The sequence below is a fragment of the Leuresthes tenuis genome, unplaced genomic scaffold, assembly GCF_036924035.1.
Source record: "Leuresthes tenuis unplaced genomic scaffold, fLeuTen1.0.hap1 SCAF_3, whole genome shotgun sequence".
Lineage (NCBI taxonomy): Eukaryota > Metazoa > Chordata > Actinopteri > Atheriniformes > Atherinopsidae > Leuresthes > Leuresthes tenuis.
In genome coordinates this window covers 37960130-38104308 of record NW_027325357.1, presented here as the reverse complement: position 1 = coordinate 38104308, position 144179 = coordinate 37960130, and the positions used below count along the sequence as shown (strand labels likewise).

Below are 144179 nucleotides of genomic sequence, written 5' to 3'. Positions count from 1 at the left end.
AAACACAGACGGAATCAGACAAACACAGACAGACAGAGATAAACACAGACGGACACAGACAAAAACAGAAAAACACAGACTAAAAACACAGATAAACACAGACGGACACACACAAACACAGAAAGACACAGACAAACACAGACGGACACAGACAAACACAGACAGACAAAGAAAAACACAGACGGACAAAGACAAACACAGAAAAACACAGACAGACACGGACAGACACAGACGGACACAGAAAAACACAGGCGGACACAGAAAAACACAGACAGACACAGAAAAACACAGACAGACACACACAAACACAGATAAACACAGATAGACACAGACAGAAAAAGACGGACACACACAAACAAAGACAGACACAGACAAACACACACAAACAAAGACAGACACACACAAAAACAGACAGACACAGACGGACACAGATAAACACAGACAGACAAAGACAGACAAAGACAAACACAGAAAAACACAGACGGACTTAGACAAACACAGACAAACACAGACGGACACATACAGACACAGAGAAACACAGACAAACACAGACAAACACAGACGGACACAGACAAACACAGACAGACAGAGACAAAAACAGACGGACACAGACAAACACAGAAACACACAGAATAACACAGACAAACACAGACAGACAAGGACAAAAACAGATATACATAGAGGGACGCAGAAAAAAACAGACAGACAGAAAAACACAGACGGACACAGAAAAACACAGACAGACAAAGACAGACAAACACAGAAAAACACAGACGGACATAGACAAACACAGACAAACACAGACGGACACATACAGACACAGAGAAACACAGACAAACACAGACAAACACAGACAAACACAGACGGACACAGACAAACACAGACAGACACAGAATAACACAGACAAACGCAGACAGACAAAGACAAACACAGACAAACACAGACAGAAAAAGACAAACACAGAGAGACACAGACGGACAAAGACAAAAACAGAGAGACACAGCCTGACACAGACAAACACAGACAGACCCAGATAGACAGAGAGAGACACAGACAAGCATAGACAGACACAGACAAACAGACAGACACAGACAAACACAGACAGACACAGATGGACACAGACAAACACAGGCAGACACAGAAAACAGAGAGAGACACAGACAGACACAGACGGACACAGAAAAACACAGACAAACAAAGACAGACACAGACAGACAAAGACAAACACAGAGAGACACAGACGGAAAAAGACAAACACAGAGAGACAGAGACGGACAAAGATAAACACAGACGGACACAGACAAACACAGACTGACACAGACAAACACAGATAAACACACACTGACACAGAGACACAGACAAACACAGACGGACACAGACAAAAACAGAGAGACACAGAAAAACACAGACAAACACAGACGGACACAGACAAACACAGACAGACACAGACAGACACAGACAGACACAGACAGACAAAGACAGACACAGAAAAACAAAGAAAAACACAGACAAACACAGATAAACACTGACAGACACAGACAAACACAGACAAACACAGACGGACACAGACAAACACAGACAGACACATACAAACACAGATAAACACAGACGGACACAGATAAACACAGACGGACACAGACAAACACAGACAGACACAGACAAACACACACGGACACAGACAAACACAGACAGACAAAGAAAAACACAGACGGACAAAGACAAACACAGAAAAACACAGACAGACACAGATAGACAAAGACAAACACAGAGAGGCACAGCCGGACACAGTAAAACACAGACAGACATGGACAGACACAGACGGACACAGAAAAACACAGGCGGACACAGACAAACACAGACAGACACAGACAGACACACACAAACACAGATAAACACAGACAGACACAGACAGAAAAAGACGGATACACACAAACAAAGACAGACACAGACAAACACACACAAACAAAGACAGACACACACAAACACAGACAGACAAAGACGGACACAGATAAACACAGACGGACACAGACAAACACAGAAAGACAAGGACAAACACAGATATACAGAGAGGGACGCAGAAAAAAACAGACAGACACAGACAAACACAGACGGACACAGACAAACACAGACAGAAACAGACAAACACAGACAGACACATACAGACACAGAGAAACACAGACAAACACAGACGGACACAGACAAACACTGACAGACAGAGACAAACACAGACGGACACAGACAAACACAGACAGACACAGAATAACACAGACAAACGCAGACAGACACAGACAAACACAGACAAACACAGACAAACACAGACAGACAAAGACAAACAAAGACAGACACAGACGGACAAAGACAAACACAGAGAGACACAGCCGGACACAGACAGACACAGACAGACACAGATAGACAAACACAGACAGACACAGAAAAACACAGACAGACACAGACAGACACACACAAACACAGACAAACACAGACAGACACAGTAAGAAAAAGAAGGACACACACAAACAAAGACAGACACAGACAAACACACACAAACAAAGACAGACACAGACAAACACAGACAAACACAGACAGACACAGACAAACACAAACACAGACGGACACAGACAAACACAGACAGACACAGACAGACACACACAAACACAGACAGACAGAGACAAACACAAACACAGACGGACACAGACAAACACAGACGGACACAGACAAACAAAGACAGACAGAGACAAACACAGACGTACACAGACAAACACAGACAGACACAGAATAACACAGACAAACGCAGAGAGACACAGACAAACACAGACAAACACAGACAGACAAAGACAAACAAAGAGAGACACAGACGGACAAAGACAAACACAGAGAGACACAGCCGGACACAGATAGACAAAGAGAGACACAGACAAACACAGACAGACACAGACAAACACAGACAGACACAGATAAACACAGACAGATACAGAAAAACACAGACGGACACAGACAAACACAGACAAACACAGACAAGCACAGACAGACACAGACAAACAGACAGACACAGACAAACACAGAGAGACACAGACAGACACAGACGGACACAGACAAACACAGACAAACACAGAAAACACAGAGAGACACAGACAGACACAGACGGACACAGACAAATAAAGACAGACACAGACAGACAAAGACAAACACAGAGAGACACAGACGGACAAAGACAAACACAGAGAGACACAGCCGGACACAGACAAACACAGACCAACAGAGATGGACAAAGAAAAACACAGAAAAACACAGACAGACAAAGACAAACACAGACAAACACAGACTAACACAGACAAACACAGACAGACACAGACAAACACAGACAGACACAGAATAACACAGACAAACGCAGACAGACACAGACAAACACAGAAAAACACAGACAGACAAAGACAAACACAGAGAGACACAGAAGGACAAAGACAAACACAGAGAGACACAGAAGGACAAAGACAAACACAGAGAGACACAGCCGGACACAGACAAACACAGACAGACACAGATAGACAAAGAGAGACACAGACAAACACAGACAGACACAGAAAAACACAGACAGATACAGAAAAACACAGACGGACACAGACAAACACAGACAAACACAGACAGACAGAGAAAAACACAGACAGATACAGAAAAACACAGACGGACACATACAAACACAGACAAACACAGACAGACAAAGACAAAAACAGACAAACACAGACGGACATAGACAAACACAAACAGACAAAGACAGACACAGAAAAACACAGAAAAACACAGACAAACACAGATAAACACAGACAGACACAGACAAACACAGACAAACACAGACAAACACAGACGGAAACAGACAAACACAGAAAGACACAGATAAAAACAGATAAACACAGACGGACACAGACAAACACAGACAAACACAGACGGACACAGACAAACACAGACAGACACAGATAAACACAGACGGACAAAGACAAACAGACAAACACAGACAAACACAGAGAAACACAGACAAACACAGAGGGACACAGACAAACACAGACAGACAAGGACAAACACAGATAAAAACAGAGGGACACAGAAAAAAACAGACAGACACAGACAAACACAGACAGACAAAGACAGACAAAGACAAACACAGAAAAACACAGACGGACATAGACAAACACAGACAAACACAGACAAACACAGACGGACACATACAGACACAGAGAAACACATACAAACACAGACAAACACAGACGGACACAGACAAACACAGACAGACAGAGACGGACAAAGATAAACACACACGGACACAGACAGACACAGACAAACACAGACTGACACAGACAAACACAGATAAACACACACTGACACAGAGACACAGACAAAGACAGACACAGAAAAACAAAGACAAACACAGATAAACACTGACAGACACAGAAAAACACAGCGAAACACAGACAAACACAGACAAACACAGACAGACACAGAAAAATACAGACTGACACAGACGAACACAGACAGACACAGAAAACACAGAGAGACACAGACAAACACAGAGGGACACAGAAAAACACTGACAAACAAAGACAGTCACAGACAGACAAAGACAAACACAGAGAGACACAGACGGACAAAGACAAACACAGAGAGACAGAGACGGACAAAGATAAACACACACGGACACAGACAGACACAGACAAACACAGACTGACACAGACAAACACATATAAACACACACTGACACAGAGACACAGACAAAGACAGACACAGAAAAACAAAGACAAACACAGATAAACACTGACAGACACAGACAAACACAGACAAACACAGACGGAATCAGACAAACACAGACAGACAGAGATAAACACAGACGGACACAGACAAAAACAGAAAAACACAGACTAAAAACACAGATAAACACAGACGGACACACACAAACACAGAAAGACACAGACAAACACAGACGGACACAGACAAACACAGACAGACAAAGAAAAACACAGACGGACAAAGACAAACAAAGAAAAACACAGACAGACACGGACAGACACAGACGGACACAGAAAAACACAGGCGGACACAGAAAAACACAGACAGACACAGAAAAACACAGACAGACACACACAAACACAGATAAACACAGATAGACACAGACAGAAAAAGACGGACACACACAAACAAAGACAGACACAGACAAACACACACAAACAAAGACAGACACACACAAAAACAGACAGACACAGACGGACACAGATAAACACAGACAGACAAAGACAGACAAAGACAAACACAGAAAAACACAGACGGACTTAGACAAACACAGACAAACACAGACGGACACATACAGACACAGAGAAACACAGACAAACACAGACAAACACAGACGGACACAGACAAACACAGACAGACAGAGACAAAAACAGACGGACACAGACAAACACAGAAAGACACAGAATAACACAGACAAACACAGACAGACAAGGACAAACACAGATATACATAGAGGGACGCAGAAAAAAACAGACAGACAGAAAAACACAGACGGACACAGAAAAACACAGACAGACAAAGACAGACAAACACAGAAAAACACAGACGGACATAGACAAACACAGACAAACACAGACGGACACATACAGACACAGAGAAACACAGACAAACACAGACAAACACAGACGGACACAGACAAACACAGACAGACAGAGACAAACACAGACGGACACAGACAAACACAGACAGACACAGAATAACACAGACAAACGCAGACAGACAAAGACAAACACAGACAAACACAGACAGAAAAAGACAAACACAGAGAGACACAGACGGACAAAGACAAAAACAGAGAGACACAGCCTGACACAGACAAACACAGACAGACCCAGATAGACAGAGAGAGACACAGACAAGCACAGACAGACACAGACAAACAGACAGACACAGACAAACACAGACAGACACAGATGGACACAGACAAACACAGGCAGACACAGAAAACAGAGAGAGACACAGACAGACACAGACGGACACAGAAAAACACAGACAAACAAAGACAGACACAGACAGACAAAGACAAACACAGAGAGACACAGACGGAAAAAGACAAACACAGAGAGACAGAGACGGACAAAGATAAACACAGACGGACACAGACAAACACAGACTGACACAGACAAACACAGATAAACACACACTGACACAGAGACACAGACAAACACAGACGGACACAGACAAAAACAGAGAGACACAGAAAAACACAGACAAACACAGACGGACACAGACAAACACAGACAGACACAGACAGACACAGACAGACACAGACAGACAAAGACAGACACAGAAAAACAAAGAAAAACACAGACAAACACAGATAAACACTGACAGACACAGACAAACACAGACAAACACAGACGGACACAGACAAACACAGACAGACACATACAAACACAGATAAACACAGACGGACACAGATAAACACAGACGGACACAGACAAACACAGACAGACACAGACAAACACACACGGACACAGACAAACACAGACAGACAAAGAAAAACACAGACGGACAAAGACAAACACAGAAAAACACAGACAGACACAGATAGACAAAGACAAACACAGAGAGGCACAGCCGGACACAGTAAAACACAGACAGACACGGACAGACACAGACGGACACAGAAAAACACAGGCGGACACAGACAAACACAGACAGACACAGACAGACACACACAAACACAGATAAACACAGACAGACACAGACAGAAAAAGACGGATACACACAAACAAAGACAGACACAGACAAACACACACAAACAAAGACAGACACACACAAACACAGACAGACAAAGACGGACACAGATAAACACAGACGGACACAGACAAACACAGAAAGACAAGGACAAACACAGATATACAGAGAGGGACGCAGAAAAAAACAGACAGACACAGACAAACACAGACGGACACAGACAAACACAGACAGAAACAGACAAACACAGACAGACACATACAGACACAGAGAAACACAGACAAACACAGACAAACACAGACAAACACAGACGGACACAGACAAACACAGACAGACAGAGACAAACACAGACGGACACAGACAAACACAGACAGACACAGAATAACACAGACAAACGCAGACAGACACAGACAAACACAGACAAACACAGACAAACACAGACAGACAAAGACAAACAAAGACAGACACAGACGGACAAAGACAAACACAGAGAGACACAGCCGGACACAGACAGACACAGACAGACACAGATAGACAAACAGAGACACAGACAAACACAGACAGACACAGACAAACACAGACAGACACAGAAAAACACAGACAGACACAGACAGACACACACAAACACAGACAAACACAGACAGACACAGTAAGAAAAAGAAGGACACACACAAACAAAGACAGACACAGACAAACACACACAAACAAAGACAGACACAGACAAACACAGACAAACACAGACAGACACAGACAAACACAAACACAGACGGACACAGACAAACACAGACAGACACAGACAGACACACACAAACACAGACAGACAGAGACAAACACAAACACAGACGGACACAGACAAACGCAGACGGACACAGACAAACAAAGACAGACAGAGACAAACACAGACATACACAGACAAACACAGACAGACACAGAATAACACAGACAAACGCAGAGAGACACAGACAAACACAGACAAACACAGACAGACAAAGACAAACAAAGAGAGACACAGACGGACAAAGACAAACACAGAGAGACACAGCCGGACACAGATAGACAAAGAGAGACACAGACAAACACAGACAGACACAGACAAACACAGACAGATACAGAAAAACACAGACGGACACAGACAAACACAGACAAACACAGACAAGCACAGACAGACACAGACAAACAGACAGACACAGACAAACACAGAGAGACACAGACAGACACAGACGGACACAGACAAACACAGACAAACACAGAAAACACAGAGAGACACAGACAGACACAGACGGACACAGACAAATAAAGACAGACACAGACAGATAAAGACAAACACAGAGAGACACAGACGGACAAAGACAAACACAGAGAGACACAGCCGGACACAGACAAACACAGACCAACAGAGATGGACAAAGAAAAACACAGAAAAACACAGACAGACAAAGACAAACACAGACAAACACAGACTAACACAGACAAACACAGACAGACACAGAATAACACAGACAAACGCAGACAGACACAGAAAAACACAGACAAACACAGACAGACAAAGACAAACACAGAGAGACACAGAAGGACAAAGACAAACACAGAGAGACACAGAAGGACAAAGACAAACACAGAGAGACACATACAGACACAGAGAAACACAGACAAACACAGACAAACACAGACGGACACAGACAAACACAGACAGACAGAGACAAACACAGACGGACACAGACAAACACAGACAGACACAGAATAACACAGACAAACGCAGACAGACAAAGACAAACACAGACAAACACAGACAGAAAAAGACAAACACAGAGAGACACAGACGGACAAAGACAAAAACAGAGAGACACAGCCTGACACAGACAAACACAGACAGACCCAGATAGACAGAGAGAGACACAGACAAGCACAGACAGACACAGACAAACAGACAGACACAGACAAACACAGACAGACACAGATGGACACAGACAAACACAGGCAGACACAGAAAACAGAGAGAGACACAGACAGACACAGACGGACACAGAAAAACACAGACAAACAAAGACAGACACAGACAGACAAAGACAAACACAGAGAGACACAGACGGAAAAAGACAAACACAGAGAGACAGAGACGGACAAAGATAAACACAGACGGACACAGACAAACACAGACTGACACAGACAAACACAGATAAACACACACTGACACAGAGACACAGACAAACACAGACGGACACAGACAAAAACAGAGAGACACAGAAAAACACAGACAAACACAGACGGACACAGACAAACACAGACAGACACAGACAGACACAGACAGACACAGACAGACAAAGACAGACACAGAAAAACAAAGAAAAACACAGACAAACACAGATAAACACTGACAGACACAGACAAACACAGACAAACACAGACGGACACAGACAAACACAGACAGACACATACAAACACAGATAAACACAGACGGACACAGATAAACACAGACGGACACAGACAAACACAGACAGACACAGACAAACACACACGGACACAGACAAACACAGACAGACAAAGAAAAACACAGACGGACAAAGACAAACACAGAAAAACACAGACAGACACAGATAGACAAAGACAAACACAGAGAGGCACAGCCGGACACAGTAAAACACAGACAGACACGGACAGACACAGACGGACACAGAAAAACACAGGCGGACACAGACAAACACAGACAGACACAGACAGACACACACAAACACAGATAAACACAGACAGACACAGACAGAAAAAGACGGATACACACAAACAAAGACAGACACAGACAAACACACACAAACAAAGACAGACACACACAAACACAGACAGACAAAGACGGACACAGATAAACACAGACGGACACAGACAAACACAGAAAGACAAGGACAAACACAGATATACAGAGAGGGACGCAGAAAAAAACAGACAGACACAGACAAACACAGACGGACACAGACAAACACAGACAGAAACAGACAAACACAGACAGACACATACAGACACAGAGAAACACAGACAAACACAGACAAACACAGACAAACACAGACGGACACAGACAAACACAGACAGACAGAGACAAACACAGACGGACACAGACAAACACAGACAGACACAGAATAACACAGACAAACGCAGACAGACACAGACAAACACAGACAAACACAGACAAACACAGACAGACAAAGACAAACAAAGACAGACACAGACGGACAAAGACAAACACAGAGAGACACAGCCGGACACAGACAGACACAGACAGACACAGATAGACAAACAGAGACACAGACAAACACAGACAGACACAGACAAACACAGACAGACACAGAAAAACACAGACAGACACAGACAGACACACACAAACACAGACAAACACAGACAGACACAGTAAGAAAAAGAAGGACACACACAAACAAAGACAGACACAGACAAACACACACAAACAAAGACAGACACAGACAAACACAGACAAACACAGACAGACACAGACAAACACAAACACAGACGGACACAGACAAACACAGACAGACACAGACAGACACACACAAACACAGACAGACAGAGACAAACACAAACACAGACGGACACAGACAAACGCAGACGGACACAGACAAACAAAGACAGACAGAGACAAACACAGACATACACAGACAAACACAGACAGACACAGAATAACACAGACAAACGCAGAGAGACACAGACAAACACAGACAAACACAGACAGACAAAGACAAACAAAGAGAGACACAGACGGACAAAGACAAACACAGAGAGACACAGCCGGACACAGATAGACAAAGAGAGACACAGACAAACACAGACAGACACAGACAAACACAGACAGATACAGAAAAACACAGACGGACACAGACAAACACAGACAAACACAGACAAGCACAGACAGACACAGACAAACAGACAGACACAGACAAACACAGAGAGACACAGACAGACACAGACGGACACAGACAAACACAGACAAACACAGAAAACACAGAGAGACACAGACAGACACAGACGGACACAGACAAATAAAGACAGACACAGACAGATAAAGACAAACACAGAGAGACACAGACGGACAAAGACAAACACAGAGAGACACAGCCGGACACAGACAAACACAGACCAACAGAGATGGACAAAGAAAAACACAGAAAAACACAGACAGACAAAGACAAACACAGACAAACACAGACTAACACAGACAAACACAGACAGACACAGAATAACACAGACAAACGCAGACAGACACAGAAAAACACAGACAAACACAGACAGACAAAGACAAACACAGAGAGACACAGAAGGACAAAGACAAACACAGAGAGACACAGAAGGACAAAGACAAACACAGAGAGACACAGAAGGACAAAGACAAACACAGAGAGACACAGCCGGACACAGACAAACACAGACAGACACAGATAGACAAAGAGAGACACAGACAAACACAGACACACACAGAAAAACACAGACAGATACAGAAAAACACAGACGGACACAGACAAACACAGACAAACACAGACAGACAGAGACAAACACAGACAGATACAGAAAAACACAGACGGACACATACAAACACAGACAAACACAGACAGACAAAGACAAACACAGAGAGACACAGACGGACAAAGACAAACACAGAGAGACACAGACGGACCAAAACAAACACAGAGAGACACAGTCGGACACAGACAAACACAGACCAAGAGAGATGGACAAAGAAAAACACGGACAAACACAGACAGACAAAGACAAACACACACAAACACAGACTAACACAGACAAACACAGACAGACACAGACAAACACAGACAGACACAGAATAAAACAGACAAACGCAGACAGACACAGACAAACACAGACAGACAAAGACAAACACAGAGAAACACAGACGGACAAAGACAAACACAGAGAAACACAGCCGGACGCAGACAAACACAGACAGACACAGATAGACAAACAGAGACACAGACAAACACAGACAGACACAGACAAACACAGACAGACACAGAAAAACACAGACAGACACAGACAGACACACACATACACAGACAAACACAGACAGACACAGACAGACACAGACAGAAAAAGAAGGACACACACAAACAAAGACAGACACAGACAAACACACACAAACAAAGACAGACACAGACAAACACAGACAAACACAGACAGACACAGACAAACACAGACGGACACAGACAAAGACAGACAGACACAGACGGACACACACAAACACAGACAGACAGAGACAAACACAAACACAGACGGACACAGACAAACACAGACAGACATAGACGGACACAGACAAACACAGACAGACAAAGACAAACACAGAGAAACACAGCCGGACGCAGACAAACACAGACAGACACAGATAGACAAACAGAGACACAGACAAACACAGACAGACACAGACAAACACAGACAGACACAGACAAACACAGACAGACACAGAAAAACACAGACAGACACAGACAGACACACACAAACACAGACAAACACAGACAGACACAGACAGACACAGACAGAAAAAGAAGGACACACACAAACAAAGACAGACACAGAAAAACACACACAAACAAAGACAGACACAGACAAACACAGACAAACACAGACAGACACAGACAAACACAAACACAGACGGACACAGACAAACACAGACAGACACACACAAACACAGACAGACAGAGACAACCACAAACACAGACGGACACAGACAAACACAGACAGACATAGAAGGACACAGACAAACACAGACAAACACAGACGGACACAGACAAACAAAGACAGACAGAGACAAACACAGACGTACACAGACAAACACAGACAGACACAGAATATTACAGACAAACGCTGACAGACACAGACAAACACAGACAAACAAAGACAGACAAAGACAAACAAAGAGAGACACAGACGGACAAAGACAAACACAGAGAGACACAGCCGGACACAGACAGACACAGACAGACACAGATAGACAAAGAGAGACACAGACAAACACAGACAGACACAGACAAACACAGACAGATACAGACAAACAGACAGACACAGACAAACACAGACAGACACAGACGGACACAGACAAACACAGACAGACACAGAAAACACAGAGAGACACAGACAGACACAGACGGACACAGACAAATAAAGACAGACACAGACAGACAAAGACAAAAACAGAGAGACACAGACGGACAAAGACAAACACAGAGAGACACAGCCGGACACAGACAAACAAAGACCAACAGAGATGGACAAAGACAAAGACAGAAAAACACAGACAGACAAAGACAAACACAGACAAACACAGACGAACACAGACAAACACAGACAGACACAGAAAAACACAGACAGACACAGAATAACACAGACAAACGCAGACAGACACAGACAAACACAGACAAACACAGACAGACAAAGACAAACACAGAGAGACACAGAAGGACAAAGACAAACACAGAGAGACACAGCCGGACACAGACAAACACAGACAGACACAGATAGACAAAGAGAGACACAGACAAACACAGACAGACACAGACAAACACAGACAGACATAGACGGACACAGACAAACACAGACAAACACAGACGGACACAGACAAACAAAGACAGACAGAGACAAACACAGACGTACACAGACAAACACAGACAGACACAGAATAAAACAGACAAACACAGAAAAACACAGACAGACAAAGACAAACAAAGAGAGACACAGACGGACAAAGAAAAACACAGAGAGACACAGCCGGACACAGACAGACACAGACAGACACATATAGACAAAGAGAGACACAGACAAACACAGAGAGACACAGAATAAAACAGACAAACGCAGACAGACACAGACAAACACAGACAAACACAGACAGACAAAGACAAACACAGAGAAACACAGACAGACAAAGACAAACACAGAGAAACACAGCCGGACGCAGACAAACACAGACAGACACAGATAGACAAACAGAGACACAGACAAACACAGACAGACACAGACAAACACAGACAGACACAGAAAAACACAGACAGACACAGACAGACACACACAAACACAGACAAACACAGACAGACACAGACAGACACAGACAGAAAAAGAAGGACACACACAAACAAAGACAGACACAGACAAACACACACAAACAAAGACAGACACAGAAAAACACAGACAAACACAGACAGACACAGACAAACACAGACGGACACAGACAAACACAGACAGACACAGACAGACACACACAAACACAGACAGACAGAGACAAACACAAACACAGACGGACACAGACAAACACAGACAGACATAGACGGACACAGAAAAACACAGACGGACAAAGACAAACACAGAGAAACACAGCCGGACGCAGACAAACACAGACAGACACAGATAGACAAACAGAGACACAGACAAACACAGACAGACACAGACAAACACAGACAGACACAGAAAAACACAGACAGACACAGACAGACAGACACAAACACAGACAAACACAGACAGACACAGACAGAAAAAGAAGGACACACACAAACAAAGACAGACACAGAAAAACACACACAAACAAAGACAGACACAGACAAACACAGACAAACACAGACAGACACAGACAAACACAAACACAGACGGACACAGACAAACACAGACAGACACACACAAACACAGACAGACAGAGACAACCACAAACACAGACGGACACAGACAAACACAGACAGACATAGACGGACACAGACAAACACAGACAAACACAGACGGACACAGACAAACAAAGACAGACAGAGACAAACACAGACGTACACAGACAAACACAGACAGACACAGAATATTACAGACAAACGCTGACAGACACAGACAAACACAGACAAACACAGACAGACAAAGACAAACAAAGAGAGACACAGACGGACAAAGACAAACACAGAGAGACACAGCCGGACACAGACAGACACAGACAGACACAGATAGACAAAGAGAGACACAGACAAACACAGACAGACACAGACAAACACAGACAGATACAGACAAACAGACAGACACAGACAAACACAGACAGACACAGACGGACACAGACAAACACAGACAGACACAGAAAACACAGAGAGACACAGACAGACACAGACGGACACAGACAAATAAAGACAGACACAGACAGACAAAGACAAAAACAGAGAGACACAGACGGACAAAGACAAACAAAGAGAGACACAGCCGGACACAGACAAACAAAGACCAACAGAGATGGACAAAGACAAACACAGAAAAACACAGACAGACAAAGACAAACACAGACGAACACAGACAAACACAGACAGACACAGACAAACACAGACAGACACAGAATAACACAGACAAACGCAGACAGACACAGAATATTACAGACAAACGCTGACAGACACAGACAAACACAGACAAACACAGACAGACAAAGACAAACAAAGAGAGACACAGACGGACAAAGACAAACACAGAGAGACACAGCCGGACACAGACAGACACAGACAGACACAGATAGACAAAGAGAGACACAGACAAACACAGACAGACACAGACAAACACAGACAGACACAGACGGACACAGACAAACACAGAAAGACACAGACAGACAAAGACAAACACAGAGAAACACAGACGGACAAAGACAAACACAGAGAAACACAGACGGACAAAGACAAACACAGAGAAACACAGCCGGACGCAGACAAACACAGACAGACACAGACAAACACAGACAGACACAGAATAACACAGACAAACGCAGACAGACACAGACAAACACAGACAAACACAGACAGACAAAGACAAACACAGAGAGACACAGAAGGACAAAGACAAACACAGAGAGACACAGCCGGACACAGACAAACACAGACAGACACAGATAGACAAAGAGAGACACAGACAAACACAGACAGACACAGACAAACACAGACAGACATAGACGGACACAGACAAACACAGACAAACACAGACGGACACAGACAAACAAAGACAGACAGAGACAAACACAGACGTACACAGACAAACACAGACAGACACAGAATAACACAGACAAACACAGACAAACACAGACAGACAAAGACAAACAAAGAGAGACACAGACGGACAAAGAAAAACACAGAGAGACACAGCCGGACACAGACAGACACAGACAGACACAGATAGACAAAGAGAGACACAGACAAACACAGACAGACACAGACAAACGCAGACAGACACAGACAAACACAGACAAACACAGACAGACAAAGACAAATAGAGAGAAACACAGACGGACAAAGACAAACACAGAGAAACACAGCCGGACACAGACAAACACAGACAGACACAGATAGACAAACAGAGACACAGACAAACACAGACAGACACAGAAAAACACAGACAGACACAGACAGACACACACAAACACAGACAAACACAGACAGACACAGACAGACACAGACAGAAAAAGAAGGACACACACAAACAAAGACAGACACAGACAAACACACACAAACAAAGACAGACACAGACAAACACAGACGGACACAGACAAACACAGACAGACACAGACAGACACACACAAACACAGACAGACAGAGACAAACACAAACACAGACGGACACAGACAAACACAGACAGACATAGACGGACACAGAAAAACACAGACGGACAAAGACAAACACAGAGAAACACAGCCGGACGCAGACAAACACAGACAGACACAGATAGACAAACAGAAACACAGACAAACACAGACAGACACAGACAAACACAGACAGACACAGAAAAACACAGACAGACACAGACAGACACACACAAACACAGACAAACACAGACAGACACAGACAGAAAAAGAAGGACACACACAAACAAAGACAGACACAGAAAAACACACACAAACAAAGACAGACACAGACAAACACAGACAAACACAGACAGACACAGACAAACACAAACACAGACGAACACAGACAAACACAGACAGACACACACAAACACAGACAGACAGAGACAAACACAGACGGACACAGACAAACACAGACAAACACAGACAAACACAGACGGACACAGACAAACAAAGACAGACAGAGACAAACACAGACGTACACAGACAAACACAGACAGACACAGAATAACACAGACAAACGCAGACAGACACAGACAAACACAGACAAACACAGACAGACAAAGACAAACAAAGAGAGACACAGACGGACAAAGACAAACAGAGAGAGAAACAGCCGGACACAGACAGACACAGACAGACACAGATAGACAAAGAGAGACACAGAAAAACACAGACAGACACAGACAAACACAGACAGACACAGACAGATACAGAAAAACACAGACGGACATAGACAAACACAGACAAACACAGACAAGCACAGTCAGACACAGACAAACAGACAGACACAGACAAACACAGACAGACACAGACGGACACAGACAAACACAGACATACACAGAAAACACAGAGAGACACAGACAGACACAGACGGACACAGACAAATAAAGACAGACACAGACAGACAAAGACAAAAACAGAGAGACACAGACGGACAAAGACAAACACAGAGAGACAAAGCCGGACACAGACAAACAAAGACCAACAGAGATGGACAAAGACAAACACAGAAAAACACAGACAGACAAAGACAAACACAGAGAGACACAGCCGGACACAGACAAACAAAGACCAACAGAGATGGACAAAGACAAAGACAGAAAAACACAGACAGACAAAGACAAACACAGACAAACACAGACGAACACAGACAAACACAGACAGACACAGAAAAACACAGACAGACACAGAATAACACAGACAAACGCAGACAGACACAGACAAACACAGACAAACACAGACAGACAAAGACAAACACAGAGAGACACAGAAGGACAAAGACAAACACAGAGAGACACAGCCGGACACAGACAAACACAGACAGACACAGATAGACAAAGAGAGACACAGACAAACACAGACAGACACAGACAAACACAGACAGACATAGACGGACACAGACAAACACAGACAAACACAGACGGACACAGACAAACACAGACAGACAGAGACAAACACAGACGTACACAGACAAACACAGACAGACACAGAATAACACAGACAAACGCAGACAGACACAGACAAACACAGACAAACACAAACAGACAAAGACAAACAAAGAGAGACACAGACGGACAAAGACAAAAACAGAGAGACACAGCCGGACACAGACAGACACAGACAGACACAGATAGACAAAGAGAGACACAGACAAACACAGACAGACACAGACAAACACAGACAGACACAGACAAACAGACAGACACAGACAAACACAGACAGACACAGACGGACACAGACAAACACAGACAGACACAGAAAACACAGAGAGACACAGACGGAGACAGACAAATAAAGACAGACACAGACAGACAAAGACAAAAACAGAGAGACACAGACGGACAAAGACAAACACAGAGAGACACAGCCGGACACAGACAAACAAAGACCAACAGAGATGGACAAAGACAAACACAGAAAAACATAGATAGACAAAGACAAACACAGACAAACACAGACAAACACAGACAAACACAGACAGACACAGACAAACACAGACAGACACAGAATAACACAGACAAACGCAGACAGACACAGACAAACACAGAGAAACACAGACAGACAAAGACAAACACAGAGAGACACAGAAGGACAAAGACAAACACAGAGAGACACAGCCGGACACAGACAAACACAGACAGACACAGATAGACAAAGAGAGACACAGACAAACACAGACAGACACAGACAAACACAGACAGATACAGAAAAACACAGACGGACACAGACAAACACAGACAAACACAGACAGACAGAGACAAACACAGACAGATACAGAAAAACACAGACGGACACAGACAAACACAGACAAACACAGACAGACAAAGACAAACACAGAGAGACACAGACAGACAAAGACAAACACAGAGAGACACAGACAGACAAAGACAAACAGAGAGACACAGTCGGACACAGACAAACACAGACCAACAGAGATGGACAAAGAAAAACACAGAAAAACACAGAGAGACAAAGACAAACACACACAAACACAGACTAACACAGACAAACACAGACAGACACAGAATAAAACAGACAAACGCAGACAGACACAGACAAACACAGACAAACACAGACAGACAAAAACAAACACAGAGAAACACAGATGGACAAAGACATACACAGAGAAACACAGCCGGACGCAGACAAACACAGACAGACACAGATAGACAAACAGAGACACAGACAAACACAGACAGACACAGACAAACACAGACAGACACAGAAAAACACAGACACACACAGACAGACACACAAAAACACAGACAAACACAGACAGACACAGACAGACACAGACAGAAAAAGAAGGACACACACAAACAAAGACAGACAGACAAACACGCACAAACAAAGACAGACACAGACAAACACAGACAAACACAGACAAACACAGACAGACACAGACAAACACAAACACAGACGGACACAGACAAACACAGACAGACACAGACAGAAAAAGAAGGACACACACAAACAAAGACAGACAGACAAACACGCACAAACAAAGACAGACACAGACAAACACAGACAAACACAGACAAACACAGACAGACACAGACAAACACAAACACAGAAAGACACAGACGGACACAGATAAACACAGATATACAAAGACAGACAAAGACAAACACAGAAAAACACAGACAGACAAAGACAGACACAGACAAACACAGACAAACACAGACAGACAAAGACAAACACAGAGAAACACAGACGGACAAAGACAAACACAGAGAAACACAGACAGACACAGACAAACACAGACGGACACAGACAAACACAGACGGACACAGACAAACACAGACAGACACAGACAAACACAGACAGACACAGAAAAACACAGACAGACACAGACAGACACACACAAACACAGACAAACACAGACAGACACAGACAGACACAGACAGAAAAAGAAGGACACACACAAACAAAGACAGACACAGACAAACACACACAAACAAAGACAGACACAGACAAACACAGACAAACACAGACAGACACAGACAAACACAGACGGACACAGACAAAAACAGACAGACACAGACAGACACACACAAACACAGACAGACAGAGACAAACACAAACACAGACGGACACAGACAAACACAGACAGACATAGACGGACACAGAGAAACACAGACGGACAAAGACAAACACAGAGAAACACAGCCGGACGCAGACAAACACAGACAGACACAGATAGACAAACAGAGACACAGACAAACACAGACAGACACAGACAAACACAGACAGACACAGAAAAACACAGACAGACACAGACAGACACACACAAACACAGACAAACACAGATAGACACAGACAGACACAGACAGAAAAAGAAGGACACACACAAACAAAGACAGACACAGAAAAACACACACAAACAAAGAGAGACACAGACAAACACAGACAGACACAGACAAACACAAACACAGACGGACACAGACAAACACAGACAGACACACACAAACACAGACAGACAGAGACAACCACAAACACAGACGGACACAAACAAACACAGACAGACATAGACGGACACAGACGAACACAGACAAACACAGACGGACACAGACAAACAAAGACAGACAGAGACAAACACAGACGTACACAGACAAACACAGACAGACACAGAATAACACAGACAAACGCAGACAGACACAGACAAACACAGACAAACACAGACAGACAAAGACAAACAAAGAGAGACACAGACGGACAAAGACAAACACAGAGAGACACAGCCGGACACAGACAGACACAGACAGACACAGATAGACAAAGAGAGACACAGACAAACACAGACAGACACAGACAAACACAGACAGATACAGACAAACAGACAGACACAGACAAACACAGACAGACACAGACGGACACAGACAGACACGGACAGACACAGACGGACACAGAAAAACACAGGCGGACACAGACAGACACACACAAACACAGACAAACACAGACAAACACAGACAGACACAGACAAACACAAACACAGACGGACACAGACAAACACAGACAGACACACACAAACACAGACAGACAGAGACAAACACAAACACAGACGGACACAGACAAACACAGACAGACACAGACAAACACAGAGAGACACAGAAGGACAAAGACAAACACAGAGAGACACAGCCGGACACAGACAAACACAGACAGACACAGATAGACAAAGAGAGACACAGACAAACACAGACAGACACAGACAAACACAGACAGACATAGACGGACACAGACAAACACAGACAAACACAGACGGACACAGACAAACAAAGACGGACAGAGACAAACACAGACGTACACAGACAAACACAGACAGACACAGAATAACACAGACAAACGCAGACAGACACAGACAAACACAGACAAACACAAACACACAAAGACAAACAAAGAGAGACACAGACGGACAAAGACAAACACAGAGAGACAGAGCCGGACACAGACAGACACAGACAGACACAGATAGACAAAGAGAGACACAGACAAACACAGACAGACACAGACAAACACAGACAGACACAGACAAACAGACAGACACAGACAAACACAGACAGACACAGAAAACACAGAGAGACACAGAGAGACACAGACGGACAAAGACAAATAAAGACAGACACAGACAGACAAAGACAAAAACAGAGAGACACAGACGGACACAGATAAACACAGAAGGACACTGACAAACACAGATAAACACAAACGGACACAGATAAACACAGACAGACACAGACAAACACAGATGGACACAGACAAACACAGACAGACACAGACAGACACAGATAAACACAAACGGACACAGATAAACACAGAAGGACACTGACAAACACAGATAAACACAAACGGACACAGATAAACACAGACGGACACAGACAAAGACAGACAAACACAAACTCAGAAAAACACAGACGGACATAGACAAACACAGACAAACCCAGACGTACACAGACAGACACAGACAAACACACACAAACACAGACAGACAAGGACAAACACAGATAAATACAGAGGGACACAGAAAAAAACAGGCAGACACAGACAAACAGCGACGGACACAGACAAACACAGAAAAACACAGACAGACACAGACAAACACAGACAGATACAGAAAAACACAGACGGACACAGACAAACACAGACAAGCACAGACAGACACAGACAAACAGACAGACACAGACAAACAAAGACAAACACAGACAGACGAAGACAGACACAGACAGACAAAGACAGACACAGAGAGACACAGACGGACAAAGATAAACACAGAGAGACACAGCCGGACACAGACAAACACAGACAGACACAGACAAACACAGACAAACACAGACAGACAAAGACAAACACAGACAAACACAGACAGACACAGACAAACAAAGACAGACACAGACAAACACAGACAAACACAGACAGACACAGACAAACACAGACAAACACAGACAGACACAGACAACCACAGACGGACACAGACAAACACAGACAGACACAGACAGACAAAGACAAACACATACGGACACAGACGGATACAGACGGATACAGAAAAACACAGATAAACAAAGACAGACACAGAGAAACACAGACGGACACAGACAAACACAGATAAACACAAACGGACACAGATAAACACAGACGGACACAGACAAAGACAGACAAACACAGAAAAACACAGACGGACATAGACAAACACAGACAAACACAGACGGACACAGACAGACACAGAGAAACACAGACAAACACAGACAGACAAGGAAAAACACAGATAAACACAGAGGGACACAGAAAAAAACAGACAGACACAGACAAACAGCGACGGACACAGACAAACACAGACAGAAGCAGACAAACACAGACAGACAAAGACAGACAAGGACAGACAAAGACAAACACAGAAAAACACAGACGGACATAGACAAACACAGACAGACACAGAGAGACACAGAGAAACACAGACAAACACAGACAAACACAGACAGACAGAGACAAACACAGACGGACACAGACAAACACAGACGGACACAGACAAACACAGACAGACAGAGACAAACACAGACGGACACAGAAAAACACAGACGGACACAGACAAACACAGATAAACACAGACGGACAAAGATAAACACAAACTGACACAGACAAACACAGATAAACACAGACAAACACATAGAGAAACAGACAAACACAGACGGACACAGACAAAAAACGAGAGACACAGAAAAACACAGACAAACACAGACAAACACAGACGGACACAGACAAACACAGAAAGACAGACACAGACGGACACAGACAAACACAGACAGACAAAGACAGTCACAGAAAAACAAAGACAAACACAGATAAACACTGACAGACACAGACAAACACAGACAAACACAGACGGACACAGACAAACACAGACATACACAGATAAACACAGATAAACACAGACGGACAAAGACAAACACAGACAAACACAGAAAAACACAGACGGACACATACAAACACAGATAAACACAGAGAGACACACACAAACACAGACAGACACAGACAGATACAGGCAGAAAAAGACGGACACACACAAACAAAGACAGACACAGAAAAACACAAACAAACAAAGACCAACACAGACAAACACAGACAGACACAGAAAAACACAGATAAACACAGACAGACACAGAGAAACACAGACGGACACAGACAAACACAGATAAACACAGACGGACACAGATAAACACACACGGACACAGACAAACACAGACAGACAAGGACAAACACAGATAAACACAGAGGGACACAGAAAAAAACAGACAGACACAGACAAACACAGACAAACACAGACGGACACAGACAAACAAAGACAGAAGCAGACAAACACAGAAAGACAAAGACAAACACAGAAAAACACAGACGGACATAGACAACACAGACGAACACAGACAAACACAGACGGACACAGACAAACACAGACAGACAGAGACAAACACAGACGGACACAGAAAAACACAGACGGACACAGGCAAACACAGAAAAACACAGACGGACAAAGATAAACACAGACAGACACAGACAAACACAAAGTGACACAGACAAATACAGATATACACAGACAAACGCAGAGAGACACAGACAAACACAGACGGACACAGACAAAAACAGAGAGACACAGAAAAACACAGACAAACACAGACGGATACAGACAAACACAGACAGACAGAGACAGACACAGACGGACACAGACAAACACAGACAAAGACAGACACAGAAAAACACAGAAAAACACAGACAAACACAGATAAACACTGACAGACACGGACAAACACAGACAAACACAGACGGACACAGACAAACACAGACATACACAGATAAACACAGACGGACACAGACAAAGACAGACAAACACAAACACAGAAAAACACAGACGGACATAGACAAACACAGACAAACACAGACGGACACAGACAGACACAGAGAAACACAGACAAACACAGACAGTCAAGGACAAACACAGATAAACACAGAGGGACACAGAAAAAAACAGACAGACACAGACAAACAGCGACGGACACAGACAAACACAGACAGAAGCAGACAAACACAGACAGACAAAGACAGACAAAGACAGACAAAGACAAACACAGAAAAACACAGACGGACATAGACAAACACAGACAGACACAGAGAGACACAGAGAAACACAGACAAACACAGACAAACACAGACAGACAGAGACAAACACAGACGGACACAGACAAACACAGACGGACACAGACAAACACAGACAGACAGAGACAAACACAGACGGACACAGAAAAACACAGACGGACACAGACAAACACAGATAAACACAGACGGACAAAGATAAACACAAACTGACACAGACAAACACAGATAAACACAGACAAACACATAGAGAAACAGACAAACACAGACGGACACAGACAAAAAACGAGAGACACAGAAAAACACAGACAAACACAGACAAACACAGACGGACACAGACAAACACAGAAAGACAGATACAGACGGACACAGACAAACACAGACAGACAAAGACAGTCACAGAAAAACAAAGACAAACACAGATAAACACTGACAGACACAGACAAACACAGACAAACACAGACGGACACAGACAAACACAGACATACACAGATAAACACAGATAAACACAGACGGACAAAGACAAACACAGACAAACACAGAAAAACACAGACGGACACATACAAACACAGATAAACACAGAGAGACACACACAAACACAGACAGACACAGACAGATACAGGCAGAAAAAGACGGACACACACAAACAAAGACAGACACAGAAAAACACAAACAAACAAAGACCAACACAGACAAACACAGACAGACACAGAAAAACACAGATAAACACAGACAGACACAGAGAAACACAGACGGACACAGACAAACACAGATAAACACAGACGGACACAGATAAACACACACGGACACAGACAAACACAGACAGACAAGGACAAACACAGATAAACACAGAGGGACACAGAAAAAAACAGACAGACACAGACAAACACAGACAAACACAGACGGACACAGACAAACAAAGACAGAAGCAGACAAACACAGAAAGACAAAGACAAACACAGAAAAACACAGACGGACATAGACAACACAGACGAACACAGACAAACACAGACGGACACAGACAAACACAGACAGACAGAGACAAACACAGACGGACACAGAAAAACACAGACGGACACAGGCAAACACAGAAAAACATAGACGGACAAAGATAAACACAGACAGACACAGACAAACACAAAGTGACACAGACAAATACAGATATACACAGACAAACGCAGAGAGACACAGACAAACACAGACGGACACAGACAAAAACAGAGAGACACAGAAAAACACAGACAAACACAGACGGATACAGACAAACACAGACAGACAGAGACAGACACAGACGGACACAGACAAACACAGACAAAGACAGACACAGAAAAACACAGAAAAACACAGACAAACACAGATAAACACTGACAGACACGGACAAACACAGACAAACACAGACGGACACAGACAAACACAGACATACACAGATAAACACAGATAAACACAGACGGACACAGACAAACACAGAAAAACACAGACAGACACAGATAGACAAAGACAAACACAGAGAGGCACAGCCGGACACAGTAAAACACAGACAGACACAAACAGACACACACAGACATAGACGGACAAAGAAAAACACAGGCGGACACAGACGGACACAGAAAAACACAGGCGGACACAGACAAACACGGACAAATACAGACAAACACAGACAGACACAGAAAAAGACAGACAGACACACACAAACACAGATAAACACAGACAGACACAGACAGACACAGACAGAAAAAGACGGACACACGCAAACAAAGACAGACAAAGACAAACACACACAAACAAAGACAGACACAGACAAACACAGACAGACACAGAAAAACACAGATAAACACAGACAAACACAGAGAAACACAGACGGACACAGATAAACACAGACGGACACAGACAAACACAGACAGACAAAGACAGTCACAGAAAAACAAAGACAAACACAGATAAACACTGACAGACACAGACAAACACAGACAAACACAGACGGACACAGACAAACACAGACATACACAGATAAACACAGATAAACACAGACGGACAAAGACAAACACAGACAAACACAGAAAAACACAGACGGACACATACAAACACAGATAAACACAGACGGACACACACAAACAAAGACAGACACAGAAAAACACAAACAAACAAAGACCAACACAGACAAACACAGACAGACACAGAAAAACACAGATAAACACAGACAGACACAGAGAAACACAGACGGACACAGACAAACACAGATAAACACAGACGGACACAGATAAACACACACGGACACAGACAAACACAGACAGACAAGGACAAACACAGATAAACACAGAGGGACACAGAAAAAAACAGACAGACACAGACAAACACAGACAAACACAGACGGACACAGACAAACAAAGACAGAAGCAGACAAACACAGAAAGACAAAGACAAACACAGAAAAACACAGACGGACATAGACAACACAGACGAACACAGACAAACACAGACGGACACAGACAAACACAGACAGACAGAGAGAAACACAGACGGACACAGAAAAACACAGATGGACACAGGCAAACACAGAAAAACACAGACGGACAAAGATAAACACAGACAGACACAGACAAACACAAAGTGACACAGACAAATACAGATATACACAGACAAACGCAGAGAGACACAGACAAACACAGACGGACACAGACAAAAACAGAGAGACACAGAAAAACACAGACAAACACAGACGGATACAGACAAACACAGACAGACAGAGACAGACACAGACGGACACAGACAAACACAGACAAAGACAGACACAGAAAAACACAGAAAAACACAGACAAACACAGATATACACTGACAGACACGGACAAACACAGACGGACACAGACAAACACAGACATACACAGATAAACACAGACGGACACAGACAAAGACAGACAAACACAAACACAGAAAAACACAGACGGACATAGACAAACACAGACAAACACAGACGGACACAGACAGACACAGAGAAACACAGACAAACACAGACAGACAAGGACAAACACAGATAAACACAGAGGGACACAGAAAAAAACAGACAGACACAGACAAACAGCGACGGACACAGACAAACACAGACAGAAGCAGACAAACACAGACAGACAAAGACAGACAAAGACAGACAAAGACAAACACAGAAAAACACAGACGGACATAGACAAACACAGACAGACACAGAGAGACACAGAGAAACACAGACAAACACAGACAAACACAGACAGACAGAGACAAACACAGACGGACACAGACGGACACAGACGGACACAGACAAACACAGACGGACACAGACAAACACAGACAGACAGAGACAAACACAGACGGACACAGAAAAACACAGACGGACACAGACAAACACAGATAAACACAGACGGACAAAGATAAACACAAACTGACACAGACAAACACAGATAAACACAGACAAACACATAGAGAAACAGACAAACACAGACGGACACAGACAAAAAACGAGAGACACAGAAAAACACAGACAAACACAGACAAACACAGACGGACACAGACAAACACAGAAAGACAGACACAGACGGACACAGACAAACACAGACAGACAAAGACAGTCACAGAAAAACAAAGACAAACACAGATAAACACTGACAGACACAGACAAACACAGACAAACACAGACGGACACAGACAAACACAGACATACACAGATAAACACAGATAAACACAGATAAACACAGACGGACACATACAAACACAGATAAACACAGAGAGACACACACAAACACAGACAGACACAGACAGATACAGGCAGAAAAAGACGGACACACACAAACAAAGACAGACACAGAAAAACACAAACAAACAAAGACCAACACAGACAAACACAGACAGACACAGAAAAACACAGATAAACACAGACAGACACAGAGAAACACAGACGGACACAGACAAACACAGATAAACACAGACAGACACAGATAAACACACACGGACACAGACAAACACAGACAGACAAGGACAAACACAGATAAACACAGAGGGACACAGAAAAAAACAGACAGACACAGACAAACACAGACAAACACAGACGGACACAGACAAACAAAGACAGAAGCAGACAAACACAGAAAGACAAAGACAAACACAGAAAAACACAGACGGACATAGACAACACAGACGAACACAGACAAACACAGACAGACAGAGACAAACACAGACGGACACAGAAAAACACAGACGAACACAGGCAAACACAGAAAAACACAGACGGACAAAGATAAACACAGACAGACACAGACAAACACAAAGTGACACAGACAAATACAGATATACACAGACAAACGCAGAGAGACACAGACAAACACAGACGGACACAGACAAAAACAGAGAGACACAGAAAAACACAGACAAACACAGACGGATACAGACAAACACAGACAGACAGAGACAGACACAGACGGACACAGACAAACACAGACAAAGACAGACACAGAAAAACACAGAAAAACACAGACAAACACAGATAAACACTGACAGACACGGACAAACACAGACAAACACAGACGGACACAGACAAACACAGACATACACAGATAAACACAGATAAACACAGACGGACACAGACAAACACAGAAAAACACAGACAGACACAGATAGACAAAGACAAACACAGAGAGGCACAGCCGGACACAGTAAAACACAGACAGACACAAACAGACACACACAGACATAGACGGACACAGAAAAACACAGGCGGACACAGACGGACACAGAAAAACACAGGCGGACACAGACAAACACGGACAAATACAGACAAACACAGACAGACACAGAAAAAGACAGACAGACACACACAAACACAGATAAACACAGACAGACACAGACAGACACAGACAGAAAAAGACGGACACACGCAAACAAAGACAGACAAAGACAAACACACACAAACAAAGACAGACACAGACAAACACAGACAGACACAGAAAAACACAGATAAACACAGACAAACACAGAGAAACACAGACGGACACAGATAAACACAGACGGACACAGACAAACACAGACAGACAAGGACAAACACAGACAAACACAGAGGGACACAGAAAAAAACAAACATACACAGACAAACACAGACAAACACAGACGGACACAGACAAACACAGACAAACACAGACAGACAAAGACAAACACAGAGAGACACAGACGGACAAAGACAAACAAAGAGAGACACAGCCGGACACAGACAAACACAGAAAGACACAGATAGACAAAGAGAGACACAGACAAACACAGACAGACACAGAAAAACACAGACGGACACAGACAAACACAGACAAGCACAGACAGACACAGACAAACACAGACAGACACAGACGGACACAGACAAACACAGACAGACACAGAAAACACAGACAAGCACAGACAGACACAGACAAACACAGACAGACACAGACGGACACAGACAGACACAGACAGCCAAAGACAAACACAGAGAGACACAGACGGACAAAGACAAACACAGAGAGACACAAACAAAGACAGACACAGACCAACAGAGATGAACACAGACAAACACAGACAGACAAAGACAAACACAGACAAATACAGACTAACACAGACAAACACAGACAGACACAGACAAACGCAAACAGACACAGACAAACACAGACAGACAAAGACAAACACAGAGAGACACAGACGGACAAAGACAAACACAGAGAGACACAGCCGGACACAGAAAAACACAGACAGACACAGACAAACAAAGACAGAAGCAGACAAACACAGAAAGACAAAGACAAACACAGAAAAACACAGACGGACATAGACAACACAGACGAACACAGACAAACACAGACGGACACAGACAAACACAGACAGACAGAGACAAACACAGACGGACACAGAAAAACACAGACGGACACAGGCAAACACAGAAAAACACAGACGGACAAAGATAAACACAGACAGACACAGACAAACACAAAGTGACACAGACAAATACAGATATACACAGACAAACGCAGAGAGACACAGACAAACACAGACGGACACAGACAAAAACAGAGAGACACAGAAAAACACAGACAAACACAGACGGATACAGACAAACACAGACAGACAGAGACAGACACAGACGGACACAGACAAACACAGACAAAGACAGACACAGAAAAACACAGAAAAACACAGACAAACACAGATAAACACTGACAGACACGGACAAACACAGACAAACACAGACGGACACAGACAAACACAGACATACACAGATAAACACAGATAAACACAGACGGACACAGACAAACACAGAAAAACACAGACAGACACAGATAGACAAAGACAAACACAGAGAGGCACAGCCGGACACAGTAAAACACAGACAGACACAAACAGACACACACAGACATAGACGGACAAAGAAAAACACAGGCGGACACAGACGGACACAGAAAAACACAGGCGGACACAGACAAACACGGACAAATACAGACAAACACAGACAGACACAGAAAAAGACAGACAGACACACACAAACACAGATAAACACAGACAGACACAGACAGACACAGACAGAAAAAGACGGACACACGCAAACAAAGACAGACAAAGACAAACACACACAAACAAAGACAGACACAGACAAACACAGACAGACACAGAAAAACACAGATAAACACAGACAAACACAGAGAAACACAGACGGACACAGATAAACACAGACGGACACAGACAAACACAGACAGACAAAGACAGTCACAGAAAAACAAAGACAAACACAGATAAACACTGACAGACACAGACAAACACAGACAAACACAGACGGACACAGACAAACACAGACATACACAGATAAACACAGACGGACAAAGACAAACACAGACAAACACAGAAAAACACAGACGGACACATACAAACACAGATAAACACAGACGGACACACACAAACAAAGACAGACACAGAAAAACACAAACAAACAAAGACCAACACAGACAAACACAGACAGACACAGAAAAACACAGATAAACACAGACAGACACAGAGAAACACAGACGGACACAGACAAACACAGATAAACACAGACGGACACAGATAAACACACACGGACACAGACAAACACAGACAGACAAGGACAAACACAGATAAACACAGAGGGACACAGAAAAAAACAGACAGACACAGACAAACACAGACAAACACAGACGGACACAGACAAACAAAGACAGAAGCAGACAAACACAGAAAGACAAAGACAAACACAGAAAAACACAGACGGACATAGACAACACAGACGAACACAGACAAACACAGACGGACACAGACAAACACAGACAGACAGAGAGAAACACAGACGGACACAGAAAAACACAGATGGACACAGGCAAACACAGAAAAACACAGACGGACAAAGATAAACACAGACAGACACAGACAAACACAAAGTGACACAGACAAATACAGATATACACAGACAAACGCAGAGAGACACAGACAAACACAGACGGACACAGACAAAAACAGAGAGACACAGAAAAACACAGACAAACACAGACGGATACAGACAAACACAGACAGACAGAGACAGACACAGACGGACACAGACAAACACAGACAAAGACAGACACAGAAAAACACAGAAAAACACAGACAAACACAGATATACACTGACAGACACGGACAAACACAGACGGACACAGACAAACACAGACATACACAGATAAACACAGACGGACACAGACAAAGACAGACAAACACAAACACAGAAAAACACAGACGGACATAGACAAACACAGACAAACACAGACGGACACAGACAGACACAGAGAAACACAGACAAACACAGACAGACAAGGACAAACACAGATAAACACAGAGGGACACAGAAAAAAACAGACAGACACAGACAAACAGCGACGGACACAGACAAACACAGACAGAAGCAGACAAACACAGACAGACAAAGACAGACAAAGACAGACAAAGACAAACACAGAAAAACACAGACGGACATAGACAAACACAGAAAGACACAGAGAGACACAGAGAAACACAGACAAACACAGACAAACACAGACAGACAGAGACAAACACAGACGGACACAGACGGACACAGACGGACACAGACAAACACAGACGGACACAGACAAACACAGACAGACAGAGACAAACACAGACGGACACAGAAAAACACAGACGGACACAGACAAACACAGATAAACACAGACGGACAAAGATAAACACAAACTGACACAGACAAACACAGATAAACACAGACAAACACATAGAGAAACAGACAAACACAGACGGACACAGACAAAAAACGAGAGACACAGAAAAACACAGACAAACACAGACAAACACAGACGTACACAGACAAACACAGAAAGACAGACACAGACGGACACAGACAAACACAGACAGACAAAGACAGTCACAGAAAAACAAAGACAAACACAGATAAACACTGACAGACACAGACAAACACAGACAAACACAGACGGACACAGACAAACACAGACATACACAGATAAACACAGATAAACACAGATAAACACAGACGGACAAAGACAAACACAGACAAACACAGAAAAACACAGACGGACACATACAAACACAGATAAACACAGAGAGACACACACAAACACAGACAGACACAGACAGATACAGGCAGAAAAAGACGGACACACACAAACAAAGACAGACACAGAAAAACACAAACAAACAAAGACCAACACAGACAAACACAGACAGACACAGAAAAACACAGATAAACACAGACAGACACAGAGAAACACAGACGGACACAGACAAACACAGATAAACACAGACAGACACAGATAAACACACACGGACACAGACAAACACAGACAGACAAGGACAAACACAGATAAACACAGAGGGACACAGAAAAAAACAGACAGACACAGACAAACACAGACAAACACAGACGGACACAGACAAACAAAGACAGAAGCAGACAAACACAGAAAGACAAAGACAAACACAGAAAAACACAGACGGACATAGACAACACAGACGAACACAGACAAACACAGACGGACACAGACAAACACAGACAGACAGAGACAAACACAGACGGACACAGAAAAACACAGACGAACACAGGCAAACACAGAAAAACACAGACGGACAAAGATAAACACAGACAGACACAGACAAACACAAAGTGACACAGACAAATACAGATATACACAGACAAACGCAGAGAGACACAGACAAACACAGACGGACACAGACAAAAACAGAGAGACACAGAAAAACACAGACAAACACAGACGGATACAGACAAACACAGACAGACAGAGACAGACACAGACGGACACAGACAAACACAGACAAAGACAGACACAGAAAAACACAGAAAAACACAGACAAACACAGATAAACACTGACAGACACGGACAAACACAGACAAACACAGACGGACACAGACAAACACAGACATACACAGATAAACACAGATAAACACAGACGGACACAGACAAACACAGAAAAACACAGACAGACACAGATAGACAAAGACAAACACAGAGAGGCACAGCCGGACACAGTAAAACACAGACAGACACAAACAGACACACACAGACATAGACGGACACAGAAAAACACAGGCGGACACAGACGGACACAGAAAAACACAGGCGGACACAGACAAACACGGACAAATACAGACAAACACAGACAGACACAGAAAAAGACAGACAGACACACACAAACACAGATAAACACAGACAGACACAGACAGACACAGACAGAAAAAGACGGACACACGCAAACAAAGACAGACAAAGACAAACACACACAAACAAAGACAGACACAGACAAACACAGACAGACACAGAAAAACACAGATAAACACAGACAAACACAGAGAAACACAGACGGACACAGATAAACACAGACGGACACAGACAAACACAGACAGACAAGGACAAACACAGACAAACACAGAGGGACACAGAAAAAAACAAACATACACAGACAAACACAGACAAACACAGACGGACACAGACAAACACAGACAAACACAGACAGACAAAGACAAACACAGAGAGACACAGACGGACAAAGACAAACAAAGAGAGACACAGCCGGACACAGACAAACACAGAAAGACACAGATAGACAAAGAGAGACACAGACAAACACAGACAGACACAGAAAAACACAGACGGACACAGACAAACACAGACAAGCACAGACAGACACAGACAAACACAGACAGACACAGACGGACACAGACAAACACAGACAGACACAGAAAACACAGACAAGCACAGACAGACACAGACAAACACAGACAGACACAGACGGACACAGACAGACACAGACAGCCAAAGACAAACACAGAGAGACACAGACGGACAAAGACAAACACAGAGAGACACAAACAAAGACAGACACAGACCAACAGAGATGAACACAGACAAACACAGACAGACAAAGACAAACACAGACAAATACAGACTAACACAGACAAACACAGACAGACACAGACAAACGCAAACAGACACAGACAAACACAGACAGACAAAGACAAACACAGAGAGACACAGACGGACAAAGACAAACACAGAGAGACACAGCCGGACACAGAAAAACACAGACAGACACAGACAAACAAAGACAGAAGCAGACAAACACAGAAAGACAAAGACAAACACAGAAAAACACAGACGGACAAAGACAAACACAGACAAACACAGAAAAACACAGACGGACACATACAAACACAGATAAACACAGAGAGACACACACAAACACAGACAGACACAGACAGATACAGGCAGAAAAAGACGGACACACACAAACAAAGACAGACACAGAAAAACACAAACAAACAAAGACCAACACAGACAAACACAGACAGACACAGAAAAACACAGATAAACACAGACAGACACAGAGAAACACAGACGGACACAGACAAACACAGATAAACACAGACAGACACAGATAAACACACACGGACACAGACAAACACAGACAGACAAGGACAAACACAGATAAACACAGAGGGACACAGAAAAAAACAGACAGACACAGACAAACACAGACAAACACAGACGGACACAGACAAACAAAGACAGAAGCAGACAAACACAGAAAGACAAAGACAAACACAGAAAAACACAGACGGACATAGACAACACAGACGAACACAGACAAACACAGACGGACACAGACAAACACAGACAGACAGAGACAAACACAGACGGACACAGAAAAACACAGACGAACACAGGCAAACACAGAAAAACACAGACGGACAAAGATAAACACAGACAGACACAGACAAACACAAAGTGACACAGACAAATACAGATATACACAGACAAACGCAGAGAGACACAGACAAACACAGACGGACACAGACAAAAACAGAGAGACACAGAAAAACACAGACAAACACAGACGGATACAGACAAACACAGACAGACAGAGACAGACACAGACGGACACAGACAAACACAGACAAAGACAGACACAGAAAAACACAGAAAAACACAGACAAACACAGATAAACACTGACAGACACGGACAAACACAGACAAACACAGACGGACACAGACAAACACAGACATACACAGATAAACACAGATAAACACAGACGGACACAGACAAACACAGAAAAACACAGACAGACACAGATAGACAAAGACAAACACAGAGAGGCACAGCCGGACACAGTAAAACACAGACAGACACAAACAGACACACACAGACATAGACGGACACAGAAAAACACAGGCGGACACAGACGGACACAGAAAAACACAGGCGGACACAGACAAACACGGACAAATACAGACAAACACAGACAGACACAGAAAAAGACAGACAGACACACACAAACACAGATAAACACAGACAGACACAGACAGACACAGACAGAAAAAGACGGACACACGCAAACAAAGACAGACAAAGACAAACACACACAAACAAAGACAGACACAGACAAACACAGACAGACACAGAAAAACACAGATAAACACAGACAAACACAGAGAAACACAGACGGACACAGATAAACACAGACGGACACAGACAAACACAGACAGACAAGGACAAACACAGACAAACACAGAGGGACACAGAAAAAAACAAACATACACAGACAAACACAGACAAACACAGACGGACACAGACAAACACAGACAAACACAGACAGACAAAGACAAACACAGAGAGACACAGACGGACAAAGACAAACAAAGAGAGACACAGCCGGACACAGACAAACACAGAAAGACACAGATAGACAAAGAGAGACACAGACAAACACAGACAGACACAGAAAAACACAGACGGACACAGACAAACACAGACAAGCACAGACAGACACAGACAAACACAGACAGACACAGACGGACACAGACAAACACAGACAGACACAGAAAACACAGACAAGCACAGACAGACACAGACAAACACAGACAGACACAGACGGACACAGACAGACACAGACAGCCAAAGACAAACACAGAGAGACACAGACGGACAAAGACAAACACAGAGAGACACAAACAAAGACAGACACAGACCAACAGAGATGAACACAGACAAACACAGACAGACAAAGACAAACACAGACAAATACAGACTAACACAGACAAACACAGACAGACACAGACAAACGCAAACAGACACAGACAAACACAGACAGACAAAGACAAACACAGAGAGACACAGACGGACAAAGACAAACACAGAGAGACACAGCCGGACACAGAAAAACACAGACAGACACAGACAAACAAAGACAGAAGCAGACAAACACAGAAAGACAAAGACAAACACAGAAAAACACAGACGGACATAGACAACACAGACGAACACAGACAAACACAGACGGACACAGACAAACACAGACAGACAGAGACAAACACAGACGGACACAGAAAAACACAGACGAACACAGGCAAACACAGAAAAACACAGACGGACAAAGATAAACACAGACAGACACAGACAAACACAAAGTGACACAGACAAATACAGATATACACAGACAAACGCAGAGAGACACAGACAAACACAGACGGACACAGACAAAAACAGAGAGACACAGAAAAACACAGACAAACACAGACGGATACAGACAAACACAGACAGACAGAGACAGACACAGACGGACACAGACAAACACAGACAAAGACAGACACAGAAAAACACAGAAAAACACAGACAAACACAGATAAACACTGACAGACACGGACAAACACAGACAAACACAGACGGACACAGACAAACACAGACATACACAGATAAACACAGATAAACACAGACGGACACAGACAAACACAGAAAAACACAGACAGACACAGATAGACAAAGACAAACACAGAGAGGCACAGCCGGACACAGTAAAACACAGACAGACACAAACAGACACACACAGACATAGACGGACACAGAAAAACACAGGCGGACACAGACGGACACAGAAAAACACAGGCGGACACAGACAAACACGGACAAATACAGACAAACACAGACAGACACAGAAAAAGACAGACAGACACACACAAACACAGATAAACACAGACAGACACAGACAGACACAGACAGAAAAAGACGGACACACGCAAACAAAGACAGACAAAGACAAACACACACAAACAAAGACAGACACAGACAAACACAGACAGACACAGAAAAACACAGATAAACACAGACAAACACAGAGAAACACAGACGGACACAGATAAACACAGACGGACACAGACAAACACAGACAGACAAGGACAAACACAGACAAACACAGAGGGACACAGAAAAAAACAAACATACACAGACAAACACAGACAAACACAGACGGACACAGACAAACACAGACAAACACAGACAGACAAAGACAAACACAGAGAGACACAGACGGACAAAGACAAACACAGAGAGACACAGCCGGACACAGACAAACACAGAAAGACACAGATAGACAAAGAGAGACACAGACAAACACAGACAGACACAGAAAAACACAGACGGACACAGACAAACACAGACAAGCACAGACAGACACAGACAAACACAGACAGACACAGACGGACACAGACAAACACAGACAGACACAGAAAACACAGACAAGCACAGACAGACACAGACAAACACAGACAGACACAGACGGACACAGACAGACACAGACAGCCAAAGACAAACACAGAGAGACACAGACGGACAAAGACAAACACAGAGAGACACAAACAAAGACAGACACAGACCAACAGAGATGAACACAGACAAACACAGACAGACAAAGACAAACACAGACAAATACAGACTAACACAGACAAACACAGACAGACACAGACAAACGCAAACAGACACAGACAAACACAGACAGACAAAGACAAACACAGAGAGACACAGACGGACAAAGACAAACACAGAGAGACACAGCCGGACACAGAAAAACACAGACAGACACAGACAAACACAGACAGACACAGACAAACACAGACAGATACAGAAAAACACAGACGGACACAGACAAACACAGAAAAGCACAGAAAGACACAGACAAACAGACAGACACAGACAAACACAGACAGACACAGACGGACACAGACAAACACAGACAGGCACAGAAAACACAGAGAGACACAGACAGACAAAGACGGACACAGACAAACACAGAGAGAAACAGCCGGACACAAACAGACACAGACAAACACAGAGAGACACAGATAAACACAGACAAACAAAGACAGAGACAGACAGACAAAGACAAAAACAGACAAACACAGACAGACACAGAAAAACACAGACAAACACAGAGAAACACAGACGGACACAGATAAACACAGACGGACACAGACAAACTCAGACAGACAAGAACAAACACAGATAAACACAGAGGGACACAGAAAAAAACAGACAGACACAGACAAACACAGACGGACAAAGACAAACACAGAGAGACACAGACGGACAAAGACAAACACAGAGAGACACAGCCGGACACAGACAAAAACAGACAGACACAGATAGACAAAGAGAGACACAGAAAAAAACACAGACAGACACAGACGGACACAAACAAACACACACAGACACAGAAAACACAGACAGACAAAGTCAGACACAGACGGACACAGACAAACACAGACAGACACAGACAGACAAAGACAAACACAGAGAGACACAGACGGACAAAGACAAAGACAGAGAGACACAGCCGGACACAGACAAACAAAGACAGACACAGACCAACACAGATGGACAAAGACAAACACAGACGGACACAGACAAACACACACAGACAACGACAGACAAAGACAAACACAGAAAAACACAGACGGACATAGACAAACACAGACGGACACATACAGACACAGAGAAACACAGACAGACACAGACAAACACAGACAGATACAGAAAAACACAGACGGACACAGACGGACACAGACAAACACAGACAAGCACAGACAGACAAAGACAGACACAGACAGACAAAGACAAACACAGAGAGACACAGACGGACAAAGATAAACACAGAGAGACACAGCCGGACACAGACAAACACAGACAAACACAGAGAGACACAGACGGACAAAGATAAACACAGAGAGACACAGCCGGACACAGACAAACACAGACAAACAAAGACAGACACAGACAAACACAGACAAACACAGACAGACACAGACAAACACAGACAAACACAGACATACACAGACAAACACATATAAACACAGATAAACACAGACAGACACAGACAGACACAGACAGAAAAAGACGGACACACACAAACAAAGACAGACAAAGACAAACACACACAAACAAAGACAGACACAGACAAACACAGACAGACACAGAAAAACACAGATAAACACAGACAAACACAGAGAAACACAGACGGACACAGAGAAACACAGAGGGACACAGAAAAAAACAAACAGACACAGACAAACACAGACAAACACAGACAGACAAAGACAAACACAGAGAGACACAGACGGACAAAGACAAACACAGAGAGACACAGCCGGACACAGACAAACACAGACAGACACAGATAGACAAAGAGAGACACAGACAAACACAGACAGACACAGAAATACACAGACGGACACAGACAAACACAGACAAGCACAGACAGACACAGACAAACACAGACAGACACAGACGGACACAGACAAACAAAGACAGACACAGACCAACAGAGATGAACACAGACAAACACAGACAGACAAAGACAAACACAGACAGACACAGACAAACACAGACAGACAAAGACAAACACAGAGAGACACAGACAAACGCAGACAGACACAGACAAACACAGACAGACAAAGACAAACACAGAGAGACACAGACGGACAAAGAAAAACACAGAGAGACACAGCCGGACACAGAAAAACACAGACAGACACAGACAAACACAGACAGACACAGACAAACACAGACAGACACAGACAAACACAGACAGATACAGAAAAACAAAGACGGACACAGACAAACACAGAAAAGCACAGAGAGACACAGACAAACAGACAGACACAGACAGACACAGACGGACACAGACAAACACAGACAGGCACAGAAAACACAGAGAGACACAGACAGACAAAGACGGACACAGACAAACACAGAGAGACACAGCCGGACACAAACAGACACAGACAAACACAGAGAGACACAGATAAACACAGACAAACAAAGACAGAGACAGACAGACAAAGACAAAAACAGACAAACACAGACAGACACAGAAAAACACAGACAAACACAGAGAAACACAGACGGACACAGATAAACAGAGACGGACACAGACAAACACAGACAGACAAGAACAAACACAGATAAACACAGAGGGACACAGAAAAAAACAGACAGACACAGACAAACACAGACGGACACAGACAAACACAGACAAACACAGACAGACAAAGACAAACACAGAGAGACACAGACGGACAAAGACAAACACAGAGAGACACAGATAGACAAAGAGAGACACAGACGGACACAGACAAACACAGACAAGCACAGACAGAAATAGACAAAAAGACAACCACAGAAAAAAACACAGACAGACACAGACGGACACAGACAAACACACACAGACACAGAAAACACAGACAGACACAGTCAGACACAGACGGACAAAGACAAACACAGACAAACACAGAGAAACACAGACGGACACAGATAAACACAGACGGACACAGACAAACACACAAAGACAACGACAGACAAAGACAAACACAGAAAAACACAGACGGACATAGACAAACACAGACAAACACAGACGGACACATACAGACACAGAGAAACACAGACAGACACAGACAAACACAGACAGATACAGAAAAACACAGACAGACACAGACAAACAGACAGACACAGACAAACACAGACAGACAAAGACAGACACAGACAGACAAAGACAAACACAGAGGGACACAGACGGACAAAGACAAACACAGAGAGACACAGCCGGACACAGACAAACACAGAAAAACACAGACAGACACAGACAAACACAGACAGATACAGAAAAACACAGACGGACACAGACGGACACAGGCAAACACAGAAAAACACAGACGGACAAAGATAAACACAGACAGACACAGACAAACACAAAGTGACACAGACAAATACAGATATACACAGACAAACGCAGAGAGACACAGACAAACACAGACGGACACAGACAAAAACAGAGAGACACAGAAAAACACAGACAAACACAGACGGATACAGACAAACACAGACAAACACAGACAGACAGAGACAGACACAGACGGACACAGACAAACACAGACAAAGACAGACACAGAAAAACACAGAAAAACACAGACAAACACAGATAAACACTGACAGACACGGACAAACACAGACAAACACAGACGGACACAGACAAACACAGACATACACAGATAAACACAGACGGACACAGACAAAGACAGACAAACACAAACACAGAAAAACACAGACGGACATAGACAAACACAGACAAACACAGACGGACACAGACAGACACAGAGAAACACAGACAAACACAGACAGACAAGGACAAACACAGATAAACACAGAGGGACACAGAAAAAAACAGAGAGACACAGACAAACAGCGACGGACACAGACAAACACAGACAGAAGCAGACAAACACAGACAGACAAAGACAGACAAAGACAGACAAAGACAAACACAGAAAAACACAGACGGACATAGACAAACACAGACAGACACAGAGAGACACAGAGAAACACAGACAAACACAGACAAACACAGACAGACAGAGACAAACACAGACGGACACAGACAAACACAGACGGACACAGACAAACACAGACAGACAGAGACAAACACAGACGGACACAGAAAAACACAGACGGACACAGACAAACACAGATAAACACAGACGGACAAAGATAAACACAAACTGACACAGACAAACACAGATAAACACAGACAAACACATAGAGAAACAGACAAACACAGACGGACACAGACAAAAAACGAGAGACACAGAAAAACACAGACAAACACAGACAAACACAGACGGACACAGACAAACACAGAAAGACAGACACAGACGGACACAGACAAACACAGACAGACAAAGACAGTCACAGAAAAACAAAGACAAACACAGATAAACACTGACAGACACAGACAAACACAGACAAACACAGACGGACACAGACAAACACAGACATACACAGATAAACACAGATAAACACAGACGGACAAAGACAAACACAGACAAACACAGAAAAACACAGACGGACACATACAAACACAGATAAACACAGAGAGACACACACAAACACAGACAGACACAGACAGATACAGGCAGAAAAAGACGGACACACACAAACAAAGACAGACACAGAAAAACACAAACAAACAAAGACCAACACAGACAAACACAGACAGACACAGAAAAACACAGATAAACACAGACAGACACAGAGAAACACAGACGGACACAGACAAACACAGATAAACACAGACGGACACAGATAAACACACACGGACACAGACAAACACAGACAGACAAGGACAAACACAGATAAACACAGAGGGACACAGAAAAAAACAGACAGACACAGACAAACACAGACAAACACAGACGGACACAGACAAACAAAGACAGAAGCAGACAAACACAGAAAGACAAAGACAAACACAGAAAAACACAGACGGACATAGACAACACAGACGAACACAGACAAACACAGACGGACACAGACAAACACAGACAGACAGAGACAAACACAGACGGACACAGAAAAACACAGACGGACACAGGCAAACACAGAAAAACACAGACGGACAAAGATAAACACAGACAGACACAGACAAACACAAAGTGACACAGACAAATACAGATATACACAGACAAACGCAGAGAGACACAGACAAACACAGACGGACACAGACAAAAACAGAGAGACACAGAAAAACACAGACAAACACAGACGGATACAGACAAACACAGACAGACAGAGACAGACACAGACGGACACAGACAAACACAGACAAAGACAGACACAGAAAAACACAGAAAAACACAGACAAACACAGATAAACACTGACAGACACGGACAAACACAGACAAACACAGACGGACACAGACAAACACAGACATACACAGATAAACACAGATAAACACAGACGGACACAGACAAACACAGAAAAACACAGACAGACACAGATAGACAAAGACAAACACAGAGAGGCACAGCCGGACACAGTAAAACACAGACAGACACAAACAGACACACACAGACATAGACGAACACAGAAAAACACAGGCGGACACAGACGGACACAGAAAAACACAGGCGGACACAGACAAACACGGACAAATACAGACAAACACAGACAGACACAGAAAAAGACAGACAGACACACACAAACACAGATAAACACAGACGGACACAGACAGACACAGACAGAAAAAGACGGACACACGCAAACAAAGACAGACAAAGACAAACACACACAAACAAAGACAGACACAGACAAACACAGACAGACACAGAAAAACACAGATAAACACAGACAAACACAGACAAACACAGACAGACAAGGACAAACACAGACAAACACAGAGGGACACAGAAAAAAACAAACATACACAGACAAACACAGACAAACACAGACGGACACAGACAAACACAGACAAACACAGACAGACAAAGACAAACACAGAGAGACACAGACGGACAAAGACAAACACAGAGAGACACAGCCGGACACAGACAAACACAGAAAGACACAGATAGACAAAGAGAGACACAGACAAACACAGACAGACACAGAAAAACACAGACGGATACAGACAAACACAGACAAGCACAGACAGACACAGACAAACACAGACAGACACAGACGGACACAGACAAACACAGACAGACACAGAAAACACAGACAAGCACAGACAGACACAGACAAACACAGACAGACACAGACGGACACAGACAGACACAGACAGCCAAAGACAAACACAGAGAGACACAGACGGACAAAGACAAACACAGAGAGACACAAACAAAGACAGACACAGACCAACAGAGATGAACACAGACAAACACAGACAGACAAAGACAAACACAGACAAATACAGACTAACACAGACAAACACAGACAGACACAGACAAACCCAGACAGACACAGACAAACGCAGACAGACACAGACAAACACAGACAGACAAAGACAAACACAGAGAGACACAGACGGACAAAGACAAACACAGAGAGACACAGCCGGACACAGAAAAACACAGACAGACACAGACAAACACAGACAGACACAGACAAACACAGACAGATACAGAAAAACACAGACGGACACAGACAAACACAGAAAAGCACAGAAAGACACAGACAAACAGACAGACACAGACAAACACAGACAGACACAGACGGACACAGACAAACACAGACAGGCACAGAAAACACAGAGAGACACAGACAGACAAAGACGGACACAGACAAACACAGAGAGAAACAGCCGGACACAAACAGACACAGACAAACACAGAGAGACACAGATAAACACAGACAAACAAAGACAGAGACAGACAGACAAAGACAAAAACAGACAAACACAGACAGACACAGAAAAACACAGACAAACACAGAGAAACACAGACGGACACAGATAAACACAGACGGACACAGACAAACTCAGACAGACAAGAACAAACACAGATAAACACAGAGGGACACAGAAAAAAACAGACAGACACAGACAAACACAGACGGACAAAGACAAACACAGAGAGACACAGACGGACAAAGACAAACACAGAGAGACACAGCCGGACACAGACAAAAACAGACAGACACAGATAGACAAAGAGAGACACAGAAAAAAACACAGACAGACACAGACGGACACAGACAAACACACACAGACACAGAAAACACAGACAGACAAAGTCAGACACAGACGGACACAGACAAACACAGACAGACACAGACAGACAAAGACAAACACAGAGAGACACAGACGGACAAAGACAAAGACAGAGAGACACAGCCGGACACAGACAAACAAAGACAGACACAGACCAACACAGATGGACAAAGACAAACACAGACGGACACAGACAAACACACACAGACAACGACAGACAAAGACAAACACAGAAAAACACAGACGGACATAGACAAACACAGACAAACACAGACGGACACATACAGACACAGAGAAACACAGACAGACACAGACAAACACAGACAGATACAGAAAAACACAGACAGACACAGACAAACAGACAGACACAGACAAACACAGACAGACAAAGACAGACACAGACAGACAAAGACAAACACAGAGGGACACAGACGGACAAAGACAAACACAGAGAGACACAGCCGGACACAGACAAACACAGAAAAACACAGACAGACACAGACAAACACAGACAGATACAGAAAAACACAGACGGACACAGACGGACACAGACAAACACAGACAAGCACAGACAGACAAAGACAGACACAGACAGACAAAGACAAACACAGAGAGACACAGACGGACAAAGATAAACACAGAGAGACACAGCCGGACACAGACAAACACAGACAAACACAGAGAGACACAGACGGAAAAAGATAAACACAGAGAGACACAGCCGGACACAGACAAACACAGACAAACAAAGACAGACACAGACAAACACAGACAAACACAGACAGACACAGACAAACACAGACAAACACAGACATACACAGACAAACACAGATAAACACAGATAAACACAGACAGACACAGACAGACACAGACAGAAAAAGACGGACACACACAAACAAAGACAGACAAAGACAAACACACACAAACAAAGACAGACACAGACAAACACAGACAGACACAGAAAAACACAGATAAACACAGACAAACACAGAGAAACACAGACGGACACAGAGAAACACAGAGGGACACAGAAAAAAACAAACAGACACAGACAAACACAGACAAACACAGACAGACAAAGACAAACACAGAGAGACACAGACGGACAAAGACAAACACAGAGAGACACAGCCGGACACAGACAAACACAGACAGACACAGATAGACAAAGAGAGACACAGACAAACACAGACAGACACAGAAATACACAGACGGACACAGACAAACACAGACAAGCACAGACAGACACAGACAAACACAGACAGACACAGACGGACACAGACAAACAAAGACAGACACAGACCAACAGAGATGAACACAGACAAACACAGACAGACAAAGACAAACACAGACAGACACAGACAAACACAGACAGACAAAGACAAACACAGAGAGACACAGACAAACGCAGACAGACACAGACAAACACAGACAGACAAAGACAAACACAGAGAGACACAGACGGACAAAGAAAAACACAGAGAGACACAGCCGGACACAGAAAAACACAGACAGACACAGACAAACACAGACAGACACAGACAAACACAGACAGACACAGACAAACACAGACAGATACAGAAAAACAAAGACGGACACAGACAAACACAGAAAAGCACAGAGAGACACAGACAAACAGACAGACACAGACAGACACAGACAGACACAGACGGACACAGACAAACACAGACAGGCACAGAAAACACAGAGAGACACAGACAGACAAAGACGGACACAGACAAACACAGAGAGACACAGCCGGACACAAACAGACACAGACAAACACAGAGAGACACAGATAAACACAGACAAACAAAGACAGAGACAGACAGACAAAGACAAAAACAGACAAACACAGACAGACACAGAAAAACACAGACAAACACAGAGAAACACAGACGGACACAGATAAACAGAGACGGACACAGACAAACACAGACAGACAAGAACAAACACAGATAAACACAGAGGGACACAGAAAAAAACAGACAGACACAGACAAACACAGACGGACACAGAAAAACACAGACAAACACAGACAGACAAAGACAAACACAGAGAGACACAGACGGACAAAGACAAACACAGAGAGACACAGATAGACAAAGAGAGACACAGACGGACACAGACAAACACAGACAAGCACAGACAGACATAGACAAAAAGACAACCACAGAAAAAAACACAGACAGACACAGACGGACACAGACAAACACACACAGACACAGAAAACACAGACAGACACAGTCAGACACAGACGGACAAAGACAAACACAGACAAACACAGAGAAACACAGACGGACACAGATAAACACAGACGGACACAGACAAACACACAAAGACAACGACAGACAAAGACAAACACAGAAAAACACAGACGGACATAGACAAACACAGACAAACACAGACGGACACATACAGACACAGAGAAACACAGACAGACACAGACAAATCCAGACAGATACAGAAAAACACAGACAGACACAGACAAACAGACAGACACAGACAAACACAGACAAACACAGACAGACAAAGACAGACACAGACAGACAAAGACAAACACAGAGGGACACAGACGGACAAAGACAAACACAGAGAGACACAGCCGGACACAGACAAACACAGAAAAACACAGACAGACACAGACAAACACAGACAGATACAGAAAAACACAGACGGACACAGACGGACACAGACAAACACAGACAAGCACAGACAGACAAAGACAGACACAGACAGACAAAGACAAACACAGAGAGACACAGACGGACAAAGATAAACACAGAGAGACACAGCCGGACACAGACAAACACAGACAAACACAGAGAGACACAGACGGACAAAGATAAACACAGAGAGACACAGCCGGACACAGACAAACACAGACAAACAAAGACAGACACAGACAAACACAGACAAACACAGACAGACACAGACAAACACAGACAAACACAGACATACACAGACAAACACAGATAAACACAGATAAACACAGACACACACAGACAGACACAGACAGAAAAAGACGGACACACACAAACAAAGACAGACAAAGACAAACACACACAAACAAAGACAGACACAGACAAACACAGACAGACACAGCAAAACACAGATAAACACAGACAAACACAGAGAAACACAGACGGACACAGAGAAACACAGAGGGACACAGAAAAAAACAAACAGACACAGACAAACACAGACAAACACAGACAGACAAAGACAAACACAGAGAGACACAGACGGACAAAGACAAACACAGAGAGACACAGCCGGACACAGACAAACACAGACAGACACAGATAGACAAAGAGAGACACAGACAAACACAGACAGACACAGAAATACACAGACGGACACAGACAAACACAGACAAGCACAGACAGACACAGACAAACACAGACAGACACAGACGGACACAGACAAACAAAGACAGACACAGACCAACAGAGATGAACACAGAAAAACACAGACAGACAAAGACAAACACAGACAGACACAGACAAACACAGACAGACAAAGACAAACACAGAGAGACACAGACAAACGCAGACGGACACAGACAAACACAGACAGACAAAGACAAACACAGAGAGACACAGACGGACAAAGAAAAACACAGACAGACACAGACAAACACAGACAGACACAGACAAACACAGACAGACACAGACAAACACAGACAGATACAGAAAAACAAAGACGGACACAGACAAACACAGAAAAGCACAGAGAGACACAGACAAACAGACAGACACAGACAGACACAGACAGACACAGACGGACACAGACAAACACAGACAGGCACAGAAAACACAGAGAGACACAGACAGACAAAGACGGACACAGACAAACACAGAGAGACACAGCCGGACACAAACAGACACAGACAAACACAGAGAGACACAGATAAACACAGACAAACAAAGACAGAGACAGACAGACAAAGACAAAAACAGACAAACACAGACAGACACAGAAAAACACAGACAAACACAGAGAAACACAGACGGACACAGATAAACAGAGACGGACACAGACAAACACAGACAGACAAGAACAAACACAGATAAACACAGAGGGACACAGAAAAAAACAGACAGACAAAGACAAACACAGACGGACACAGACAAACACAGACAAACACAGACAGACAAAGACAAACACAGAGAAACACAGACGGACAAAGATAAACACAGAGAGACACAGCCGGACACAGACAAACACAGACAAACACAGAGAGACACAGACGGACAAAGATAAACACAGAGAGACACAGCCGGACACAGACAAACACAGACAAACAAAGACAGACACAGACAAACACAGACAAACACAGACAGACACAGACAAACACAGACAAACACAGACATACACAGACAAACACAGATAAACACAGATAAACACAGACAGACACAGACAGACACAGACAGAAAAAGACGGACACACACAAACAAAGACAGACAAAGACAAACACACACAAACAAAGACAGACACAGACAAACACAGACAGACACAGCAAAACACAGATAAACACAGACAAACACAGAGAAACACAGACGGACACAGAGAAACACAGAGGGACACAGAAAAAAACAAACAGACACAGACAAACACAGACAAACACAGACAGACAAAGACAAACACAGAGAGACACAGACGGACAAAGACAAACACAGAGAGACACAGCCGGACACAGACAAACACAGACAGACACAGATAGACAAAGAGAGACACAGACAAACACAGACAGACACAGAAATACACAGACGGACACAGACAAACACAGACAAGCACAGACAGACACAGACAAACACAGACAGACACAGACGGACACAGACAAACAAAGACAGACACAAACCAACAGAGATGAACACAGAAAAACACAGACAGACAAAGACAAACACAGACAGACACAGACAAACACAGACAGACAAAGACAAACACAGAGAGACACAGACAAACGCAGACGGACACAGACAAACACAGACAGACAAAGACAAACACAGAGAGACACAGACGGACAAAGAAAAAAACAGAGAGACCCAGCCGGACACAGAAAAACACAGACAGACACAGAAAAACACAGACAGACACAGACAAACACAGACAGACACAGACAAACACAGACAGATACAGAAAAACAAAGACGGACACAGACAAACACAGAAAAGCACAGAGAGACACAGACAAACAGACAGACACAGACAGACACAGACAGACACAGACAAACACAGACAAACACAGACAAACACAGACAGACAAAGACAAACACAGAGAGACACAGACGGACAAAGACAAACACAGAGAGACACAGCCGGACACAGACAAACACAGACAGACACAGATAGACAAAGAGAGACACAGACAAACACAGACAGACACAGAAATACACAGACGGACACAGACAAACACAGACAAGCACAGACAGACACAGACAAACACACACAGACACAGACGGACACAGACAAACAAAGACAGACACAGACCAACAGAGATGAACACAGAAAAACACAGACAGACAAAGACAAACACAGACAGACACACACAAACACAGACAGACAAAGACAAACACAGAGAGACACAGACAAACGCAGACGGACACAGACAAACACAGACAGACAAAGACAAACACAGAGAGACACAGACGGACAAAGAAAAACACAGAGAGACACAGCCGGACACAGAAAAACACAGACAGACACAGACAAACACAGACAGACACAGACAAACACAGACAGACACAGACAAACACAGACAGATACAGAAAAACAAAGACGGACACAGACAAACACAGAAAAGCACAGAGAGACACAGACAAACAGACAGACACAGACAGACACAGACAGACACAGACGGACACAGACAAACACAGACAGGCACAGAAAACACAGAGAGACACAGACAGACAAAGACGGACACAGACAAACACAGAGAGACACAGCCGGACACAAACAGACACAGACAAACACAGAGAGACACAGATAAACACAGACAAACAAAGACAGAGACAGACAGACAAAGACAAAAACAGACAAACACAGACAGACACAGAAAAACACAGACAAACACAGAGAAACACAGACGGACACAGATAAACAGAGACGGACACAGACAAACACAGACAGACAAGAACAAACACAGATAAACACAGAGGGACACAGAAAAAAACAGACAGACACAGACAAACACAGACGGACACAGACAAACACAGACAAACACAGACAGACAAAGACAAACACAGAGAGACACAGACGGACAAAGACAAACACAGAGAGACACAGATAGACAAAGAGAGACACAGACGGACACAGACAAACACAGACAAGCACAGACAGACATAGACAAAAAGACAGACACAGAAAAAAACACAGACAGACACAGACGGACACGGACAAACACACACAGACACAGAAAACACAGACAGACACAGTCAGACACAGACGGACAAAGACAAACACAGAGAGACACAGACGGACAAAGACAAACACAGAGAGACACAGCCGGACACAGACAAACACAGACAGACACAGATAGACAAAGAGAGACACAGACAAACACAGACAGACACAGAAAAACACAGACGGACACAGACAAACACAGACAAGCACAGACAGACACAGACAAACACAGACAGACACAGACGGACACAGACAGACACAGAAAGACACAGAGAGACACAGAAAACACAGACAAGCACAGACAGACACAGACAAACACAGACAGACACAGACGGACACAGACATACACAGACAGACAAAGACAAACACAGAGAGACACAGACGGACAAAGACAAATACAGAGAGACACAGCCGGACACAGACAAACAAAGACAGACACAGACCAACAGAGATGAACAAAGACAAACACAGACAGACAAAGACAAACACAGACAAATACAGACTAACACAGACAAACACAGACAGACACAGACAAACGCAGACAGACACAGACAAACACAGACAGACAAAGACAAACACAGAGAGACACAGACGGACAAAGACAAACACAGAGAGACACAGCCGGACACAGAAAAACACAGACAGACACAGACAAACACAGACAGACACAGACAAACACAGACAGACACAGACAAACACAGACAGACACAGACGGACACAGACAAACACAGACAGGCACAGAAAACACAGAGAGACACAGACAGACAAAGCGAACACAGACAAACACAGAGAGACACAGCCGGACACAAACAGACACAGACAGAAAAAGACAGACACACACAAACAAAGACAGACAAAGACAAACACACACAAACAAAGACAGACACAGACAAACACAGACAGACACAGCAAAACACAGATAAACACAGACAAACACAGAGAAACACAGACGGACACAGAGAAACACAGAGGGACACAGAAAAAAACAAACAGACACAGACAAACACAGACAAACACAGACAGACAAAGACAAACACAGAGAGACACAGACGGACAAAGACAAACACAGAGAGACACAGCCGGACACAGACAAACACAGACAGACACAGATAGACAAAGAGAGACACAGACAAACACAGACAGACACAGAAATACACAGACGGACACAGACAAACACAGACAAGCAAAGACAGACACAGACAAACACAGACAGACACAGACGGACACAGACAAACAAAGACAGACACAGACCAACAGAGATGAACACAGAAAAACACAGACAGACAAAGACAAACACAGACAGACACAGACAAACACAGACAGACAAAGACAAACACAGAGAGACACAGACAAACGCAGACGGACACAGACAAACACAGACAGACAAAGACAAACACAGAGAGACACAGACGGACAAAGAAAAAAACAGAGAGACACAGCCGGACACAGAAAAACACAGACAGACACAGACAAACACAGACAGACACAGACAAACACAGACAGACACAGACAAACACAGACAGATACAGAAAAACAAAGACGGACACAGACAAACACAGAAAAGCACAGAGAGACACAGACAAACAGACAGACACAGACAGACACAGACAGACACAGACAGACACAGACAAACACAGACAAACACAGACAGACAAAGACAAACACAGAGAGACACAGACGGACAAAGACAAACACAGAGAGACACAGCCGGACACAGACAAACACAGACAGACACAGATAGACAAAGAGAGACACAGACAAACACAGACAGACACAGAAATACACAGACGGACACAGACAAACACAGACAAGCACAGACAGACACAGACAAACACACACAGACACAGACGGACACAGACAAACAAAGACAGACACAGACCAACAGAGATGAACACAGAAAAACACAGACAGACAAAGACAAACACAGACAGACACAGACAAACACAGACAGACAAAGACAAACACAGAGAGACACAGACAAACGCAGACGGACACAGACAAACACAGACAGACAAAGACAAACACAGAGAGACACAGACGGACAAAGAAAAACACAGAGAGACACAGCCGGACACAGAAAAACACAGACAGACACAGACAAACACAGACAGACACAGACAAACACAGACAGACACAGACAAACACAGACAGATACAGAAAAACAAAGACGGACACAGACAAACACAGAAAAGCACAGAGAGACACAGACAAACAGACAGACACAGACAGACACAGACAGACACAGACAGACACAGACGGACACAGACAAACACAGACAGGCACAGAAAACACAGAGAGACACAGACAGACAAAGACGGACACAGACAAACACAGAGAGACACAGCCGGACACAAACAGACACAGACAAACACAGAGAGACACAGATAAACACAGACAAACAAAGACAGAGACAGACAGACAAAGACAAAAACAGACAAACACAGACAGACACAGAAAAACACAGACAAACACAGAGAAACACAGACGGACACAGATAAACAGAGACGGACACAGACAAACACAGACAGACAAGAACAAACACAGATAAACACAGAGGGACACAGAAAAAAACAGACAGACACAGACAAACACAGACGGACACAGACAAACACAGACAAACACAGACAGACAAAGACAAACACAGAGAGACACAGACGGACAAAGACAAACACAGAGAGACACAGATAGACAAAGAGAGACACAGACGGACACAGACAAACACAGACAAGCACAGACAGACATAGACAAAAAGACAGACACAGAAAAAAACACAGACAGACACAGACGGACACAGACAAACACACACAGACACAGAAAACACAGACAGACACAGTCAGACACAGACGGACAAAGACAAACACAGAGAGACACAGACGGACAAAGACAAACACAGAGAGACACAGATAGACAAAGAGAGACACAGACAAACACAGACAGACACAGAAAAACACAGACGGACACAGACAAACACAGACAAGCACAGACAGACACAGACAAACACAGACAGACACAGACGGACACAGACAGACACAGAAAGACACAGACAGACACAGAAAACACAGACAAGCACAGACAGACACAGACAAACACAGACAGACACAGACGGACACAGACATACACAGACAGACAAAGACAAACACAGAGAGACACAGACGGACAAAGACAAATACAGAGAGACACAGCCGGACACAGACAAACAAAGACAGACACAGACCAACAGAGATGAACAAAGACAAACACAGACAGACAAAGACAAACACAGACAAATACAGACTAACACAGACAAACACAGACAGACACAGACAAACGCAGACAGACACAGACAAACACAGACAGACAAAGACAAACACAGAGAGACACAGACGGACAAAGACAAACACAGAGAGACACAGCCGGACACAGAAAAACACAGACAGACACAGACAAACACAGACAGACACACACAAACACAGACAGACACAGACAAACACAGACAGACACAGACGGACACAGACGGACACAGACAAACACAGACAGGCACAGAAAACACAGAGAGACACAGACAGACAAAGCGAACACAGACAAACACAGAGAGACACAGCCGGACACAAACAGACACAGACAAACACAGAGAGACACAGATAAACACAGACAAACAAAGACAGAGACAGACAGACAAAGACAAAAACAGACAAACACAGACAGACACAGAAAAACACAGACAAACACAGAGAAACACAGACGGACACAGATAAACACAGACGGACACAGACAAACACAGACAGACAAGAACAAACACAGATAAAAACAGAGGGACACAGAAAAAAACAGACAGACACAGACAAACACAGACGGACACAGACAAACACAGACAGACAAAGACAAACACAGAGAGACACAGACGGACAAAGACAAACACAGAGAGACACAGCCGGACACAGACAAACACAGACAGACACAGATAGACAAAGAGAGACACAGACGGACACAGACAAACACAGACAAGCACAGACAGACACAGACAAAAAGACAGACACAGAAAAAAACACAGACAGACACAGACGGACAAAGACAAACACACACAGACACAGAAAACACAGCAGACACAGTCAGACACAGACGGACAAAGACAAACACAGACAAACAAAGACAGACACAGACAGACAAAGACAAACACAGAGAGACACAGATGGACAAAGACAAAGACAGAGAGACACAGCCGGACACAGACAGACAAAGACAGACACAGACCAACAGAGATGGACAAAGACAAACACAGACGGACACAGACAAACACACACAGACACAGACAAACACAGACAGACAAAGACAAACACAGAGAGACACAGACGGACAAAGACAAACACAGAGAGACACAGCCGGACACAGACAAACACACATAGACACACACAAACACAGACAGACACAGACAAACACAGACAGACACAGACAAACACAGACAGATACAGAAAAACACAGACAGACACAGACGGACAAAGACAAACACACACAGACACAGAAAACACAGCAGACACAGTCAGACACAGACGGACAAAGACAAACACAGACAAACAAAGACAAACACAGACAGACACAGACAAACACAGACGGACACAGACAAACACAGACAGACACAGAAAAACACAGACGGACAAAGACAAACACAGAAAAACACAGACAGACACAGAGAGACAAAGACAAACACAGAGAGGCACAGCCGGACACAGTAAAACACAGACAGACACAGACAGACACACACAGACACAGACGGACACAGAAAAACACAGGCGGACACAGACAAACAAAGACAAATACAGACAAACACAGACAGACACAGAAAAACACAGACAGACACAGACAGACACACACAAACACAGATAAACACAGATAAACACAGACAGACACAGACAGACACAGACAGAAAAAGACGGACACACACAAACAAAGACAGACAAAGACAAACACACACAAACAAAGACAGACACAGACAAACACAGACAGACACAGAAAAACACAGATAAACACAGACAAACACGGAGAAACACAGAGAAACACAGACGGACACAGACAAACACAGATAAACACAGACGGACACAGATAAACACAGACGGACACAGACAAACACAGACAGACAAGGACAAACACAGATAAACACAGAGGGACACAGAAAAAAACAGACAGACACAGACAAACACAGACAGACAAAGATAAACACAGAGAGACACAGACGGACAAAGACAAACACAGAGAGACACAGCCGGACAGAGACAAACACAGACAGACACAGAAAAACACAGACGGACACAGACAAACACAGACAAGCACAGACAGACACAGACAAACACAGACAGACACAGACAAACACAGACAGACACAGAAAACACAGACAGACACAGACAGACACAGACGGACACAGACAAACACAGACAAACAAAGACATACACAGACAGACAAAGACAAACACAGAGAGACACAGCCGGACACAGACAAACACAGACAGACACAGATAGACAAAGAGAGACACAGACAAACACAGACAGACACAGAAAAACACAGACGGACACAGACAAACACAGACAAGCACAGACAGACACAGACAAAAAGACAGACACAGAAAAAAACACAGACAGACACAGAAAAAAACACAGACGGACAAGGACAAACACAGACAGACACAGAAAACACAGACAGACACAGACAGACACAGACGGACACAGACAAACACAGACAAACAAAGACAGACACAGACAGACAAAGACAAACACAGAGAGAAACAGACGGACAAAGACAAACACAGAGAGACGCAGCCGGACACAGACAAACAAAGACAGACACAGACCAACAGAGATGGACAAAGACAAACACAGACAAACACAGACAGACAAAGACAAACACAGACAAAAACAGACTAACACAGACAAACACAGACAGACACAGACAAACGCAGACAGACACAGACAAACACAGACAGACAAAGACAAACACAGAGAGACACAGACGGACAAAGACAAACACAGAGAGACACAGCCGGACACAGACAAACACACACAGACACAGACAAACACAGACAGACACAGACAAACACAGACAGACACAGACAAGCACAGACAGACACAGACAAACAGACAGACACAGACAAACACAGACAGACACAGAAAACACAGAGAGACACAGACAGACACAGACAGACACAGACAGACACAGATGGACACAGACGGACACAGACAAACAAAGACAGACACAGACAGACAAAAACAAACACAGAGAGACACAGACGGACAAAGACAAACACAGAGAGACACAGCCGGACACAGACAGACACAGACAAACACAGACAAACACAGAGAGACACAGACAAACACAGACAAACACAGACAAACAAAGACAGACACAGACAGACAAAGACAAACACACAGAGACACAGACGGACAAAGACAAACACAGAGAGACACAGCCGGACACAGACAAACACAGACAGACACAGACAAACACAGACAGACACAGACAGACACAGACAAACACAGACAGACACAGACAAACACAGACAAACACAGACAGACACAGACAAACACAGACAAACACAGACAGACACAGACAAACACAGACAAACACAGACAGACACAGACAAACACAGACAGACACAGACAGACACAGACAAACACAGACAGACACAGATAAACACAGACAGACACAGACGGACACAGACAAACACAGACGGACAAAGACGGATACAGACAAACACAGAAAAACAGAGACGGACACAGACGGACACAGATAGACACAAAAAGACACAGACGGACAAAGACAAACACACACAAACACAGACGGACAAAGACGGATACAGACAGACACAGACAAACACAGAAAGAGACAGACAAACACAGAAAAACACAGACGGACACAGACAGACTCAGACAAACACAGACAGACACAGACGGACACAGACAAACACAAACACAGACAGACACAGACAAACACAGAAAAACACATACGGACACAGACGGATACAGACGGACACAGACAAACACAGATAGACACAGACGGACACAGACGGATACAGACAGACACAGACACACAGAAAAACACAGAATAACACAGACGGACACAGACAAACACAGACAGACACAGATAAACACAGACGGACAAAGACAAACACATACAAACACAGAAAAACACAGACGGACACATACAGACACAGATAAACACAGACGGACACAGACGGACACAGATAAACACAGACGGACACAGACAAACACAGACAGACACAGACAAACACAGACGGACACAGACAAACACAGACAGACACAGAAAAACACAGACGGACAAAGACAAACACAGAAAAACACAGACAGACACAGAGAGACACAGACAAACACAGACAGACACAGACAAACACAGACAAACACAGACAGACACAGACAAACACAGACAAACACAGACAGACACAGACAAACACAGACAAACACAGACAGACACAGACAAACACAGACAGACACAGACAGACACAGACAAACACAGACAGACACAGATAAACACAGACAGACACAGACGGACACAGACAAACACAGACGGACAAAGACGGATACAGACAGACACAGACAAACACAGAAAAACACAGACGGACACAGACAGACACAGATAGACACAAAAAGACACAGACGGACAAAGACAAACACACACAAACACAGACGGACAAAGACGGATACAGACAGACACAGACAAACACAGAAAGAGACAGACAAACACAGAAAAACACAGACGGACACAGACAGACACAGACAAACACAGACAAACACAGACGGACACAGACAAACACAAACACAGACAGACACAGACAAACACAGGAAAACACATACGGACACAGACGGATACAGACGGACACAGACAAACACAGATAGACACAGACGGACGCAGACGGATACAGACAGACACAGACACACAGAAAAACACAGATAAACACAGACGGACACAGACAAACACAGACAGACACAGATAAACACAGACGGACAAAGACAAACACAGACAAACACAGAAAAACACAGACGGACACATACAGACACAGATAAACACAGACGGACACAGACGGACACAGATAAACACAGACGGACACAGACAAACACAGACAGACACAGACAAACACAGACGGACACAGACAAACACAGATAAACACAGACAGACACAGACAAACATAGACGGACACAGACAGACAAACATAGACAAACACAGACGGACACAGACAGATACAGTAAATTCAGCCAGCCTGGGTCTCATTTTATTGGCTCCACCCTGTCCAATCTGTGTTAATTTAGCTCAAAACAGATCTGCTACAAGTGTGTGGTGTCTGTAGCTGTTTCTTTTTTAGAGCACCTATTTAATGATCATTTTTATTCTCTTTTATATCTGACCATTTTATCTGTTTGATTTATTTATCCATATTTCCTTATTTATTGTTTAAATTAACTGCACTGATCTCCAAATGGTGGATGTGTGAAATACAATTTAGTTTTTATGTGATGCATAAGAATGACAAATAAAATCTTTAGGTTTTAACCTATCTTTACCTGTCCGTCAATACATCCTCCTGTACATAGAATTATTCCGGCTCTCTCCATTCGCCTCGGTGCTCTGATTCGATGCAGAAGAGGTCAATGGGCAGGGATCTTTCAGGGTGCCTGTTGTTCACCCAAAACAAACTTATTTCTCCGCTGCCTGCGTGTATTTCCTTTATAGCGTGTTTCAGCAGCGAAGTCGGAACAAAAGCAAATTAAAACAAACAAACAAACAAAAAAGTAGCTTGTGGTGATTAAGGTGACGTTTGCGGAAGCTACAGCGATAGTAGCGTCCTTAGTAACCACCATAGCAGCATTCGAAACAAAAATTAATTTTACATGTTGATAACTAACAAACTAAAGTTTGCATACATTCCCTGAAGTAAGATTGTAAAAATAAAATGTAAATTTTTTGCTTTCAACAATGTATTATAATGTCGAAACTATTTTAAAATGTTTATTTTCCTTTGTGAATAAAAGGCACGTCAGCCCTGACTTCAGGCTTTGCGCAGGCGCACTGGTCACTCATGTTGGCGGATATTCGTAGGATTATGCACGAAAATCTGTGCATAGCTTTTTCATACCAACTGTGGGTGAGAGCAGCCTGAAACCAGTGAAGTTTTAACTCACTCTGATCACTCAAATATTTAATCATCTGCTTAAGAAAGTCTGAAACCTCTTTAATTTCCTCTTCACTACGGTGTACATTTTAGGACATCCTCAGGATCAGGCCATTCAGCGTCATACCTCAGACGAAAAGGTGTCACACTCGCACCAAAAGGCTTCATAAAAAAACTTTTCACAATGAACGGCCTCAGAAAAACAAATGTCAGACTCAACGGCTTCAGCTCAAACGTTGTCATTTAAAACGGCTTCAGCTCAAAAGTTCTCATTTAAAATGGCTTCAGCTCAAACGTTGTCATTTAAAACGGCTTCAGCTCAAAAGTTCTCATATAAAACGGCTTCAGCTCAAACGTCATTTAAAATGGCTTCAGCTCAAAAGTTCTCATATAAAATGGCTTCAGCTCAAACGTTGTCATTTAAAACGGCTTCAGCTCAAAAGTTCTCATATGAAACGGCTTCAAGCTCAAAAGTTCTCATATAAAACGGCTTCAGCTCAATAGTTCTCATATAAAACGGCTTCAGCTCAAAAGTTCTCATATAAAATGGCATCAGCTCTAACGTTGTCATTTAAAACGGCTTCAGCTCAAAAGTTCTCATATAAAACGGCTTCAGCTCAAACGTTGTCATTTAAAACAGCTTCAGCTCTCATATATTCTCATATATGAAGCCGTTTTAAATGACAACGTTTGAGCTGAAGCCGTTTTAAATGAGAACTTCTGTGCTGAAGCCGTTTTAAATGACAACGTTTGAGCTGAAGCCGTTGAGTCTGACATTTGTTTTTCTGAGGCCGTTCATTGTGAAAAGTTTTTTTATGAAGCCTTTTGGTGCGAGTGTGACACCTTTTCGTCTGAGGTATGACGCTGAATTGCCTGATCCTGAGGATGTCCTAAAATGTACACCGTATTACGAGGCCCATTAGCGGGTATGGACGTGTCCTTTTTATTTATTTATTTATTTATTTTGCTTAAATTGTGGTATATAAACTCTAAATAAATTACACATGAAACTGACTGTAGGACGATAATCTTGGTCTTCCACAAAACCGTAATGTGATTTTATATTTGAAGAGCCAAGAGTAGCGCGACTGTTTAATAAAACAGTGGCTCAGATTGGGTTTACGTACGCTGCACGTCATCAACAACATGCACTGTCGCTATGGTAACTACCACACACAGGTCGGACTTTGATGTTACCGCCGCCGTTACGACTCAGTCAGTCTCACCAGTCACTGGAAGAGAAGCACATCGAGCTAAACATGTAGGTGGAGAGCAGTTTAAGTGGTAGATGACTGTGAGAAAAAAGCACTGTAATGTGGAGAGATTTTTATTGCAGCCCAGCGTACTACTCGGATAGCAAGGAAACATGAATCAAAGTTTAATTTTGGTTAACTCCGTCAGTACCGGTCGTCAATCAATTTCCACCGGTTGAGTCAACATTCATTTTGTGATTGAAATGTCAGCGACGTCTTCGACTGAAAATTAAACGTTTATTCAGTGTTGATTTCTCAGTGTTGGATGCTGAACCTGTTCCTATATTTCTTCCGGAAGCCGAGCACAACGCAGCAACACGGCACAGAGCAGCTTGTGCGGGACCGGAAGTCGTGCCCAGAAACAAAATAAAACATCCGGTTAATTTTAAAAATAATAATAATAAATCATTTTCTGTGGTAACTTGCCCTTACTTCATGAGTCACCATAATGTCCTTCAAAAAGCCTCAGAATGCCCCATTTTTACCTCAAAATTCAAAAGCTCCGCCCCGACCTCAAGGTTTTTTAAGATTTCTGACACATCTGAAAACATGGTGTTGAAATGGAATATTGTTTTCATTTCTATCAGTTTAGTATTTGACTGTGTTTATATTCTTCACTAAAGGGAAAACAGGACAGGGAGGAAAAGGCTGAGCCAAACCAAGCTCATCTTTGGGCCAAGCAGCAAGAAGAGGAGCAGTGATAGAGGGAGAGCAGGTGCTATAAAAGGAAGAGACTATGCCAGACCTGTATACGTTTTAAAAGTCAGATGTATAATGCAGGATAACTGAAGTATTGTGTAAGATTATAATAGAAATGTATTCAAAAGCTGGTTTTCCTTAACAAGAGTGAACAGATTAGACTCTATCATCAACATGATAGTGTAATAGGGCTTGGGTATCTATTTTAAATACTGAAGGAAATATGAAGCATTTGTATATATTATCCCTCTGTCCCAGGACAGTTCATTCCTTTTTATTCCTAATCCATGACTTGATGAAATTCATTCTCCAGTTTTTCAATGTAACTCATTTGCAAATCAGTTAGGATGAGGCTGTTCTCTGATAACAAAGAAAACAAATAAGCCTAAAAGTCATTATGATGTTGTTTTTGCTCCTTAAGCCTCTGAAAATGACCAGATTTAAATAATGGAATTAAAATCATTTCCAGGGGAGCATGCCCCCGAACCTGACTAGAAGTTGGTGTTAAGGTTTTATCTACAAGCATGCCTCGTCTTTCGGTGCCAAGTTTCGGTGCTCAGAGGTTAATCACGTGATCAAGAACTGATCATGCTGCCCTCGATTGGCTGTATTAACGTTACACTTTGATGCAGGAACATGTGGTTAATAATTCAAAATGTCCACCACTGGACTCGGCTTTATCTAAGAGCACCGAGGATGGCGCGGTGTGTGGGATTTTAACAGGAAAATTAATGTTCAGTGAAATCCAGCAGTAATCTCAATGTTACTGCAGCTTAATACAGCAGAAAGCAGACATGTTGATGCTTCTGAAGAAAAACTGCTCAGTGAAAAGTATCCTCAGTATGTAGGATAGTGTTAGAACCCAACCTGTCACCTGTTTTGCACTGGAAATGATTTGTTGTTCATTTTTTCTGTAAAAAAACTGCTTGGATTGGAAAAATAAATGGACAACTTTATTAATCCCTTTGGGAGGTTCCCTCTGGGAAATTGAAATACTGAGCTGAAAAATAAAACTGAAGATTTGTGCTGTTATGTGTAATGTAATTTCCTTTTTGTTAGAATTGATATTATAAAATTGGTACAGAAAAAAGTATCGTTCAGGAACCGGTATCGAAGTGAAGGTATCCGTATTGGTACCGGTATCGAAACATTTTGATTGATACCCAGCCCTAACCAAGGGAGAGAGGTAAATAAAATGGTTGGGACTTTATTTACAGAAGAACTCTTGGATTCATAAACTGATGGAGAAAACAGGAAGCAGTAGACGACTGTAAATGTTTTCTCTTTCACAGGTGTTGACCACTTTGCTACCACTTTACCCTTGTCCTGTGGGCAGTCTACAGTCGCAGAGCGCCAGAGTGGCAAAAAGATGTGCTTCTTTCCACAGTTGGCCAGCATGCCAGCGTGATTCAGTTCAGTTTATTCATATCGCACCACATTACAACAAATCTCTGGGACTATATACAGAAATTAAACAAGTTATATTCAAATCCAAATGAATATGGCTAAATTCTAGACTGATAATGATCTGGGTCAGGGGTCGCCAACCTGCGGCTCCAGAGCCGCACGTGGCTCTTTTGTTCCTCTGCTGTGGCTCCCTGTGGCTTTGGACAATAAATACTAAGTATTTAATTAATTTTTTTTATTTTTTATGTAATTCTAAATGTGAAGATTATGGTGATCTTGTAACATTAAAACTTATTGCATCACAACCCGTCAATGTGCGACACCTCATAAATACAAGGAGGACTCAAACAGACGTTCAGTATTTTATTTGAAAGTAACCTTCATCCCAGCATCTTCGTTTCGGCGTTCAAAATGTTTTTGTTACATGAAAGAAAATAGTTTTCTCTGTAGCAGTTCACTGATTTAATCAATGCAACACACTAGTTTTTTTTTATCCACAACATGAAGGTAAAAAACGATTTATGCAGTGTTCAGTCTTCATTTTAGATGTCAAAAGGGTGATATATTCATGTTTTCTTATCTGTGGGAAACAGGTCCAAATGGCTCTTTGAGTGTTTAAGGTTGCCAACCCCTGATTAAGGTGAATTATTCTGTCTTTGTTCCGACCAAAAATGAATGTACAAAGTACTACAGTAAGCCCCTCCCGTTACATGTTGTCCAATAGAAATGGCAGATCCTGGTGCAAAGAAGAAGAGAAAGTTCAGAGAGTGACATCTAATTGCTGATCACAATATTTCTAGGTTAATTTTCATTGACAGTGGACTGCGGCTTTTCTTGGCTTATGAGAAGGAAACAGGAGGACCTTTGTTACAGTCTGAACTCTTGCATTTCAGAAATTAACAGCTTTAATTAACTGTCATACTTTTCTATTTCTCCTCCACTCATAGTTATTTCCTACTGTGCTCTCAACATGCGAGCTGTTAGCCTTAAAAGTGCAGATTTGGTGTTAGAATGAATGATTCACACAAAATAACAGTCCAGGGATTGGGTACCATCTCAATTTACCTCCACTGATGACAAAAAAATGTTTTGGAGGACAAAGAGGACAAAAGTACTAACTACAGATTTTCTGTCGAGACCGGGCTGATTTAAGAAGTTAATGGAGATTGGCTGGGATACATGTCCACTTTCCTCACTGCACTGTATCCTGCTGAATTAAGACTTTTTCTAAGCAGCTAATTGGCTGTAATTAGAAATGTTACGTAGATTTTAACAACTATTCCAAGTAATCCTGATTTCTGAAGAAATTGTGTTTGCCTGTTTTCACCCCTCTTGGGTTTGTGCAGCCAGCGAGGTACGTTTGTTATTATTATCGTTACATTTTGTCACGTGTAGATATAGTTTTTCATTCTGTGATGTGTTTATTGTGTTCTTGTTTTGTTTAGTTCGACAGTGGATTTGAATAAATCTATCAGTAATAAAGAACTAATGGCTTGGTGTATATCCTGGAGGGAAATATACTGAGGATACTTTTCACTGAGCAGTTTTTTCTTCAGAAGCATCAACATGTCTGCTTTCTGCACGTATTAAGCTGCAGTAACATTGAGATTACTGCCGGATTTCGCTGAACATTAATTTACCTGTTGCTAATTTAATTTATGAGTCCAATAATGCAGCCACATTCTTAAAATGAAAAAGCATTTCTGCAAATGCATTTTAATTTGAATTAGGGTTACGATTCGCTTCCATATGTGCTGGTCTACATGTGGGGGCCCATTAGGCACACATGGCTACGTTAAGTGGCTGGCAACCATTTTAGAGCTGCCTAGGTTATTGCTGATCACAATATTTCTAGGTTAATTTTCATTGACAGTGGACTGCGGCTTTTCTTGGCTTATGAAAAGGAAACAGGAGGACCTTTGTTACAGTCTGAACTCTTGCATTTCAGAGATTAACAGTTTTAATTAACTGTTATACTTTTCTATTTCTCCTCCACTCATAGTTATTTCCTACTGTGCTCTCAACATGCGAGCTGTTAGCCTTAAAAGTGCAGATTTGGTGTTAGAATGAATGATTCACTCAAAATAACAGTCCAGGGATTGGGTACCATCTCAATTTACCTCCACTAATGACAAAAAAAAATGTTTTGGAGGACAAAAAGGACAAAAGTACTAACTACAGATTTTCTGTCGAGACCGGGCTGATTTAAGAAGTTGATGGAGATTGGCTGGGATACATGTCCACTTTCCTCACTGCACTGTATGCTGCTGAATTAAGACTTTTTCTAAGCAGCTAATTGGCTGTAATTAGAAACGTTACGTAGATTTTAACAACTATTCCAAGTAATCCTAATAAAAACATTGAAGTCTACCAAATTGTACTAGGAAATTGTTACACCATGCTTAATGTAAAGAAAAAATAATATGAGTAATATTGAAATGGCATCACATGTTTTGGCCATTCACCGCATTCTTTAAATGTTTATATCAGTGTTTGCAGCTCATTTAGCTGAATATATCCAAATCAACATCTGCTCAGTTGTTATGTTCTCTGCTGCTTGTATTGAGGAGAACTTAATGAAATACCTCAAGCATGCATCATGTTATGATAGCAAAAATATTGATAATATCAGTCAGTAATAGCAGACATAGCAGTCACTCAGACATTGCAGTCACAGTATCATATACATAATATTCAAATTTTAAATGCTCAGCTGCAACAAATAAATAGAGCATTAAGATGAAAGAGAATTTATCTGTTATAGAATATCTGGATATCTGTTATAGAAAGATGGAAGAAAACGTCTTCTAGAACTGAAGTAATTAGGAAATTTTGTAGATTTTAGAGTATGAAATGCATTTGAACGTTCAAAATATATTCAAAATCTGAAGAAACTTTACACTATGTTAAACAAGTGCTGAACATACAAGTAATGAGACAGATTTAGTTTATTTAGGTTCAGAAAGCATTGAGCCAGTCACAAAGAACCTTTTTCTTTTCTTGGTTTATTTTCTGTTGCTCTTGTGTGTCAACAAACATGAATTTAATCAGTGCAAGATGACACATTCTTTACTGCCATATATATTGATGGTCTGGCTGCGTGTGGTTCATGTTTCTTTGGCTCAGGGCCAGTTGCAGCACTTGCAGGAATCCCAGTAGATGAGACCAGGCTGGCAACGGTGCAGATAGGTAACACCCAGGTAGCACTGGAAGTAGGTGGTCTTATCAGCTAGGTTCTCATAGAGCCCATCAGGGCGGCCATGGCAGAAGTCAGCAATGGGATCCCTGGTGGTGGTGGGGCGTGGAGTGGTAGTAGGCTTTGGAGCGAAACCTTGATAATCAAACATGAATAAACTGAGATTAAACTCATCTCTTCTAACTCATGACAACAAATGGCAAAAGTAAAACATCCATTTTTATTAAAATCATATGAATGAGTTGATTTGTTTTCAGGTGTTTGTGATCTATATCAGTGGGTCAGTTAAATAAGAAAGAAGGCCGTCACAGTCACAGAACTGCAATATTTACCCATTGACATCCTGAGATGGTTGATGAGAGGATAAGCTCCATCTGAGCAAAAGGACCCGCTAAAGTCATCCATGTCCAGAGTCCACACGTGAGCACCTCCCAAGTGGTTAGCAGTCATCCATTGTACCTACAGGACAGCCACATCAGTAACAACATGACTAACACGTTAGCAGCTACAAGTCTGTGGAATAAACCAAGAGCAGAGAACTTTACATGTATAGGCAGACAGAATATGAGCTGCTGGTTACCTTGGACGAATAGCTGCGTTTGTCATCATAGCCCAACCAAGCACTGCCATAGGTGGCATATGGAACCTCTTGTTCAGAGATCCATGAAACAGTTGCACTGTTGGTGAAGTCACAGATCTGGTAATAGAGAAACACACAGAGTTGGATCAGACAACACAGGTCTCAGGGAGTGTGCTATAACAATGGTAAACTATCTTAAATCCACCCTGAGTTAGTATTTACCTTTATTTCGACACCTTTCCAACATCTATTCTTGTGGTCTTAAGTCTTGATAATGATTTTACTAAATCTGTAGTAAATCACTGACTTTAGACACAAGTAAATGAAAAGTTTTTATGATGAACTTTTACCTCATAGTAAGCCCAGAAACCTGCAGTGCGAGTGTAGGGTCCAGGATCTGCAGGGCCATTGGATGGTGCTCCCAGGCCGCTAGCTGCAGTGCTAAGACGGTAGGTTCTTCCATAGGTGGGGAAACCCAGCAGCAATTTCTCAGCTGATGCTCCCAGAGATAGCCAGTGAGATACAGAAGAGTTCTAGGGAAAAGGACAAAGCCGGGCAAAGGGGAAAAAGTTCAGCATAACACTTCATATGCTATTATTCATATTAACATATTATATAATATATGTTCCATATACATATAACAAAGATATAATATAATATATAATATCTATCATATAGTCTCTCAAACCAATTTAAATAATGAAACAAATTCCTATAGTATGTATTAGGGGTGTGATGAGATCTCGTGGCATGAGCTCTCGCGAGATTAAACAACATTTCTTGTCGCATAAAAAATCTGTCTCGCGAGATTTGTGAGTTATCCAAACTTCTATTTGTGACCTGGAGTAATGCGCCTTTGCTACATCTAGCCTGGCAGAACCTAAAGAAGGAGAAGGAAAAGAAGAAGAGGAGGAGAAGCAGCAAGCAGACAGAATAACGTCGGAAAATATCGATATTACCATTGAAGATGCCCCCGACACTTTCAAATCGTTTGTTTGGCAGCATTTTGGGCGCAGAAAAGAGAAGAAAAATGCAACAAGGATTGGCAGTTGGAAGGTACTGCTGTGAAAGCTATTTTTTAAAGGAGCTGGAGCTGGATGAAGGCAGTAAAGTACTGAAAAGAGAAGAAAAATGCAAAAACAGTGAATCAATTCAGAAAGAAGAGAAACACTGCAGAAAAATTTGAAAATTTAGCAGAAAATTATTTGCTGGAGTTTCAGAAGGCCTGAAATGTATTTGTGAAAGAAGCTGGAGCTGTATGTAGGTAGAAAAGTATTATTTGTATTATTATTGTATTATTTCCTCATAATAGTGAGAATGCTTAATAAGCATCCCCCCCAAGGACCACAACTTGGATGATAGAGTGATCAGCGATTGCTTATAGCAGTGAAACTGGAGAAGTTTTGAGATGTAATGGCACTGATCATGATTGTATACATGCACTGAGAGGCGATAACCCATGTACCAGGGTATCTGCCAGTAGTTATTTAATTGCCATAAAAGGAATCAATGTTTTGTTTATTTAACCTTGACATAATTTGATATGTTTGTTTGCTTGTATTGGTTATTGAATTTCTTTTGTGCTGATTTGTTAAGTACAAGGCAGGAACCTTGTTCAAGGACTGTGTTGCATCCTTGAATTGTTGTTGATGGCAACAAACATGAAGCCAAGCTGATGCGCATGGGTTTTGCTACGCTTGGGAGGTAAAGAAAGAAAATTTAAGTTAATTCAAGAAGTTTCTTTTCCTTTGCATTGTCCATTCCTGGAAGAATTTCTGAAGAAATTGTGTTTGCCTGTTTTCACCCCTCTTGGGTTTGTGCAGCCAGCGAGGTACGTTTGTTATTATTATCATTACATTTTGTCACGTGTAGATATAGTTTTTCATTCTGTGATGTGTTTATTGTGTTCTTGTTTTGTTTAGTTCGACAGTGGATTTGAATAAATCTATCAGTAATAAAGAACTAATGGCGTGGTGTATATCCTGGAGGGAAATATACTGAGGATACTTTTCACTGAGCAGTTTTTCTTCAGAAGCATCAACATGTCTGCTTTCTGCACGTATTAAGCTGCAGTAACATTGAGATTACTGCCGGATTTCGCTGAACATTAATTTACCTGTTGCTAATTTTATATATGAGTCCAATAATGCAGCCACATTCTTAAAATGAAAAAGCATTTCTGCAAATGCATTTTAATTTGAATTAGGGTTACAATTCGCTTCCATATATGCTGGTCTACATGTGGGGGCCCATTAGGCACACATGGCTACGTTAAGTGGCTGGCAACCATTTTAGAGCTGCCTAGGTTATTTTAATTAAACCTTTCTATTTGAAGATAATAGTGAAGTCTGTCATCTGACGGAGAAACATTTGGAAACGTAGCTACATCCAGAAAACAGTCAAATTAAGTCATAAAAGAGTGACGTACAGTTAAAAAGTGTTACTTTGCTTCTTACTATGTTGTAATGGAGATGTGAGCCAGAGTCCACTGAGTTGTGGTACAGTGGGCTGTTGTGCCCAGTAGCTTCCTCCCAGTGTCCATGAAAGTCATAAGTCATGATGTTGATGAAATCAAAGTGACTGTTAAGACATAAAATACATAACATTTTTGGTTAATCAGAAATGGTCAAATTCTTCACTGAGGTGTACAGAATGTCTCCTTGCAGTAGGGATACGAATATGTGATCTGCGCAAAAGTCTTGTATCATAAATGCCATGCCTCCACAGACAGACTGATATCATTATAAACAGATACAATGGAATCAACTGTTTATAAATTGGTAGTTTATGCTTCAAATTTCCATGCATTTTCTTCTCATTTATGCTGGGATCAGGAAAGATGTTTTTTAAAACTGTACGGGCAGACAGAGACTGCAGACAGAGCACTAACAGTAAAGGAGGAGGATTACAGAGCTGGTTAACAACAGATGGTGGAATCCTGGACCTGGCTGCAGGAACAACTCTAACAGCTCTCTGCTCAGCTTTAAGACTATCCGGGCAGACAGAGACTGCAGACAGAGCACTAACAGTAAAGGAGGAGGATTACAGAGCTGGTTAACAACAGATGGTGGAATCCTGGACCTGGCTGCAGGAACAACTGTAACAGCTCTCTGCTCAGCTTTAAGACTATCTGGATAGACAGAGACTGCAGACAGAGCGCTAACAATAAAGGAGGAGGATTACAGAGCTGGTTAACAACAGATGATGGAATCCTGGACCTGGCAGCAGGAACAACTCTAACAGCTCTCTGCTCAGCTTTAAGACTATCCGAGCAGACAGAGACTGCAGACAGAGCGCTAACAATAAAGGAGGAGGATTACAGAGCTGGTTAACAACAGATGATGGAATCCTGGACATGTCACTGAGAAGGAGCGTCTCTGCAGCCCAGATGTTGAACTGCTGGCTGTGAGTTTCTGTCCATGTTCTCTACTGAGAGAGTTGTGATGTGTGTGACATCATAGCTTGTCTATGAAGATTTAAATCATACTTCTCTTTGATACAACTTCATAAGATTTTGTCAGTTGATGTTTATTTGATCTAATTTCATCGTATTTTATCTATCAATAAAAATAGAATATCCTTAATAGTAATCAACTGTAGCAATATAATGTCCTTTTGTGGATTAATGAAGTGTTATTGAATGGAGTGGAATTGAATTGAACTGAACGTGATTAAGCCTGTGAGTAATGGAAGGAAGGAGACAGACTAGCATAATGTTACTCACTGACTCCAGTGAAATTAAACTTACGGTGCAATCTTGTTGACCTCGTATGCTTTATTTATTGTTGACTGCAATGCAGCAGCATTGAAGGACAGCAACAGTTGCGTCTTCCTGTTGTCTTTAGCATCATCCTCAAAGGCCTTGGACAGCTCCTGTACAAATAACAAATAAGAGCTCCTCAGATTCTGTTTTTATCGACGCGGAACTAATGCTTACGGAGCTGTTTCTGCTGAAGTTTGCACCCAACAGTCTGAAGCAACAGACTGAAGCAGATGTCAGCAACGGCAACAAAGAAAAAAAGTGATGCATGGCGGCATTTCACTCAACTGGACAACAAAGTCGAATGCACATTATGTGGGATGAAGCTAGCTTACCACGGTCCTTCCAGCGGGATGAGGACTCACTTACTAAATGGTAACAAAAATGCTAAAATGCACTTCAGGAGCAAAAATACCAGACAGAAAGACGAAAAATGACTGATTTGGCTGACAGAAAACTACAGGAACAACAAACTGCTTTGGTGATTAATGTTAGTTTGATGATGATGTCATGACTAATCGACTTTAATTGGCTTGATAAGTCTATCTAAAAAAATCCCAATATGTATTTAGAGTATGTAGAGTATATAAGATATATGATGTTTGAATAATTTTAACACATCCTCACCAACATCTCCCCCACATCAAGACACAAAAGTAAGAATGTAAAAAAAAGATCTGGTTTTTAATCTTAAAACCAATAATATTATTCAGAATTTTTTTGTGAGGTTTTCAACAGTAAACTTGTGTTGTGTTGGCAGTTTTCTGAAGGTCTGTCGTAAACTCACTGACATCACTGGACTGAAAGTTTCAAGGAATGTATCATCTTCACCTGGATTGCCTCATTTTCCCATAAACAAACTTTAGCAACAGAATAGTTGCCTAAAAGTTACAGTTTCACTTTTAGGCAGGTTTCCATGAACCTCACTGTCTGATTGAGATGCCAGTAAGGAGCATGCTTACCGTGACAAGCAGAGTGAACCTCTCTTTGTCCTCCTGTGGGCTGCCATTGTGTCCAGGGTATTCCCAGGCCAGGTTCAGGCCATCAAAGTTATGGGTACGCAAGTAACTTATGGCAGACCTGATGAAGGCAGCTCGACTCTCAGGTTTGGCAACCATGGCAATAAATCTGATGAGAGTGGGAAAATAAAAAGAGTGGCATCTGTTGTAGTAGTGATTGAGGACGTTTTTTTCTGAGCTCAGCATTGAATGTGTGCAGAAAATAACAAGAACTGATGTTAAACTGGAACTTACGGGCTCACTCCATTCACAGTGCCTCCAACAGACAGCAGAGTCTTCAGTGCAGGATTACTAGTAGCAGAGAGACAGGGTCCAATGATCAAACCACACTAAATTTACAGTCAAGGTCAGGGCAATGGCAAACCTCTGACTCTAACATTCACCAGTTTGCTGGAGATGTATAGTTATCATTGGCTGGTTTCTCACATCTAAATTCTACCTTCCAGGTAGACCAACAATGAATAAGAAAAAGTACTACAAAACAAGAGGAGTGTCTTTTCTGATGCAGGCTTTTCCTTTCCGTAGTGTTTCTGTTTCTGACAACTATTACCCCAAAATAACGTCAGACTGTTTGATTTTTGCTACATGGTAAGTGTTGCGTGTAATCTTTTTACACTGAAAATATTACATATTCTTCTTGCTTATCATTCCAATAATTTGGTACATTCTGCTGTATTGAATTTTTGTCAACATTGCCCACATTTTACACAGATCTGTCTTCAAAATTTTTTTTGAATATTTTGTGTCTTGATTCTGCTGAACTTGTACAACAAATATATCTAATGCACATATTTTGTGTCAGGATCGTGTTTTATAACAAGATAAAAAGAAAACATGGCTTTAACACGTGTGGTATATCAGAAATGCTTTGATGTGACGTCTTTTTCTCCAACCAAAATGCATCAAACATTGATATTCACTGCAATGCTAATAACTAAGTATAGTAAATAGGGCCGGAACTCGATGAAAAAAATGGATCTAATTAATTAGAGGCTTTGTAATTAATTAATCTAATTTAATCGCATATAAATATTTGACCTGAAAACAGTGTGAAGCATTTTTTTCACAATGATTTAGTATACCATTGAATAATGACTGAATACATAAGCTTAAGCAACAAAACATTGTTGTCATTTCCCCAAGGTGGTACTTAACCAACCGTGCTCTTATCGACACTTCCATCCATCCATCCGTTTTTTTAAATGAATTTTTTATACCTTTTCATGGACAGGACAGATAAAGAGACAGAAAGCAGAGAGAGGGGGAATGACGCAGTAAAAGGCCGTCAGATGTGGGATTCGAACCGGGGCCGACTGCAGCGAGGACTGTAGCCTCTATACAGGGGGCGCCTGCGCAGCCCACTACTACCCTACCGACCACCCCATCCCTCTGTTTTTTAAAACAACATCTCCCATCCACGGGGCCAACCAAAGCGGTCTCAGCAGCTTCTTCGTTCATGTTTAACTATTGTTCACTGTAGTTTGTTGCCAGAGTATTTTTTTTCTGGTTCAACTAAGGTGGGGCTAACCCATACAGCGGTGGGGCTCAAATCAATGCCATAATTTCAATGTGAATGTATATTCAATAAAACAACACCCCCCACAGCTAGAAACACACACACAGAGACAGAGAGAGAGAGAGAGAGAGAGAGAGAGAGAGAGAGAGAGAGAGAGAGAGAGAGAGAGAGAGAGACGGTATAGTTAATAGTTAAGTTGTCCTGAAGCCATATATAATCTACCACACAACAGCCAAGAGTCAAAACACAGCCCGGACCAATTAAATATGCTAATTAGGCAACAAGACCGCAGCGAGGAAGAGCATGAATCAGGCAACAGGCAATAACACAGTCAGCAGAGTTTCCAAAAACAATAAAAACTATCTTAAAACTCACCAGGTTGAGATTTTCAAATTAGTACAATCCGCCGGGCTTTGTAACGAGCATGAGTGACGTACGTCATGTGAGTGACAGTTGCCAGACAGCTGCCTGACGTGGAGGCGCTGTTGGACTCGCACTTCTCTTGGTTTTGTGGTCGGGCTAACGGCAGGGCTGACACAATTCTTGGTGGGGCTATAGCAAGTCATATCCTGAATCCTGAATCTGAATATAATCGGTATGCCTGAAACTAAACCTGTGAGAAACGTTCCATGGTGCAAAAATAAGTGCGATTAAAATACGTTATTTTTTAACGCATTAATTTTTATGTAATTAATTAATCTCAATTAAAGCGTTACAGTCCTGGCCCTAATAGTAAACCTCTCTCAGCAAGAGACTATAGTAAGGTGACCAGATTTCTGAAAAATCTGCCAAAAAAAAAACCAACAACATACAAAAAAAACAACTTACCAGTTCACACAAAATAAATAAGTGAATACACAACATACCATTTATTGCGGCCGCTGGTCTCCTTTTCTTTCCTTTTTGCCACCTCTAGAGCTTTGTTGATGACGCTGCTGTGTTTATGTGTCATACTACGTCTTCTCTGGCGATGCGTTAAATGGCTACCGTAATAACTGGTGTTACTTTGAGTCTGCGCACTCTTCCCCCATTCACTGTAAAAATCGGGGACATTTTCGGAGACAGCTTTGTCCAGGGACGGGTCATCGAAAACAGGGACATCCCTGGAAATCGGGGACGTCTGGTCACCTTAGACTATAGTTCTGTTCAGCCCCTTGGCTTCTATTTTGGCAGTGTGGTACCAGTCTCTCCAAACCAAAAGTCCTTCTCTGGCTGAGTTGCAGGTGGAGGGCTGGACTCTAATGCTGCTATTTTTATGGCTGCCACCACATACTGACTCTGATGCAGTTCCCAGTTGTTCCCAACTGAAAAAATGTTGCTTCTGAACATAACCCACAACAGAATTTCATGTTTACTCATTTGATCCATTGTCATAGAAATATGAAATGAACATTGCTTCTGCAGATGCAGGATAAATCATCCTGACACAAATATAGGCTTTTTAAAGGCCTTTTTATAGATTCTGAGAAACACGTTCATTTCTAATAAAGAATCTCTGTATCAGCATGATTAAATGATGCGCTGTCACGATTGTACACGTGTTGAGTTCTGCTGCCATTAGTTCACAGTTTTTTGGTCCCAAAAATAAATGACATGAGCTTAACCTCATATCATGCTTTGTTTTCTTTGACGTGCGTCTTAAGTAATCTGCGATGTGTGTGACAAGCTTCAGCTCCATTGAAGACATGGTGGTATGTTGTGCTATTTCACCTGAACACCAACGGTTCTTCTTGAAAGGTTGTTTATGGCAAGGTTGTCAGGCTGCCCAACACATAGTTTTTCTGAAACCTAGCCATATACTTTTCTGACTAACCCAAATTTCAGTGCCCTATTTTAAGTTGAACCTAACCAAAAGGTGAGTGAAAAGACAACAAAAGTAAGGGGAATGGAACTTATACAACTGAATAAGTTTTTTTTTGTCATTTGTCAATCACTATTTCTTCCTACCTTCAGAAAATGGACCCTTGAGGGCTTTTATGTTGCAGAGTTGACTGAGGGCATCTAGATTCATGAAATTTGTGAAAAGAAAAGCCATTTGTCTACCTCAGCAAAGTCATTAACTTATTATCTTTAGACACTGTTTGTGGTGGCAAAATAAATTTCAGCACACTGTATGTCACAGCCATATTCAAGAGGTTGTGCTGATTTCATGGAGAGTATTTCTGTGAAAGTGCACAGTGACAGTGCACGTTCTCTCATCAGGACCACCACCTCGACTGGCACATGATCAATGTTGCTCTGTGTAGTGAACTCAAGTGTGGAATTTAATACAAACTTTGGAAGACTCGATTCCTTACTGGAAAAAACAGACTAAAACACTCCCTACCTTATCTGGACAAAAGTAAACCAAAAGTGACATCTGCTCTGACCCAGCCAGATGAGAGACACACGTCTCATGGTCTGATGGTCTCATGGAACTGTATTATTTTACTCAGATTCACTTTCAGTCGAATCTCAAAACTGTATTAAATGTGTTTTATATCTTTGTACAGGTTCTTTCAGGTTCGCATTGTAAGACCTTTTTCACGATCGTACTTGGAAGAATAATGAAGAAATCATTCACACAGTAAGAAATTTTGGAAAATGACTAATCTGCCTATGGAGCCACATTGCCCCTAGTGGTCTGTAGTATAGGATAGTTAAATCCAAATTAAGTCAATAACTGGAAATTTATATGAAGTAATGCAACTGTTAATTGATGTTCGTAGGTTCATAGGTCATAACTTTACAGCTATCCATCTGAATTTTGAGACTCATAATCGTTATCTATGTTACGTTACGTTGTTATTTGACGTCTTTATATCATAAGTCTTTAACCTTCATATCTTAACAAGTTGTGGTGTTTTCAGAATCCTCCAGACAAATGCTTTATGAGAAGAGGAATGGAGAAATCGAATTTCCTCTGTGTTATCAAACCATCCAAAATCTCTTAAGGCTAGAATTAGATCGTCTTACAAAACACGCCCAGGCAGACATCACAACAGTTTCAGGCATGCCATTTGCTGAAAGTGTAGCGTAAGCCTACGTCATGCCCCGCCTCCGCAATCCAAAGTCAGTAGTCAGAATGAGAGAGAAGAGAGAGAAAAATTAAAGGATGATGAAAGAAGATAGAAAGACTAAGACAGACAGAAAGGTGACAGGATAGACAGATGAGAAGGAAGAAAAAGATCCGAGCAAAGAAAGAAGGCTGAAGTAGTAGAAAGATACTTTTTTTTTGTCTTTCGTTCATCCATGTCATCTTGTCTCCATGTGTGTTTATGTCACACGTTTTTAACCTCAGCTGCTGCATGCCTTATCACAGTTAGCTTTTAAGAGCCAGCTTAAGCTTGTCAACTTTTTGTTAATATTTGCTGATTTTAAGTTCACCTCATCAGAATTGGTCAGCAACAAAACCAACTCCGACACTTGGACAATTTTGTCATTCTTTGCGGTGAATTCCTCTATACCAGCCCGTTCCATCTCCTGGGCCACCAGAGCCCCCCCCCCAGGTGTAGAAATTAGGTTGAAGTGAGGTTAAATATGGTTTATTTATCCATCCATTTTCTATACCGACAGTCCGTTAATCGGGTAGCGGGTGGGCTGGAGCCTATCCCAGCAGTCATCGGGCGAAAGGCGGGGTACACCCTGGACAGGTCGCCAGTCTGTCACAGGGCCACATAGAGACAAACGAGACAAACAAACCATGCACGCTCACACTCACTCCAATGGACATTTTGGAGTCACCAATTAACCTGACATGCATGTTTTTGGATGGTGGGAGGAAGCTGGAGTACCCGGAGAGAACCCACGCATACACGGGGAGAACATGCAAACTCCACACAGAAAGGCCCCAGGCAGGGATCGAACCTGAAACCCTCTTGCTGTGAGGTGACGGTGCTAATCACCACACCACCGTGTGGTTTATTTAGATAGTGAAAACTTCTTGTAAATCCTTATCTTTTATCGCATTACGCTACATCTGTTTTGCACATACTGCACCTTTCCACTAAATTTGATGAATTGTTGCTCATTAGATTTTGCATGATGCCATCACTGAAAATGTACCTTCATCTATCCTCTCTGCCTTAGTGCAGTGGGGCGTTAAGCCTGGTCTTAGAGGATCCAACTCAGGTCTCGTTTCTGAGGTGGAAGATGCTTGGAAATGTATTTGCATTTTTCCCTTCTTAATGTAGGTAAGAACCATTGGAAAAGTTGAGTGTTGGACGTGAGCAGCTGATCATTGGCCACCACGTAAACTCACATATTCTTGAGGCTGTTGAGGCTGCCATACTGCTGCTCATCGTTCCACTCAATGGGGATGATTTGGTTGAAGCTGTTTATAGTGGACAGAGCGTAGATGACGTGGGTGCACAGGAAGGGGTCGACGTTGTCTGGGGTAAATTTGGCCATGCTGGGTCTGTACTGGGCCCAGTTGGTCATGTGGCACACAAGCCGGCTGGATGAAGCTGCGCACAGACGGAGAGAAAGTCACAAACATTCTGTATTCATTCAGAGATTTGACCATGTTGAGAAGAAGAGTCTGATGTTAAAAGGAGATACGTACCCATGTGCAGAATGAGCAGAACGCTCACAGCTGAAAAACAAACAACCAAACAGAGAAAGAAGAAAACATGAACACAAGTGATTCTGAAATTCCATGTCCATGAAAAGAACAGAGGGGACAGTCATCAGGCGTTCACAGTAACAACGAAACAAGATGTAAATGTTCTGCTCAAAATCTGACCCTCACTGGAGCCCCCAGCACTGAGTCTGGCTGGAATCATCAGAACTCATTTATGCTGACTTCAGAGGCCCTTCCACTGAGGAGACACCTCTTACTGTAAAAATGGATTCAGTATCTGCTCTGTTTCGTGTCTGTTGGAACTAGTTTGATGGACCTTCAAATGTTTATGGTTCCACATCTCACTTGCCAGAAAATATGCTTGAATATCATGTTCCATGCTTTCCTGTCATTTCTCGCCATGAAACTTCTTATTTTTGATTAATTTATAACCAACTCCTTAAGCATACAACTGTTAGCAGTTTCAAGAAACAAACAAGCACTTATTAGAAAGCAGGCAGGGTTGGGAGCACAGAGTCACTCCTGCCCTACACTGACAGGCGTTTCAGCCTCCTGCAGGACACTATACTTCCCCTCTTCTTCTGTCCTGGACATCTGTGATCAGCCCATGAGCTGGTGTTTTTTAATACTTATACAACAGAACAACTAAAACCATGGATATGGGTTAAATGCAGCACTTAGAAAGTCTGAGCCTTCCTCACAAACTGTCATCATGTAATGATGAATGTGCGCGCGATATCTAAATGAGCTTATGTGTGACTTTGATAAGGAAGACATTTCCCCGCACATCTGTACTCTTTTTTTTGGTGTTTGGACATTTTTTCTGTGATGCTTTATGACTGCTACTCGGTCACTCCCATTCCCCAAACCGTCAAACTCACAATTCTGGTTCAGCGGGGGTCTTCTCAGCTACGAGACACTCCGATCACTCCGATTGGCCTTTCTTTAAAGCCGTCTTTTGTTCTGTCACATTTTTAAAGCTTTCTCCCCCTCTAGCTAATACCACAGAAGTCCCATCTGAAGTGTTCATCTCGGCTCAGACTCTGCAGGAGTCCAACCCTCTCCTCCAACTTCATGCTCGTCACTGCTCCTCCTCGGTTTCATAGCATTAGTATCACTGACACTTGCTCCCTAAAGACACGGGGGCTCCTTTCATAAACTCTAAAAACTACGTAGTGTCTTGCCCAGCCTGCTCACCTGTTAGGAGTTTTGCCATTTTCTTGTTTGGAGTTCCGACCACTTCCCAGCTGCAGATGGGAACCTCCAAATGATCAGAAATCATGACATTATTCACCAAACACAAGGAAGCAAAGCAAACATATTACTTTCGCAGCTTAAAAAGCCAAAAACTTTTTCTGCCAACACGAAGCATGTAAGAACATGCAATTTTAAGATACTACTCTTATGTATGCTGAATAAGTGATTATTAAAAAGTGTAAGGTAGTATAATCACTAATGTAATTCCTAATTCTAATATCCAGCCAGTACTCCAAACATTATCTCTTTACCTTTCTTCCAGAAGAGCACAAGCAAAGTCAAGAGCTCACTATGCCTGGATCATATTTATATTATGCTCATTAATGACTAATAGAAGGTGGCAAAGTGCAGCTGATAAGAGCTGAGTGTGCTGGCAGGCCGTGTGACGTGCTTGATAGCCTCACTTTAAGGAATGACTGGCCAAAAGCATTGATGAATCATATTTGCTAGGAAATCAGTCACAGTATCAGATTGACTGCAGTGATAAGTGTAATCGATGCAGACCGTACCTCTATAAAGGAATGAGATAATAATGAAGCTGAGACAGTAGTAAAGCTTAAATGTACCGGTGAACTGAGCTGGCAGCTTCCCCTGAGGAATCTGGCCAAAGCTGACCTTGGAGTCAGGACACAGATCAGGACACCACACTTGACGTTTAGTAAGAATTAGTCTGACTGCAGGTACACTCCAGTATGCTCAAATATAACGTACTTTGCACATTCATTTTTCACCAGTGCCAGCATGTTAGCATGGAATGATGCGGTCAAAGCTTTACAGTCACTTGAAATCATACTCTGAACTCTGTCTGTAACTGGTTTTCAAGCATGTTTTTGCTTCATTGTGGGCTGCTGATTGTAGGAGAACATAATTATAAATTGAGTAAATACACATTAAACTAAAATCTAATTCAAATGTGTTTATTTGAAATGTATTTACAAGTAGAACGCTTCTTATTTCTTTCATTCAATCCTAATATCAGAAATCCCAAAGGCAACATAATCTGGAACAATCGATGAGAGATGAAACCGATGAGTCCATCAGTAGACATCAACGTTGAGGCGGGACAGTGAGCGACTGACCCCAGACACGGTGAATGTTTCATGGCTCTGCAGTGAATACCAAAGGCATTGAGAAAACACTGCACAGACTAAGAACAGGAGGTGTTTCTGTTTAATGTGTTACACATCAATGACAGTCCTTTAAATTCAGGCCTGGAACAAATATGGTTGTGAAGGCTGTTAGCGGTGTTTCAGAACCTGGACCAAGAAGAGACACTAAAACAAAAGCAAGATGGTACTGATGGACCAATGGGTGGCCCACGCTCAGGTGTGTTGGTGTCCAGGTCACACTGAGACACTTTGATCCTGATCAAAGAACATGTAAGATCATGGTAGTAGGTACAATTACATGCAGAATAACTGCAAAACTCAGAATGACTTGACAAGAGTGAATTTTGATTTCAAGACCATAGTAAAAACTGAACTTTTACTGAAAATACCCCAACTTGCTAAAATACAAAAAAAGCAACCAAAAACTTTTTATTTTCCTCTTAAAATATATGTCAAATAGTCCATCATTTGCCCACCTAAAAAATAAGAAGGAAAATACCATAAATGACCATTTATTAAAAGAAAATAAAATAAATGATAACTCAGATTTGGGCTTTTCTCTTACAAGCCGTAAACCTTCATTTCAAGTCTTTCTAAAAGTTTTGATGGAATATGAGCAGATATCAGGAGGTGAAGGTGGATCTAATGGATATTTTCAGTGTTTTTTTTATCTGAATTTGGTCCTGGAAAAGTCTCAGAGGCTGCTAATCAGCCTGTTCTCACATAAAAAAGTCCCCAATGGGTGGTTTGTACAAACATTATGTCATTATGACCCCTTACTATGAGTTACTACTGTGAACATGTGCCATCCAATGAATGGCCCAAAGTGTCAAGCATGGAGACTGGAGAGACAGTACATATGACACCATCACTGATCCCCACTTTGATCGTAGAAGAGCACAGGATGAACATCTCAACAAAACACTCGTACCTTTAACCAGATGTTCACCTGAGGGTCCACTAATTTTCAAAAAGCATTTTTAAAAGCATACCCATCGTATTTCACTAAACCCAGCTGAACCAAAGCTTTGCTTGTATTTGCCGTTCTGTGTTTTATTGAGGCCCGCAGCCTAGACTGCTGGAATTCACAACAGGCTGCAACAAGGGGATTGACACTGCCTGATTGTTTAGTCAACATGATGTCATGGCAACCAAGCAATGATGCATGTATTCATGCTCAAAGCAGGAAAAGATGATGATCACATGAAAACAGTTCAGACCGATCTAAAGCATCCACCATGGTAACTGCCTCAGTCTGACTCCTTATTGGAAATGACCAGAATCAGCTCTATGCCGGGGCAATGGCACGGCGATGCACTGTTTGCACACAGAAAACCAAAACCACGCGTTTCATTTTCCCCTGACTAGAGAGAGACAATGCAACAAAACATCTGCTCAGTTTTTAGTTTAGATAGTAAAAAGATAGACAAGCACACACTACAACTTACCGGAGGTCATGTTCTCCGTGTAAACTGAACAGAACAGACACGTTACATAAGAGCGGATCCATTCTGATAACAGGGTATGACACAGTTACCTGCTCTTTGATCTCTTGCTGCCATTCAGCTTATCAGTTTAAATCAGTGGTAATAAGCATTTCTACATTGCTGACAGAGCAAGTCAAAGAGTAAACATTCGCTTGGTATTAAACAGACAGAATAATACAGAGCTTAGGGGCAGCCAACAACAAGGAAGGCTTTAATACATGTCACTGTCTTCTGCTGAACAGAGCAACAAAGCTGTTGTATCTGCTAAACTCAACATCTGTGGCTATGCTTTGGGTAAAACACTTAACACTCAGTGGCCTTTAAAATTAAAGTGTCACGGTTCAAACGGTTTGTGTATGGCACACACTCATCAGCTCTCTCTCCTGTCACTCAGAGTCAGAGTGATGGCAGAGCTGGTTTGTAACGGCTGCTTTCAACTTTGGCTATTACACAAAAACTAAGGAAGAAATCTCAAATCCTCTTTCCAAAACACTCAGGCTGCTCAGGAAGGCATGTTTAGCAGCTGGAAAAAAGACATCTGTATGGCAGCATATGTTGCTCCAAGACCTGCGGCACATACAAGAGACGCTCAGAAAACGGTCATGGCTTCACTTGGTCACGATAAAATGAAGCACTGCAGTTCAGAGAGTGAAAAATGCATTTGTATATACATGTAGATGCACTCACACCACACACAGCTGTTGGAGACTCATCTGATCACAACCCTCATTTGTACACTGGTTACACACACCATTGATTCCATGAGTAGTTTCCACCTGCAGGATACAATGTGAGATCTGGTCCACGTAAGGCATGGCTTATGCTAAACGCTGTACACAAACACAACACACCCCTTCAACCCATTCATTTCAGAGACCCAATCTGTTATCATTAAAGAAAAAGAAAAGTGAATCCCCCATCCCAATCCCTGCACTAAAACCCACCCCACCTTGACCCAGAACCCAGCATGAGACAGGTCAGCCTGCGTTTCATCAAGTCCACAGACCGACTGAGATCACAGGTCTGACAGCAGGACACGAATGAGGAGCGCCACGCCACAGAGGAGGTGGGCAGGATGTGTGGACAGGGTGGCGGAGGCATCCTTCTGCACCATCATACCAGTTCCTGGAAGGCACACAGAGAGGATGGAGCAACTCAACTTCACACGTTGTAGAATGGAAAACAAACACTGCCATCACACGTTCCATTGCTAAGGCTAAGAGCTGGTCGGGTGCTGAGAGAAATGGAGCTTGGATTAAAGATGTTTTAGGTGACATTTCAAATCACTACAGTCACATGGGAAGTTGAATCTGTGCAACCACCTAGGCATGTATTTTCATCTGATGGACAGTCAGAAATAATTTATCCATAAACTATACAGCTCCTACAGCCCTGAGCTAAATTATTGGCACTGCTGTGGAGTTGGATGCAGCTTTTACAGTGAGGAGGTTTTGGTCCTGGGAGGCTTTGCTCCTGGGAGTCTTTGGTCCTGGGAGGCTTTGCTCCTGGGAGGCTTTGCTCCTGGGAGGCTTTGCTCCTGAGAGGCTTTGCTCCTGGGAGGCTTTGCTCCTGGGAGGCTTTGCTCCTGGGAGGCTTTGGTCCTGGGAGGCTGTCTCACCTTCTTTTTCACTGTGGCTGGATGTTCAGCTCAGTGGCTATTACTTCCCCTTCACTTCAAAGCTCTCAGTCACACAGAGAAAACTCTTGGCCTCTCACCTGAGTCCCGGGACACAATAATCTCATGAGCCGGCCCATCTCCGCCCTCGCCCCACGAGCGAATCTCCAACACCACATAGCCGTTATCTTTAGGTAGCGGCAGAGTCACAGATGTCTTTGTCTTGTCCAGAAACTTCAGGTTTGTCTGCTCTTCATGTTTGTACAGAACCTGACACACAAATCACAGCAGGTCTGCAGTTTACAACAAAGTCCAACATCAAAACAACAAAGACCTTTTCACAGCTATAACGAGCTTATCTACTCTTTACATAACTGTTGGAAGTCAGTTATATTTTATAACCATGTTGTCCTCATGCAGAGGCTGGTACGAGTCCCATTAACATTATCTTAGATCTTGTTTTAGAGCCTGTGTCGATTCTCCTATCTCTCATGGACAGATAATAAGTCATAATCATGTGACCTTGACAGATCAACCAGCAATTTCAGCACAAGCACAACGGGTACATGGAAGTAGTTAGTCAGGTTACTAAAAGTAGTTAGTCAGGTTACTAGTTTTACAAATGCAGATCATTCAGATGGCAGAGCACATGAACCGGTTACCTTGGTCACACAGCAAACAGTGCAAATGCTCTAGGAGTGGAACACACACACACACACACACACACACACACACACACACACACATACACTTCAATGCAAGTGACAAGACCTGGCCCACAGAGAAAAACAAGTCACAAGATCAGTTATTCAGAGCTAAGAACGTGCCCACAGCGATACATGAGATGAACGTGGAGGACTGTGTGCTGTGAAGCTTGATGCAGCAGGTCAGCATGGCTGCCTGAAGCAGAGACGAATCCAAACTCAGGAGGTCAGCCCTGCTGTGGTGTCAGGACACAGCAGCATCAGCAGCTACAGGAGGTAAGTGAGGTCACACGTGTGCATGGAGCATGTTAGCTTCATTAGTCTGATAGTACTCACTTTGTATCCCAGTACAGCTGACTCATTGTGCATGGCCGTCACACGATCCCACCTCACTGTTACTAATGAGCCTTGAGTCTTCCATGAGACGTTGCCTGGAGGACGATTGGGCGCTGAAATGAAAACACAGACATTAAAACAACAGGGAAACATAACAGACAGAAATATTCTAAACAGAAACAATGTGGATTGAGCTGTTCACTTGAAATAAGGGACTGATATGACAAGAAAAGCATTGAAATAAAGCTGCTACAGAACATAAGACAAGCATGAAAACACACGAAGCATTCACACACTGATGAGCTACATAATCTGTAAAATACATGTATCATGAATAAAGTTTGATCTTTTAATGTTCCAGTGTAAAACCGACTACTGCTTCTCAGTTGTACAGCTTCAGCTGTGTTCTTCTTTTTACTGTTTCTCACTATTATCACAGAGTACCCAGAAGCATCCTCAGCTGTGTCATGTAAAACTAAAGCTGCCTCCCCGCTGACACTTCAACTCCCCCCGCTCTGTCAAACTCAGTTGTGTCCTCACTTCTTCTTCATTGCTGTCTGTATTTCATAAAACCCTCCTCCACCATCGTGCCACGCCAGTGGCATCTAGTCTTTGGAGGTTCCCTGATGCTTCAGCTCAGGCTCCAGGACAACGAATGCTCCTACGGTTTAACCCTCTGTAGATCTGGGAGGTGCCGAGTGTCAAACAGTCCACTGGTGCTCTATTATTTCCCTTTGCTTCTGTTCTGCCCCCGCTGTCCCTAACCCCAGCTGTATGAGGCACAGCACCACCCTGTGTGAGTGTTTGGGAGTTCCAGCAGTTTAAAGACAGTGTATTCCTTACAGCTCTTGCCATTGCTTATGCCAAGAGAATTGAAAGTTTTATCTCTATGATAATAGTGACGTCCTGACATCACAAACTAATCTAAACATAACGACCCAAACGGGGAAATGGGTCAGGGAGTGTGTGAGGGTACAGGGAAATACTCTTCAGTATGGAAAGGAACATTTTTTCTGTGCCGCAGTGAGTGCTGTAAGCGTACGGGATTTCCTGGTGGTTACAGTTGTGCGTGGTGAGGGCGGCCCAGTGCCGGCGCTGTTATATGCCAGAACCGCAACATGATATCGAGTGCTGGGGCGAAGGCCAGAGACCCTGGCTGTCGGTTCCAGCCCCGCTGTCCTCACTCTGTCCGCTGCTGCTTCCCGCTCGTGCTGCCGCCAGTATCGGATCTGAGGATACACGTGACACAAGATGCCTTGAGATTGATAAACCTCCTCACTTCCTGTACACAGCACATGCACAGTATGACTGTGTACACCAACTGCTCTGAGGGTATCAGATAAAAACAACATCACCTCTGTGAGAAGGAATTCTGCATGGTAAATCAGTTAGATTAAAACATTATGTGTCAGGTCACAGATCATCAACCCCCCATAAAACCACACAAGAGCAAATATGTGTGCTATTCTTTTATCATCTTACTTGGGTGTTACATATTAAACAGACCGAGAAAAAACGATTCAGCATTTCATGAAGAACATGCGGCTTTCCATCATAAGCCTCTTTGTCCTTTCGTTTTTCCTCCATCTTTGTGCCCTGTCCAGATAAGCTTGACAGTTGCAGTCTATGCTGCTGAAGAAACGATGCAGGTCATCACCTCATATCCTCTGAGGATACCGTTGGCGCTGAGCTGCTGGACGGGCTCCCATGACACCTGGATCTCAAAGGCAGACAGTGCTGTGGTGTTGATGCTGGGAGGTCCCACTGTTGGCTCTGTGAGGACACAAACTCCACAATGAACACTGGCATTTCTGTACAAACTGAAGTTCTTTACAATCATGCTCGTTCCAGTGTGACCGACTCTGTGGCTGTAGTCGGAAAGTGTTGGCTGTCCCCTAGTGGAGATGGAAAATACTGTGACAAACATACTGTGTAAATACAGAGACAAACAGCCATGCACACTCACACTCACTCCTGCGGTCAGTTTAGAGTCACCAGTTAACCTGACATGCATATTTATGGGCGGAGGGAGGAAGCCGGGAGAGAACCCACACATGCACGGGGAGAACATGCACACTCCACACAGAAAGAACCAGCTGGGATTCAAACCAGGAACCCTCTGCTGTGAACACACAGTGCTAACCACCGCCATTTATCAAAATCCTCACAGAAGAGGAGTCGACAGCCATTGTTTTGCTGACTGGTGTTAAGAAATAAGCAGCTGGTGCAGATGAGTTTAAAATGACAAATAATCAGTTCATTACTACTTCACCGGTGCAGCCGATAGCACAGTATTTTACATACCTGCCCGTGAAGCCCACGTTGCGCCCACACAGCCTTACACTCTATATAAGAGTGTCACAAAAAATGAGAAACTTTCTGCAACAACTTGCACTGTGACCTTCTACTTTTCATGCTAACTAAACTGCAGATTCAGCTCGGTTCTGTAGCAAAAACACGAGAACACCGTGAGTGGGGACAAGCTGCTGAAGCGGTAAAGAGGAAAAGTGGCGGATTGTTAAACATCCCAGTGACTCACCTTCTTCAGCAGAGTGGACTGCTGCAGTCTGACTGAATGGACCTTCTCCTCTGCGGTTGAATGCTTTGATTTTTACTTCAAAGGGACTGTATGGTGTCAGGCTTTCGTTGAAGTAGACGTATCGAGATGATTCCACATGTGGTATTCTCACCTCCAACCATGACGATGTGTCTTTCTTCCTGAATGCCAAGATGTAGCCAAAGACATCACCATTCTGGTACTCTCTGGCCATGGGCTGAAGGATTCAAGACAAGATGAGCACGTCAGCACAGATAACTGAGATCGTGTCAAAGTTCCCAGTGTGTGTTTGCATCATTCATTGTTGGATCTACTTTCTAAGCACTTTATGCAGACATTTCCAAAAGGGTGGCTTCACCTGTAAGTTTGTATATTCAAATTCAGAGTCAGGGTTGGTCGGCTATAATTCTCATTTCTGTGGCTGTCAGCAATTACAGACACTACAGGTGTTACCAGTGGAAATGACTGAAAAAGGTGAGCAGGAACAGGCAGTCGGGTGTGTCCAAAGTGGACCCCGAGTTGAAAGAATTGTGTTCCAATCCCCTTGTTTTCACTGTGAAACAGCTGAAAGGTGCTCAGTGGCACACAATGGCACAAGCACACACATGATCATTTACAAAAAGAAAGGTTCACGTTTCAATAAATAAGTAACTTAGGTTCATCTCACATGTCAAAGGGTTTAAGTGAAAAGTGGTAAGACAGCAGTGACCCACCCAGACACAAACATGCCTGTCCTGCTTCTCCAAGGCAGATGAAAGGGTGAAAATGTCCAAGACAGACAGTGAGAGTAAGGGTTGCCACTTAGAATCCTAAGGAATAATACTCAGTATGTTTATTTTATGGTTATTTTTGGGAAAAAAAGTTAGCTAATACACAGTAAGTTTCAAGCTCCATAGGTGTTTCCTTTCAAATCTATCCCATAATATCATCTGATGGTGATGACCAGAGACAGCCTACAGTTCTCCATGATGCTGGAAAGACCTTCCTGCCATGTCCTTAGAGAAAAGAGTGTGGGTGAACTGGTGCAGCTCTACGAGGCTTCTTTCTGCTTATTGTACTTTAAACTAAGTTAAAAGATAAATGGATAGGAAACAGCAACGCTTTCGCCAACATGGAATGATCTGAAAATGCTACATGCAGATTAATCACGTGACACTACTTTTCATTTGAGGCTCATTTTTGTTTTAAATGAGGGACACCACTGTTAAAAGAGGTGATATGATGGCTCCAATTAAAGACATCACTCAACTCCATTGTTGTGTCAAGATTTTGAGCCATTTCTAAGAACAGGACAGCTGTCTTTGCTGCTTTGGTCACTCTTATTAAATATGTCTCGCATTAACATCACAGCTATACAACTAAGAGAACAAGGAAAGGAAAAACACGGCTGAGATAAAAATCCTGGAAACACTACAACATAAAGACTGAAGAGAACCTCCCACACGTGTAAGAGTAAGCTACAGAATAATCTTTGTTTTTTATTAAGCAGTAGTCTAGACAAAATAGCAGAGCAGCATGCTATAATATACTGTGCGCACACACACACACACACACACACACACACACACACACACACACACACACACTCACCGCCCAGGTAACAATCAGTTCATTGCGATCTCCCCCTCCTCCACCAAGCCCACTCGGGGCCACAGTGGGAGCTGCGGGCAGAATATACAACACAAAAATGAAATATACATATATACATAGAATTTAGCTTGATCTTCTCTACAGTCCTTTGTGAGAGACACTACCTGTGACATCTCACCTGCTTGCTGTGTGCGGATGATGTGGGAGGCCATGCTGGGCTCTCCACTGCCCAAAATGTTGCTGGCAATAACCTGGAATTCATAATCCATCCAGGGCATCAGTCCAATAACACGAGCAGACTCGGCATTCCCTTCGATGTTCTCTGGCTCTGGGGCACAGAGAGGGGATGCATGGTTACGTACAGTGAGGGAACCAGTCGCTCTACTTTCATAGCATTTTCTGAATTAAGTCAACCTTTCAAAGCATTCGGAAAAAATGAGTTTTAACCTAAACCCTCAAACCAAGTCTGAACTCTCTAATATGAAGGTACCAGATCTTATGCATATCTTTGAAAGTCAGGCAATAATATGCTCACTTTCCACCGTCCTCCTGAAAGCTCAAACTTTACACACAAGCCAAGGTTCCATTACCCCAGAGGACACTCCAAGGCCACAATGATTTGCTCCCCACAATGTGACTATTTTTAGGTACCTAGAACTTGTGTAACACACACACACACTCACGTGTTCTCATCTTCTTCCACTCTGATGACAGAGACGATCGGCCCATTATGACGTATTTGCCGATGGGACTGTGGTTATCGTAGCCATGACTCCATCTGAGCTCCAACGATGTCTGAGCCACGTTCTTCACCAGTAAACCTCCGGGAGGTCCTGGGGGGCCTGGATACAACAGAGAGAAGTTGCTGTGAAGTCAATGGTCAGTAATTTGGTTTCTGTGACAGACGGCTGCTCAGAACCTGACAGCAGAGGGAGCACAGTGCTGCAGTTCACTGTTTCAATGCTTTCATGTTGATAGAAGGGTAATAGCTATGGGATAGCCATAGGGTGATCGTCACACTATTACTCATTTCCCAAAAGTCCAACAAAACCTTTTTTTTAACGCTGAACAACCGATTGTTCTGCTGTATCAGAGGCGGATGCAAAGCAACAAAGACCTTTCACAACATTTACAGTCAAACCAACCATCAGTGTTCAAACTCACATCATTTCCCCCTCGAACAGAGCCTGTGCACCCGACTTCTCTACTACACCTTTCTATATAACTTTGAATAGCAAAGATTCATAAAGTCATGGAAATTCAAACGGATCATTTTAACACAAGACAGTCAGTGCTTGTCCTGTTGGATCTCAGTGCTGCATTTGATACGATCGATCACAGCATTCTGTTACAGAGACTTGAACATGTTATTGGGATTAAAGGAACTGCATTAGGCTGGTTTAAGTCATATTTATCTGATAGATTCCAGTTTGTTCTTGTAAATGAAGAATCTTCCTCACACAATGGAGTAAGTCATGGAGTTCCTCAGGGTTCTGTGCTTGGACCGATTCTTTTTACCGTACTTTATACATGCTTCCATTAGGTAACATTATCAGACAGCATGGCATAAATTTCCATTGTTATGCTGATGATACTCAGCTGTACTCATCTATGAAACCAGATGAAACCAATAGGTTGGTCAGACTACAAGCCTGTCTTAAAGACATAAAGACCTGGATGACTCAGAACTGTCTGCTTCTAAATTCAGACAAAACTGAAGTTGTTCTCTTTGGACCTGAGCGCTTCAGGGAGAAATTGTCTAGTTATATAGTTACTCTAGATGGTGTTTCCTTGGCTTCTAGTTCTACAGTGAGGAACCTTGGAGTTATTTTTGACCATAATGTATCATTTGACGCACATATAAAACTGGTTCCTAGAACTGCCTTCTTTCACCTTCGTAATATTGCTAAAATCAGGAACATCCTGTCTCAGGGTGATGCAGAGAAACTAGTTCATGCATTTGTTACTTCAAGATTGGACTACTGTAATTCCTTATTATTGGGCTGTCCCACATATTCTCTGAAAAGCCTCCAGCTGATCCCAAATGCTGCAGCCAGAGTTCTGATGAGAACTAACAGCAGAGATCATGTTTCTCCAGTTTTAGCTTCTCTTCATTGGCTCCCTGTTAAATTCAGAATAGAATTTAAGATTCTTCTTCTCACATATAAAGCTCTTAATGACGAGCTCCATCATATCTTAAAGATCTCATTGTAAGATATTTTCCTAACAGAGCACTTTGCTCTCAGGCTGCAGGTTTACTTGTTGTTCCCAGAGTTTCTAAAAGTAGAATGGGAGGCAGAGCCTTCAGTTATCAGGCCCCTCTCTTGTGGAATAAGCTGCCAGTAAATGTCCGAGAAGCAGACACCCTTTCCACTTTTAAGATTAGGCTTAAAACTTTCCTTTTTGATAAAGCTTATAGTTAGGGATGGCTCAGATAATCCTGAAACATCCCATAATTAAGCTGCTATAGGCTTAGACTGCTGGGGGACCTCATCTGTCACATCTTTCCTCACTTTGCCCCCCCCCCCCCCGGTTTAATTTCTCAAATGATGTTATGTACATGTGACATTATTGTGGTTATTAACTTGTGTTTCCCTGTTCCAACAGATATCCTTTGAATGGTGTTATGGTGTTTTTCCCCCCTCTTTTCCCTCTTTTCTGTCTTCTCAAACCCCAGCTGGTCGAGGCGGATGGCCACCCTTCCTGAGTCTGGTTCTGCCAGAGGTTTCTTCCTGTTAAAAGGGAGTCGTTCCTTTCCACAGTCGCCACAGGCACGCTCAGGACGGGAGATTGGACTGAAGAGAAGTTTCGGTGCAATCTGTTGGTTTCCTTAGCTAGGATATTATTTTTTGAATTGGCTCTATATGAATTAATTGGATTATGATTACAATGAATTGAATTCCAATTGGCTTGAATTGGACTATATTATTTAAGTGCCTTGAGATGACAATTGTTGTAATTTGGCGCTATATAAATAAAATTGAATTGAATTGAATTGAATTTACATCTTTATCTCTCCTGGTTCCAAACAAACCAGCAAGTGTGAACTATGGAGCTGACAGGACACACCTGAAAGGCTGCGGTCACACCTGGCTTGTTAACACTGCACAGAATAACATGTCTGAAACAAAAGCTCACTCACCTCACTTTTATTTCTGAAAAACTGGTTTCCCAGAATCTGTTGCTATGGCAGAAACTACCAGTGGAAGTTCCACTGATCACAGAACAGCTGAATTATGCTCATCATCTCTTCTAACAGATGCATATTTAAGATTTCCCTTTCATGACTCTGGTAACTGTAAATGCAACACTTGTGAGAATAAAACTCTGACGGTTCTTACCTCGAACAACCAGTTTAGCTGAAGCAGAAGCGCTGTCCACGACAGTCTGAGCGGTGCAGGTGAACATCCCCGCCTGACTCAGCTGAACATTCACGATCAACAAGTCCCCAATAATTTCCTTCTGTGGGAGACAGAGAGAGTTCAGCGCTGTTTGACAGTCTGAGTTTAACTGACAGAACATGAACACTATACAGGAGGGGCAGCAACATGGACTGCTCTGCTAATCCTGAGCTCAGGTGCTGTGGATGTTCAACCTTCCAACCTGAAATATACTCTGTTTAACATGTCAGTTTTGGTGATACAACTCTAAATTGTTTCCTTTCATGGTTATCAATCAGTCACTTTGACTTAGTTCTCAAGAAAACACATACAGGTGAGTCTGCATCATCAGATTAGTAAAGAAAGCAGAGCAATGATGAATACTGCAGCCTCTACAGACAGATATTAATTTGAATTAGGAAGACAGCCTAGTTTGGAATCGTTGGAATCGTACTTTCTGAGTTCACACATGTTGCAGCTACACTTTTTGTTTCTTGTTTGTGTGGAGGTTGCTGTGGAGGTATGCAGCACCAGTGCTGCTGCTGTGGGGAACTGGGTCCCACATTGTGTCCACATCTTCAGCACAATATGGAGCTAGTTTACAATGTGTGCCGACTCCACCGGTGATGCTCACGTCTCTCCAGGAGAAGGGAGAGCGACTCAGTGATGAATGTGGCCCTAAAAACATGTCAGTTAGGCCGCGATGCATCAAAGTTTTCATGTGCTGTGATACGTGGACAACAGAACATACAAAAATGTCAGGAAATTCAAATCATCGGATCTAAACATAACAATGTGAGGCAACATGAAGGTTGATGTTGAAGACATCAGATATCTTTATATCCTCAGAACAGACACCTTTAACTTTGGTCAAAGCTCTGCAGACGTGCCTTGCTGGCAGTGAACTTTTCAAGCAAACTTACTGCAGACTCTCTGCAGCATGAAAAGATTCCTGTGCAGCTAGCTGTATGGTTTACACCGCAGGGGAGGAAGAAAAAACGTAAGCCCTGGGACAGTAGGATCCAAACACCTAAATATCCCCTGTCGTGACATGAAGAATTAAGGACTCTGGTGTCAACTCAAACTTGAGGTTTTGGAGGTTTGGGATTTAGAAAGGAAATTCTTAAGCAACTAAACGAAGTGCAGAGGAAAGTCAGCAAGACAAAGCAATGGTGGATATTTAAGGAGAGAAAAAATAATCTCCAATCCACAGTGCTGCATGGGTCATCGGAGAGCTGGCACACCAGCCTTAAGACGTCTACAATCATTACACTGTGTTATGTCCATCAGTATGTCATGTTTTATGTTCCTGGTTAATTTTTGCCACATTTTCCTCAGTTCCTTCTGCCCTGCCATCAGCTTCACTCACGTCACCTGTGTTTCTCCTCTCAGCTGCCTTGAGTCAATAATCACTCTCCTCAGTATTTAGTCTCCAGGTTTTTTCATGCCCATTGCCAGATCCTCACCGTCATCCATGCCACCGTCATCCATGCCACCGCCATCTATGCCACCGCCATCTATGCCACCGCCATCCATGCCACCGCCTTCCATGCCACCGCCATCCATGCCACCGCCATCCATGCCACGCCACCGATGCGACTGCCATCCATGCCATGCCGCCGTCATCCATGCCATGCCGCCATCCATGCCATGCCACCGCCATCCATGCCACCGTCATCCATGCCACTGTCATCCATGCCATGCCACCGTCATCCATGCCACCGCCATCCATGCCATGCCGCCGTCATCCATGCCATGCCACCACCATCCATGCCACCGCCATCCATGCCACCGCCATCCATGCCACCGCCATCCATGCCACCGTCATCCATGCCACCGCCATCCATGCCACCGTCATCCATGCCATGCCAACATCATCCATGCCACCGTCATCCATGCCACCGTCATCCATGCCATGCCACCGTCATCCATGCCATGCCACCGCCATCCATGCCACTGCCATCCATGCCACGCCACCGATGTGACCGCCATCCATGCCATGCCGCCGTCATCCATGCCACCATCATCCATGCCACCGCCATCCATGCCACCGCCATCCATGCCACCGCCATCCATGCCACCGTCATCCATGCCACCGTCATCCATGCCATGCCACTGTCATCCATGCCACCGCCATCCATGCCATGCTGCCGTCATCCATGCCATGCCAACACCATCCATGCCACCGCCATCCATGCCACCGCCATCCATGCCACCGTCATCCATGCCATGCCACCGTCATCCATGCCATGCCAACATCATCCATGCCACCGTCATCCATGCCACTGCCATCCATGCCACCGTCATCCATGCCATGCCACCGCCATCCATGCCACCGTCATCCATGCCATGCCACCGCCATCCATGCCAACGTCATCCATGCCATCGCCATCCATGCCACCGCCATCCATGCCACCGTCATCCATGTCATGCCACCACCCATGCCACCGTCATCCATGCCATGCCACCGCCATCCATGCCACCGTCATCCATGCCATCGCCATCCATGCCACCGCCATCCATGCCACCGCCTTCCATGCCACCGTTATCCATGTCATGCCACCACCCATGCCACCGCCATCCATGCCACCGTTATCCATGTCACCGTTATCCATGTCATGCCACCACCCATGCCACCGCCATCCATGCCACCGTTATCCATGTCATGCCACCACCCATGCCACCGCCATCCATGCCACCGTCATCCATGCCATCGCCATCCATGCCACCGCCATCCATGCCACCGCCATCCATGCCACCGTTATCCATGTCATGCCACCACCCATGCCACCGCCATCCATGCCACCGTTATCCATGTCATGCCACCACCCATGCCACCGTCATCCATGTCATGCCACCGTCATCCATGCCACCACCCATGCCACTGTCATGTTCTGACCATCTTCTAACTTATGGAAAAGTTCTGCTGCACCCAAACCTCTGAGGAGGCAGCCTATGGGCAGCGATTAGTGCTACCACTAGGTTGAAGTTAGCAAAAGCACACGTCAGTGGAGTCAAGTGTAGTTTGGGACACTTTTACTGCTCATTAGCAGGAGCTTGTTTAATGTATTTGTACTTGATGATTGGTCAGAAGTCAAGACCTAGAAAAGATTATATGCTACATTTCAAATATGCTGAAGGTCACTTGTGATGAAATGAAATGGTAAAACTGAATTGTTAGTTAATCGTGTATGCTTAGATAGTTATTTTGATTAGACTTTTTAAAAGTATAGCCAGAATGTATTATGTGCATTTATCATAAGCATTATGTTCAAATTCATAAAAACCACAAACTTCCTGATGCTACGTTACAAATCTAATCAAATCATTGCGCTGGTTTGTAAAAGGTTTTTTTCTGCTGTCTTTGCTTTGTTGAAATGTTTTTCATCAACACTAAATGGCTTTTGAGAGATGGAGGAATGAAATTCCCCAACAGCAATGCTGACTAAGGAGGGACGGGAGGAAGTTTATTGAGGGAAGGGTTTAGATGGAAATAACAATCTCAACCCAAAAATACATTTTCAGAAGCCAATTCAGTAAATTCTGCAGAGGCCTTAGAGGGAAACTCAGGGGAGTGGCCAGGTGGACAACTCAGCTTCATCAATGTAACAATCTTGCTTGAGAGTACTCTCCTATCTTTAAGGCTTTCTAAATATCAAATTGAGACATTTTAAATAATCACAATGGCCAGACTCCTTTCAAAGGAAGAACATGAGGTTACAAACACCTGCTCAACTCTTCATAGACTAACATTGTCTCCAAGTGAGTCTCCTGAAGGAAAGCACATTAGACACCTTTTTTTTTTTTTCAGATATGAAACTCACCACTACCCTCTTGGTTGGTTTGTGACGCCACTGGATATATCCCATAGTTACTGTTTCACTATATCATCAGCCTTTGATTTCTTTATCATTCCCATGGAAAAATGATTGTAAAATGAGTGCTTGGATTTGTTGAGGAATGTCTGGTGCAGTAATTCTCTACCACACTCAAAATGTCCATTACAGTTTTTCCAGTTCAACAATGCTCAAATCTTGTGGTGTGGCAGTGGTCTCGGCCACTAAAATCCCGTCCATGGCCTCACATAGCTGCTGACCCAATGTCAGCCATAATGAGCCCCGGGTCAGACTCAGCCTGGTGGCCATCATGTGTACCTTCATCAGTTGCAGATAGGGTGTCCTTTTTGTCTCTTAGAGGTTTCATAAGGATGAGATGTTGATATGAGATCAAGGCGGTCCAACTTGATCAGTCAAACATCTTCACCAAGATACCAGTTCATGGTCTTCTAATTAAAGGTGTGGCTCACTTTTCTGACATCACGTGACCCTTCTGGTAGTTCAACCCCTTCAACTGTGATCATCTTTCTGCCCTTTTGACAAAAAAATTTAAATCCTATTTGTTGTTTCCACCACTGTGGACTACGGAAAATTGCTTTCCTGCTTTTAGAACAAACACCAATCAATTGTTTGATCTGTTGGAGGGAGCAAAAAGCAAAGATGACAGCATAAAGTCTGATTTATCTACTTCAGTGGATGCAGAAAAACACCAAAACTGCTGTTTTTTTCAACTGCTTACACTGCCACACCTTGAAGCTGAAATCTACGCTGCTGAAAGTTGACACTGGTTTTATTTTCTGTCTGATGTTTGGAAGCACTGATGGAACTAAAGGACAGAGCACAACAGTGATGGAACCAAACCATCTACCTGCTGCAGAACACACTAACAAACTGCAGTGTTAAAACTACATGCATTAGATCTTTTCAATATTCAGGCCTGAACATTAAGAGACATCCAAAGAACCGTCTCCTCACCATTCATCATAGCACTCACCCCCTGCACTCTGTGGTAGGGTCCTGCAGAGTTTTCCAGGTCCAGTAGGACCCCATTGAGGGCCCAGGTGAAAGTCAGGTCCATGGTGGGGTCGTGGGAGGCATGACATTGCAGCGTGACATTATCCCCCTGATTGATGTCGGCGTTGGAGGGAGCTAGTGTGATCTTAGTGGCATCTGCAAGAGAATAAAAACTTCAGATGAAAGCTAGCTAAAGAGCAACTCAATTTTTCAGGAGAATGTTCGTTTAAATTTGAAACTTAAAAAAGACAAAAATCCAAATTTTAGCTAGAATATCCGCCCTCTTAAAACCCCTGTGAGATGCTGTCTTTCTGCTCACATCACTCTCAGAAAATGCAAATATATGGACAGAAAAATTCTAAAGAAATCAGGTAGAATTTGGATGGTCGACAAGAGCAACTTGGTCTTATTGATGGTAGTAATTGATATTTTAACAATTATTCTTAATAAGTAATAGTAACAACTTATTATTAAACATATGTAGAACAAAGTTTTGTTACAGAACTTTGACATGTGCCACTGACATAGCTGCAACATGACATCACACGGGCTGATTTACAGAGCTTGCTGTGGTTTGTCATATAGTACATTTTCAACAACCTGGAATTTTAAAATTCCTCTTGTGGTTTTTATAGTTAGAACAATTCAGGTCTCATACATCAACACACAGCTTAAAAAAAGGAACCAGATTTGGACTGTTTGCCCCCAAAGCGGAAGATTGATTAATGCTGTGGTTTGCTACTTTGCTGTTGTCCATCTGACACTGGTTGTTTTGCATCAGTTTGTGTGCGAGTTCACCTCTGACAGACAGGTGCCCAGTGCTGTTGGCTTTGCCCAGGTAGTTTTCAGCAAAGCAGGTGTACTTCCCCTCATCTGCCCTGCTGATGTTGTGGATCCACAGCATGCCGTCTGAGGTTACTGTGACTCTGAAAGGACACAAGAGAGCAGGGTCATAGACACATGAGTACTGCTGCCAACTCAATGAAATAAAGATTTCTAACATAACAGGCAATGCAATCCAGTCCAACACTCAGACTTTTGCTTCAAATATATTCTGGACGATGGCTGAGCATTGCAGGTATCCCCACTTACTCTGTCCACCCTTTGTATGTCGGTCTGTCTTATGGCAGACAGACATGTATTGGTCTGTAGTACAATGTGCAATCTGCAAGCTGGAACCTTGGCACATCTGCTCCAGATGCACCTCACTGCACATTAATTCTCCTCCTCTTTCTTATTCCCTTTCTCTGCATTTATACAGTACTTTTTTAATCTTGTTAAGCCCTAAAAGCACTTAAGGAGGCTCTAGAGAAACTTTTTTGCTCTTCAGCTCACCCTACAGTTGTGGGATGTAAAGTCACTGTCATAGTAACAAATCTTCAGCTGAGCTCTGCACACGTACGGCCACACACGTGGCAACAAAGACGCCATCAAAAGCCCTCAAAAATGTCAAGTCACTGTGAAGCAAAACAGTGTGTGGCTGGACACCAAACTTGTGAGGTTTAGGATTATATTGTGAGGTATATGATTCCTACAATTCTTTTGACATTCATTTCATTGCAGTCAGTACGAAGCAAAGATACTTCATGTTTTGTTTCATCGACTTGATTTAATTTGTTAATACTGTACACATCCATTTCTGCATTTGAGGCCTGCAACACATTAGCCACACCGCTGGAGATTGTTTCAATCCTCTCCACAGTGAGTGGGGAGTGTGAGGTGGTTTGGACGAGCAGTCAGTCAATAAAAAGAAGAAAGCAGCAGCAGAGGACTGTTTCAAAGACGCATGTTTGGAACAGGACAGTTTTTTAGGTGCAATTACATCTCAGTACTAACTATGAGACTATGACTCTGTAGGACTACAGAACCCAGGAAAAACAGAATAGGCTGTACTTAGTGGGAACAGTTTCCTACATAAAAAAGCTAAATTAGCCAAGGGTCCTCAGTGTTCATAATATCAGTAACCAAGTGACAGCTTCTTAGAAATAAAACATGTCATTCTAACTGAATTTTAACCATTGAGAGACATGCAGTAGACACTCTGCTGACCACATGCAAACAGCAGTGGACACAGCATGATCCATAATGTTAACCTTCACACACTCTGAGTTTCACCTAAAATTTGTTCTTCCAGCTGATACACACAAGCATTGAGATGGTTACACTTTCTATGCAGAATCTGAAGAAATCATCAGCAACGTGTCTAGTGATCCAAAACAGTGGGATGGCAACTGTGAAAAAAAAAGTTAAATAGTTGACATGAGTCAAAAGGTGTGTGTGTGTGTGTGTGTGTGTGTGTGTGTGTGTGTGTGTGTGTGTGTGTGACTGCACTGACTGATGGTGATCTCCTGTATAGTACGGACAGCAAGGGTACAATAATGAGAAACCCCTCAGGTTTCTGAGAAAGCATTTCAGAGCTTAAGCCTTCGTCTTTCATTACCACTGTTTAAAAAACAGTATTTTGAAAATGATGACATCATATAAAATGCGCCAGCATCCAGGAGAAGCATGAATATGCTGCATCCAGTCTTACTGGGTTAGGAAGCTGCATGGCTGAAAGTCATCTGCTTAGTAAACTATTGCACTCTACCAAGGGACTGATATCCGGCAGTTACACCATCTAAAAAAATAACCTTTTGATATACAAGAAGAATGATAAAAAAGTCAAATGAGAATCGGATCTGGAATGCAATTATGACGATACTGATAGGTGTAATATTTTAAACTTGTCTCAGACTACCTTAATTTCGATCAAACTTAGACACATACAGTTCAATATTTTCAATAGAACCTATTAGACACCTCATAGATTACACAAAATATTCCATAATGTCTCTCCCAACTACCAAAGATGTAAAATTTGTATTGGAAACCTACTTCATATGCTCTGGAGTTGCTCCTCGCTGAAGGAATTTTGGAAATACATCATTAGAACAACCTCTGATGTTATAAAAACTAAAATAGAATTTGATCCAAGGGTTAGGATTTTGGGAGACACTCAAACACTTACCATGGATCACAATAAAAAATACTTCATATTACTCAAAAAAGTGTATTCTTCCTCCTTCACAGAAACAATGGTTAAATTAACTTACATCCTATAGTACACCCGAAAAGATTCTATATAGTGTGAGGAGGAAACCGACAACATGTGATAAAATTTGGGGTGTACTTTCCTCGCCTTATTACATCCTTGCAGCTAAAAGCTTCTACTGTCTACCTTTCTTTTCTAGTCTATTGGACAATCATTTAATTATTTTATTTTTAACTGGTCATACCTATCTAAGTGACAACTAGAGATATTTTTTTTACCACACCGTGGGTGGGGGGTTGTTATGTGTATTGTATTTTTTATTTTTCTGTTTATTTCTGTCATGTAAAATGAAAAAAATGGTAATTCTTTGTTCAAATATCATAAAAACATATCTTTACAAAAAAAAGAAAGCTGCATGGCTCCATCATCTTTAGTTAGCATGGCTGTCTGTCGCTTGCATCTGTGCAAGAAAGTTTGTTCCTCTTTTCTCCTGGAGCAGTCCATATGACCTCCTGTATACGAGGGTACATTTTTGGGTTCCTATTTTCCATTTTATTTGTATGTTATAGATGTTCTAAGTCAATTCAAGTCAAACAAAGGAGTAGTTTCTCGGTTGGATGGCGTTTGGTTTCATGGCTCTTAAGTAAAACACTACAAGTACAATGGACTTCAGAACAGACAGTATAAAAGAAATCAGTTTCAAGGAAATACAGATCAATTTAGCTTCATATTCCATATTCAGCTAGTCTATAATCATAAGCAACATAAATCACTGGACTGGACTCGAAGGTCTACCATGAAGCACCTATCACAGCTTGAGGTTGAAGCCATTCTTTGCAACGACTGGGAAACTGTGGGCTGATCCTGTGTTAAAAATGATAAATTGGTGGGTAGCCAATAAATGATGCTAAATATTCTTGCTATTTGTCTTCCTTTAATATCAGTGAAATGATAATAAAAATCACACTGTCTATTCCATCTTTGATCGAGCACAAAATCTTTCTTACAAATGCAAATCAGCCAGCCTTCATTGTAACCTTGCACATGACAAAAAGTCTGTGTAACGGATAACAGTTTCAAAAGCCCTTTTAGCCTCCTCAATGACTTTTCACCACTAGATTGGCCAAACACAGTGACCTTGTGAAAAATGAATGGCCTGCTATGGAATTAGGCTGCTGCCTCCTGGATGTTTGCTGAATGTGCAGCTGCGGGCTGATCCTGTCACTTTCAGGGCAAAGTCCATACAACATCAGGTAAACACATCTTATCTTTGTTGCTGAACAGCAGCAAGCTGAATATTGGCCACAAATTATACTCCATCAAACCTTAACCCTTGTCTTCTTATGAATACTTGAAATAAAAAATATGGAACAATTGAAAGAAAGGAAAACAGGCAATGTCAAAAAGTGTCAGGAGGCACCATCATCCCTTCTTTCTGAAGAAACATTTTGCCCCTCATTCATTTGTTCGTGTGTGCTGTTACCACATAAATGATCATATCACCATTTGCTCTTCACCCCAACCACCACTCACATAGTAATTCAAATTGGCAGAAATACCTCAGTCTGCCTGATAGCCTTTGTTTTGTTGCTCATTTAATTCAAACTGTCTTTGGTTCACACTTCAAAGCCCCTTGGCGAGATCGTAAACTCCACATTGCCTCCAATGTTATCTTCTCTTATAAGCATCAGCTAAATGAATGTAATATAATACAAAAAAAGTCTGAATTATGTACAGCAGTCTTAATCCACTGGAAAGTGCTGGGCTACCTGCTGCTGTTAGTAAGCAGCTCCGTCCCACGGCTCCAGAACAGGATGGGCTTTGGGGCAGCTCGAGGGCGACACTCGATCATCACCTGCCCCCCTCTAGCAGCTGGGATCAGTTTCCTCACTGGATTCAGCCTAAAATCTGGAGCTTGAACTAGAGGGAAGAAGCAAAAGAAAGTATGGGGGAAGTCAGAATGCTGGTAATTTAGGTGAGATAGTATCTTACCATTTTAACCTTTAACTTGAGTAAATGTGAGCCATCATTAACAGTGTTTTTCTAATTGAAATAAGCATTGAACAGATCCTCCTTAATTGCAGGATTGAATTAAAGGAGAAAGCGTCCTCCTACCTTGGACTCTTAGCTCAGCAGAAGAGTAGATTGTGCCATGCTTGTTTTCAGCTACACACTGGTACATGCCAGAATCCTCCAGGGCCAAGTTACTAATCTTAAGATTAACCCCATTCACGACCACCCGGTCCTGAACATCCACCGGAAGAGGAACCATGGGCAGGTAGCAAATAAAGAGAGAGGGAAGAGGATGAATGGAAGCACAAAGGATGTGTGACGCAAAGCAAAACATTTAGTAAAGAACTGTATGACCATCAGCCAACCTGAGTAACCAAACCAGACAAACTGGATCTTAAAACTGACCATGAACCTATGGGTCATTCTGCCAGCAGAACACTGACCACCTCAACAACAGTCCATCACAGGGCCACACAGAGACAAACCCACGCATACACGGGGAGAACATGCAAAATCCACAAGAGTTACATCATCAGAATGTACCACAACCAATATTCTAACTTTACTTAAGTGTCCGATAGGTTTGTGTGGTTCAGTAAGAGTACCTGTGTGCTGAGTGGCTGACCATTACGTAGCCAGCGTACAGACGGTCGGGGTTTTCCAGCAGCCAAACAGCTCCAGTGAAGCTCTGAGCTGATCTCCACCTCTGAATCACTCATCACTTGCAGCCAGTCTGGCTGAGCTGCAGAGAAAAAAAGAGGGAAAAACACAAAAATGAAAAGATGACTTCAAAAAAAGAACCAAGGGTTGATTAAGGAAAAACATCAAAGTTCCCTGCTGCAACTATTTTTGTCACCTTGCACACTAACGCGACCCTGGTATGTGTCACTGCCTTCTGAGTTGTAGGCCTCACACTCATAAACACCCTCATCATCAAAAGAGAGATCTGGCAGTGAGAGGGTGGGACCTGCTGGAGAAGTGCCTGCTTTGGATGGCATTAGACCATCCACCTTCCTCCATCGAAGTTTTGGGACTGGACTATAAGAGGAAAAACACATAAGTTGAAGGTTAAAGTTCAATAAAGACAGAAGATGTGGAAAAGCAGTTCCAAAATCAGACAGTAAAGTTTGGATTTTACAACTGGTTCGAAACCCAAGGTTTTTTTTCTTAAATAAAGGCTATAGAGGCTGTTCTATAGCAAAGATCAGGACCTTCTTTAGTCTGTATATGACACAACATACACAAAATGATAACTTAATGCCACTTAACTTACTTTCCATAAGCGAAACACTCTAACAGGACATTGTGTCCAGCTAGGCCATAGGTCTCTGCTGAGAAGCGCACTTTAATGCTTGGAGAGGACTTCCTGGGATTTGCTGAAATGAAGAAAAAAAGTTGATGATCAATCTGTTTATTTCAATGGCTGATGTATGTGCTAACTACTCAGAGAGCAAGTTGCTGATATATAATGCTGATGTGATACTGAACACCTATTCACCACATTCTGCCTTCTCTTCTTCAGTGGGCCTCTTTTAATACAATATGTATCCAGTAGAGAAATCCTCAGGTCACCAGGTATTCAAAAGCATTGTTCCACAGACACTGTACTGACTAATCATCTGCATTCGTTTTTTGCTACATGAAGAACGTTGGCTCACAGCAGTGTGAGCACAGGTCCCAGACCTCCCCAAACACCTCCTCCTGTTCTGCTGGAGGAACTGAGGCATTCCAAACCCAGCAGAGAGATGGCAGTCTCCAGTGCCTTGGATCTGTGACAAGCCCAACACCAAGTGGGACATGTCCTTGAGCCCCTCACCCTATCCCAGAGGTTGAGTCCAGACACGCTTTGGAGGAAGCAAATTTGTGTGTTCTCAGTCTTTCAGGCACTCACAGCTCGTGGACAGCTTCTCTTTTTGGCTCACACCACAACAGTGTCCATATCTGGCCTGAAGCTGCCTGATCTTTCTGTAAGCAGTGTAAAAAGGGTTGTACAAGGCCCAAATTCATCCATCCATACATCCAGTTTTACAGGATCTGAATGGCCTGTACAAAGGGTTGAAACACCGCATACAGTGAGGCACTACCCTGTTACTAATGTAGCTCAGAGGGGAGAAACCAAACACATCCTCTAAAGTGGCCTGTGCATAGTGGGTTATTCAGTTATTTGCAGTTTAAAATTAGAGCCATTAGATGTCACTGTTTCACAGGCTCAGGACCTTTAATAGGTCACTACAGTCATTTTACAGCTCCAACTCTGGAAAAGCAGAGATGGCATGAAAAATTCACATTAAAGAAAGCAGTGATTCTTTTATTTACTGACAGTGAACCAAAGATAAATCTCACCTTCATTTCATATGCTCTGAAACAACACCACACCAGTGGCAGCCTGTCGCAGTTGCTATGAACAGCTGAGCTTTTTTTCTGTGAAAATGATGATTTTTTTAACCATTTTCTATTGAATGTTGTGAATGTTGAATGTTTCTTTTTTTTAATCATTCATTTTCTAAACCATCAGCATTTTCTCCAAACTTGTAGTAGTGTAATAGCAATAGTATTCGAGGTATGCACTGTTGAAATGGTAGAGCTGGTCATTTACTAACTGCAGGGTCTGTCATTCGGGGCCGAGCCCTTCCTACAGCAAGCTGTTCTTGGTAAGAATCCTAAAAGTATGAATTGCTGACTGCAGGTTAAGATGGCACTTTGCAGTAATGCTCTATCCACATGTGGAGAATTGAGGAGGTTCTATTTTCTCATCAGTCCCACTCCACCTCCAACCCTGCAACAGTTATCAGTTAGGAGGTTGTGAAAGACATCATACCATCTGGTAGTACAGTGAGTGGGATTGGCTTGCTGAACGTGCTTTTGGTGCTGATGTCCAAATTAATGGTGGTGAAGCAGAAGTAGTTCCCAGTATCGTTTGGCTCTGCTTTGGCCACAAACAGGTCCCCTGTGACCTGCGACACAAACCAGCGTCCGTCGTCTTTTCTGATGAAGTTGGGAAACTCGTTGATTAACCACCGGTACGACAGAGCTAGGAAAGACAAAAATTGTTACATAGTAGTTTTATCAGTACTTGCTTAGGTTGAAGACAATGCCCTTCAGTCAGTTCTCAGATCTCAGCATGGACTACAGCCAGGGAAGGAAGTTAATATTTCAGCTTGTTTCATGCTTCCTGCTCATTTACTGCATGATACTTTGAAACTCTGGACATAATTTTCATAGTAATTAGTTGTTTTTGTCATCTACCATAAACAAGGCTACATAGTTTTAAATGTACAGGATGTGTAGTAGTGGGTACCTGGGTAATGTGGAGGGGGTTGGCAAGCCAAAAACGTGCCTACACCCTCATATGCTGTCTGTGGACTCCTGCTGTCTGGAGAGAAGTCATGGAGGTCTGGAGAAAGAGAAAGAAAATGAGACAATCTGAAATGAGAAGATCTTCAAAGAAGCTTTTCTCAAAATCATGGCAAATCATTGTGAACTAACTCTAAAGCGATCCACACAGGCAGTTTCAGTGAGTCAAAGGTGTGTTCTCACTTACAGCCAAATTTGAGATTAGCTGCTCTGCTGATGATAGTGCCACAGCGGTTGATGGCCAGACACTGGTATGATCCTGCGTCTCGAATAGACTCAGGGTTGCTGATCACCAGGGTGCCGGCCACTAGAGTGTACCGGTCCGAACCCAGCGGGACCTCAGTGCCATTCAAAAGCCACCTGCAAGACAAAAGTCAGGAAAGGTAAGAATAATGTAACAGAAATATAAGACTTCATGTGCCCGAGGCGGACTCTGTCAGTAGCAGCAATTCATTGCAGGGCCAGAGCAAAGTACTGCTTTACTACGGTGGGAACTGGGAGCAGTGTTACAAAGTCCAACCAAACCAACAAAAACCGCCATGTTTAGAAATCCAGGACCAGGCCAGCGTTTTCTCTGTCTGATCCAAGAGAGATCAATAAAAACTGGCATACAACGTAGATGGGAAGTGGAAGCAGCAGAGGAAGAACATGAGCTCAGTGTTCCTCTCACGTTCCTACTGTTTAATGCTTTATGTCACCAGTTGTGTCTGTGAACGCCGTCCCACTGGCTTCATGGAGCTGCATTCACAATCACCATTTATAGCTGAAATTTTTAACAGTGTTTGCAACTATTCACATTTGAAAATCATCAGCTGGCATTTATAGATCCAACAGAAAACAGCATCCATTTATACTGTAAAAACCTGTTAGCATTTGGAAACATCCATCAGCCCTGCAGGGATAACTGGACCAACTGTGATCTGTTGTTTCTGTGCAGATCCAGTGTCCTCTACAGAAACTCAGTACACTAGAGGGAGGCTCAAACATGAATTAGGGAACACATTGAAAGTGATTTAATAACATTTCTTCACCTCATAGTTGCCAAAAAGATATGGCAAAGCAACATAAGAATAAGAGAGTGGGGGATTCAAGATGGCGACATAGAGAGTGGTTGACTTTTTCTGAGCTCAGCACCAATGCATTGATATTTCATACAAAACTCCGCCCAACTCATTGTTCCCGACAACTTTCAAGTGGTGTACTTTAATAACCTGAGTAACCAAACCAGACAAACTGGATCTTAAAACTGACCATGAACCTATGGGTCATTCTGCCAGCAGAACACTGACCACCTCAACAACAGTCCATCACAGGGCCACACAGAGACAAACCCAAGCATACACGGGGAGAACATGCAAAATCCACAAGAGTTACATCATCAGAATGTACCACAACCAATATTCTAACTTTACTTAAGTGTCCGGTAGGTTTGTGTGGTTCAGTAAGAGATATATTTCACACAAAACTCCGCCCAACTCATTGTTCCCAACAACTTTCAAGTGGTGTACTTTAATATGAGTATTGACGAGTATTTTTGAGACCACGGGACAAGATGCCAAAGGAAAACAGAAACCAGTCCAAGACGAGCAGACTAGAAGCTAATGCTAGCATGCCTGACTCTCCCCCGGAGGAAGAGCAACGACCGCTACAGGCTGACGAGTTTGTCCTTGACCCTGCTTTTCGCCTAACTATTCAGGAAATAACAGCAAACATAACCTGGGTGATTGAAGAGAAACTGGGGCCATTATCCCAAACTGTACAGGCCCACGACCAGCAGCTGAAAGAGGTCGAGTAGAGAGCCACTGAGGCAGAGAATAGGATTGCTGCGGCTGAACACACCTGTGTGGACACGCGGGTTCACCAATGATGGAAAACCAAATACAAAGCATGGCCGAGCATATCGACGACCTCGAGAACAGAGGCAGGAGGAATAATCAACAACTTGATCTACCAGGTCTACCAGGTTACATGCTGCCATTCCGACATCTCGCCATTCCGACATTGGTCTCCAATTGTACAAGTCTATTTTTCTTCTTTCACCACCAAAAGCAGAGGGGTGGCAACACTTATTAGTAAAAGTTTACCACTTAAAGTGTCAAAATGTGTTAAAGATAAAAATGGACATTTTGTACTTATTTCAGCCTCTTTACATGGGGAGGACTTTTCTCTCTTAAATGTCTACTGCCCTCCATGTCATCCCCTTAACTTTTTGATGGAGGCATTTGCCAAATTATCTTATCTTGCGGTGGAAAATACTATTATAGGAGGTGACTTTAATTGCCTTATGAATCCTTTGATGGACAGGTTTCCTTTAGGTGCTTTAGCCTTATCAAAACAGTCAAAACAAACCACTTGTCTCTGTGAGGACTTTGGATATGTGGATGTTTGGAGGACACTTCACCCTGCAGATAAAGAATTCACCTTTTTTTCTAAGTGTTATACAAGAATTGATTACTTTTTTGCACCAAAACAGCTTATAGAATCTGTTGTCTCCTGTTCAATTGGAAACATTATAATATCAGACCACACAGCAGTGTATGTGGATGTCACACTTAAAAAACTGTCTAAAAAAACCAACAAGTTGGAGAATGGATACCTCAATTGTAAAAGATCACAAATTCATATCACATTTCTCTACAGATTTCAGACATTTTCTCACCACTAACTCTCCCTCAGCTACTAATTCATCCCTACTTTGGGAGACCTCTAAAGCCTATGCCAGGGGGTTGATCATAACTTATACTGCCACTAAAAGACTTAAAAATATGGGACAACAGACGTTATTAGAAAAAAAGGTTGAGCATATCAGAGAAGGAATATGTTAAGAAACCTACAGCAGTTAAACTGAGGGAAATTGTTGCTATTCGCTCCACATTAGAGTCCTTGCTAACAAAAAAGGCAGGGGAAAAATTAGGATATGCAAAACAAAGATTATTTGACCATGGGGACAAACCAGGAAGATATTTAGCCAATCTAACAAAAAAAGCGAAGGACCTGTCAAATTATTGAGTCAATTTTAGACAGGTCAGGGACTTGTACCTCCGATTCTAAACTAATTAATGACACATTTAATTTCTATACATTTAATTTCTATACAAAATTATATCAATCCAAACAAATTAGCTATGCTAAAACACTAATGGAAGCTTTCTTCTCTGAACTCAATCTCCCAACTATATCACAAGATCAGCAATCTAAATTAAATGCCCCGATCTCAGCGGCTGAACTGCGTGAGGCCATTCAACTTCTCAAAGCATCAGGCGGTGATGGTCTCGGGAGTGAGTTGTATAAGGAATTTCACAATCTTTTACTGGAGCCTATGATTAATATGTTTAACCATTCCTTTGAATGTGACACACTCCCACCATAACTTAGGGAAGCCAATAGTTCACTGATTCTTAAAAAGGGGAAATGTCCTGAGGACTGTGCCTCATACAGGCCGATCTCGCTGTTGAATGTGGATTTGAAAATCCTCTCCAAAGTCTTAGCAAGGCCTTTTTGCCAATCATAGTGAAGGAGGATCAGACTGGCTTTGTTAAAGGCCGTAACTCTTATAACAACCTTAGAAGATTGCTAAATATTATCCAGCTATCTGAACAGCCGGAAATAGATGGTCTGGTGATTTAGATGTGGAAAAGGCCTTCGACCACGTAGAATGGTCTTATCTATTTTCTACCCTGGATCGGTTTGGCTTAGGTGATCTGTTTGTTAGATGGGTGAAGGTCCTGTATACAGAACCAATGGCTGCAGTTCTAACCAATGGACTTAGATCCCCAAATTTTGCAGTCCGGATGGGTACCAGACAGGGCTGTCCTCTGTCGCCACTTTTATTTGCAGTGGCTATTGTGCCTCTAGCTGAAGCCATCAGGCTAGACCCTTTTATTGGCTGGATTGGATGCGAGTGAAAAATCACATAAAATCTCATTATATGCAGATGATGTGTTGTTGTTTATGTTAAACCCCTTGGTATCAGTACTCCGTCTTATTCAGATTATTAACCAGTTTGCTGCCTTTTCTGGGTACAAAGTCAACTTTTCCAAATCAGAGGCAATGCCTCTGGGTAACCTACGGCAACCACCAGATATTCCCAATCCTTTCACATTCAATTGGTCCCCTACGGGTTTCATATACTTAGGTATATTACTCCCAAATTCAATCAGTTGTTTCAAGCCAACTTTAGCCCGCTATTTGATAAAATTAGACAAGATTTGGAGAGCTGGAACACTCTTCCCATATCATGGCTGGGCAGAATCTCACCTCTGAAAATGAATGTCCTTCTGCATCTGCTCTATCCAATACAAATGATTCCCATCTTATTTAATTAAAAAATAGTGGAAAAAAATGAATGGTTGGTTTAGCTCATTTATCTGGAGTAAGTGAAGACCACGTATCAGGATGTCAGTGTTGTAGTTCTCGAGTGCTATGGGCGGGCTGGATCTTCCAGATGTTAAGAAATATCAACTGAGTGCCCACCTAAGATGTATATCTGATTGGGTCACAGATGATGCTTCTTCAGTTTGGCTTGATATAGACAAGTCCTTATCCAATTGTCCTCTAAAAAATCTACTTTTTATTGATAAATTGACATGTATTCAGAAGCTTTGCAGCAGCCCAGTTACAATTAATACTGTTAGAGCATGGAGGATCACACAGCATATGGATGGCAGATCAGGGCTTACATCGACCTTCACTTCGATCACTGGTAACCCTGACTTTCTCCCGGGGAACCTGGACAGTGCTTTTAAATGCTGCGCAGTTAAGGGAATCGCTTCCCTGGGTGATCTTTTTGGTGGTCCTACCCTCATGACTTTTGGCCAAGTTATGAAAAAATATGACATATCAAGACATGATCTTTTTCGTTACTTTCAGGTCAGAGATTTTATTACAAAAGATACATCTTTGCTTGCTGATGTGAGTGTCACGCAGATAGAGAAACAAGTACTTCTTTCTAAGGGCAATGCGTCCATTAGATCCTTTTGTGCCGGTCTGAGGGACTGTTCAAATCTGGGCACTCGGACGCTGGGAATGGTCTGGGAGGGAGAATTGGATGTTGAGATAACTGAGGAGATGTGGGATGACATCTGGAATAATGCAAGGAAAATAACTGTGTGTAACAGATCAAGAGCGATGCAACTTAAGATACTGCATAGAGCACATATTGCCCCAGACTGTCTCTCCAAATATAGAAAGGACGCCTCTCCATTTTGTCTTAAATGTAAGACAGAAATTTGTTATCTTACCCACTGTTACTGGTCTTGTGTTAAAATTCAAAAATATTGGTATGATATCCTGTTTGACATGCAGAAGGTTCTGAAGAATAAGCTTGAACTTGACCCGGTTTCCCTCCTTCTGGGTCTTCTCAGTGATCGTGTTACTGATATGTATCAGAAGAAATTGTATACTGTTATGACATTTTGTGCCCTCAGCAAAAATATCCCTCAGCAATGGATCACAGATAAGGCCCCGTCAGTGGTGGGATGGCACAGGACAATAATGGAATACATACCTCTGGCCTTCCTCACCTGTCTTCTGCACTCCAGAACTAATGCCTTTGAAAGAACATGGAGACCATTTCTTGATTATATTAATGTAAATATCTCTGCTATACTGACGAGAGCATTTGTATAAACTGTAGGCCTATTTATTTTTGCATTTTCTTTTTCTCCTTGTTTAGCTCCCACTGTGTTTCACTCTGTTGTAGAATGTACTTGTATGTTTTTCCTTTATTGCTACTCCCAGCTTGTTGTTGTGCAGTTTTCTTGGTTTGTCTGGTTCTGTCTTCCGTATGTTTGTTTATGAAGAAAATGAATAAACACATTTAAAAAAAAAAGAAGAATAAGAGAGTGACAGAGGCATCCAGTCTGTGAGAGAACAGAGAGAGGGGAGTAGCCAGTGAATATGAGAGCAACGTGTCCTCTACCAAAAACAATCTGTATAACAGGAAAGTCTTTGTTTAGCTGACTGGCGGATTTTTTCCAGGTCTTTCCAAGAGATGATTTTCAGATCTCTGAAACGCTTCTGTATTTTTGATGCACAAACACTACATATCAAATGCTGGAACTGTTGAAAATGACATACTGATTTTCAATTAGATGCCAGAAGATTATTTTCTACAATAGTTCTATAGTGGTAACACACACGTGGCAGCCTGCTGCAGTCGCTGTGGACTTTGTGTCTTTGCATCTTTATAAGATATTCTAATGAGCTTTTTTCTGTGAAATACTGATCTTGGAGACACCTCTCTACACTAGTTTAAACATGCACAATGGTGGTTAACATATTAAGAAGTTTTCTGGTTCAAATCTAAGCTGGGGTCTGTATGTGTGGAGTTTTCATGTTCTCTCCATACATGTGTGGGTTCTCTCTGGTTCTACTCTGGCTCTGTCCATGCATGCATGCATGTTAGGGTTTATTGGTCATTCTAAACAGAATCTAAGAGTGAGTGTGAAGATGCATGGTTGTTGGCAACCTGTCCAGGGTAAGATAAATGAATTGCCTTCAACCTACAGAAAAAAAAAGATGGCTGAGTAATTTGATGCTGGAATGATTTCTGCTGATAACTATGGCACTTTTTTTACATATTTTACGATGCTAAACCATGGTCACAGGAAGGTTGTATGTATGTAGGAGCAGCTTTTCAAAGTCTTAAGTATTGGAATAAGACCTGACAAAATGGCTGCAGGAACAACTCTAACAGCTCTCTGCTCAGCTTTAAGACTATCCGGGCAGACAGAGACTGCAGACAGAGAGCTAACAGTAAAGGAGGAGGATCACAGAGCTGGTTAACAACAGATGGTGGAATCCTGGACATGTCACTGAGAAGGAGCGTCTCTGCACCCCAGATGTTGAAGTGCTGGCTGTGAGTTTCTGTCCATTTCTGGGAGTTCTGTTGTAGGCAGAAAATTAGATAATAATTTGGATAATAATAAACATCCTCTCCACAGCATCCTGGCAGGTCAGAGGAGCAGCTACAGTGAGAGGCTGCAGGACTGAGAGGTTCAGGAGGTCCTTTGTACCCACAGCCATAAGGCTTTTTAACAGTGACTGCTGACATGTTCTTCTCACATTTATTTTATTTATTTTGTCATTGATTATTATTATTATTATTATTGTTGTTGTTGTTGTTGTCTACTAAAAAATCATTGTAAATATTTATCATTTTTTGAGCTACTCGACTAATTTGAATTTCCCCCACTGGGGGATGAATAAAGTATTTTTCTATTCTATGTTGTCTACTGAGATAGTTCACCCGTGTTACCTACTGATGCTGTGTGTGACATCATCAGCTAAGTTTTTGCTAAGCTACAGAAACAATACCCCAACCCACTGATGGAGACCTCTGAAGGTTTCTACCACACCTTCCTCTCTGCAACACTTCAGCTTTCCAAAAGTTCATCAACTGAATTTCACTATATTTTGATTTGATTTAGTTTATTAGTTAGTTAGTTATCCATCTACAGCAAACATTCATAGAGCAGCAACATAGGCTTTATAAGGTCAATACAAGGTTTACAAGGTCTTCATACCTAAAGCTCACTAAGCTGTGCAATATCCTGTGTGTAGTATTTTCATGCAACTGTTGATCTCATCTCTGCCACCAAACAGTAAAAACTCTTGAACACAACTGTGCATTTTCCTTACCCTGTTTATCCTATTCAGGGCTGCAGGTGGACTAGAGCGTATCCCAGCTATTATCAGGTGCGACGCAGGGTACAGCCTGGACAGGTTACTAGTTCATCACAGGGTCAACCCAGAGACAAACAAGAAAAGAAAAAAAACAAAGAAACAAAAAACAACAGAAAAAAACATGCACACTCACCCCTTCAATCAACCAAGAGTCAACTATTAACATGCATATTTCTGGATGGTGATAGGAAGCTGCAGTACTCAAAGAGAATACACTCTTGCACCAGGAGAACATGCAAAGTTCACACAGGAAAGCCCGAGTTGAGACTAGAACCGAGAAACTTAGTTACCTCTTTCATGATCAAGTTGTTGATTATCACTCTGGTACACCTGGAGTTCTATCAGAGTCCAAATGCCTCATGTAGAATCAGTGTGAGTGTGTGTGTGTGTTTGTATTTTACCCACCTGTAGGAAGCAGCTGGACTGGCTCTGGCCTGGCAGCTGAGGGTCACCTTGCCTTCAGTCAGGCCCTCTGGGTAAATTAAACTGCTTGGCTGATCTTCAAACACGGGCCCACTGTCATGACCTGACACACACACATCTCCACCTGGAAATCATATTTTAAAGAAGACATACTATATCAGGAACACCTCTAGGTATATATTTTTATCTCTGGATGATTTATGGTTTAAAAAAATAATTATTATAAAACTAACTCATTTTTCCTTAGTGACACTTAAGATTTACTTTATTTCCCTTTTATTTTTATGATGTCCATCTCCTAGCAGTTATTTGTGCAACCAATTAAATTAAATTAAAAAAGATAAAAAAGAACTGCTTAGAATTAAAACAGGGAATTTAAAAAATGTCATGTTTGTGTATTTCTGTACAACTTCCTCGATTGCTCTTTCTTCAGTTTCTTTCATGAATTGCTGATTTTTAAAAAAAATCATTTTCTCATTCTTGTTTGAAAATTCTCCAGCTAAAATGATTTCTGCCAGTACATACCCCACCTTTTTACATCTGTTATGATGAGTTACCATGCCCACTAAAACCTGGAACACTAAAACACAAGATGAGGAGGACACGTTGTGGTTTTAGGGTTGGAGCAATGTGCAGAACAAGGGGAGGAAGTTTAGACCATTTCTCAATCATCACGGGGAACTTGAGCTCCATGGCAAATAAAATGGACAATCTTCAAGTGGTGACAAAGAGACAGCAGGAATGTTGTGAATGTGATATTGTGTGTTCCAGTGTTGCAAAGCAACAGGAGTCCAATGCCTTTCTAGTTAGCTTTCTGATTGTACAAACCGACTGAGCAGGAAGACAAAAGGAGAAAATATTATTGTACTTTTTAACAACAGATGGTGTAATTCTGTATGTTTTTGAGAAAAAGGGGTATCTCGCCATCCGGGATATCAAATTGTTTGCGTCCATATTATCTACTGAAAGAGTATACCTGTGTTATTCTAGTAGTGGCATATACCTTATTCTTCACTGCTGCAAAAGCAGTTTGTGACGTCATCAGCTCTGTTGTTGCCAGCTTACAAACACAATACCCCAACACATTCATGACAATCTCTGGAGATTTAAAATGTATCTCCGTTTTTGCTACAAGTCCAACTCTCTAATAGTTCATCAATTGCTCCACCAGATAAAATAAACATCGGATTAATTCTAATGCAAGCAGCTCCTCTGCCTATCCTCTATTAGGAAAATCCGACCACAAAGTGGTCCTCACCTCCATTTATACACTCATTGTTCCGCTGCAACCTGTGATCATGAATACTTTGTGGTCTCAGGAAGCTGAATAAACTCTGAAAGTGTGTTAATAGGTAACTGACTGGAACGTACTCTGTGAGCCACATGGAGTCGTAATTAAGTGTGTGACAGACTATCATAGCCACAAGGAGAGTGTGGTGCTACCCGAATAATAAGTCCTGGATACTATAAAGAAATAGTAAGGAAGAGAAAACAAATTTGTGAGACCAGAGATTAAAAAGATTATAGCTTTAAAGAAGACATGGGATCAGACTGATGGAACTCTGGAGAGAGAATTTTACAATTCTGGTATGTCACGATTAATATTCAGTTTCATAGCTTCGTGAATTCTCGTTTGGTTTGACCGACATTACGTAAAAAAAAACATACGACACAACCGGTTAATTATATATATATATATATATATATATATATATATATGAACTATTTATTAAAACAATATGACCAAAGACATGAACTTTAAGACAAACAGGAGAAATGCTTTGAATATGGGTGAATTGAAAAGAAACTGAGGGGGGAATGGAGGGAAACCGGAATTATTCAAATAGTCTAGGTTTGTTACTATTTGAGGTTTAAGACTAACAGCTTGGATTCATTTATCATTTTAACAGTGGATTCACTCCACACCCAAGTGTCGGAGTTGGTTTGGTTGCTGACCAACTCTGATGAGGTGAACTTAAATTCAGCAAATATTAACAAAAAGTTGATAAGCTTAAGCTGGCTCTTAAAAGCTAACTGTGATAAGGCATGCAGCAGCTGAGGTTAAAAACGTGTGACGTAAACACACATGGAGACAAGATGACATGGATGAACGAAAGACAAAAAAAAAGTATCTTTCTACTACTTCAGCCTTCTTTCTTTGCTCGGATCTTTTTCTTCCATCTCATCTGTCTATCCTGTCACCTTTCTGTCTGTCTTAGTCTTTCCATCTTCTTTCATCATCCTTTCATTTTTCTCTCATTCTGACTACTGACTTTGGATTGCGGAGGCGGGGCATGACGTAGGCTTGCGCTACACTTTCAGCAAATGGCATGCCTGAAACTGTTGTGATGTCTGCCTGGGCGTGTTTTGTAAGACGATCTAATTCTAGCCTTAAGAGATTTTGGATGGTTTGATAACACAGAGGAAATTCGATTTCTCCATTCCTCTTCTCATAAAGCATTTGTCTGGAGGATTCTGAAAACACCACAACTTGTTAAGATATGAAGGTTAAAGACTTATGATATAAAGACATCAAATAACAACGTAACATAACATAGGTAACGATTATGAGTCTCAAAATTCAGATGGATAGCTGTAAAGTTATGACCTATGAATAACAAACCAAACCACGTTACTTTCCTGTGTTAACTATGGAATTCAAAAAGAAACATCAATTAACAGTTGCATTACTTCATATAAATGTCCAGTTATTGACTTAATTTGGATTTAACTATGCTATACTACAGACCACTAGGGGCAATGTGGCTCCATAGGCAGATTAGTCATTTTCCAAAATAATGATTTCTTCATTATTCTTCCAAGTACGATCGTGAAAAAGGTCTTACAATGCGAACCTGAAAGAACCTGTACAAAGATATAAAACACATTTAATACAGTTTTGAGATTCGACTGAAAGTGAATCTGAGTAAAATAATACAGTTCCATGAGACCATCAGACCATGAGACGTGTGTCTCTCATCTGGCTGGGTCAGAGCAGATGTCACTTTTGGTTTACTTTTGTCCAGATAAGGTAGGGAGTGATTTAGTCTGTTTTTTCTCCAATGTCCTCCTAAGAGGGTCCGTTGTTTGTTCAGCTTAGTTAGCACTAAGTCGTTGATGCATCCACCTAAGTTTATGGAGCAGGTCTGTGGAAAGAGGGACTGAGAAAACCTCCCCAAAATGCTTTCATAGGGCAAAGGTTGTTACTATTACATTACATTAAAACTATTACACCACTATTCATGAAAATGCGCCAAGAAATCAAATGTACCTCCAAAATTCCCCAACATATGAATACTGCTCTCCTCTCATTGCTGTCAAAGCCAGGCAAAGACCCGACTCAATGCCTCAGTTACCGGCCTCTATCATTAATCAATACAGACATTAAAATAATGACTAAAGCCCTGACCATCCGCATTGAAAAAGTAATCTCTCATATCATACATCCTGATCAAACCGGCTTCATTAAAGGACGACATTCCTCAGATAACATTCAGACTTTTTAACCTGATAACCATTTCTGGATCTAACAACCTCAAAACCATTATCACCTCCCTTGATGATGAAAAAGCTTTTGACACAGTCAATTATACATTTCTTTTTTTCAACACTACAATAAATTGGTTTTGGATAATCATTTATGCACTGGATTAAAACACTATACCCTTCACCCATGGCCACTGTCATCACCAATGGAATGATATCAAAACAATTTGCTTTGCATAGAGGAACAAGACAGGGATGCCCATTCTCTCCATCACTATTTGCCATATTTATTGAACCTTTAGCAGTTGCAATACACCAGAATCACAATATCCAAGGCATCCGTGTTTCCAATTACCATCACAACATTGTATGTAGATGACATTTTATTGTACCTCCGGTCCACATCCAATTCACTGCAAGAGGTCATAAAGCTCATTAATTAATTCTCAAAAATATCAGATTACGCAATGAATTGGACTAAATCAACCATCCTGCCATTGAGTCAGAGAGATTGGATGGCTGCATCCCGACATACACCCTTACTTAGGAATAAACATTTCCCCCAAGCTGTCAGAGTTGTTCAAATTGAATTTCACTTCACTACTCCAAACCATTGTAGACGATCTCAACCATTGGATGAACTTGCCACTTTCTGTCATTGGTAGAATAATCAGTCAAAATGTCAATATTACCCAAAATCAATTATCTTTTTACAATGATGTCAACCCAACCTACTACCAACTGGTTTCCATCACTGGACTCTATAACATGCAAATTCTATTAGAAAAATAATAAACCAAGGATGAAACTCGCAACATTACAAAAAAGTAAAACAACACGCGATCTAGGGGCATCAAATTTTCATCTTTATGTTCTTGCCAACCGGTTACAGTACATTCATGAATGGATTAATCACACAGCACAGCCCTTATCGTGGACATAACTAGAACAAGCACTATGGAAACCCATCTTAATATCTGACCTTCTCAACACTAGTTTAAAGCTTCCCAACTTCACACAGAAAAATTCACCTCTAGACTTCATCACCTGGAAAGAAAAAGGAATACACCACATCTTCCATAATGACAAAATAATGTCATTTGAAATCTCATTCACACCTATGGCATTGGGACTGACCAGTATCTTCAGTATTTTAAATTAAAATCAGTTCTTAAAGCCAAAATCAATATAACTAACAATAACCTACAACCCTCAGTACTGACAGAAGAATTAAAAACACAAAGAAACTACTATCCAAACTGTATAGACTAATACTAAACCAAGACACAACCATATTATTTCCCATACAAAAAAATCAATGCTGATTACTGGTCACAAATTTGCCGGAACACCTTCACAATGTCAAAAAATACAAATATACAGCTGATACAATATATAAAATCATGCACAGAACTCACCTCACCGCACATAAAATACATCAAATGGGAATCATAGACACAGACATTTCCTCATCACGAACACTAAACACTGTAGACAATTACTATAATGCAATGTGGCTCTGCTCCCCAGTACAAACCTTCTGGGAGGGGGTCACTGATAAAATGTCAGCCTTCCATTATCCCCCTCACTCTGTTTACTTGGAGACGTCACAGTAATGAACCCAGCACCCAATAATGCCACACCAATACTTCTAGCCATAACCACTGCCAAAAAGACCATCCTCAGGAACTGGAAAACAAGACACAAACTCAGAACAACACACTGGTTAAATGTCCTTACAGAATACATATCTATGGAAAAGCTCTCAGCCGCTCTCCAAGACCAAACTCATTATTTTTAAGCAACCTGGACCATGCCCCCAACCTGACAAGTGATGTCTGAAAAACATTAATGTTCTTGTTATAATTTTTTTTTATTGTTATCTTACTTTTGTTTTAATTGTTTATTAGTTTTTCTTTATTATCTTTTACTTGCCCCTAAATCTCATAGATTTTACTCATGCACACACGTTCTTTATCATACATTCTGAACACTTGTGACTGATAACCCCCAACCCCATCTCATTGTGTTTTACCCTTTTTTACTTTTACTATTACCATTGTTTTCTTGGTGTTTTCTTTCTGATGAGAACTAACAGCAGAGATCATGTTTCTCCAGTTTTAGCTTCTCTTCATTGGCTCCCTGTTAAATTCAGAAAAGAATTTAAGATTCTTCTCCTCACATATAAAGCTCTTAATGACCGAGCTCCATCATATCTTAAAGATCTCATAGTTGGATATTTCCCCAACAGAGCACTTTGCTCTCAGGCTGCAGGTTTCTTTGTTGTTCCCAGAGTTTCTAAAAGTAGAATGGGAGGCAGAGCCTTCAGTTATCAGGCCCCTCTCTGTGGAACCAGCTGCCAGTTTGGCTTCAGGAAGCAGACACTCTCTCTACCTTTAAGATCAGGCTGAAACTTTCCTTTCTGATAAAACTTATAGTTAGGGATGGCTCAGGTGATCCTGAAACATCCCATAGTTCTGCTGTTATAGGCCCAGCCTGCTGGGGGAGCTCCCATGATGCACCTCTCCTCCCTCCATGTACATATGACATCATTGCTGTCATTAACTTGTGTTTCTCTCTCTCAGCAGGTATCTCTGGCCTGGTGTTACGCTGCTTGTTGTCCCCTCTTTCCTGTCCTCTCAGCCCCCAGCTGGTCCAGGCAGATGGACCCTTCCTGGTTCTGGTTCTGATGGAGGTTTCTTCCTGTTAAAAGGGTTTTTTTTTTTCTCTCCACAGTCGCCTCATGCACGCTCAGGATGAGCCACCATGACTGATGATCATCTGGAAGCCTCCATTCAGTTTAAGTCAGTTTGATGTCCAAATATACACCAAATATATTGTATAAATAAAGTATACTCAGATATATATAAATAATATATATTTAGCATTTTTTAATGCTTAATCTAGGTAGATCATTTTGACCTGGCCATTTCAAAAATAGCTTGCGAGCCCAAAAGTGTGTGCACCCCTGGCCTAGAACAATCTAATTGCCCTTTTAGATCAAAGTGACATAAGTATGATTCAGTAAGGACTGCAACAACAAATCGATAAAGTCGATAAAAATCAATTATTAAAAGTGTTGCCAATGAATTTCATTATCGATTCGTTGTGTCGCAGAAACATGTTGGAGTCATCGAGGAGGATGAAGGGAGCACAACAGCAGGGTAAGTCACAACAATATCCAACATTTGTTCTGTTTGAAAGTGAGGAAACAGAACGTTAGTTTCTCCGGTAGCTCGCCTGATGCTGCAGTTTGCTTGTTAGCTGGTAAATGACAGTGATAGAGTATGTGTGCGTAATTTCATATTGATTAGCTTAAGCAGTGTTTGAATGTACTTTATAAATAAAGTCTGAGTGAAGACACTGAACTGTGTAGGAGTGAGGCAGGAGGAATTGCATTTAGACAGGGGTTAAAGTAACTTATTAGACCTACTCAAATTTGTGTAATTAAGTATTCTTTATGGTACTTGTACTTTGTATATATATGTATATACAGTATATATAAAACATATTTTGCAGGTATTTAGCCTACATTTGTATATATTTTATATATTTACTGAAGCTATTTGACAAACATTTATTCATTTTTTATTGTTTGATATTATTGTAACAGAACACTCAAGCAGGAACCGATTTGTTGTGCGCTTATTTGCTCTGTCAGTCCAAATGTTCTATTTTGGAATAAAGATGTGGAAATTTTCTTTTTTTTGTCCGATTCATCTATTAATGGAAAAAAAAATAATCGACCATAAAAATAATTGATTTTATGTACATGTGACATTATTGTTGTTATTAACGTATGTTTCCCTGTTCCAACAGATATCCTTTGAACGGCGTTATGGTGTTTTTCCCCCTCTTTTCCCTCTTTTCTGTCTTCTCAAACCCCAGCTGGTCGAGGCGGATGGCCACCCTTCCTGAGTCAGGTTCTGCCAGAGGTTTCTTCCTGTTAAAAGGGAGTCGTTCCTTTCCACAGTCGCCACAGGCACGCTCAGGACGGGAGATTGGACTGAAGACAAGTTTCGGTGCAATCTGTTGGTTTCCTTAGCTAGGATATTAATTTTTTGAATTGGTTCTATATGAATTAATTGGATTATGATTACAATGAATTGAATTCCAATTGGCTTGAATTGGACTATATTACTTAAGTGCCTTGAGATGACAATTGTTGTAATCTGGCGCTATATAAATAAAATTGAATTGAATTGAATTGAATAGTTAATAAGCTTTTAGTAATCACTAATCTAAACCCAATGATCGGTCTTCAAAATGCTTGTTTGGAAGTTTGGTGATTTTTTGAATGAGATGCAACAAAAAAACTGAAAAAAATAAATGATATCATGACGTAATTTCACAGACAGACTTTTGTCCCAAAACACCTGAACTCCACTTCTACTCATAAACTTAAACCATAAACTTTAGCAGAGCTAAAACTAAACTTACTCCTGACACTAATTATTAGCAATCAGTCTAATCACAGATAAGTGTTAAAAATTAAACTTACTTATCACCACCTTCAGGGCCACTGAGCTGAGAACAAGCAGACGCAGCACGGCCTCCATCATATGGATGCAGTTGGACCTCAAACTAAAGCTGGCCTTATCACTCACAGGGAGAACAACAGGAGACGCCCAATCTGAACCTGTGCAGAAAAGAGAACAAGATGGCATACTTCAAACACTAATAGGAAGAATCTAAATCAATCAATCAAAGATGTATATTCATCATTTCACAATGCCAGAATCAAGTTTCATTAGCTTGCATCGACACTCAAAACAGATTTCATGCACATAAAGACATTAGGAAACTGATGTTGTGTTGCTGCCCCACTTTCTAACAGATGACCTGACAAAGAAGCATGTGTTCCATAGTCAAGTTGAAAGGACTTTTCAGATCCCTTTATAGTTACATAGTGGGTGTGATTATCTGACACTGTGTCAGAATTGTGTCAGAATTTAAAATGTCAGATGAATCAGATTACTGCAGACAGCATGCACTGATCAATAACCTGGAAGCAAATGTCTTATAGAATAGAATCGAAAAAGACTTTATTCAATTCAAATGATCATGCTCTGCCTGGCCAAAAACATATTAAACATAAACTACCACCTGGATTCAACTCAGCAAAAGATGTGGCATTTCTTCAGCTGGTCAAGCTGAGCTTCAGAAAAGTCTAAGATGAAAATGTCATGATTCACGAGGTTCAAACTGTGAGGGTGGATCAGGGAGCATGAACATCATTTTCATACTTGGATGAAACACCACAGTCTAGATTAATCGACGGGTTGGTGACCATTTGAAACGTTCCCTGTAGATCTGTAGAAAATAATAGAGAAATAATTACACAAATACATTATGGCTGGTGTAATGCTAATGTTCAATTTTGCTAGCGCATCTCTTTTCTCTTTATCTTATCCGATCCAGTCCTTGTATTTTTTCAGCGTAAAAGGGCCGCATTACATTGACCAATAAGATCAAAGAAGGATACTGGCACATTAACTGCTGCAAAATGACGATATACTGCATTAGCAGGACGGCAATGTTGTCAGCTAGCATGGCGGAGACTCCGAGAAAGAAGTTGAAAACGTATCATTTCCATGAGGAATGGGAAGAGGAATTTATTTTCATCATGGTGAAAGACAAGTGTGTTTGTATGCTGTGCCACCAAACTCTAGTGCTGTCGAAAAGAGAAAATCTGGAGAGGCACCACAACACCAACCACGACAAATTCAACAGTTTCCCCGCCAAGAGGGGTGGCAACACCCATTCCGAAATACCGCCGTTCCGACATCCCGCTATTCCGACATCCCACCATTCCGACATGCAAACGTCCCACCATTCCGACAAGGCTTTCAGTATAAGGAAATGTGCGTTACTCAACAGGCGAGTCCCTTCTTTCTGTTCATGCAATTTATATGTTTAACACATGTTTACAGATAAGCGTTATTAAAGACACAAAGTCTCGGCAACTGGAGGAGGAGAAGCAGACCGCGGTGGTTTTCAATCACACATTCCAATGCCACTTGTTTCAACTTCCGAAAATTTAATCCAGGAAAAAAAGGCTTACAAATATGGACCGAAACGGCTCCATAACACGCACAAGAATCCAAAAGAAACGAAAGTTAACTCAAAGAAAGCAAATAAACAGCATGAAGTGGTCAAAATTAGTTTTACGCATGCCTATGTGCGTCTGGCACATGCGTCTTCGGGCTCTCCCACGTTGGTTTGTGGATGAAAGCTATATGTTCAGCTGTAATGTCATGTAAAAACAATCTCTACATGACATTTACTCCCAGGTGTGACCAGTTAGGTCCTTAAGATATCAACAGGTTGTATAAAGCCTTGCGCAACGGCTGTGTGTTTGTGCCAAATGTGCAAAGCCCATCCGCGCTTCCCATAATTGGAGCGAGTACTCATAAATCACGTGAATTACATGAATAAACGTTTTTACTGCATTTTGTTGTGTTTTATACATTCTATGCTGTCATTTCTCTCCTCTCCTATTGGCAAGGCAAGGCAGAGTGCTCGCAACTGTGTCCTGTGCAGTAGCCGTGATATCTGCAATTGCAATTATTACTTTTGCATATGATGACAGCGTGCAAAAGACGCATGGGCTCGGTGGAGAGCTCCGCTCCAGCTGGCTGCTGTGACAGCTCACTGACACTGTATTTCTGCTTAATCAGTTTCAGTCTCGCCAGAGTTACATTAATATCTGTATTTTTATATTTGACATTTCAGGGGATTTTGATAATAGATTATTAAAGTTTGTTTGCGAGGCTGATATGCCGGTGCAAATACGTGCGCCGGCATATCAGCCTTCATTAGTGTAAAATGTTTTGGGTAAAACATAGGCTATTAAAAGGAACTGTCCGAATGGCGGTATGTTAAAAAAAAAAAAAAAAACATACCGCCATTCCGACCATAGGAGGAAAAAAGTGTCGGAATGGCGAGATGTCGGAATGGCAGCATGTAACCGCTAAGAGCACAATCCGCGCTGGGAAAGTTGCTGAACTGAAAGCGGGGTTTAAGGCCCAGCAGTCGCTTTTCACAAAACCTGCTGCTCACAATAAGGCTGCGACCGAAGCTTCTTTCCATATTAGTCAACTTTGGTTAAACACAAGAAGCCTTTAACAGATGGCGATTTATTCAAGGTGGCAACGGCCATCACTGCAGAGACGATTTTCAACGGCTTCAAGAACAAAGACGACAAACTGCGCTCTGTAGTGTCCAGCTTGGGCAAATTACAGTGGCGAGGAGGGTTGAGGAAATGTCAGGGGACGTGGATCGACAAGTGCTAAAAGACTCGTCACACTGAATATTTTTCACGACAGTTTGATGAATCCCTGGGTGTAATGGACACAGCTCAGCTTGTTGTATTTGTCAGGATGTTTTCCCAGACAAACAAAATAGGATCTCCTCACTCTTTTGCACTTAAAGGAGAGAACGAGAGGTGAAGATATTTACAACACGTTTAAAAAACATGTCCGTGACAATGACGTCCCCATTCACAAACTGGTGGCAATTACCACTGATGGATCCCCAGCCATGTGCACGCTGGACTTATTGCGCTGTGCCGTAATGACCATGACTTTCCTGACTTCTAAATTACCACTGTGTCATTCACCAGCAGGCTGTGGCGGGGAAGGTCGTGAACTTTTCTCAAGTTATGACTCTGGTGCTCAAACTGATCAACTCTATTAGAGCAAAAGCGCTTCAGCACCGCTTATCGCAGGCGTTATTGGATGGGCTCGATGCCGCATACAGAGACCTATTCCTCCACGCGGATGTCCGGTGGTTGAGTCGCTGCAAAGTGCTGCAGCGATTTGTTGATTTGCTGCCAGAGATAAAGACTTTTCTGGAGAGAAGGAAGGGGGAGCATGAGGAGATGTCAGATGATCAGTGGCTGCTGGGCCTGGGGTTTCTGACAGGCCTGACAGAAAAACTGAACGCACTGAACAATGAGCTCCAGGGAAAAGACCGACACCTGCCCCACACGATAAGCGCAGTGAATGCGTTCACGGCCAAGCTCGGTGTTTGGAACAAACAGCTGAAAAACGGGAGGCTGACACACTTTCCCAACCTGGAGAAAAAGTCACAGGCCATCGGTGACAAGGAGGTTTTTCACCCTGAGCAGTACTGTGTTCACCTGGACAAAGTGGCAGCAGAGTCAGCGTTTTGGTGAATTAGGCGTCATGGAAGACGTTTCTGCATTTGTCTTCAATCCATTCCTGACCACTGATGTGGAACAGGTAGCAGCCAAATTTCATTACAGCAGGTATTTGCTCTGTCTAGTGGGGTTGACATGGAGATGGTTGATTTGCAAAATGACATTGAGCTGAAAGTAAGATCACAGAACAGTAACTTTTTGGGGAATTGTCACAAAGCGCTCACAGACAGTATTCAGTCAGACCCATCTCACTGACCTGGGGGAGTAACATACCAGCTTTGACATCTGATGGCAATGTGAAAAGTGATGATGCATAAGATGGTACATAAATGCACTGAGCTTATTTACACTGACTGAGAATTTTGTGAAAACACAATTGTAGTTCTGTTTTAATAATAGTAATACATTTTATTTGTATACATTTTCTAAAATGCTGATGTTATGTAACTTGCATGAAGCCTGAGTGGATAAGCATAACACTGCATGTCATCTGCTCACTGCTAGTGTGTGTGTGTGTGTGCGTGTGTGTGTGTGAGTGTGCCTTGTATGAACAAAATAATGAGCTCATACAAAAGGAAACAGATCACACCTTTATTTTTTGTGTTGGACATAGAGCTGTACTTGGCCTAATTGCATTGAGAATTTTGTTAGCATTACAGTTCTATTTTCTAAAATGCTGATATTAATGTGACTTGAATGAAGCTTCAGCGGACAAGCAGAACACTTGATATGATCTGCTTGTCTACCATAAACAAAATACTGTCCTCATATAAGTGGAAAATTCCACATTCCTTTTCTTTTTGTGTTGAAATGAAATTGAATAACTCAGAATTGAAGTTGATGTGAAGCTATGGCCAGTTTGAAATGCTAGTTACAGTGTTTTTTTTTTGTTGCATTAATTTGAACGTTGGACCACAGCATTTCACGTAATTCAAACACAATTAGCCTGAATAAAAGGCGTGAAGTTGGAAGTACAATCTGGGCTGTCTTTTTCTTTCAACGCTTCAATAGGTAGATCTTGCCTCTCACCAAGGTGGAGGTCAGGGATCCATCCATCCATTTTCTATACCGTCAATCGGGTAGCGGGTGGGCTGGAGCCTAACCCAGCAGTCATCGGGCATAAGGCGGGGTACACCCTGGACAGGTCGCCAGTCCATCACAGGGCTACATATAGACAAACGAGACAAACAACCATGCACTCTCACACTCACTCCTACGGACAATTTGGAGTCACCAATTAACCTGACATGCATGTTTTTGGATGGTGGGAGGAAGCCGGAGAACCCGGAGAGAACCCACACATACACAGGGAGAACATGCAAACTCCACACAGAAAGGCCCCAGGGATCGAACCTGGAACCCCCTTGCTGTGAGTTGACGGTGCTAACCACCACACCGCCGTGCAGCCCTGAGGTCAGGGATATTGGGCTTTAAAAGGTTGGAGACCACAGGTCTAGACCATTACCCCACTCACTGTTCTTTGGGATGTGTGGAAGTAAGTTTTGAAAACAAAATTAAATGGAAACACTACTTTATTTATCTATTTATTTTTTGAGCAACCATTACAAGCTTTCATTATAAACACTTATTCCTGCTGGCAGGAAGCACCTCATGTATCTCTCTGTATTGCAGCAGAGCTGAAGAAGCCTCTGGCTGAACACACTCTTCTGTTTCAACACTATGTTATGTAGTGGATGGTCAGTGTTGTTCTTCATGTTAACTAACCTGTGCAGCTCTTCTTTTAACAATCATCTCCAGGGGCTCTAGAGCAGTCCCCAGCACAGAGCCAGCCTTCTTATCTGTTTGTTCCGCTTCTTTGAGTCTCTGGTGCTGCTGCAATACAGATGGTGCCCCCTAACCCTAACCCAAAAGAACTCTCTACAACAGACTCATAGATTTGAGATTTAAGACTTAAGATATGAATCTTGGTGTCTCAGTGTTGCGTCTCCAGTCCACTCTGCTGTCCAGGTAAACCCCAGGTATCTGTATTCCTCCACCACCTCCAACTCTTCACCCAGGATGGAGACAGTGTTTGGCTTACTCCTGGTCCTCCTAAAATCCACAATCATGTCTTTAATTTTGTTCATGATCAAAATGAGGGGATTATTCCTACACAATGCTTTAAAGCGACCAGTTCCCTGCATTCAGCCTCTTGTTTATCACTCAGTGGGTCTACATGATGAGATTAAGTGGATTATAGCTATAGTTGGGTTATGCTGGTTATTCCTCAGGGTTCTGTGCTTGGACCGATTCTTTTTACTTTGTACATGCTTCCATTAGGTAACATTATCAGACAGCATGGTATCAATTTCCATTGTTATGCTGATGATACTCAGCTGTACTTATCTATGAAACCAGATGAAACGAATAGGTTGGTCAGACTACAAGCCTGTCTTAAAGACATAAAGACCTGAATGACTCAGAACTGTCTGCTTTTAAATTCAGACAAAACTGAAGTTGTTCTCTTTGGACCTGAGCGCTTCAGGGAGAAATTGTCTAGTTATATAGTTACTCTAGATGGTATTTCCTTGGCTTCTAGTTCTACAGTGAGGAACCTTGGAGTTATTTTTGACCAGAATGTATCATTTGACGCACATATAAAACTGGTTCCTAGAACTGCCTTCTTTCACCTTCGTAATATTGCTAAAATCAGGAACATCCTGTCTCAGGGTGATGCAGAGAAACTAGTTCATGCATTTGTTACTTCAAGATTGGACTACTGTAATTCCTTATTATTGGGCTGTCCCACATATTCTCTGAAAAGCCTCCAGCTGATCCAAAATGCTGCAGCCAGAGTTCTGATGAGAACTAACAACAGAGAATTTAAGATTCTTCTCCTCACATATAAAGCTCTTAATGACCGAGCTCCATCATATCTTAAAGATCTCATTGTAAGATACTTTCCTAACAGAGCACTTCGCTCCCAAACTGCAGGTTTACTTGTTGTTCCCAGAGTTTCCAAAAGTAGAATGGGAGGCAGAGCCTTCAGTTATCAGGCCCCTCTCTTGTGGAATAAGCTGCCAGTAAATGTCCGGGAAGCAGACACCCTTTCCACTTTTAAGATTAGACTTAAAACTTTCCTTTTTGATAAAGTTTATAGTTAGGGATGGCTCAGGTAATCCTGAAACATCCCATAGTTAAGCTGCTATAGGCTTAGACTGCTGGGGGACCTCATCTGTCACACCTTTCCTCACTTTGCTCTCTTTTTCCCCCTGTTTCATTTCTCAAATGATATTATGTACACGTGGCATTATTGTTGTTATTAACTTGTGTTTCCCTGTTCCAACAGATATCCTTTGAATGGCGTTATGGTGTTTTTCCCCCCTCTTTTCCCTCTTTTCTGTCTTCTCAAACCCCAGCTGGTCGAGGCGGATGGCCACCCTTCCTGAGTCTGGTTCTGCCAGAGGTTTCTTCCTGTTAAAAGGGAGTCGTTCCTTTCCACAGTCGCCACAGGCACGCTCAGGACGGGAGATTGGGCTGAAGACAAGTTTCGGTGCAATCTGTTGGTTTCCTTAGCTAGGATATTAATTTTTGAATTGGCTCTATATGAATTAATTGGATTATGATTAAAATGAATTGAATTCCAATTGGCTTGAATTGGACTATATTACTTAAGTGCCTTGAGATAACAATTGTTGTAATCTGGCACTATATAAATAAAATTGAATTGAATTGAATGCTACTTATCTGAGGGTAATTATCCTTGGATATATGGCGGTGAATGAATGGAATCACTGGCACAAAGCATGTCACACCCCGGTACGATAGGTGGCGCTGTACCCATTTCAGCTATCGCTAATAGAGCCACTTCCCGTTGATGTCTTCACCACCAACAACAAACTCAGGCATTCAGAAAGATGGTGAACAAAGAGCACTACGTTCCTCTACGTTTAGTTTATGATGAGCTGGTTATGGCACAAACGCGATGCAGAACGGCGCATTCTCCATCACGTTGTTTATTTCTTTCCAACGGCGGCGACAACAGTAGTAATATCGTCTCCTTCGACGCCCGGGTGATGATCCCCGGAAAAAATCTCGGCCAAGTGCAAAACACAAAGTCCAATTCACCATGTGCTTCACCGTCTACAACCACGTTGAGTGTAGATTTGGATCGAGTTATCTCAGGGTCTTAATACGACTGAGTGTAACCCAATCCGGTCCAATTTTTTGTCAGACTAAGGTGATACAAGGTATACATGAACTTAATAACTCAGTCTTAAAAAAATTTAAAAAAAAAAAATAAATAAATAAATAACTCAGTCTTATTGTAATTTAGCCATTAATCTGATTCTTACAGTGCCTTCTAACCCCACTGACTGATATACCCAACAACTGCAGAGTCATCAGACTGGGACTCTTGAGTTAACTCTGAAACACACAACCCTTCAGTCCTACAAACTGTGCTCTGTTTGCCACGTATTCAATCATTCAGGTGGTTGTGGAGGCATCCACCAGTATTTTCTGCTGCTTCTTTCACAGCAGTACAGGCTTAATTGTAATAATAGGACTGGAGAAATCAAAGAACATGATCCTCACATTGTTGCCTGCTTGTCCAGATGAGAGTGGGCTCACTGAAGCAGATAGATGATAGAACCTTAACACCAACCCTAGGACGATAAGCAAACTGTAGTGAGTCCTGAAAGGTGTTCATTAGCCTACTGAGGTGAGCCAATAACAGTCTCTGCAGGACTTTCATGATGTGGGATGTCAGGGCATCTGGTTTGTCGTCAGTGAGGGCAGATGCAGGATATTTTTTAGGAACTGGAACAAGGCAAGATGTCTTCCACAGCACTGGACTAAGGCTAAGGTTGAAGAGGTGCTGTGGACTCCCACATAGCTGTTCTGCACAGGTCTTCAGGAAGCTGGGGCTGACACCATCTGGACCTGCCACCTTGTTCTGGTTCCTTCTCTCCAGCTGCTTCTTCACCTGACTGCTGGAGACATACAGGCTGGAGGGGGGAGGCAGAGGAGGTCTCAGTGTGTCCTGATGTGGAAGGGGATGTTGGTGAGGCCGTGTTAAGATCCATGACTGAGGTGAAGGGGGGGCATTATAGAGGTGTGACAGGCAGGATATGGGTACGGGTAGGGTGTGAGGTCTGTGTTGCTGGAGGCAGGGAAGGAGCATAAGTGTTGATTTGAGCCTACTGAAATATATGCTCAGCTTCCATCAGTTTGATCCTCTCACCTTAAAACTTGTGATCTTCTTTATCCCTGACCACACATTTCTCATGTTACTTTGCTGGAGCTTTCTTTGCAGCTTTTTTCTTTGCACCTCCTCTCATTTCTGTTGTCTTTTTTTCAGCTGTTTTTTAACAGTCCTCAATAACTCCCCTTCTCCCTCCGTGAAGGCTTTCTTTATGATGTTCAGCAGCTTTTTCAGGTCACTTGTGATACAGGGTTTGTTAACAGGGAAGCACCCTACCGTCCTTGAAGGAATAATACTCTCCACACAGAAGTTGATATAATCTGTCACACACTCAGTCTTGGTATTGATATAATCTCCATGTTGTTCACAGAATGCAAACCAGTCTGTGGAGTCAAAGCATCCTCTCAGCATCCTGAGAAAATGTACTGTGACAGGTTGCTGCTTAACAATGGTTATATAGTTTGAGATGAGGAGAACCATACTGTGATTTCTCTCAGTGTAGGCAGGACAGAGGAGCTGTGTGCATCTCTCACATTTGCATAGAATAAGTCCAAATTTTTATTTTCTCTGGTGGAAAGTTGACAAACTGAGAAGGTTGGAAGTGTAGCTCAGAAACTTGATTGAAATCTCCAAAAATAATCATTAATTGTTGTTTACATTTTTAACATTTCCCATTAACATTTCCCATTAATATTGAAGGAAGACCTGATTTGCATGTCTTCTTTCACATGTTTCTCCAGCTTGCTCCTGCCCAACATCCATAGCGTTTCCTGTGAATTAATGCAAGTCCAACTTGGCAGTGTATATACAGCTAAACCCGTTATGTCTGTGCCCCATATAAATATGTCCAGTTTGTTGCACAACCAGACTCTTTCCAGTGCAGATTAACTTTCACCTGTTTAGACCATAGAAATCACTTTTTGGGTAACATTCCACCCATGTGAGTTTTTCTGTTTCCTAGAAATCCTGATGTGCATATGTCACTGAAAAAAATAACACTCCAAGGAGCCGTAGCCAAAGCTTTCATAGCGTCCCAGAGAGGAATGCAGCAGCTACCACTATGAACCAGGGCCTATGTAAAAACTAGATGTGGTTAAAGTAAGACTGAAAAGGACAAAAGGCTCTGCAGCAATAAGTACACTGAAGAGCATGTAATAGTGGCTAAAAAAAAAAAAACATTCTCTAACAACATGCTGTTACTCTAACATCCACTAGAGGACGCATGTTCTTTGAATAACTGGCACAAGTAGTTCTTTGGAGCTGAAGTGTCCCAGATGCTTCAGCTCCAAAGTTTTATTTAACAAAATATGTGGCATATATGTTTCATGCAACCCAAAAAAATTGACCTGGTTTATTTTTAGTTATGTATTAAAATGAACTGAGTGAAACTACAGCAGTAATGTGTCTTCACATAAAAATACCAAAACAAACAACAGACAGCGTAGAGTCAGAAACCGTCCTCGTGTCTGATACATTCAAAATATCAGCTTGATAAAGTTTAGAAAATTAGCTTGTATGGTGTGTTCAACACTGAATTATGACATCATCTAAATCGGTGCTTCTACAGACATAGGGCGGGGCGATAAAACGATAACGATAGCTATTGAGGAATAACTTTTCTATCGAGGAATAACTTTCCCTCGATAGAGATATGAACCATGGTCGATATACTTTTCGATAGATTACATTCTTCCATCTTTTGACAGACAATACAAATAGCTAATGACAACGAGAGTTTCGCCGTGCTGAACCAATCACGTGGCTGGAATAGAGCCATGCCAGCAGCTAGCCGTGGCGTGTTTGTCTGTGCTGCTGCAGCCGTGTAAGAAAAGAAAATGAGTGCTCCCTCGGAAGAAACGACGGAAGACACAGCCCAAGGCGTAAGGGATGACACTGCTGATAAGGGCCCGAAAAGTTCGATAGTGTGGAGGCATTTTGTTTTTTTTCAAATACAGGTTAAAATCATTTCTTTTCTCATGTGCCTATGCATGAAATCTGCACAGTATCTTATAACTTATCTAGACTTGCTTGTTTTTAATAATTTGGTTTAATTTGAATTATTTTATTTATTTTTTTACAATTGTTATTTATCTTTATATTCTTTTATGTATTCGTAATGCTTCTTCCGCTCCCCACCACAATGTTTTTATTTTATGCAAAGCACTTTGAATTGTTTTGTAAATTAAATGTGCTATACAAATAAATTTGACTTGACTTTTGACTTTTTTTTAAGTCGACACGAAACAGAGAAGTGTGCACTGCAAATTATGTCGAGCACATGTTCCGACAAAGACAGGGAATACCACTAATCTTTTTCATCACCTGAAGCAGCGCCACCCGTTTGAGCCGGAACAAGTGCTAATCTTCGTCCAATAACAAGGCCTGTGCAGCAGCAACAGAAGACCATAGAGTCTGCTTTATGCAGCGCCATGCAGTATGACAAAAAATATAAGAGACACCGTGATATCACAAATGCAGTAGCTTATTGTATTGCAAAAGACATGCTACCAATAAGCACAGTGGAAAATAAGGGGTTCAAGTGGATGCTAAAAGATATGGACTCGATATATATCGATATCGAGTGATATAAAAGAAAAATATCATGATATGACTTTTTCCCATATCTCCCAGCCCTATACAGACATAATGTCTTCAACATCATGCTCCAGTAACTGTGTAAATTTATATCACTTCTCAAAATAATTTCAATTAATTTCTCCTCTGCTAAGCCCCACCCACTCACATCCACCCTGCTGGACGGATGAAGCCAGCTTCTGGTGGAAATGTTCTGCTGTCAGCTGTACTGAGGAGCATGCATCTTCCATCCAGCAGCAGCCTCAGAGGATATAAGAGCCCAGTGGATAAACTATATCTGAGGCTAATGTTCCAGCAGAGTTAGCTAAAGACTGTGAATGTGCAGCAACCACAGCAGAGCAAAGCTAAAGAACCAGCTACAACATCAACACAACTAAGTGCAGCTGACAGCTGTTAAGCCCTTAACTGTTAAAAAGCTATAACATGTAGACATGCGTTTGTGAGACACCAATGCAGAGATCTATGCTTAGACCTTAACCACTAACTCTGTCCCCTTCACAGTTAAGCTGGATGTGGGCAGAGTTGGAGGCCACAGGTTGCAGCCCGACTTGGACTTACAGGCATGCAAAACTAGGATTTTTTGACTGCTGGTAAACACAACACACCAACTTGGCTCCTCCTCCCTGATTCTGCCAGCAGACATGTTCAAGCTTTGTATCCTCAGGACTGATCTGTTGCAGAACAGAGCAGGAGATCACAGAAAGAAGACTTTAAACTTTAACTCTGAAATAAGTGCTCAATAATGTGAGGAAGTGGTGACTGAAACACCGTGTCACCACTTCCAATGCAGGCAGGGATTTTTTTAATCTTGTAAAATATATATCAAAACCAGTTTAGTGTAACAGTGTAAAACTGTTCTTTTTCTTTTTATTGACTACAATCAAAATTCTTGGTATGAAGACAATTTACAGACTTTATTGGCATGAAGTTTGAAACAATTCTGGCCTTAAGAAACCTATTTTACAGAGTTCATGTTCAGAATAATTACAGAATGAATGCAGCTGAAAAACATCTGGAACAACCATGTGGAGGCAGGTGGTATAAAATCACCAGCTGCGGATCTAATCGGGTTTCAGTGCAGTTAATGAATGATCTCCGTTTTTCTGATTTTAGAGGGGCCTGTGGACCCGGAGCGCAGCACTTTGAACATGAACGTTGTATAACGTCTCACCAAACTATCGGCGTAGTTTTTTTGTGTTTCGGAGAACCAGCTTCGACCATGTCCAAACACAGCACCTTACCTGAGTCAGCTGTTCACACGGAGCAAAGCAGCTGCTCCCTCGCCTAATGCGGAGGAAATGTCGCGCGACTGCGTAAAAACACCACGAAACGGGATGCTGCATCAGCCCGGTAAACCTCACAAAAACAGCTCCGAAACCAGCATCGGCTGTTAATGCGGAGACAGGAGGGGGTGGAAGCTGCCCGCGGCGCCGGAGATGGCCGCTTGTTACCTTCTCAGATGCGGATCCAAAACGGTGATGCAGAGCCGCTGATGGTGCGAAGGAGACGGGGTGATACAGATGATGGAGGCGAACCTGGATGGTTTGACACCTTGTCCACTCCTCTCCTCCTCAGTGAGAGAAAACCTGAGAGAAGCTGAATTCAACGACAGGCCTATGGTACTCCCGCCCTCTCCCTCTTTCTTTCAAGCACCTTCTGTTTGCCCTCACCACTGTCAGGTCGGCGAAAATGTGTCAACAGCTTCCGGCCTCCAGAAAACAAAATGATGAATACAAACCAAGCATCAACATGCAAGCCCATGATGCATGTCCACATCACTGACACTGTTATTCATTCTTTATTCTCTGGGCCCGTTGGGAAACCTGTCTCATGTAAAGCACCAACACAAACGTTTTTAATATTTCTAACAACAAACTGTATGCATATATTGCATACAGTTTGGCCTTCACGTGAAATAAAAGCTTTTACATTGAATGTAGAGCCCGCTAACTTCCGGTAATGATCTGATTGTTCTGGATGACTTGATGCAGCTTTTCAGACGCAGGGAGCCACTTTGCCTCTCCTTTTGTTGTGGGCCCGGTCGGGGGGGGGGGGGGGGGGGGGGGGGAGGGGGGGGGGGGCAGGGAGGCAGCCGCGGGGCGGCAGGTGCTGTCTGTCTGCTCTCCCCCCTCCACACCCCTACTCCCTGGAGACCAGCGGGGAGAATCCAACCAAGCACAGCGAGCTCATATGTTGTTGTTGTTAATATTCCACAACCTTACATCAAATATCTTCTAAGTAACTTGACTATTATGACTTCACAAAAAGGCAAACCTGCCATCCATCCACATCAAGAAAACGAGCGAGAAGGAAAAAGATTGAAAAAAAAACTTCTATAATCTAAGGTAAGCTCATCAAGTCCGAGCAATGATATAAGAAACTGTTTCAATAGTCATTAAACAGATGCAAATGATTGCATGAAAAAATAACTGAGGTCATCAATATTAGTTTGCAGGTTTAATTAGATTTCATTAACATCTTTATTTGATATCTAATTAATTTCCGGAAGCTGACAGCACCAATTGGAAGTATATTCTAGAATGTAGCTGTGGAAGATCAGGACTATTATTAGGTCAACTTACATGATGAGTAACGTAAAAAATAAAAAAACTACATTGTTAGAAATAGAAACAAACATGACAACAATACAAACAGTCAAGATATGATACCATAAAAGCCCAGAGCTAAATGACACAACGGGTAGAAGGTGCTGCAGTCATGAAGAGTTAAGGATAAGGAACCAAAACCATGAACATCCTGTAACAGTGATGCAGAAAAACTACTCCATGCATTTGTTACTTCAGGATTGGACTACTGTAATTCCTTATTATTGGGCTGTCCCACATATTCTCTGAAAAGCCTCCAGCTGATCCAAAATGCTGCAGCCAGAGTTCTGATGAGATCTAACAGCAGAGATCATGTTTCTCCAGTTTTAGCTTCTCTTCATTGGCTCCCTGTTAACCCTCTATGGCATGGTGTTGCCCTCAAGCAACAAACCACTATTTTGGCCCCCACACCCCTCCTTTATTATTTTTCTAAATATCCATCCATCCATCCATTTTTCTATACCGTCAATCCGTCAGTCGGGTAGCAGGGGGGCTGGAGCCTATCCCAGCAGTCATCGGGCGAAAGGCGGGGTACACCCTGGACAGGTCGCCAGTCCATCACAGGGCCACTTTTTCTAAATAAAATATCATATTACATATGATAGTCATAGTCTGGTGATAAGTCTGTGACCATTGAAATTTGAGATTGACGTGGATGTGACCTTTCGTCAGGGGGTCCTTTTTTGGACCATCGGACACACCTGACACCGCTGGCAGTGTGTCCGCCTATGAATATGTGAAGAAGCATATTTGATTGAGTAAAGACACTTTTTGTCTTTATTTAAAAAATAGAATGGTATTTTTTCATCCGTTGCCTCAGGGCAACATTGTGTAGTTAGACTACTTTTGTTTGAACAATAACATTTTGAGATCTACTCTGGGAGACTTGCCCAACCCATTGAGCTGCCAGATGTAGGAGCAAGTGGCAATGTTGTCCTTCGCCTGGCCCAGCCAATACCCAAGCAGCAGAACTACAAGCTGTTTTTTGACAACTGGTTCACGAGTGTCCCTCTCATTCTGACACTTGCCCAGCAGGGAATTCACTGTACTGGTACTGTTCGGAGCTACAGACTACCAGGTGTCAACATGATGTCTGATGCTGAGTTGAAGAGAACTGGACGCGGATCTTTTGAACAGAAGATGGCCATGGTCGGAGAAACCACTTTGCATACTGTAAAAAGGTTCGATAACCGTTCAGTCTTCTCAGCAACTACATTGGAGCACACCCATGTCACCGAGGCTGATAGGTGGGATGGCAGGCAAAAGAAAGTCACCAAAGTCCTGCTGTGGTGAGAGTACAGTAAGAATGTGGGTGGGGTGGATCTGCTGGACTCTCTCATTGCACTGTACCGCAACAAAATCAGATCAAAGAAATGGTACCACCGGCTGATGTTCCACTTCATCGACATGACAGTCGTGACTGACTGGCTGCAGCAGCACTGGACTGAGAAAAGAGGAACAGATGACACTTTATATGTTCAGTCGTGTATCGTAGAAAGCTTGTGCAAAAGTGGAAAGAATCTGGAGCGTAAGAGAGGTTGTCCCAGTTCAACAACTGCTGGGGAGTATGAACAAAAGAGGAGAAGAGGACCCGCTACGCCCATTCCAGTCCCTGATGTGCATCTGGATGCCACAGCCCACTGGATGATCATGGATGAGAAGAAAAGGAGATGCAGGGTACCAGGATGCAAAGGTACGCACAAAGCCAAGTGCCAAAAAAGTGATGTCCACCTCTGCTTCACGTCCACCAGCAACTGCTTCCTGAGGTTCCATACAGAATAATAGCGAATGTGCTTTGTAAAAAGAAAAACACAAATGATTCAATCAGTAGCACACAGGAACATACGTTCATAAACACAAACACACACTGCAGCTAATTTCTAACCCACTGCTTGATGATAGTCATTTGAAGATAATTGAAATGAAATGAAATTGCTGTTGAAATAAAACTTCTTCTAATGTACTGCTTGTTTGTTCCTCTTTAGACTTATTAGCGTTTTAGTACCCTCGTAGCATCTTGTTGCCCTGAGGCAACACACCAAAATCTGGTAGGGGGGGGGCTCATTTATTTTATGATTGATATATTATCAGGATCCAAAAACTAGGGTGAATTTTTTTTTAAATTATTACTATTTTCATCAGATCCAGACTGATAAAAAGGGGATCGTGGTGATTGACAAATGAAAGAAGAAGGCAGTCGTGATCGATGTAGCAATTTCAAATGACAGCAACATCAAAGAGAAGTAACACAAGAAGATAAAGAATAAAAACAAGGGCGTCAGTGGTAACTGGAGCACTCTGTGTTCCACTTAGAAGTCCTACAGTCTGTAGCCACAATCTCACCAAGGGACAGCTCTGAAAGAAGAAATGGATGGCTTATAGTGAAGCCTGGTCAAGAACAACAGGACAGTATGGGGCATGAAAACCTTCTTGTAGCTGAAACATCTTTGCCTGAAATAAGGGTTTAAAGGTTGGTGGAAAGTCACAAATGCACATTTCTTTTTGACCAGGGTGGAAAGACCAACAGAGGCCCACAATGTAATTAAAAAAATTTAAATAAGAAAATCTAAATGTATTGTTCAGGTATCCTGTCTTTATCTCGATTGTCAAATGTTTCCCTTTACAAAATTGTCCAAAAGCCCACAACTTATAATTATTTTCAATATGATTGAGTGTTAACTGGACCATAACATTTCACTTTTAGTCAGTGGATCAAATCTAAATGTATGATATCTGTGTCACTCCAGGGATATCATTTTTAAATAAACTTTTTATTAGATGACCAACCTGGTCATTCCATGGGAACTGTTTTCCCATGGAATGACCAGTCTGGTTTTATGATTTCATTTGACCTTCATGGTCATTAGAGCAGAACACTCAACACACAAAGTGCCACCAATTATACAGACAGGCTTAAGTAATACAGAGTGTAGACAGCCTGCAGAGCCAGCATTATCATATTAGATTCATTTGATCATTTCCCAAGTTACAGTGCCCCAATGAAGACTGACATGTGCATAATAAGGGACAACAGATTATTCTTTTGTTAGAATATTTCATATATCTTATACCTTTTACACATTCAGCCTGTATGCTACTACCTACGTTCAAAGTGCAAGTGTGACAGAGAGCAGATTAACAGCATAAATAATTCAGATTTTCCATCCATATTTTCTAATGCTGGTACTACTTTATTGGCCGAGAGCTGACTGTTAAATGCATTCATGTTGGACATAGCATTAAATATGCAGTGTCTTTTACCCCTGAAAATAACATTTTAAAAGGATTTCATTCAAGTGTTTTAGAAGATTGGAATTTTCTTTTTTTTTTTTTAAATAGATCCCTTGCTTTACAGAGAAACACACCCAGTGTGAGGTCAGACCCATTTTCAGAACTTATACTGGTGTGGTGGGACTGGGGTTCCTCTTAGTGCATGACACAGACACTGATCCGGGGGACTTGGCCACATGTGACCAAACGAGGACCTCTGGGATGTTATGTATTGTGTATCCTATGCTAACAAGTAGTGCCGCAGACTGGTCTGCTCTCTGACCAGACTTCCTGGTCTCTATCTATCTATCAGCCTTTATTCTAAGTGGGTATAAGATTTTTGTTTTTTGAAACATTCTTATGTAATTTTGTGTATATCAAGAAAGATCTGGACCTTGAATGTTTCTCTTTTGTTTAGATCTGGTGTGATTTCAAATTTTTACTTAAATTTTAGTAATGTGTAAGATAAAATAATCACAAGGACAAAAATGGACTGAATAAAAAAAATAACACAGTAAACTTAAAGTAGATTTTAAAGGATTCTTTGAGAGAATGAAGAAGAGACTTGAAATAGGATACAGATGTGTCCTGCGTTATCGTAACAAAAAACCTCACATATTTATGTTCAAGAGGAAGAATCTTCAAGGTTTCATAGAAATCCACAGTATCATTCATTTTCCATTCCTACTTTATTCTAGGTTAATGCCGGTGCTGGAACCTATCCCAGCTGCCTCTGAGTGAAATAATGGGATCAGCCAGGACAAATCACATCACAGGGCCAAAACGGAGACAAATAACCATGTACACATATAGAGTCAAATTAGAATCACCATAACCTAACAAGCATGTTATTGGACTTCGGGATCAGGCGGCAGTATCAGAAGAGAGCACAGGCACGAGAAAAACACACACAACTACTCAAAGATTTAAACCATGTGACCGTGCCAACCACCCCTCCACAGTACAAGTTTTCTCATAAACGTAAGACAGAAAGAACAATCACCTGCTAGGTGCCAGCGGAGGGTCACTGGCACAAGCTCCAGAAGCTGAATGACGACATAAAGAAACTCACTTTGATGACATAGTTTTCTGGAGTATCTTTAATAGAAATGGTAATTTTGCATTTGCTCTATGATTGCTGAGTAAGTAAAGATCAAGATGAAACCAAATATAAAGACGTTTTTACCTTCTGCACATCTTGAATAATTTCCTCATCATCGTTTGCTTTAAACTGCAAGGATCATTCATTTATCCATCCATTAGTCAGACCAGCTGTACCTTGTAGAGGTATCTCTACCTAGGTCGAGGTTTCAAGCAAGCTGGGCATATAGCAAAAGAGCATGTAAAAACACTGCAGACCACCAGAGCCAATTAAAAAAATTAATATCCTAGCTAAGGAAACCAACAGATTGCACCGAAACTTGTCTTCAGTCCAATCTCCCGTCCTGAGCGTGCCTGTGGCGACTGTGGAAAGGAACGACTCCCTTTTAACAGGAAGAAACCTCTGGCAGAACCAGACTCAGGAAGGGTGGCCATCCGCCTCGACCAGCTGGGGTTTGAGAAGACAGAAAAGAGGGAAAAGAGGGGGGAAAAACACCATTGTTGCTTCAAAGGATATCTGTTGGAACAGGGAAACATACATTAATAACCACAATAATGTCACATGTACATAAAATTAATTGTGAAATTAAACAGGGGGAAAAAGAGAGCAAAGTGAGGAAAGGTGTGACAGCAGTCTAAGCCTATAGCAGCTTAACTATGGGATGTTTCAGGATTACCTGAGCCATCCCTAACTATAAGCTTTATCGAAAAGGAAAGTTTTAAGCCTAATCTTAAAAGTGGAAAGGGTGTCTGCTTCCCGGACATTTACTGGCAGCTTATTCCACAAGAGAGGGGCCTGATAACTGAAGGCTCTACCTCCCATTCTACTTTTAGAAACTCTGGGAACAACAAGGAAACCTGCAGTTTGAAATGACTTACATGTATGTTCAAAGACCATTACCCTCATTGCAGAGACAGGGCTGTCCTCCACCATGCTGTGTGTGGAGGACAGCTAATTGGCTGTTTTTCAGTCCCTAAGTATTATGCATGTGAGGGTACTGCATCATTCATGGTTGCACATTCATGTCACGGCATCTTACAGATTTTACCTCTACTGCCAAATATCAGTATAAGAAATATCTTAAAATGTAAATTAGTGGTCATTAAAAAAAGTTAATATAAAATGAGGTTACAGCAGAAAGACTCACCATCTTGGTTCATCACCCCTGTCAAGCATTTTACCCCCCCATCCCAAACACCCCTTCAGTATCTGCCCTCTGTGCTCCTTATTGTCCTTTTCATTTACATTTGAGCTCTGCAGACACATGGGTCAGCCAGAAACAATCACATATCATCCACCAACTGTCACGTGTCATCGTTCCAGGGCTGGTTGTGATTGTGTGTGTTTGTATCTTCTCGCCACATTTATCAAATTAGGTTTGCAAAGAGTGGTGTGCTGAAAAACCACAGTCACAAGAATTAGAGCTGCAGTTCCCGCTGGTGACCCCCCGGTACACTGGATTTAATATATAGAAAGCTCATATCCAATGACCTTCACAGAAAATTTTTAAAAAATTTTAAAAAAAAAATTTGTTTGAGTCTTTTTTATAATCTAAAATTTTGAGCAAGGAAGTGGAGCTCCAGTCTTACTTTAGCTGCTGTCCTGTAAATGCTGTCCTCAAATATCAGCTTATAGGAAACAATATTAGCTGTGCAACTCCTGAGTCAATTGTTATGTTTGACATGTTCTCTGCTTCTTTTTTAGAGTAAAAATATTGTCCTTCATTTAAACTTAAAACAGGTTAGATAATATCAAAATTAAGTGTACTTTTTAAACAGAGGGGACATTTCAGAATTCTCTGGTTCAGTTATGTATGGATTTTGTCCAGTGCTGATTCAACCAGGTCGACTCATAAATGTAAACCAAGAGTGGGATGGTTTGAATAAACCGTCATGAGACAAAGAAAGTATTCCCATCATTAAATTTTTCAAAATCAGCTGATGTTAAAATGAGATAAATCCAACCCTCAACTGAACAACAACACATCATTAGTTATTGAACAAAACACAGAAGCAATGTGTGAAAAACTAAGTGAACCCCTGATCCAGCAGCTTGTAGCAGCAGCTTCAGCAGCAGTAAGTGAGAAACTAAGTGAACCCGTGATCCAGCAGCTTCAGCAGCAGTGTGTGAGAAACTAAGTGAACCCCTGATCCAGCAGCTTGCAGCAGCAGCTTCAGCAGCAGTGACCTGCAGTAATGGTTTCCTGTGGGACGTTATCAGTCTCTCTCATGGTTGTGGAGGAATCTCGGCCCACTCTTCTCTCCAGCGTTGCTTCAGCTCATTGAGGTTTGCAGCATTGGTTTCTGCACAGCTCTCTTAAGGTCCCACCACAGCATTTCAGTCAGGCTGAGGTCTGGACTCTGACTGGACCATTGCAACACCTTGATTCTTTTCTTTTTCACACATTCTGCTGTAGATCTGCTGCTGTGTTAGGGATCATTGTGCTGTTGATGAGCCAGTTTCAGCCCAGCTTTAGCTGTGGGACAGATGGCCTCACATTTGACTCTAGAATACTTGAATGAATGACTGAATGAATGACTGAATGAATGAAGGCTTTATTCCGAACATGAGAAAAACAACCAAAAAAACAACAAATCAAAATAGTCAAAACGTAACAATGTAACGTTAACATAATGTTACACTGTTGAAAATGATGGGTCAACTCATCTCCCGTGCAACATATTTATTTTTGCAGAAACTGCAAAAACACAGAAAATAGCAGGTTACAGGAGCGTACTCGGTGGTCTGCACACTGCTTTATTACGTACTGACTAACTTCTTCTGCCGGCTGGTACTGAGGCATATGACACAGAGCGCCCCCTGCTGGCTAAACTTATATTGTACTTTAAGATAGCAAAATAGATATTAACAGTAGTTTCTCCAAATGAAAGTGATCTCTAGTCTAAAAATAAAATGGGGGGCCACTATTTTCATGTATTCATTTTTACCATAGTGCCACA

The 144179-nt window shown here is 42.3% G+C and overlaps 2 protein-coding genes across 6 annotated transcripts; both read right to left on the bottom strand.

Moving 5' to 3' along the window:
* Nucleotides 1-67777: 67777 nt before the first annotated feature.
* chia.1 (chitinase, acidic.1) lies at nucleotides 67778-84278 on the bottom strand. Of its 3 annotated transcripts, none has more exons than XM_072382981.1 (12): nucleotides 84258-84278; nucleotides 80653-80716; nucleotides 79438-79467; nucleotides 79135-79339; nucleotides 73613-73669; nucleotides 73322-73487; nucleotides 72348-72472; nucleotides 71056-71179; nucleotides 68950-69132; nucleotides 68600-68716; nucleotides 68352-68478; nucleotides 67778-68154 (listed from the first exon to the last, which is right to left on the bottom strand). In XM_072382981.1, the coding sequence occupies exons 2-12, from the start codon at nucleotides 80669-80671 to the stop codon at nucleotides 67946-67948; spliced, it is 1362 nt and encodes a 453-aa protein (XP_072239082.1). In that variant the 5' UTR covers nucleotides 80672-80716; nucleotides 84258-84278; the 3' UTR covers nucleotides 67778-67945. The 3 variants fall into 3 exon arrangements, with proteins under 3 accessions (XP_072239082.1, XP_072239081.1, XP_072239080.1); XM_072382980.1 differs by lacking the exon at nucleotides 84258-84278 and adding an exon at nucleotides 83270-83327; XM_072382979.1 differs by lacking the exon at nucleotides 84258-84278 and having other exon boundaries at nucleotides 80653-81511.
* Nucleotides 81614-135910, bottom strand: cntn2 (contactin 2). 3 transcript variants are annotated; one of them, XM_072382977.1, is made up of 24 exons: nucleotides 135693-135910; nucleotides 134847-134912; nucleotides 122838-122975; nucleotides 114833-114974; nucleotides 106929-107101; nucleotides 106686-106781; nucleotides 106206-106418; nucleotides 104661-104763; nucleotides 104244-104425; nucleotides 103993-104129; nucleotides 103490-103619; nucleotides 103144-103294; nucleotides 99139-99266; nucleotides 98321-98496; nucleotides 93452-93572; nucleotides 90794-90952; nucleotides 90289-90438; nucleotides 90111-90181; nucleotides 88503-88737; nucleotides 87621-87736; nucleotides 87006-87192; nucleotides 85964-86076; nucleotides 85025-85193; nucleotides 81614-84433 (listed from the first exon to the last, which is right to left on the bottom strand). In XM_072382977.1, exons 3-24 carry the CDS (start codon nucleotides 122896-122898, stop codon nucleotides 84324-84326), a joined length of 3123 nt encoding a protein of 1040 aa, XP_072239078.1. In that variant the 5' UTR covers nucleotides 122899-122975; nucleotides 134847-134912; nucleotides 135693-135910; the 3' UTR covers nucleotides 81614-84323. The 3 variants fall into 3 exon arrangements, with proteins under 3 accessions (XP_072239078.1, XP_072239077.1, XP_072239079.1); XM_072382976.1 differs by lacking the exon at nucleotides 134847-134912; XM_072382978.1 differs by lacking the exons at nucleotides 134847-134912; nucleotides 135693-135910 and adding an exon at nucleotides 135483-135600.
* Between the last annotated feature and the right edge of the window lie 8269 nt (nucleotides 135911-144179).

Excerpts from the sequence above, each read along its gene's own strand:
- cntn2 (XM_072382977.1), bottom strand. The coding sequence starts at position 122,898 with ATGATGGAGGCCGTGCTGCGTCTGCTTGTTCTCAGCTCAGTGGCCCTG. Across the intron at positions 90,439-90,793 it reads GTGGAAGAAGATGAGAACAC|AGCCAGAGAACATCGAAGGG; the intron begins GTGAGTGTGTGT and ends TCTGTGCCCCAG. Across the intron at positions 87,193-87,620 it reads GTATCCTCAGAGGATATGAG|ATCCGATACTGGCGGCAGCA; the intron begins GTGATGACCTGC and ends GTGTATCCTCAG.
- chia.1 (XM_072382979.1), bottom strand. The coding sequence starts at position 80,737 with ATGATTTCTGATCATTTGGAGGTTCCCATCTGCAGCTGGGAAGTGGTC. Across the intron at positions 73,670-79,134 it reads CTCAACAGCCTCAAGAATAT|TAATCCTGCACTGAAGACTC; the intron begins GTGAGTTTACGT and ends CTCTGCTACTAG. Across the intron at positions 69,133-71,055 it reads CACATCTCCATTACAACATA|AACTCTTCTGTATCTCACTG; the intron begins GTAAGAAGCAAA and ends CCTTTTCCCTAG.